The 107,600-nt window shown below is 42.9% G+C and overlaps 1 protein-coding gene across 8 annotated transcripts; it reads right to left on the reverse strand.

Annotated features, from left to right (window-relative positions):
- Positions 1-17,603: 17,603 nt before the first annotated feature.
- Positions 17,604-70,787, reverse strand: RTN4 (reticulon 4). 8 transcript variants are annotated; one of them, XM_075863021.1, is made up of 10 exons: positions 69,979-70,787; positions 61,929-61,964; positions 52,697-52,753; positions 46,848-48,980; positions 29,409-29,616; positions 21,771-21,909; positions 20,942-21,011; positions 19,542-19,588; positions 19,310-19,368; positions 17,604-18,716 (listed from the first exon to the last, which is right to left on the reverse strand). In XM_075863021.1, exons 1-10 carry the CDS (start codon positions 70,364-70,366, stop codon positions 18,674-18,676), a joined length of 3,180 nt encoding a protein of 1,059 aa, XP_075719136.1. In that variant the 5' UTR covers positions 70,367-70,787; the 3' UTR covers positions 17,604-18,673. The 8 variants fall into 8 exon arrangements, with proteins under 8 accessions (XP_075719136.1, XP_075719137.1, XP_075719138.1 ...); XM_075863022.1 differs by lacking the exon at positions 61,929-61,964; XM_075863023.1 differs by lacking the exon at positions 46,848-48,980 and having other exon boundaries at positions 69,979-70,766.
- Between the last annotated feature and the right edge of the window lie 36,813 nt (positions 70,788-107,600).

The raw sequence follows: 107,600 nt of genomic DNA on the forward strand, positions 1-107,600 counted from the left end.
GATATCTCGATAGAGAGATATAGATATCGCGATAGAGATATATCGCTATAGAGATATCGCGATATAGCAATAGAGATATCACAATAGAGAGATATCGCGATAGAGAGAGATCGCGATAGAGCGTTGTCACAATAGATATCGTGATATAGAGATATTGAGATATTGCAATATCGTGAAAGTGAGATATCGCGATAGAGAGATCACGATAGAGAGATGTCGCGATAGATAGCTATCGTGAAAGAGATATCGCGATAGAGAGATATCGCGATAGAGAGATATCGCAATAGAGAGATATTGCGATTGAGATATTGCGATATCACGATAGAGAGATATCGCGATCGGGAGATATTGCGATTGAGAGATATTGCGATATCACGATAGAGCTGTCGCGATAGAGATGTCGCGATAGAGAAATGTCACGGTAGAGAGATGTCGCGATAGAGAGATATTGCGATTGAGCGATATTGCGATATCACGATAGAGAGATGTCGCGATCGAGAGATGTCCCGGTAGAGATGTCGCGATAGAGAGATATCGCGATAGAGAGACATCGCGATAGAGATATTGCGATAGAGAGATATCGCGATAGAGAGACATCGCGATACAGAGACATCGCGATACAGAGATATTGCGATAGAGAGATATCGTGATTGAGAGATATCGCGATAGAGATATCGCGATAAAGAGATCGATATAGTGATCGAGAGATATCGCGATAGAGAGATGTTGCGTTAGAGATATTCATATATTGCGATCGTCAGATACCTCGATATCACGAAAGAGAGATGTCGCAATAGAGAGATGCCGCGATCGAGAGATGTCACGATAGGGAGATATCACGATAGAGAGATATTGCGAGAGACATAGCGATAGAGAAATAAAGATATCGCGATAGAGAGATAGAGATATCGCGATAGAGATATTGAGATAGAGAGATAGAGATTTGGCGACAGAGAGATATCGAGATAGAGAAATCGATATCAAGATAGAGAGATATCACGATAGAGAGATATCACAATATCGCAATAGAGATATATTGAGATAGAGATATCACGAGAGAGATAAATATTGCGATATAGATAGATATCGCGATAGAGATATCGAGAGATATTGCGATAGATAGATATCACGATAGAGATAGATATCGCGATAGAGATGTGTCGCAATAGAGAGATATCAGGATAGAGAGATGACGCGATCGAGAGATGTCACGCTAGGGTGATATCACGATAGAGAGATATAGAGATAGAGATATAGCGATAGAGACATCGCGATAGAGAGATATTGCGATAGAGAGATATATCGTGATAGAGAGTTATCGCGATAGAGAGAGATGTCGCGATAGAGAGATAGATATCGCGATAGAGAGATAGATATCGCGACAGAGAGATAGATATCGCGATAGAGAGATAGATATCGCGATAGAGAGATATCGCAATAGAGAGATATCGAAATGTCGCAATAGAGAGATGTCGCGATAGAGAGATGTCGCAATATAAATATATCACGATAAATAAATATCGTGATAGAGAGATAGATATCGCGAAATATAGAGAAATATTGCTATAGATAGATGTCGCGATAGAGAGGTGTCGCGATAGAGAGATATCAGGATAGAGAGACGTCGCTATAGAGACATCGATATATCGCGATCGAGAGATATCGCGATAACACGATAGAGAGATGTCGCGATAGAGAGATGTCGCGATCGAGAGATGTCACGCTAGGGAGATATCACTATAGAGCGATATTGCGAGAGATATAGCGATAGAGAGACATCACGATAGAGAGATATTGCGACAGAGAGATAGATATCGCGATAGATAGATATCCAGATGTCGCGATAGAGAGATCACAATATAAATATATCACGATAAAGGATAATCGAGATAGAGATCGTGATAGAGAAATATTGCGATAGTTAGATATCGCGATAGAAAGATAGGTGTCGCGATAGAGAGATATCAGGATAGAGAGATGTCGCGATAGAGAGATATTGCGATAACACAATAGAGATATCGTGATAGAGAGATAGAGATATCGCGATAGAGAGATAGAGATATTGCGATAGAGATATCGCGATAGAGATATCGCGATAGAGATATCGCGATAGAGAGATATCAAGATGTCGCAATAGATTTGGCAACAGAGAGATATCGAGATAGAGAGAGCGATATCACGAAAGAGAGATAGATATCGCGATAGAGAGATATCACAATATCGCAATAGAGATATATCGAGATAGAGATATCACTAGAGAGATAAATATTGCAATAGAGAGATAGATATCGCGATAGAGAGATATCGAGAGATATCGCAATAGATATCGCGATAGAGGTGTCGCAATAGAGAGATATCAGGATAGAGAGATGACGCGATCGAGAGATGTCACGCTAGGGAGATATCACGATAGAGAGATATTGTGAGAGAGATATAGCGATAGAGAGATATTGGGATAGAGAGATATATCGCGACAGAGAGGTATCACGATATAGAGAGATGTCACGATAGATAGATATCGCGATAGAGAGATAAATATCGCGATAGAGAGGTGTCGTGATAGAGATATCAGGATAGAGAGATGTCGCGATCAAGACATGTCAAGCTAGGGAGATATCACGATAGAGATATTGCGAGAGATATAGCGATAGAGAGACATCGCGATAGTGAGATATTGCGACAGAGAGATATTGCGATATCGCGATAGATAGATATCGCGATAGAGAGATATCGAGATGTCACAATAGAGAGATGTCGCGATAGAGAGATATCGCAATATAAATATATCACGATAAAGAGACATAGCGATAGAGATAGATATCGCGATAGACACAGAAATATCGCGATAGAGAGATAGATATCGCGATAGAGAGATAGATATCGCGATAGATATTGCGATAGAGAAATATATATCGTGATAGAGATAGATATCGTGATAGAGAGATAGATATCGCGATAGAGAGATAGATATCGCGATAGAGAGATATCAGGATAGAGATAGATATCGCGATAGAGAAATATCGCGATAGTTAGATATCGCGATAGAGAGATAGGTGTCGTGATAGAGAGATATCAGGATAGAGAGATGTCGCGATAGAGAGATATCGATATATCGCGATAGAGAGATATTGCGATAACACAATAGAGATATCGCGATAGAGAGATAGAGATATCGTGGTAGCGAGATAGAGATATCGCGATAGAGATAGATATTGCGATAGAGATATCAAGATATCGCAATAGAGATTTTGCGACAGAGATATCGAGATAGAGAGATCGATATCACGAAAGAGAGATAGATATCGCAATAGAGATATATCGAGATAGAGATATCACAAGAGAGATAAATATTGCAATAGAGATAGATATCGCGATAGAGAGATATCGCAAAAGATAGATATCACGATAGAGAGATAGATATCGTGATAGAGAGGTGTCGCAATAGAGAGATATCAGGATAGAGAGATGACGCGATCGAGAGATGTCACGCTAGGGAGATATCACGATAGAGAGATATTGTGAGAGAGATATAGCGATAGAGAGAGGTCGCGATAGATATCGCGATAGAGAGATAGATATCGCGATAGAGAGATATCGAAATGTCGCGATAGAGATGCCGTGATAGAGATGTCGCAATATAAATATATCACGATAAAGAGATAGATATCGAGATAGAGAGAGATCGCGATAGAGAGATGTCACGATAGAGATATACAGTGATGTAGCGACAGGGAGATCGCGATAGATATATACAGAGCTAGATATCGCGATAAAGAGATAGATATCGTGATAGAGATATCACGATATTGCTATAGAGAGCTATCGCGATATTGCGATAAATATCGCGATAAAGAGATATCGCGATAGAGAAATAGATATCACGATAGAGATCGCGATTGAGAGATATCAAGAGATCGCGATAGAGATGTCACGATAGAGATGTCGTGATAGAGAGATATTGAAATATCGCGATAGAGATATATATCGTGATAGAGAGATAGATATCGCGATAGAGAGATATCGCGAGAGAGATACCGCTATATCGCAATATAGAGAGATATCGCGATAGAGAGGAATCGCGATAGAGATGATATCGTGATAGGGATAGATATCGCGATAGAGATAGATATCGCGATAGAGAGATATCGCGATAGAGAAATCACGATAGAGAGAAATCGCAATAGAGAGATAGATATCGCGATAGAGTGATATCGCTATATCGCGATAGAGAGATATCGCAATAGAGATATTGCGATAGAGATATCGCAATAAAGAGATATCACGATAGGGAGATAACACGATAGAGATATTGCGATAGATATATCGCGATATCACAATATAGAGAGATATCACGATAGAGAGATAGATATCGTGATAGAGAGATAGATATCGCAATAGAGATATAGATATCGCGATAGAGAGAAAGATATGGTGATAGAGAGATATCATGATATCGCGATAGAGATATCATGATATCGCGGTAGAGATATCGCGATAGAGAGAAAGATATTGCGAGATATCGAGATATCACAATCGAGAGATTTTGCGATAGAGATAGACAGATATTGCGATAGAGAGATATCGCGATAAAGAGATATATATCGTGATAGAGAGATAGATATCGCGATAGAGAGATACCGCTATATCGCAATATAGAGAGATATCGCGATAGAGAGGAATCGCGATAGAGAGATGATATCGTGATAGGGATAGATATCGCGATAGAGATAGATATCGCGATAGAGAGATATCGCGATAGAGAGAAATCGCAATAGAGAGATAGATATCGCGATAGAGTGATATCGCTATATCGCGATAGAGAGATATTGCGATAGAGATATCGCAATAAAGAGATATCGCGATAGGGAGATAACACGATAGAAATATTGCGATAGATATATCGCGATATCACAATATAGAGAGATATCACGATAGAGAGATAGATATCGCGATAGAGAGATAGATATCACAATAGAGATATAGATATCGCGATAGAGAGAAAGATAAGGTGATAGAGAGATATCATGATATCGCGATAGAGAGATATCATGATATCGCGGTAGAGATATCGCGATAGAGAGAAAGATATTGCGATTGAGAGATATAGAGATATCACAATCGAGAGATTTTGCGATAGAGATAACAGATATTGCGATAGAGAGATATCGCGATAGAGATATCAAGATATCGCGATATCAAGATATCGCGATAGAGAGATATCGCGATATCGCGATAGAGAGATATCGCGATAGAGAGATATCGCGATAGAGAGATATCGCGATAGAGAAATGCCACGGCAGAGACATATATTGATATATCGCGATAGAGTGATATTGCCATAAAGAAATATTGCGATAGAGATGGATATCGCGATAGAGAGATATCAGAATATCGCGATAGAGAGATATTGTGATAGAGAGATAGCACGATAAAGAGATATCGCGATAGACATATAGATATAGCGATAGACATATAGATATCACGATAGAGCGATAGATATCGCGATAGAGGGATAGATATCGCGATAGATATTGCGATAGAGAGATTGCGATAGAGCGATATCGGGATATCGCGATAGAGATGTCACGATAGAGATGCCGTGATAGAGAGATATCGAAATATCGCGATAGAGAGATGTCACGATAGATAGATATCGCGATAGAGGGATATCGAGATAACGTAATAGAGATGTTGCGATAGAGAGATGCTGTGATAGAGATGTCACGATAGAGAGATATTGAGATATCACGATAGAGAGATAGATATCGCGATGGTGAGATAGATAACGTGATAAAGAGATAGATATCGTGATAGAGAGATATCACGATAGAGAGATATCGCTATATTGCAATATAGAGAGATATCGCGATAGAGAGATATCGCGATAGAGATATAGCGATAGAGATAGACAGATATTGCGATAGAGATATCGCGATAAAGAGATATCATGATAGAGAGATATCGAGATAACGCAAAAGAGATGTCGCGATAGAGAGATGCTGTGATAGAGATGTCACGATAGAGATGTCACAATAGAGAGATAGCTATCGCGATAGAGATAGATATTGCGATAGAGAGATATATCGTGATAGAGATAGATATTGTGATAGAGAGGTATAGCGATATAGAGATATTGCGATAAAGAGAAATCACGATAGAGAGAAATCGCGATAGAGATAGATATCGCGATAGAGAGATAGATATTGCAACAGAGATAGATATCACAATAGTGATATCGCTATATCACAATAGAGATATCGCGATAGAGAGATTGCAATATAGAGAGATATCACGACAGAGATATCGCGATAGAGAGATGTCACGATAGAGAGATGTCACGATAGGGAGATATCACGATAGATATATCGCGATATCACGATATAGAGATAACGCGATAGAGAGATAGATATTGTGATAGAGATAGATATCGCAATAGAGATCGATATCGCAATAGAGACATCGCGATAGTGATATTGCGATAGAGAGATATCGCGATAGAGATATAGCGATAGAGATAGACAGATATTGCGATAGAGATATCGCGATAAAGAGATATCATGATAGAGAGATATCGAGATAACGCAAAAGAGATGTCGCGATAGAGAGATGCTGTGATAGAGATGTCACGATAGAGATGTCACAATAGAGAGATAGCTATCGCGATAGAGATAGATATTGCGATAGAGAGATATATCGTGATAGAGATAGATATTGTGATAGAGAGGTATAGCGATATAGAGATATTGCGATAAAGAGAAATCACGATAGAGAGAAATCGCGATAGAGATAGATATCGCGATAGAGAGATAGATATTGCAACAGAGATAGATATCACAATAGTGATATCGCTATATCACAATAGAGATATCGCGATAGAGAGATTGCAATATAGAGAGATATCACGACAGAGATATCGCGATAGAGAGATGTCACGATAGAGAGATGTCACGATAGGGAGATATCACGATAGATATATCGCGATATCACGATATAGAGATAACGCGATAGAGAGATAGATATTGTGATAGAGATAGATATCGCAATAGAGATCGATATCGCAATAGAGACATCGCGATAGTGATATTGCGATAGAGAGATATCGCGATAGAGATATAGCGATAGAGATAGACAGATATTGCGATAGAGATATCGCGATAAAGAGATATCATGATAGAGAGATATCGAGATAACGCAAAAGAGATGTCGCGATAGAGAGATGCTGTGATAGAGATGTCACGATAGAGATGTCACAATAGAGAGATAGCTATCGCGATAGAGATAGATATTGCGATAGAGAGATATATCGTGATAGAGATAGATATTGTGATAGAGAGGTATAGCGATATAGAGATATTGCGATAAAGAGAAATCACGATAGAGAGAAATCGCGATAGAGATAGATATCGCGATAGAGAGATAGATATTGCAACAGAGATAGATATCACAATAGTGATATCGCTATATCACAATAGAGATATCGCGATAGAGAGATTGCAATATAGAGAGATATCACGACAGAGATATCGCGATAGAGAGATGTCACGATAGAGAGATGTCACGATAGGGAGATATCACGATAGATATATCGCGATATCACGATATAGAGATAACGCGATAGAGAGATAGATATTGTGATAGAGATAGATATCGCAATAGAGATCGATATCGCAATAGAGACATCGCGATAGTGATATTGCGATAGAGAGATATCGCGATATCACGATAGAGATATCACTATATCGCGATATCACGATAGAGATATCACTATATCGCGATAGAGATATCACGATAGAGATATCACAATATTGCGATAGAGAGATATCACAATAGAGAGATATCGCGATAGAGAGATATAGCGATAAAGATACACCGTGTTCCAAATTATTATGCTAATATTATTTTTCGCTGATTTTCCTAAATAGTCGATGCAAATGACAGTCAGTATAATCTTCTAGCCATCAACCGTTGGAGTATAATGCAAATTTTATTGAACAAATCTAATGATAACAGATTTTATTTTAGAAGTAAAAAACTCAAAATGCACTGTTTCAAATTATTATGCACAACAGAGATCAAAACATTTTAAAGGTTGTAAAGAGAACTAAAATGGTAATTTGTTGAATTTGCAGCATCAGGAGGTCACATTTACAGAAATCAAAAGCTCTTTCAATAAAAAAAAAAACTTAACAGGCCAAGTTCCATGTTAACATAGGACCCCTTCTTTGATATCACCTTCACAATTCTTGCATCCATTGAATTTGTGAGTATTTGGACAGTTTCTGCTTGAATATCTTTGCAGGATGTCAGAATAGCCTCCGAGAGCTTCTGTTTTGATGTGAACTGCCTCCCACCCTCATAGATATTTTGCTTGAGGATGCTCCAAAGGTTCTCAATAGGGTTGAGGTCAAGGAAACATGGGGGCCACACCATGAGTTTCTCTCTTTTAATGCCCATAGCAGCCAATGACACAGAGGTATTCTTTGCAGCATGAGATGGTGCATTGTCATGCATGAAGATAATTTTGCTACGGAAGGCACGGTTCTTCTTTTTGTACCACGGAAGAAAGTGGTCAGTCATAAACTCTACGTACTTTGAGGAGGTCATTTTCACACCGTTATGGACCCTAAAGGGGCCTACCAGCTCTCTCCCCATGATTCCAGCCCAAACCATGACTCCGCCACCTCCTTGCTGACGTCGCAGCCTTGTTGGGACATGGTGGCCATTCACCAACCATCCACTACTCCATCCATCTGGACCAGCCAGGGTTGCACGGCACTCATCAGTAAACAACACGGTTTGAAAATTAGTCTTCATGTATTTCTGAGCCCACTGCAACCATTTCTGCTTGTGAGCATTGTTTAGCGCTGGCCGAATAGCTTTATGCACACTTGCAAACCTCTGGAGGATCCTACACCTTGAGGTTCGCGGGACTCCAGAGGCACCAGCGGTTTCAAATACCTGTTTGCTGCTTTGCAATGGCATTTTAGCAGCTGCTCTCCTAATCCTATTAATTTGTCTGGCAGAAACCTTCCTCATTATGCCTTTATCTGAACCCGTCTGTGCTCTGAATCAGCCACAAATCTTTTCACAGTACGATGATCACGCTTAAGTTTTCTTGAAATATCCAATGCTTTCATACCTTGTCCAAGGTATTGCACTATTTCACGCTTTTCGGCAGCAGAGAGATCCTTTTTCTTTCCCATATTGCTTGAAACCTGTGGCCTGCTATATAATGTGGAACGTAGTTTTCCTTTGATTGGGCACACCTGGCAAACTAATTATCACAGGTGTCTGAGATTGATTACAATGATCCAAAGAGCCCTAAGACACAATAACATCCATGAGTTTAATTGAAAAACTAATAATTGAATGTTTATGACACTTAAATCTAATGTGCATAATAATTTGGAACACGGTGTAGTTGTATCTGTATCAGCCCATTCCCCTTTTTCACCACTAGATGTAACCATTGTCCTTTATTGCAACATGAGTACTATTACATATTCATTTACTTTTATTATTTCAATATTTATTATATTTACTTAACTGGTCGTTATCAGCTGCTGTTTGGTTCTATTGTTCCTTCACTTCACCGTGCTGTATTGAATCATCATGCGAACGGTGCGCAAGCTGTGTACGCTTGTACTGTCAGCGCTCGTCTCCTCCCCTTATGCATCACGTGCGCATACGTGAGCCGGGGACGCGGATGTAGCGAGTCTTCTTAATAGTGTCGTCCAGCGGTGAGTATTGTCTCCCCCCCCCCCCCCCACTGTTTTTTTTATGTACATCTATCACATCACCAATGAGTATAACATGTTTTCTCCACATCACCAATGCACACATTGTTTGTTAAAGGGCTCTCTGCGTAGACGCCCACCATGCACTTTAGATGTTAAACTAAAATTTTGATTACTTTATTTGTATCACCTGTCCTGAGCTTATGCTAATTCACTAATTATACCACTATACTGGGCTATATAAACCCACCTTAGATGGTCGGTCATTGCTTGACAAAGATCCTCCCATTGAGACAGATCGAACCGTTGCCTGCCTGTGGGGTGAATAAAGCACATCACCTTTTCTCACCAATTTCCTTGGAGTGCTGTCTCTTCATTTGAATTTTTGTATTGACAACTCAGCCCAGGAGGTTTGCACTCACGGCTGTAGCTGTGCTGCTTTCTCTTTTTTTCCATTAGAGATATCGATATATATATATATATATATATATATATAGCGATAAGATTCACACAGCCTTTAAGTTTTCAATATTCCCTATTCCGATGCCTTATTTGCAGGTTTTGGCAGAGCGTCCTGTGCACTACACGACACCAAACCATAACCTTATATTTAAAAGTAGCCAAACATTGTCCTCATTATAGCAACCATCATTCTGTCAATATATTGTCGAGTGTATTGTGAGGATGATTGCCTAACAAAATAACAGGTAAAAAACTGCAGGACACTAGATTATATATAGAATATTTTTCAGAAGTAAATTATAAACATATTATAAGTAGCAGAATTTTTAATTCTGTGGAAAGCCATCCCAATAGAAGCACACACCATTCTTATTTGTAGTTTGTTATAGTTGCAGGACGGACACACACGGACACACACACACACACACACACACACACACACACACACACTACAGGCTTCCAGCAGTTCTGGAAGAAGTTCTTTTTCTAAAGTCCAGCCAAAAAAAAGGTATTTGAAAAAGTCAACACGGTATTAGAGGGGTATCGGGAGAAGAATATGAGGAAAAGCAAACACTTTTCCCTTGACACCTAAAAATAACTTCGACACCGGGAACAGCTAGTCAAAGAACCTTGGGCTCTAGATATCAGAGTGGGACAATGGATAGAACTTAAAAAAAAAAAGGCACAGATGTGACTCCACCCTTAGGCTGGGTTCACACGAGCATGTTACGTCCGTAATGGACGGAACGTATTTCTGCCGCAAGTCCCGGACCGAACACACTGCTGGGAGCCGGGCTCCTAGCATCATAGTTATGTACGATGCTAGGAGTCCCTGCCTCGCTGCAGGACAACTGTCCCGTACTGTAATCATGTTTTCAGTACCGGACAGTAGTTCCACTGAGAGTCAGGGACTCCTAGCATCGTACATAACTATGATACTAGGAGCCCGGCTCCCAGCAGTGTGTTCGGTCCGGGACTTGCAGCCAAAATACGTTCCGTCCATTACGGACGTAACATGCTCATGTGAACCCAGCCTTACGCAATATCCTGGCTGAAGAAAGGTCAGATTCTATTTTGTGGTCCTCTTGGTCCCAAAACCAGGAAGTACCCTGGAGAACTATATTAGACCTCCACCTGTCTCAAAGTAGGACCTGGTACAAATAGCCACCAGGAAATTGTACTTTCTTCCAGACTCCGAGAGACTACATATGCGAGACCTTTGCCGATGTCTGGAGATATTTGTGAAAAGAACCTAAGAGGTCAGGGAAGACAATCTGTCACTTTCCAACCTTTTATTCTTCCCAGCGGAAGAAACGAACAATCATGAGATTGATCAAAGCTCATTACAGGCTGGATATTTAGGATTCCTATGAAGCAGCCTTTGTGAAGTGTCCTGGCTCCATCCTTGCTAGCAAGATCATTTTAGGGAGGTTTAAGCTATATCCCAATTATAAGTGCCACTGCAGGACATATTGTGCACGTGTGTTAGAGGGGAAGATGTAGTCCGGTTTACTCCAACAAAATGGTGCCTTGCACATGACACTTTGTGACATAAAATCATTTTGTTTGTATCATGATGTGCCCTGTATTTAAGAACACATTGTGACATTTATATAACAAGTATAATTCAGTTGTGACATCATGCGGTGCCTGTGCTGGAGTACACCTAGTAACCTCATGATGACATCACAATGTTGCAGGAATTCCATGGGCTCAAAGTTTAGATTGGGAGATAAATAAACTGAGGCAGAGCAGAGAGGTCATCTCTCCCAGATTTCTATCCTTGAGCTATATGCAGTGCTGGAAAAGAAGTCAAAATTCCTAAGGCTACACGTCTCTTAGGCCTGATTCAGACGGCAGTGTTTTGGTCCGTATTTGGAAGGCAAAACCAGGAGTAGGTCCAAGAAACCGCAGACGTGTCAATCTTTCTCTGTGTAGGTTTCACTCATGGCCAATACTGACCAAAATATTGCCATCTCAACAAAGCCTTACTGACAAGACAGGTCACTTGCCCTACAACTGCTATGACATCAGTAGTGTCTCCAGCAGGAGAGAGTTACTGATTTACCCATTTACTGATAAAATTGTATTAGGAGATCCTTAACCCCTTGAGTACCCAGCTCATTTTGGCCTTGAGGACCAGACCCATTTTTTCAAATCTGACATGTATCACTTTGTGGTAATAACTCCGGAATGCTTTTACCTATCCAATTGATTCCGAGATTGTTTTCTCGTGACATATTGTACTTTAGTTTAGTGCAAAAATTTGGTCGATAAATTAATTGCTTATTTGTGAAAAACACCAACATTTAGCGAAAATATGAAGAAATTATGATTTTTCCAATTTTAAATGCATCTGCTTGTAAAACAGATGGTAATACCACACAAAAGAGTTACCAATTAACATCTCCCATATGTCTATTTTATGTTTGCATCGTTTTTTGAACATCCTTTTATTTTTCTATGACCTCACAAGGCTTAGAACTTTAGCAGCAATTTCTCATATTTTTAAGAAAATTTCAAAAAGCGATTTTTTCAGGGACCAGTTCAGTTCTGAAATGGTTTTGAGTGCCCTATATATTAGAAACCCCCATAAAACACCCCATTTTGAAAACTGCACCCCTCAAAGTATCCAAAACAGCACTCAGAAAGTGTTTCAACCCTTTAGGTGTTTTACAGGAATTGAAGGAAAGTAGAGCTGAAATTTTAAAATGTCATTTTTTTTTTACAAAATTCATATGTAATACATTTTCTTCGGTACCACAGAAGGTTTTACCAGAGAAACGCAACTCAATATTTCTCCAGTTTTTAGAAATATCCCACATGTGGCCCTAGTGCGGTGATGGACTGAAACACAGGCCTCAGAAGCAAAGGAGCACCTCTTGGATTTTGGGGCCTCCTTTTTTCAGAATATATTTTAGGCACCATGTCAGGTTTGAAGAGGTCTTGTGGTGCCAAAACAGTGGAAACCCCCAAAAGTGACCCCCATTTTTTTAAACTACACCCCTCAGGGAATTTATCTAGGGGTATAGTTAGCATTTTGACCCCACAGGTATTTTGCTATATTTTCTGGAGTTAGTCTGTGAAAATGAAAATCTACTTTTTTTCTGGAAAAAACGTAAAAATTTCTAATTTTTGCAAGAAATAAAGGAGAGAAAGCACCCCAACATTTGTAAAGCAATTTCTCGCAATTACGGAAATACCCCATATGTGGTAATAAACTGCTGTTTGGACCCACAGCAGGGCTCAGAAGGGAAGGAGCGCCATTTGGATTTTGGAGCTCTGATTTTACTGGAATGGTTTTCAGTGCCGCGTCACGTTTGCAACGCCCTGGAGGGACCTAAACAGTGGAATCCCCCCAAAAGTGACGCCATTTTGGAAACTATACCCCTCAAGGAATTTTTCTAGTGGTATAGTTATCATTTTGACCCCACAGGTTTTTTGCTGAATTTATTGGAATTAGTCTGAAGATGAAAAGAGACTTTTTTTTGGAAAAAACACAGAATTTTCTAATTTTTATAAGGAATAAAGGAGAAAAAGCACCTCAACATTTGTAAAGCAATTTCTCCTGATTACGGAAATACCCCATTATGTGGTAATAAACTGCTGTTTGGACCCATGGCAGGGCTCAGAAGGGACGGAGCACCATTTGGATTTTGTAGCTCAGATTTTGCTGAATTGGTTTCTGGGGGCCATGTCGCATTTGCAGAGTCCCTGAAGTACCAGTACAGTAGAAATTCCCCAGATGTGATCCCAATTTGGAGACTATACCCCTGAAAGAATTAAATTAGAGGTGTAGTGAGCATTTTGAGCCCTCAGGTGTTTTATAGATTTTATTAGAATTGGTCCGTGAAAATGAAAACATTTTTTTTTCCAATAACCTGTAGCTTTAGCGCAGAATTTTTCATTTCCACAAGGAATACAGGAGAATAGACACCCCAAAATGTGTTACACAATTTCTCCTGATTACGGAAATACCCCATATGTGGTTGTAAACGGCTATTTGGACATACGGCAAGGGTCTAAACGGAAAAAGTGCAATTTCGTTTTTGGAGTGGAGATTTTACAAAATTTGTTTTTGACGCCATGTTGCATTGCGCTGAGGTACGAGTACAGTGAAAACTCCCGAGAAGTGACCCCATTTAGGAAACTACACCCCTCAAGGAATTCATCTAGAAGTGTAGTGAGCATTTTGACCCCCAAAGGTTTTACAGAAATTAGTGCACAGTGGATGTTGCAGATTGACATTTTCCACATATATGCTATTTCAGTGCCCAATGTGTTGGGCCCAGCTTGTACCACTGGAGACATACGCCCCATAAATTGTTAAGCGGTTCTCCAGAGTACGGTAATACCCCATATGTGGTCATGAACCGCTGTTTGGGCACACTGCCAGGCCCAGAAGGAGCTCCATTTGGCTTTTGGAGCGCAGATTTTGCTTGGTAGTAGTTTTGTTTAGTGTTTTACTGGTGTTTCAGTTTATAATGTGGGGGCATATGTAATCTGTGCGGAGTACATACATTTTTTGCGTGACACACTGTCGTTTTTATTGGTACCATGTTTGGCTACGCGCGACTTTTTGATCACTTTTTATTCCATTTTTTTGGAAACAACGTGACCAAAAAAGGAAATTCTGCCATTGTTTTTTATGGTATTTTTTTTACGGTGTTCACCGTGCGGGATAAATAATATGATATTTTTTTAGGTCAGGCCGATACGAACGTGGCGATACCTATTATGTCTAGTTTTTGTCTTTTTTTCATTTTTTTTCTAATTAGAAAGGGCTTGATCAGGGAAACAAGGCGATTGTTTTTATTACGTAAAACTTGTATTTATTTATTTATCTTAGGCCTCATGCACACGACCGTGTTTTTGCGGCCGCAATACCCCCGAAAATCCACGGGAGAATTGCGGCCCCATTCTTTTCTATAGGGCCGTGCACACGACCGTAGTTTTTGCGGTCCGTGCACGGCCCGGGAGCCCGGACCGCAGAAAGAACGGGAATGTCTTATTACGGCCCGGTTCTGCGGTCTGGGCTCATTGAAAACAATGGCCGCGGCCATGTGCATGTGCGGGCGGCCTGCGGCTGACAGTCCGCAGCCGGCCGACCCGAAAATCACGGCCGTGCACACGGCTACGGTCGTGTGCATGAGGCCTAAAACTTTTTTTTTACTTTTTATTTTACACATACTAGGGGACTGGAAGATCTGATCTTCTGATCCCCTGTACAATACACGACACTACTTCTGTATGTACTGATGTAGTGCAGTGTATTGTAACTGTCACTTTACAACTGACAGTTGAGCCTATTACGTCCTGCCTTGGGCAGGATCTAATAGGCTCCCGTACCTGGCAACCAGGAAGCCGTTGCTAGGCTTCCTGGTTGCCGTTGCAACCATCAGAACCCCGCGATTTTTCGCGGGGGGGGGGGGGGGGGGGGGTGGAGTCAATGGGGTGCAGTATCAATCACTTAAATGCCGCTGTCGCTATTGACAGCGGCATTTAAGGGGTTAAACTACAGCGATCGGAGAGGACAGTGATCGCTGTAGTTGCAGTGGGATGTCGGCTGTATATTACAGCCGACATCCGATGAAGATGGAGCGAGCACAGCTCCTGTGCCCGCTTCATCCTCAGGGCGTTACTATACGCCCATTTTCGGGAAGGGGTTAATAAAGTGTTTTTTTTTTTACACCGCTTTCTCTGATCTCCTCACGTATCTCACAGAAGTGAGGAGATCAGAGAAAGTGACAGGAGCTTTCTCCTGCAGGCGACGTCACAGACGGCTGTGATTGGTCAGTCTTCAGAGACTGACCAATCACAGCAATCGCCGGTATTGGGGACTGCTAATTGGTCCCCAGGCCGGTAGCAGAGACGGTTAGCTGTCAATGACAGCTGCCGCCGCTGTTCTGTCACTATGTGATTTCACATAGTGACAGTTTATTCCTGCGCCGTAATAGTACGTCGAAGGTACGCTGGATTAAGCGGCCAGCGACGTACTATTACGTCGAAGGTACGCAAGGGGTTAATTCCATGGTGAAACTATACTTTGAGATTGTGGGAAGTACCTCTTGAAACCAAAGTTTATTCATGAAATGCTCTGCACAGATCGAAGAATTTATTGTAGCTACTAGTTATTATGATCTATACTTATATAGGGTACCATATGTTGTGACACATACCAAGGTTCTGTTCATATCTGTGTTGGAGCCATAGTTTCAGCTTCCATCACATTTGACAGGGGGGGGGGGCGGCTTTGTTAGATTTGTCTACCTACAATAAGCCGATCACAGGCTGTCTTACTGCTGGGACCAACCAGCTGCCGACTAATATATATAGGGGACCAGGCAGCAATTGTTTAATTGCCCTGCAGCGCCACCTTAATTAAAGAGACTCTGTCACCACATTATAAGTGCCCTGTCTCCTATATAAGGAGATGCGCGCTGTAATGTAGGCGACAGTAATGCTTTTTATTTCGAAAAAAATGATCTATTTTCACAACGTTAGGAGCGATTTTGGTTTATGCTAATGAGCTTTCTTAATGCCCAAGTGGGCGTATTTTTACTTTTGACCAAGTGGGCGTTGTACAGAGGAGTGTATGACGCTGACCAAAGTAAAAATACGCCCACTTGGGCATTAAGAAAGCTCATTAGCATAAACCAAAATCTCTCCTAACGTTGTGAAAATAGATCGTTTTTTTAAATAAAAAGCATTACTGTCACCTACATTACAGCGCCCATCTCCTTATGTAGGAGACAGGGCACTTATAATGTGGTGACAGAGCCTCTTTAAGTAAAAGAATTACACATTTCCCATTAAAATCAATTGACTTCTTGTGTATTGTTCGAACATGTCAGGTCCTCCAGAGAAAAGGAAACTCACCACTCTCCATTCTGGCTAACAGACAAGTGTTATGAACGTAAGAGCTGCCTCTACGGATATAGAATTCCATAATAGTGTATTTTATCATGGTTATTATAAACAGGACAACCTCTTCAAAGGGAATGGATGGCTTACAGGCATCAGATTAGAAAAATTAAAAACCGGTTTAGTTTGGAGCAAAGATGGTTTAGGAGAGCGTTAGGCACTGTATTTCAGCCATACAAAAATTCTCAGCCTCTGTTCACGTTATTTCTCACGCTCCCAATGCATACACCAAACGTGTCCATAGGGCTCCATGCACTCTGTGTATGCCAAAAGTGTAAATTTTTGGCATATGCCGAGCCAGACTGCAGATTATTATTTATTTTTTTAGCTATATAGGAAAGCGTAGTATTTAGTGCTTTCCTATATGGGTAAACTCGTTACATACAACTCTGATCGAAAAAAATAATAATAATTAACTAGATGTGAACAAAGCCCAATATGCACGATATTGGAGCGAAAAAACAAACCAAAATCCTGTAGTAAGTTTAAACAAGTTAAGGTCTACAAGCTTTATTGTTACTTGTTTTTCTTTTGTTTTTACATACAGTATCACATTGCATTCCATAGACTTGCTTCAGCACATTCCTGTAGCAGTGAAACACGTCACGTTTTTGTTTTTTGCAACACGTTTGACTTTTCCCCCAAACAAATTTGCAGCGTTTAGCACTCGGTCCACAGAAAGTTCAAGTCACCGTAAATGTGTTTGCGCAAAAACTCAACTACTGAGCATTAAACGTGTACGTTCCTAAACTGGTATACATGACTTAATAGTTCATTAAACAGACACTAGTGTTTCTAGCGGTAGGATTTCCATTAAGTGTATGTGCTATTGAGCTAGAAGTTAGAATGTCATTGGTTTTCTTCTTCTAAAAAAAAAAAAAATGTTTAATTAAAAATAATGGAAAGCACTGCGGGAGCGACTGACAGAGCTATGCTCTCGGAGAACACTATAGATATTGGCAATTGATAAAACAGTAAAATCACGAGATATAGCTACCATACCGAACAGAAGTCGTGACGTTTCTTTAGGTACGATCACAAGGGATTTGCTTTGTAGCAGGTTCAGTGCTGGGAGGGCTTAAAATGCAGAGCGCTATGCACCGGCGCCCAATCTACACTGAAGCAAATCTCGACTTGCTGTTCATACACAGTGCAAGAACTTGTTAACATTATGCCCATGAAAGCTTAGTAAGTCTACTTCTGAAGCACAATATACAGCATGCTAGAAAAGAAATAGAGTTCTGTATTAAACAGTGCTTCACACAGGAGAAACAGAAAAAAAGTTTCAAACCCTTACATAGCAGCTTACAATACTTAGAATGAAACACATGGCAGTAAAACAATAGTTTCTTCCTTAAACACTGCGTTGCAAAAAGGAGTGAGGAGGAAAAAAACAACAAGACAAAAACAAAAATGTAGAAATCTGGGAAATTGCACTGCAATGTCAAGGCTGGTCTTCCCTGACCCACCCCGTGTAATCCAAATACACAGCGCTCAAATTCCGAGGCTCCTATTGGTATCTGCGGCAAACTTGATTTGTTTAGTAGCGGTTATTCGGATTTGCGTTTCAGTCCAGGGATTTTAGAAAGGATCCTATAGAAAAGGAACAATGGTGAGATTAGTATGTACTGAACCTAAGTAATAGGCTGAGTGAATTGTGATGGTTCAGGAACGTATACATTTACGAGAACTCGGTGCTAATGCTAATGGGGCTTCCTCCTCCCAAGTCTCATCTGCCCCCACAGCTATCTGGGCAGAGCAGGAAGTGGCACCCTGCCCCAGCTATCTCCGGCCAGGGCAGGACTCCCATAGTAATGCTTTCAGCCTATTAACTGGAAGCTGCAGCACTAAAGAAGTGTCAGCGGTCCACTCAAAACAACCAATCCGCTGCCTGTCTACTGACTGCTAATGGCATGGCAAACCACTGCGAGTAGAAAGCTGTCTCATTGGCTGGAACTTATCCAGCAAGCACGGATAATGCTGTGGCGCATCTCTCCCCCTACAGCTCAACATTCAGTCCCAAGCATGGAAATCCACGAGGGTCATTTTAAAGCAAATACCTTTACATGCAAAATTGACATCTGTAGAGGAGATCGTGACATTGACACCGTACAATATTAGACAATTATTTCCACACGTTTCTTGCAATACTCTGCAATGTCGCTTGGGTATTAAAAAATACTTACAAGTCTGATGTATTTTTAACATTCTTGTTTATGAGTGATAAGTAGTGATCAACTTGAGTCTGTAAGGGAAAGAAGTAAATGGGTTTCATTATTTTATTCTAGTAAGGTCAGTAGTTCTCCAACTCCAGGGCTAGGGAATATTGTGACAGGCTTTCTAGTACGGCTTCCATACAAATTGTATTAAAACTAATTGCAAGAGCACTGATCACTAAAAGGCGCTGCATCTGCTTACCTGATGTCTCTCATAAATAACTGGAATACTGAACAAAGAAATCAGTGCTGAAAAACAAAAGAAAGCAAATGAAAGGCTGAATGGAATCAGTTTTTTTCTGATTTGTATCACAGTCCGGGTCTGGGACCTTTACTAATTCTGGACCACCCGCTTTATGAACTTCTAGACATCAGGCTTCACCGATGCTTTCAAGTCATGCCTGGGCAGTTTATTAAAGGGGATATGCCATAATTGTCTGATCGGTGGGAATCCCACTTATGGGTAGCCTGTCCCTTAAAAGAAAAAGGTACCCATGACCCCATATCTGGCTGATGGGGTCCTTGCTGCACCCAGGATCAGGGGAGTCACTTAAAGAGGCTCTGTCACCAGATTTTGCAACCCCTATCTCCTATTGCAGCAGATAGGCGCTGCAATGTAGATAAGAGTACCGCTTTTTTTTGTTTTTTTTAAAACAAGCATTTTTGGCCAAGTTATGACCATTTTTATATTTATGCAAATGAGGCTTGCAAAAGTACAACTGGGCGTGTTTAAAGTTATGTACAAAGGGCGTGTATTGTGTGTTACATCTGGGCGTTTTTACTTCTTTTACTAGCTGGGCGTTGTGAATGGGAGTGTATGATGCTGACGAATCAGCATCATCCACTTCTGTTCGTTAACACCCAGCTTCTGGCAGTGCAAAGACACAGCGTGTTCTCTAGAGATCACGCTGTGACGTCACTCACTTCCTGCCCCAGGTCCTGCATCGTGTCGGCCACATCGGCACCAGAGGCTACAGTTGATTCTGCAGCAGCGTTTGCAGGTAAGTAGCTACATCGACTTACCTGCAAACGCCGATGCTGCTGCAGAATCAAATGTAGCCTCTGGTGCCGATGTGTCCTCGCTCGTCCGACACGATGCAGGACCTGGGGAAGTGACGTCACAGCAGGATCTCTCGAGAACACGCTTTGTGTCTGTGAACTGCCAGAAGCTGGGTGGTAACGAAGAGAAGTGGATGATGATGATTCGTCAGCATCATACACTTCTAGTTACAACGCCCAGCTAGTAAAAGAAGTAAAAACGCCCAGATGTAACGAACACAATACACGCCCACTTGGACATAACTTTAAACACGCCCAGTTGTACTTTTGCAAGCCTCATTTGCATAAATATAAAAATGGTCATAACTTGGCCAAAAATGCTCGTTTTAAAAACAAAACAAAACGTTACTCTTATCTACATTGCAGCAATACGAGATAGGGGTTGCAAAATCTGGTGACAGAGCCTCTTTAATGCAAATAAACCTTGAAACACTCTGGAGGAAAATATTTTTACCACATAACTTTACAATTGTCTTTTTTACAAAATATACCGATGTTTTAAAAGTGACTACTGCATTATCATTGGAGAAATATAATACTCACCCAGGATCAGTAAGGTCAAGCCGTTGAACAAGGCACCAATATAGGTGAATACCCACATCAGCACTGCAAACTGAACATTAGAGAACGGTTACCATCGTACAACAAACAAATCGTCCAGTAAGTAAAATAGTTTCTGCTCATACGTGAGAAGAGTTTTATTGTGACAAAGGCCACAGAGTGTCACCCATATAAAAGTTGCTGCTGAGAAGCCAAAAGGTTTAGTGACCTTTAAGTAAAACTTGAGAACATGATTGCACACACTTGACAGTCTGCAAAGTCACTTCTAGAGACCGGCATAGGCCACGGCTGCATAGGGTTACATACGAGCTGCTAGGAATAGGCACTGCAGTCTGGAGACTGCCCACATGCCACCATGTCCTCAAGTTACAGGCCAAGGCAGACGGTCGTTCATATCACTGCTCCTCCAGTCACTATTGTCATAGACAAACGTCCCTGCCATTATCTGCATTCCTGACTTGCATTAACGCTCCAGTTACACGGTCTTCGCTTTAGACATACACAAAAAAATTCACCTCCGCTATATGAAGACTGCAGCTTGTAGCGACAGCAAAAACGAGACTATTCGGGTGAATTTATTGGTGACCGGTTTTCGAGCAGATTTTTCGGCAACTGAATTTGTTTCATTCATCTGAATGGGGTTGTTACTGCAGCAAGCAATTGGATTTCTGCTAGATCTATCCAGATGAATGGAACGGATATTGAGTTGCAGAAATTCTTGCAGCGTGTGAATCCTCTTTTATAGAACTGCACATAGTGCAATTCCCTAACATTTTAAATACACCTATGTAGAACATTTATAAACACATACCTTCAGCGAGTCAACCAAATCCTCCACTAGGAAGAGGCGCCTCAGCTCCTTGATCGTGCAGTTAACGTGCGATAGGGCGACGTTGCAATACTTCTGAACAAGGTCTTCAGACACTGCGAAGTTGGAATCTAAACAGGCTCTAGACAAAAGCAGAGGGGACAGGATTACTAAAAAAAAAAAAAAAAAAAAAATATATAGAACACCTAACGTAAATACTACGGCTACTCGATTAGTTCTCACCGATATATTAATAAAATGCATTGCCTGAGTGCTGATCTTGGGGACCACAAGTGGAAGGAGGTAAAACTCTTAGAGATCTATGTACATACTGAACACAACTCGTTATATTCAATTCAATCTTTTAGAGATGCTCACAGATCAACCATCACATTAAAATTATCTGCGTGTGGTTGTTTAGGTCCCCCTTCGTGTCGCTAAAACAAATCTGAGCCTTTGAGGCATGGAGACCATAAAACCACTGAAGGTGTCCAGTAGAATCTGGCACCGAGAGGTTACCAGCAGATCCTTTATAGGGGCTTGTCAAGGATTAGAAAAACACGTGTTTTCTTCCAGAAACAATTCAACACCTGTCCACAGGTTGTGTGTTATATTGCAGCTCAGCCCCATTCACTTCAATGGTACCGAGCTGCAATTCCAGACAAAAGCAATGGACAGGTGCGGCATGGTTTCTAAAAGAGCCCTTTAAGTCCTGTAAGGTGCAACGTGAAGCCTTCATGGATTGGACTTTTAATGATTCATCAGACCGGGCCACCTTCTTCCATCGCTCTATGGTCCAGTTCTGATGTTTACGTGCACATTGTAAGCACTTGGACAGGAGTGCTGCACGGTGTGTTCTGACAGCCATCAGTCAGCATGAACTATTTCAGCATTTTGTGCTACAGTAGCTCTTCTGTGGGATCAAACTGGACAGGCTAGCCATCACAGCCTTGGGCTCATGACCCTGTTGGTGGTTTGCGGCTTGTCCCTCTTTCGGCAACTTGTTGTAGATACTAACCACTGCATACCAGGAACACCCCACAAGTCCTGCTGTTTTGGAGACGCTCCGACCCAGTCTAGCCATCACAATTTGGCCCTTGTTAAAGCCACTCAGATCCTTACACTTGTCTATTTTTCTGCTACCAACACATCAACTTCAAGAACGGACTGTTCACTTGCTGCCTGATATATCCCCACCCTTGACCGACACCATTGTAACAATTTAATAACATGTGATTCACTTAACCTGTCAGTGGTTTTCATGTTCTGGCTGATCAGTGTATATTGTTCCTGCCTCAAAGTTTTTTTTGGGCCACTAGCAGTGAACCCCTTAATTGTAGCCTACAGTTAATGATCATTGGGGGAGGAAGGGACAAGGGTCATGTGGGGCGAAATAAGTGCATATTCTTTCCCACAATAATTTTTTTTTTATTGGAAATACCTGTTACTTGAATAGATCACAAGAACATCCCTTTTGACAGGTTGCTATGAGACATGGCTTGGAGTAGGACACATTTGTACATGTAATGAGATCACCACTATGTGATACTTCCCCTTTAAGACCTACAGTAATAAATCTATATTCAAACTTTTCATGAACTCCTGATGCCTTTTGTGCTCGCGCACACGACTGTTTCGGTTTGCGAACCGCAAAGGTTGGATGCTAGTGGCTTCCAAACGCTGTCCGTTTTTTTGCAGACCTATACACTAGAATGGGTTAGACAGACAGCAAATTTCAGACCATAGAACATGTTCTCTAACTTGGAGAACGAACAAAAAAAAAAAAAAAAAAGGGGGATGTGCACATGTCTCCATACAAATTAATGGTACAGTATGCTGTCCGCATAAAACAAAAAAAAACAAAAAATCACAACGGATAGGCCACTGAAGAAAACAACAATTGTGTACATGAGCCCTTAGTTTCAGTACAAGATCCATCACACAATGCAAAAGAAACCCATAGAAGAAGCGTGCTAATAGTAATAGTGCTCTCTATAGTTGTAAGATAAACACTAGAACACCTATAAGAATCGAAAAGCTGTTCTCCTCATAGATCTTCAAACAAACCAGTGTGAACGTATTAAACGTAATACAACATTACACGCCGTCTCTCCACCATCATCTAGCTTGAGCTGTGAAGTAGGTTACCAAAAATAAAATGCCCTCTGTAAAATGAGACGGGTCCATGGGATCTCCGTGATCACCCATACTCGGACATTCTCAGTGCAGGAAAGCATGGAGAATTATGAGAACATGGTTTTAGTAGACCGGTGGCTACTGCGAAAATACATCTCAGACTAGAAGACCGCAGTCCTATAAAGCAATGACTCGAGAATACGTTTTTTGTTTGTTTCCTAAGTAACATTAGACTGGGGTGTTGTAATGTAGGAGAGTTGGCATAAGCCCAGATACACATCGCTAGCACAGGGCATGCTGAAGTGCCAACCCAGAACTGTATGAAAGGATACATTGAGCCAACGGTGACGATATTTTAGGTACAAGGTTTCAGATGGGTTAAGTCGTTAAGACATTCCTGTTTTGGTGACCTTGAGGAATCACGTAGGCTTACCCTAAACTGACTGGTATGTGGAGTATGTCTGCATAAGGGGAATTCACTGCAGATGCACTGAGGGGGCAACTAAAAAAAGGGCATCAATGGAAAAGTCTGCAGTGTCAGCTTCAGCGCAGGAACCCGCAATGACAACTGATCAGAATCTACCACACACTTATAATGAATGTGAACACATGAGTTTAGAGCCAATATTTAAGGGAACCTGCCACAATGAAAACGCAGACCAATCTACAGGCAGCAGGTTATAAAGCAGGGGGAGCGGAGCATCTATATCTATCTATCAACTTGCTCAGCTCGCCCTGCTCTACAACATACTGCCTGTAGATTGTCATGCTGAAAATGCAGACCAATCTACTTTGTTAAAGGGAACCCAAGTCTTCTAGAATTAAAATGGTAGTCTAGGATTAGATAAAGGGCCTGCTATATCTTTTTTTTTTTGTAAATCACCTGAAGCAACGTGATTTGTGCATGGGCTTTATCTGGTCTTCCATTTACTTAAATACTGCAATAGCAGACACAGCCCATAGACAAGAGTCGTGCCGGTTCTAGAAAAAAAAGACCCCTTCCCCCAATACTGCACAATCCCTTTAAGCACAACAAATAAAACCATTACTGTATATGGAAGACGGAATAATGAGCTCTGCAGGTCATTTTAGGATTTATCAGGAAGGTGTATATAAAATACTAATCTCTGAGTTGCCTGAGTGAGGTCTTGTAGTGTTCTATCCAGCAGTTTGCATGTTCGGCCCTGTTCACATCTGCATTGGAGGCTCTGTTAGGGGCCTCTGTTGCAAATCCAGCAGAGCTTACCGGAAACCAGCTATTATTTCCAGTAGAGCCAAGGGCAACCAGACGTAACACATTAAAGTCAATGTGTTCCCTTGGCCGCCAGTGGTGTCCTTGTTGCAACGGAACTGTTGCGTCAGTCGTCCCCTTCTACTGCTCCTCTGACAGCAGAACAGAATGCCCTGATGCAGATGTGAACGTGGTCTTCTCTAGATGTATTATAGGAGAAGAAATATGGTTTACAACCCACTTATGGCTCTTATTAAGGTCCATTCACATATCGCGGTTGAGGTGCGGTAAGAATATGGAGCCTCTTGGCATATCTATTTATTTATACAACGTTGGACTTGCTTGAAAATCATAGCAAAACTATTTAATCTGTTATTTGCTAAATATTCTCCACTTGGCAGCATAAATCGATTTCTTACCCATAGTGGAAGCCAGAAAGCAGAGTTCAACAGTGGACTAGATCGTAATAAAGGAAAAAAGTACCAACCCGAGACTTGCACAACTATATGGCTATGGAATCAGACCCCAGTGCTTCTGATATTACAACATCCACTGCTAGAGATATTATGCAAGTATACAGAACAGGGAACCTTACCCTGTGACCTAAATAGACTTATTACATCGCTTAAAGTGAAAGATCAGCAGCTGATGTGCTCATTCCTACTGTATGTATAAAGATCCGAGTGGTTTATTGTATGTGAAAAGGACATCTTATGTAATGTGAGTAATGGGCTTTTGGGTCATTGCATAAATCAATATTAAAAGAGAACTTGCGAAAACAGATACAGCGGAGATTATAGGCCCTTTTACACTGGGCGATTATCGGGCAGACAAGCGTTCATAGAACACTCGTTCCCGATAATTGCCCTGTGTAAATATGCTCGTTCATCTGCTGATTGTATCGTTTTAAAAAAGTGAAATATTATCATTGGTTGGCAGCACATCTCCCTGTGTAAACAGGTAGATGCGCTGCATACATGATAATGTATGGGGACGAGCCATCAGAGTAACAACCGCTCGTCCCCATACATAGCTCCGTGTGACAAACAACAAGCGCCGATCAACAATGTCGGCCAAATATCAGCAGGTGCAAAAGGCCCTTTAGTGCATGGTCACTTTAAGAAAAAATAAAATATGTCTGGAACCTCTCAAGCAAAACCTATTAGTCTTGTGCCCTTGTAATGACGTTTTAACAGCGCAGTGTTTAGACCGCAGTTCTCAAAGTTGTCACCGTGACCAGAACAGAGTGTTACATCCTTTATCACAGGGTATTTCTAACTTTTACAGAAAGAAAGAGATCCTTTTCTGTATTGGAAGGAAGCAGTCTTTGATTTGGAGCTTATAATCATGAACTAGTTCTATGTAGGTCTTGCCAAATTCTCCACATGGGCCGCTTTGCCCTCTAGTCAATTTTTTCTTCTTTTAAAATATAAACGCAGAATAAAAAAAAGGTTCCCGCTTTACAAATACAGTGTAGCTCATCCCATCTATAAAGCACGGAGCAGACAAAGATTTCAAATATACAAAGTCATGATGGTTTTCAATGCCACCTTGAAGCAGACGTCAAACTCCAATAATTAAAAAAAAAAACAAAAAAAAAAAAACAAAAAAAAACAAAACACAAAATCGATGGGAACTAGGACGGCAAGATTTTCCAAAATCTTCAATTGTAGATGCTTCGCATAACCCCTGAAATGTGCCATGTACCCCAGGCCTACAGACCGTGCAATCCCCTCAGGATACGACCAGTTTCATAGTTCCTACTGTTGTAAATTTCTCATACGCATCGTATCTGAAGTTAATAATGGTTATATGTCTATTGCCACAAAGTGTCAGCTTTGACCAACTTACTCCAAATATATTCTTGTCCACTGGCTGATGGGCAGGTGTAAATCTTTAATGCAAGTATTAAAATTCTAGAACGAAATTTAATTTTGACAACCCATGATTTGACTGCCGTTTGTGAATACACCCCCTACCCTGATCCCTTACAGGAGGCGCAGAATTTATAAACTCATCACAAAAGGACAAAAACCTGGAGCCAGTTGCCTAATGCTCCTAAAAAGATTACTGCAGGCAAAGCCATCTCTGCAGCTATGCTTAGCACTGCCTCCTTCACTACATTGCTCCTGACAGACTACATTCACACGAGCGTGGGCAACCTCGGAGGAGAAAAACTCCCGTTTTTCACGTCCGAGGTGCACCCGTGCAGGACGCGTTATCACGGATCCCCATAGACTAGAGCCTATGGAGGGATGAATGAAAACACAGGAATAATAATAGGACTTGTCCTATTTTTCCCACAGACCCTTCACACGCTCCGTTGAAACAAAGGACATCACACGCTTGTCTGAATGAGCCATTATAGAAAGTTTATTTTAAAAGCCAAAAATATCTAGACAGTGATCTACATTACTTAAAGGAACAGTGTCATCACAATTTTTTTTTAATATGTTAAAGATGTTAGTGCTTTATTAAAAACGTTTATATTTATTTGTGTGTTTGTGTTTTACTTTTTCTTATTTTTACACTTTTTCTTCCCTATGGGGGCTGCCATTTTTTGTTCCATTTCTGTATGTGTCGATTAACGACACATACAGACATGGAATACGGCAGCCACAGTCCCATAGAGACTGCGAAGGGTCCCGTCCCATCCACTTCTATGTACGCCGTCTGTGTGGGAACTGCGCATGCGCCGCTCCCACACAGTCGAACTTGAAATTGGCGCCGTCCGGCGCCATTTTCCTGTGGACCGGAAGTCGCGGCCGGACAGTAATATTACTACTTCCGGTCGCGGCTTCCGGACTTGTGCACTTGGACCAGCGGCAGCAGACGGAGCGGACGGGCCGGAGGGAGCCGCGGCGGCAGGAGCAGGTAAGAGATTTCAATGTATGTTCGTGTACGTTTACTACTGTATGTAAACCTACTACACTGTGTGTTAGCTCAAAAAATGGCGACACACAGTGTAGGAGGTTAGACCGTTCAAACCCCTCGTTTATCCCGGCACTAGCCAGGATAAAGGAGGGGGGGGATGCTGAGAGCTCACTAGAGCGAGGGCTTTTTACCCAATTTTGCAATGCTGCAATTTCGGGAATAGCTCCATCTAGTGACCAGCAATGGGAAATATTATAAATTAGAATAAATTTATAATATTTCCTGACTCGTGAAAAAAATAAAAAAAATTTGAACAATGTTTAATCACCTACACACTAAATGCTTAATTAAAAAAAAAAAAAAAAGTTTTTCTGGCAACACATTCCCTTTAAGGTTATGCTGTCATTGAATAGCAGCTTATCTTAAAGATAAAAACACATTTATAGCACAATGGAAAACATTTTACAAAGCAAAGTTTAATAGATACAATGTAAAAGTCTTTTCTGCCCCATTAATAATGTGGTTATAGCCCCAACCACATCGGTTTCTTCTTTATGTTGATACAAAACTAAAAAAAGCTTTGTAGTAGTGACATTTCACTTTCACATAGTAAAGCTTGCATTAAACTGGAGAGATTTCTTAAAGGAATTCTCTAAGATGTCTGTATAGACTGTCTTATGCCTGTTGCAGGGACGAGGACAGTGCAAGACACAGGGTTTCAAAGATCATCAAATAGAAAATGCCTGTGTCATGCTCCGCCCCCTCAGCCCCGGACTACTCGTGACCGTGTCATTTTTTGCCAGGGGCATTCCTTTAACCTGTATTGTATGCAAGAAAGAAAATCTTAAACTACTGCTAGTCCTCCTACAAAAGGAAAAGTAAGATAAGTAAACTTCTACCTGGAGGATATAGGGGGAATTATCTATTGGGCTCATGCAAACAGTCATAATAGGGATTCCATAAAAGTGCAGGTTTTTTTTTTCTGTCAAATATCACAGTACACATGGCACCCAATAGAGCCTGTATGGCAGCCCAGGGTGGCAGTACTGCCATTATTTGATTAATTCCTGCGTATTACATAGTTCATGTAATGGCGGCACGATTTACATTTCACTGGAGAATAGCCGGAGGATGGGAGGAAAAACACATGGGACGGTATAAGACTGTTCTCTCTATACTACTAAAAAAAAAATATAAAAGCCTTTCCTGGTGAGTCAATTTTAAGTTGCCCTAATAATGTTGCACAATTGTGCCTCCTAAGTGGGGACCAGTGGGGTTTTGTGGATCGGCAGTATAGTTTTCAAACCGTTTCATACCTGGTTTCAGAGCACAGCCCATTATGAGAAATGAGGGAGAAAAAAACCCAAAAAAACAATATAAAATATGAATATACTACTTACTTGAATGGATGGCCATCATCTGATTTCTGAATGGCTTGCAAAACCCCTTTGTATATTCTAAAGCTGATGGAGACAGATAGCAGGGCCAAGGCAATATATGCAGTCACACTGACAATGCTAAAGACGGTCAGAGACAGAAGCAGGAACAGGATGGCGCCAAACACTGCTCCGGACTTCTTAATGTCCCGCCAGTAAAGGAGGTCGGCAACTAAAGGGGAAAAAAAATAAATAAATGAAGAAGTAGTGACAATCAATAGATCCTAAATAGCCTAAATTATAATACCTGTAAATCAAATTCTCAAAAACATTACAGTAAAGCTGGCAACATATTCCCGGTACAGAGATTGGTCCAAGAGGCATCAAGAGTATGAGAGTGGAACGTAACTTATAATAAACTTCCCTGGCAAGTAACAACGGGGGAGATTTATCAAAACTGGTGGAAAGGAAAAGTGGAGTAGTTGCCCATAGCAACCAGATTGTTTCATTTATTCACAGATGAGCCTCTGAAAAAGGACAGCTTGACCCCAATTGGTTACTAAGGGCAACTACTCCACTTTTCCTTTGCACCAATTTTTATAAATCTCCCTCGGCGTTCCTCCTTTCTATGGCATTCACCACTTGACGGGGAGAAACCTACAGCATATGTCTATGGCCGACCTAAGACTGCTGAAACAAGCAATGACCCTGGAGAAATGCAACAGATCAAGAAGCGCAAGGAAAGGAGTCAGCAGGCAGGGACGTTCTTGCATTTGCAAAAGGGTTAACTGGAAAGAGCATCAAATACACGTGTAGAAAATCAGGATCAGGGTGTCAGACCATGGTTTCTCTTGCTTCTAAATATGGTTTAGTTCACAGTAAGATAAACATGGCAAAGACTCATTGCTGCATAACGCACAAGGAAAATGCCAAATATGAACTAAACGGCATAAAGCAACAGCAAGTGTGGGATTTCTACTATGTAATAGTATTCCTGGCCGCACAGAGAATTCACATAGAACCCATTAAATAAGAGGTCTGCCTGTATGCCCTTCTAGAATTTATATAAAGTAGACATGCCAGGTATTCATCCGCTATACCACCCAAAAAGCAAGTGGTGTGTAATATGGACGACAAGAAGGGACACAAAGTATTCAGGTAACATCACTGTAAACTCCATTAATGTATATGCAGATGGCGCTAAATTGGGCAGGACCCAGATATGGGAGGGCCATACAGAGTGAGCCATTTTCCTGCCCTCCATGGGCACATCTACTAGTTCATGATCTGTAATACATAGGAAGGCAATACAATATACACAATGATAATAGCAGAGGAGATAACTAGGATAAAACACACGGGAATATTTATTTCTTTAGTCACCATTTTACCCCACCATGCCACCTGGGTGTGCTTTCCAATAGGCAAATCTTACTGCTAATCATTACAGGACATAGAAGTGATCGTCCATACATTGAGGTTAGGAGAAAGTTATGTACTAGCAAGTCTATGTCTAAAATACTCTTGTAGACACTTCAGACATTTGTCAAATGCACAAGATTCAATATGTACTCAATGTCCGTGAAAAAATGGCCAGAGGCTTTAACATGGTTCAGAGAGCAACTATATAGGAGTACCTATATCTGGCAAACTAATGGCGGACCGGCTGGAATGGGCGGCTGCCACGTGTTCTCCTTGCACGGCGGTAATAAAAGCCTAGTGTAGCTGGGAGCGAATGCTAATGAGGCCGAGCCATAGAATCAGGTCTACAGGACAGAAGGGAATGAACACATGGCAGCATGAAAATGACACCATGCTGACTCCGGTAATCTTTAATCCACAAAAAATACTGAGGCCAGGAAAGGTCTGCAGCTCCGAACATAGAAGCCAATGACAATATTCTACTTGCATGTAGCGTCTCTCATCAGAAGCCATTATGATGTTGCCTTAAGTACTAGATGACTATCAAGACCATAGTACGTGCGTCGTGTCTACTAAACCTCCACTAGGGCAGATCTATCGCAGGGACAAGCCCTGATCTGATTAATTTCAGCAACGTCGCCTACAATAAGCCAGGCAAGTGCCACCTACAACCATTTACAGTACCTCTTTACACCAGCAGAGGTGGTAGACTATACATTATAGGACCTTGGGATTGGGCGCGCCAGATAATCGCCATCACCACATCTTATTCATTGAAGTATTTGGACAGCTGGCAACTAAGCCACGAAAAAAAAAAAAAGTGCCCACGTTTACTAATAAAATGTGTAAGATCTAAATCCCAAAAAACAAACTAGCTGAGGAATTTGCTACAACATTTTACAGCAGTAAAAAGGGTTTTTGGGAAAGCACAAGATATTACAACACTGGTAAAATGACTTGGTACGGTGAACAGACAAATATAAGGTGGCAGAATAGGAACACGGGACTACCACTACACGATCAGGTATTAAACGCATGGGGTATTCACGCCGATAGACGGAGAATAGGGAGAGTGCTCAGAGCACAGGGAGTCTACAGAAAGGTCTATAATAAGGTTATAGTGAATCTATGTAGAAGTAGTACGGTCATCCAGCACAGTCACAAAGACAACATTCATCCCTTACAGGACGCTGGTAAGTGACCGTTTAAAATACAGTTCTTACGAGTAATTGTCAAAAATACTAAGAATCAAAGAAAGGGGGGTAAAAAAAAAGAAGGAGAACTTAAATAAAGCGACTGCAGCTGGCGACATTTGGTAAGGAGGGATGTAACAGAAGTGGCATCTGCTAGCACTAAAAATAGCAGCCTGCATCTCTGCCGTCCATGTAAAGCTCACACAGCGGGGACGCCGAGTCCAGTTCATACAAGTGGCAGGAATACAACTTTAACGTCGCCCGGCTTTTACTTTATCAAAATAAATAAAAGAACTAAACTGGAATAAAGACAAAAATCAATGCTAGAAATACATAGCGGGGAATGCAGAGATATCAATGTGTAAATGCCAAATCCTCACTAATACATGCAGCCAGACCAGAGTGATGGGTAGAGGGGTTCATGCACACACACGCGAGCCCGCAGAAGGCACTGACCGGTCTTGGAATCCATCTTGGAGCTGCTCGCATGCAGTGGGACCTCGCACAGCTGACTAACTGGAGCTCCTATCACTTCCTGCCGCAGCGTTCAGGAGGTCACAGTGAACACGCCAGTGCCTGCTGTGACTCAGCCGTGGGCAGAACACACCCCTAGACCCCAGACTAACAAGCTGCTGATCCAAGGGAGAGCTGGGCACTAAGAGGGGGAGGGGAGAAGCTTTATATGCTAAAGAGAGAAAACAAGTCTGTCAGGGCCAGATCACGCCTGCAGCTCGGCTTAGGACTTCTGGAAACTATAGTCCTGAATATATCGCAGCTCTAGAAATAAAGATTAGGAGAATGTAATACCATAATCAAATTTATAATATGACAAGTGTGAGGGCTCATTCAGACGTTGCGGTTAAAACTGCGTGCGTTTTTCCATGCGGTTTTTACTGCACCTGAACATCTAAATGGACCCTTATGCGGTTAATACTTAGTTTTTTGATCACTCTCGATTGCAAATATGTTAGGGCACATACACAACTCCATTATTTTGAATTCATATTTTTTTTAAAGGAGTCATACAGGATTTTAAAATAGATGGCCTATCCTTCAAAGGCCAGTGGGGGCGTAACACCCGATGCGATCAGCTGTTTGAAGGGGCCATGACGCTTGTGTGAGCAGACGCCTCTTCATGGTTTACATGGTTCTCAGCCTGGTAAGCACTGGCACACGGCGTTACTGGTACATGGTATTGCAGTGTTCCGTTTAAGTGAGGAACGGCCCATCAATTTTATGACACTGGATAACCCCCTTGGCCAAAGTCAAGAGTAGAAACTAAAACTCAGAAAAAGGTACAATGGAAATATTTATACCTTTTTCTGGTGGTTGCTTGACAATACATTGTTTTTATTGTACCATTTTAGGTCACATAGGACTTCATCAACTTAATCCTTTTTTGGGGGTGAGATCAATTTTAAAAAAAAAACTCTATTCTGTCATTTTTACAGCAATACCAATTCAATTATGTTCACTTTGGGATTTCAAATTTTTTTTTTCAACATTTTATCTTTACTCTTTTTTTTTTTAGATATTTTATTTAGTCCCACTAGGGGGACATGTAATGTTTTTATAGGCACAGACAGATGGCAGACCTGGGGGCCTTCTTTAGTCCCCCCGGCTGCCATGGAAACCCTTCGGCACCACCCTTCAATCCCCCCTGTTTAACCACAGATGCCGCAGTCGCTATGGATTGCTGCATCGGAGGGGTTTGATGGCCAGGATAGGAGGCCATCGCAGCAGTACTACACAGCTGACACCCACTACGAATAGTGAGGATACAGCTCCTGTGCCTTAAACAAAACCCATGACGTACTTTTAAAGTATTTGGTGCGAACAGTGCCAGCACCCTAAATAAACGGCAGATAGAATGAAAGGGTTAAATACAACTTTAATCATCAGTAAGTAATGCTGCAATACGTAAACCTGCAATACGAGAACCCTCTATTATTTAAAATACAGAACTAGGGCTGCGAAGGAAAGCTCAGACGAAGCAAAGCTTCATTACAACTCTGCCCACACATCAGAGCTCTTCATCAAAATTATTTGTACCTCCATTGTCGGCCCCACATAGCCCTACCCCTGTGGCCCCCAGAAATAAGGCATGAAGTTGTAATTTTAAAAAAGTTTACAGCCAGAGTGGAGGCCTTCCAGTTATTTCACGGCATTACAATTCTATATGAGGCACAAGACATAAGCCCCCTTCCCCCCCCCCCCTCACCTCCCCGCAATCTATACAAAATAGAGCCATCTGTGGATTGTATGCACAACCTTTTCATGCAGATATTAAAGAAAAGTTTCTGTAGAATAAAAAAAAAACAAAAAAAAAAAACTTTATATTACGAGTGATCAGTTTACACTATTTAAATAACCATCTGCCAAAGCTTCATGGAATCAAAAGCTGCACATTCTGAAACCGAGACGCACGAGCAGCAGACAGGACGTTACATAAAAGCTGCCGAGGAAGTTCACGGAGGAAAAACGTTACATAAGTGAAAGGTAATATAGGTGCTATTACATGGTGCCCATTTAATGGGGCATATGGAAGTATTAAAGAGTACAGTAGTTTGCTTAATAACCACCCACACCTCCAGCTGTGACACAGCCCTCCCACACAATGTTTAGAAGATTGGCAACATCATTTGTGATGTCAAGTGATGTCTGGTCGTCACGCCCACTTGGTGAACCTAAAAAAAAAATAATAAACGCTTTGTTGTAGGTAACTATTTTTTTGAAAAACGTTTATTAGTGACAAAGTTCTGATCGTTTTTAGATTTATGTAAATTTTTTCAAAATGCCCAACTGGGCATTTTTTTTAGGTTCACCAAGTGGGCGTTGTAAATAAAAGTGTATGACGCTGACCAATCAGCATCATACACTTCTCTTCATTCATGACCAGCTTTATTCACAGCACAGCGTGATCTCACGAGATCACGCTGTGACGTCACTTACTCCCGCAGTTTCTTTACCGGAGCGACGGGAGAACGACCAGACATCGCCTCCAGCCATGCCAGGACTGCTGCCGAGGATAATCGTCCTGGCACAGTTGGAGGAGAGGTCTGGACATTCTCCCATCGCGAGATCAGACTGTGCTGTGAATAAAAATGGCATGAATGAAGACGTGTATGATGACGCTGATTGGTCAGTCATACACTTTTCTTTACAACGCCCACTTGGTGAACCTAAAAAAAAAACAAAAAAAAAAAAAACGCCCAGTTGGGCATTTGGAAAAAAAATTACATAAATCTAAAAACTCAGAACTGTGTCACTAATAAAAGTTTTTCAAAAAATATAAAATAAAAGTTACCTACAACAAAGCGTTTATTTGATTAGGTAGGATAGGGAAGTCAGTTGCCCTTCCGTTGAGGGGTTCCATCGGGTTAAACCCTCAACTGAAAGGACTGCGCTATTATTTCCGTCAAAACAACGGAACCCCGTCACAACAGTGACTAATGGAAACCTTTAGCAACGTTTCCGTCACCATTGATCTCAATGGTCTTGCAAATAAATGGAAGCTTATGTTTCCGTTTGCCTTTTCGTTGAGTGGTTAATCCGACGGAACCCCTCAGCGGAATGGAACGGGGATGTGAACACCAGGTCAGAATGCAAAGTAACCAGCAGAATTGTAAACCAGCATTCATGTGGTCAAGGCGTATCCTTCATAAACATACACTCTGATACGACAAGCGTACATGTTTATTTCGGGGAGATAAGCAGCTGCTAGACCTTGGGTGACTTATCTACCAGTGGAACAAAGGATCAGTAAGGGTATGCGCACACACACTAATTACGTCCGTAATTGACGGACGTATTTCGGCCGCAAGTACCGGACCAAACACAGTGCAGGGAGCCGGGCTCCTAGCATCATAGTTACATACGATGCTAGGAGTCCCTGCCTCTCTGCAGGACAACTGTCCCATACTGTAATCATGTTTTCAGTACGGGACAGCAGTTCCACAGAGAGGCAGGGACTCCTAGCATCGTACATAAGTATGATGCTAGGAGCCCGGCTCCCTGCACTGTGTTCGGTCCACTACTTGCGGCCGAAATACATCCGTCAATTACGGACGTAATTAGTGTGTGCACATACCCTAAGGATAAAGGTTTTTTTCAGGCACATATAAATGGACTTCTAATGCTACATTCATTAATGCGTGCCTCAAAAACCAGGAGCCCATCAGCAGAACCAAGACTCAAAAGGTCATGTCTAGCACTGGATTTTTCTGCTGCACCTAAAACAATGGTTTGTGAGGAGATATCGAAGCACTCGTGTTCAGCTCAAGAGGACTTGATAAGATTAGGAGTAATCGCAGGGGACGGGGTAATACTGGAGTTGGGAGCAATTGACCTTTGCACTGCAGATTTATTCCTCCATAAAATCCTCAGTTAGAGTTTATTAGGGCAACAACTTTTATTTTCCTTGCTGCTAAAACACAATGTGATGTCATTTTTTTTTTTGCACCTTTCACGAAGGCCTTATTCAGAAGGGCGTATTTCACGTCCGTGTAGTCAGTTTTTTTTTCACGGACCTATGAAATTCAATGTAACTATTCAGACATGCGTTGTTTTTCACGCAGCATTTGTTGGTTGCGTGAAACTCACTGCATGGCCTATTTTGTTGCCTTTTTGCGCATCACGCAGCACTTTGTAGTCAATGGGTGCGTGAAAAAAGCACGTTGCGGTCTGATTCACACACCAGCTGCTATAGAAATGCAGTTAAAAAAATAAATAAATTTGCACCAACATTGACAACAACTGATAACACGGAATACAGACTGATGGCACACGGACCTGCAATGCAGGAAAACCGCTGCTGGATGCAAAACAGACATGTTCGTGTGAATCTAGACTAAGGGTATGTGCACACGATAACTGCATTTACGTCTGAAATTACAGCGCGATTTTCAGGAGAAAACAGCTCCTGAATTTCAGACGTAATTGCTCGTACTCGCGTTTTGCGGGGCGTCCTTTACGGACGTAATTTGGAGATGTTCTTCATTGAAGTCAATGAAAAACGGCTCCAATTACGTCCGAAGAAGTGTCCTGCACTTCTTTTGACGAGGCTGTATTTTTACGAGCCGTCTTTTGACAGCGACGCGTAAAATGACAGGTCGTCGGCACAGTACATCGTAAGACCCATTGAAAGTAATGGGCAGATGTTTGCCGACGTATTGGAGCCGTTTATTCAGACGTAATTAGAGGCGTAAAACACCTCCATTAAGTCTGAAAATAGGTTGTGTGAACCCAGCTTAAAGAGGCTCTGTCACCAGATTTTGCAACCCCTATCTGCTATTGCAGCAGATCGGCGCTGCAATGTAGATTACAGTAACGTTTTTATTTTTAAAAAACAAGCATTTTTGGCCAAGTTTTGACCATTTTTGTATTTATGCAAATGAGGCTTGCAAAAGTACAACTGGGCGTGTTTACAGTAAAAGTACAACTGGGAGTGTATTATGTGTTACATCGGGGCGTGTTTACTTATTTTACTAGCTGGGCGTTCTGACGAGAAGTATCATCCACTTCTCTTCAGAACACCCAGCTTCTGGCAGTGCAGACACACAGCGTGTTCGAGAGATCACGCTGTGACGTCACTCACTTTCTGCCCCAGGTCCTGCATCGTATCGGACGAGCGAGGACACATCGGCACCAGAGGCTACAGTTGATTCTGCAGCAGCATCATCGTTTGCAGGTAAGTTGCTACATCGACTTACCTGCAAACGCCGATGCTGCTGCAGAATCAACTGTAGCCTCCTCTGGTGCCGATGTGTCCTCGCTTGTCCGACACGATGCAGGACCTGGGGCAGGAAGTGAGTGACGTCACAGCGTGATCTCTCGAGAACACGGCTGTGTCTGCAATGCCAGAAGCTGGGCGTTCTGAAGAATGCGGATGCGGTCTATGCCGAACTAAGCTCTTGTGGGGAGCGATTTTTCCCTAGACCCGTTCTCCCTCAACGTACTCTGCCCCTGGGGATTGTACTTTTCCCTTCTGTTTGATCCGCAGCTACCAGGTGAATCTGACTCCCTCTACATTTTTATTGTAAATTAGAGTCCAGGTTCGCTACGCCCTTCCGCCTCCTTCCCTACTGTCTCTTGTATGGTCTTTTTACTCCTTCAAAACAGGTGGAGCGGTTGGTTCCCTCCACCACCGGTTATCTGCACCAACATTTACCCGTATGACAAGAGTTTGCTCTACACCGATAGCATTGGCATGTTCTTAGATCTACTTCCTACTCAGTGTTTGCCTGCTACTCCTGATTGAGATGTTGGACTGTCTATATTGGAACTACCATGAAACCCAACCCGTTCTATAGGCCTCTTATTCTTAATGTAGGATTCTGACTTTTTCACGTCTGTATTTTGTTTACAACATTTAAAAAAACAAAACAAACGTTTGAATTTGAAAAATGTAAAAACCGCACCTTAAAAATAAAAAAAATAAGAAAAATCACCACTATTCGGTGCAGATTTTACCTGTCGAATTCCATGCAGATTTTCTGCACCAAATTACACAACGTGTGCATGTAGCCTTACTATACACTTAAAATAATCTAGGCTAAAAAAAACAAACAACGTAAATTATAGCAGAGATCTGCGCCACAGACAGCCAGAGATTAACCTAATTTGTTAAGAGCCGTGCTCCTTAAACTAGGTGCAATTTTTCTTGAGCTCGGCCACATCGTGCATGGGAACCCTAAGGCGATTGTCAAATCTGCATCGAATGCTTAGTCGCAGAATGTGTCCTTTTTAGGAGAAAAAGTAACGCTGCCGGTGTCGGTCGCAGCTACCATTATAAACGGAAGCCACAATGCAAATGTTAACAGAGCCTAAGACTGCAATACTTGGTGTGGCACTACCTATACTGAATGACCACATGACTGAACACATCCTTGCCAAGCAGAGGGGGCAGATTAATGCCAGCAGAGAAAACATTACACTAGATGTCTCGCTTCACATCTAAGTCAGCAAAACACATTAAGCACTTTAAAATTTTGTAAAAATGGTGGAAAAAAGGGAACCTACATAAAGTAATGGTTAGAGCAGCCGAAATCGTACTGGATAAAACGTACAGCACAATGCCCCAACGAACCGTGTCACTGGAAATAAACTTGTATTATACTGGGTGCTTGCAAGTAAATGCAAACGCTTACAGGGAAAAGCAGATTAACACCTCTTAAGCTAAACCTTTTCCAAGGGACCAGCTGTAAAGCAACAAGCTGCTGAGATTTCCTGCGTCATTTGCCAATGTAAAAAGAAAAGAAAAAAAAAAAAAAGAAGGAAAATTTACCTTTTTGTTTCCAATTACTTAGCTCACTTGCCATCGCTGAAGAATATTAAAACCACCGTGCTGCTAAAAATCAAATTAACAGCATAGCCTTATATAGCAGAGCCGACGCAGCCTCCAAACCTCAGACATGAACTGTGGACTGGCAGACAGATCACCCTCTGCTCCACTGCTCAAGGGTCACCTGACTGCCACATGGGCGTGCGACGTGTGATGTCAACAGAAGCCGTACAACATAATCAATTGCCAAAATCGCATTGTTTATATCAAAATGACCTGACAAGCAGCGAGTCAGAGATACGTATACGGACATCTATCCAAGAGAACACCGTAAGATCCTCCAGAAATATGGATAAAGATCAGATACATAATCAATACAATCATCCTAAAGATTTTACTGCTAACTGCCTGCAGCCGCCATCTTTATTATATGTTTTTGCATTGCTGCAGTAATTCTAAGGTGATTGTTATAGGGTTTGATGATTTCACATTAATCGTGTCCAATAAATAAAACGGAAGAATGGAACAGATTAGTGTGAAATTTGTGAACGCGATCCCTCCGTCTGAAAATTCTTAATTCTGGACAATTGTGTACCAGAGACAAAAGAAGCCACAGTTAGGCCTTATTCACACGAAAGTGTACGCTAAAAACGCTCCTTTTTTTGCACGTTGCAGTTGCGTGTGTCATCAGTATGTGCTGCGTGATTTCACACATATGCCATGCTTATGACACTGTTTTTATGTTTACAAACATAAAAGCAGGAGGTGCTTTTAGGTTTTCATTAATTTTACAACTGTAGCGCAAGTCACGCACGCCACACGGAAGTGCTTCCATGTGCCGTGCGCGATTTTCACGCACCCATTGACTTCAATGGGTGCGTGATGCGCAAAAAACGGCCAAGTATAGGACATGTCCTGAGTTTTACGCAGCGGACATACACTGCGTGGAAATCACGGACTGTCTGAACGGCCCCATTCACCAACATAGATCCATGCACCGCGCGTGATTTTCACGTGCGTATCACGGACGTAATACACATTTGTGTGAATAAGGCCTTAGGCGTCAGTAGCAGACTTCCAGACATCTGCTGGTGTTAATACTGCGGTCATCTTAAGACATCCACATTTAGGCCTGATGCACACGATTGTACAGGCTGTGTATTGTACAGAGGCGTACATTTTCAGGGAAAGGTGGGGGGGGGGGGGGGTTGGGGGGACAACAAAAAAAATTCATAAAATTGGAGATTCTTATGGCAGCATGGGTTAAAGGCTATGGACACCTTTGAGAACTTTTTATTTTTTTCTTAAAAGCTTAGTCAGTGTCTTTAGTGTAACTTTGTAAGTTGTTTTTATTAAAAATTCCTAAAAAAATTTACTTCTGGAGATACAGCTGTAAAAACTCGCATGTGTGAAAGTAGCCTAAATCAGATATTTTTTAATTCTAATTCTGGGTACATTTTTAATTTAAAGGTTATGAAAATAAGATACGGAAATTGACAGTTATTCATGTTTTATAGCATTTTAATATTTTTTGTTCTCCCTCCTGCAGTAATAACAACTTTGTAGTTTCACTTACTGAACAGCAGGTGGCGCTATAGCCACACTCTAAAATTTGTAAACTCAAAACACTGCACTGCCTGGGAAACTAGCCATATTGATTGCTTTCAATTTCTTTTGCCATTTTTAAATTTTGTTTAATAGAGGTGTTATGCTTTATGCAGACACTGAGGGGGATGGCGCATGACAAAAACCAGAGAGGGAATCCCTGAACCATGCACACCTCAGGTCCTGCACTAGCTATAAAGGAGGCCATACATATTAGACCACCGTCTGCCAAACCCGCTGACCGATTTGTGGTAAATGCTCCGGCATTCACTCGGCAGATGTCGGAGAAAAAAAGGATCCGGCATGGAATCTGGCAGCAGCTTATTCCCCTCTCCCCATTGAGGACACATGCATGCTCGGCCGATCGAGCGTCCTGTGTATGGGGAGGTCGGGAGGAATAGCCGTCTGCCAAACAAGCATTCGGTCATCAGCTATTGAAGGTGTATGGCCCCATTAAGACAGTGGGGCAGATTTATGAAGACAGTTCGAAGTTTAGACCAGAAGGCAGAACCTGTGCCAAATTCACCACAATGGCAAATGCTTAATTCTGACACATATTTAACAACTAAGTCCCTTGCCCTTTTTCTAGTTGAGGAAGTTGCAAAACGAGTCTAAAATGCATAATAAATTTTGCGTAGAACATCTCCCTCAGTGTATATTAGTCTTGCATGATGTTCCTTTCACTGGATTTCTTGGGTTAGGGTCAGCAGTAGCAGGGGACTATATTCCTCTACATCAGGAAACAAAGCAGTAATGATCAATGATTACTATGAGGCAGTAATGCAATTCCTCATTTAAAGAAATGGTTAAGAACTACTTAGCAGTAGGTTTCATAGACTAGGTTTTATCGGATGGAGGGCGCCATCGGATCTTTTTTTTCTTTTAAGGACAAGTCTCTTGTGGTATAATTTGACTAGATTCTTCAGGTGCAGCTTAGAGAATATGAAGATATGACAGCCATTACTCACAGGCCAAAGTACCTGCATATAGCGTTTCAACAGATTGAGGACATTTATTTAGGAGGTGGCATCTGGGAGTTATCTAGAGAAAGAAAATTGATGGCCTATGATCAGGAAAGGAAATCCATATCCGATCGGTTGGGGTTACATGATCGCCACCCCCACCGATCAACAGTTTAACCCCTTCAGGACTGAGCCTGTTTTGGCCTTCAGGACGAAGCAGATTTTTCAAATCTGACATGTGTCACTTTATGCGGTAATAACTCCGGAATGCTTTTACCTATCCAAGCGATTCTGAGATTGTTTTCTCGTGACATATTGTACTTTGTTAGTGAAAAAATTTGGTTGATAAATTCAATATTTATTTGTAAAAAACACCAAGATTTGGAGAAAATGTGCAAAAATTAGCATTTTTCTAAATTTAAATGTATCTGCTTGTAAAACAGATAGTAATACCACACAAAATAGTTACTAGTTAACATCACCCATATGTCTACTTTAGTTTGGCATCGTTTTTTGAACATTTTTATTTTTCTAGGACGTTACAAGGCTTAGAACTTTAGCACCAATTTCTCACATTTTCAAGAAAATTTCAAAAGGCGATTTTTACAGGGGCCAGTTCAGTTGTGAAGCGGCTTTTAGGGCCTTATATATTAGAAAGTCCCCATAAATCACCCCATTTTGAAAACTGCACCCCTCAAAGTAATCAAAACAGAATTCAGAAAGTGTATTAACCCTTTAGGCGTTTCACAGGAATTAAAGCAAAGTAGAGGTGAAAGTTACAAATGTCTTTTTTTTTTTTACAAAATTCATTTGTAATACATTTTTTCCTCGAGAAATGTAACTTATTTAGTGCCCAGATTCTGCAGTTTTTAGAAATATCCCACATGTGGCCCTAGTGCGGTCATGGACTGAAACACCGGCCTCCGAAGCAAAGGAGCACCTAGTGGATTTTGGGACCTCTTTTTTTTTAGCATATATTTTAGGTACCATGTCAGGTTTGAAGAGGTCTTGTGGGGCCAAAACAATATAGACCCCCAAAAGTGACCTCATTTTGAAAACTACACCCCTCAGGGAATTTATCTATGGGTATAGTTAGCATTTTGAACCCACAGTTCTTTTGCTAAATTTATTTGAATTAGTTTGTGAAGATGAAAATCTACTTTTCTGAAAAAACGTAGAAATTTTTTACTTTTTCAAGGAATAAAAGAGAAAAAACACCCCAACATATGTAAAGCAATTTCTCCTGATTATAGCAATACCCCATATGTGGTAATAAACTGCTGTTTGTACCCACAGCAGGACTCAGAAGGGAAGGAGCACCATTTGGATTTTGAAATTCTGATTTTGCTAGAATAGTTCTCAGTGCCGTGTCGCGTTTGAAATGCACTGGAGGGAACAAAATAGTGGAAACCCCCGGAGTGACCCCATTTTGGAAACTACACTCATCAAGGAATTTTCCTAGGGGTAAAGTTAGCATTTTGACCCCACAGTTGTTTTGCTGAATTCATTGGAATTATTCTGTAAAGGTAAAAATCGACTTTTTCTGAAAAAAGGTAGCCATTTTTAATTTTTACAAGGAATAAAGGAGAAAAAGCACCCCAACATTTGTAAAACAATTTCTCCCGATTACGGAAATATGCCATATGGTAATAAACTGCTGTTTGGACCCACAGCAAGGCTTAGAAGGGAAGGAGCGCTATTTGGCTTTTGGAGCTCAAATTTAGCTGAAATGGTTTTTGGGTGCCATGTCGCATTTGCAAAGCCCCTGAGAGGCCAAAACAGTGGAAACCCCCCCAAAAGTGGAAATCACACCACTTAAAGAATCTATCTAGGGATATAGTGGGCATTTAGACCCCACAAGTCTTTTGCAGGATTTATTAGAATTAGGCCGTGAAAATGAATATCAACATTTCTTCCACTAAAATGTTGCATTTTTTTCAATTTCACAAAGGATAAAGGGGGAAAAAGCCGCCCAACATTTGTAAAGCAATTTCTCCCGAGTACGGCAATACCCCACGTGTGGGCATAAATGGTTTTTCATTAGAAAGTAATTAACCCTTTCTGGACTGATCCATTTTTTCTTTTCCTTTTTAGTTTTTTCCTCCCCGCGTTCCAAGAGCCACAACTTTTTTATTTTTCAGTCAATAGAGCGGTGTGAGGGCTTGTTTATTGAAGGACGAGCGTTCGTTTTTATTGGTACATACAACTTTTTGAACACTTATTACATTTTTAGGTAGAGACAAGGTGACCAAATAAACAGCGATTTTGGCGTTTTAAATTCTTTATTTTTCACGTGAGACGCTCCATACATCACCCCCCCCCCATAGTAAGACATGCTTTGTTGTGGTGCGCGAAGCGGTTAATGCACAGCGCATGGTGCGGAGTGAAAATTACAATTTTCCACTCATATGCCATTTTAGTGCACTACATGTTATGTCCAGTTTGTGCCACTGAAGACAAATACCTCATAAAATATTAACCGGGTTCTCCCGGGTATGGCGATGCCATATCTGTGGATGTAAACTGGTGTTTAGGCACGCTGCAGGGCTCATAAGGGAGGGAGCGCCATTTGGCTTTTGGGGCGCAGATGTAGCTTGGTACTTGTTCTGTTTGGGGTTTTACTGGTGTTTCAGTTTATAATGTTGGGGCATATGTTATCTGTGCGGGGTACATCAGGGTATAATAAGAGGGTATAATAATGCAGTAAATAAATAATAATCCGCAGATATGTGGCCGGTGTCGCACTGATAAATGGCGCCCGATCTTATCTGCTTTTGGAACACTGCACATTTTGCAGCGCCATATTCTGGGAGCCAGAACTTTATTTTTTCACCACCGGAGCTGTGTGAGGGTTTATGCTTTGCGGGACAATCTGTAGGTTGTCATTAGTACCATTTTGGGGTACGAGAAATTTTTGGGATCACGTTTTATTCCATTTTTTGGCAAGCAAGGGGACCAAAAACCATCAATTCTGACAATGTTTTTTATTCGTTTTTTTATGGCCTTCACCCTGGGCTATAAATGACCATTATACTTTATTCTGCGGGTCGATACGATTACAGCGATACCAGATGTATATAATTTTTTTATGTTTTGCAGCGTTTGTGCAATAAAATCACTTCTTTATAAAATAAATACATTTTTGTGGCGATACCCAAAAATGTGTACTTTTTTTTAACGCGTTCATTTTTTTTCCTAAAATAAAAGACTTATTATAGGAAAAAAAAGCATGCTTTGTTTATGTCACTTATAACTTTTATTTTTACACTTTTTAAAAACATTTTTATTATCTTTTTTTTACTTGTCCCACTAGGGGACACTTAGATTTGCAGCTCTGATCGCTGCTGGAACACATTACACTACACACGTAGTGTAATGTGTTCCAACTCTCATTGTGACGTAACTGTCACACTGACAGGAAGCATCGGGGGACAGGCCGGAGGCTGATCCTCCGAGGCTTCCGTACATGGCAACCCGGAGGTCATTGTCTGACCTCTGGTTGCCATGATAAGGATCGCCAGCCCCCGCAAATACATGTGGGGGGCTGCCGATCCGCTGTAAACCTCTTCAATGTGGTGATCGCAATCGTCCACCGCATCGAAGGGGTTAATTGCAGATTTCAGCGACGACAGGCCGCTGATCGGCAACGGGGAGAGCAGGGCTTTTGCACCCTGCACAGTGAACCGCCGCTGCGGTGTAGCGCAGCGCGGCGGTTAACTGTTAAACCGCGGACGTAACTGCACACCCAGGTGCGCGAAGTTACTGCTCACCTGGACGTGCATTTACGCCAAGGTGCGGGAAGGGGTTAAAGGAGCCACTGAGCTTGTTCATCGCCCACACTGCTCCCTACAGTAAAACGCCAACACACTTCTAGGAAGATGGAAGAAGGTTGTAATACTGTTAACTGCCACTACAAGTGTGTCATTGTTCTATAGTATGGAGCGATGTAGGGGGAAACAGTGCCCGTACGAGCGCCGTGTCCCCTTCAAACAGTTGATCGGCGAGGGTGGCAAGAGTTTGACGCCCACCGATCAGATATCGATGGCCTATCCTGAGGATAGGTCATCAATTTCTCTCCGAATAACCCCTTTAAATGGAGTCGGCTTGTGATTTGGATACATCTTCCACTCCAAAAATTCTATGTACTGGCAATCCCTGACTTTCTTTCTAGAAGAGAAAAACTTAGTATACCTAACATCTAGTATGCAAAGAGTGTAGCGCATCAAGAAGTACCCGACAAACAACATAGGAATACTGATGTTAGTTTATGACATTAATAATAAATGTACAAAACAGTGTGGTTTTTCAGGTTAAACTGCAGCATTACCTGCAAAATTGTGTGGCCATTAATGAACAATTTCTGATCCACACCCCATCGGGCGTGGATTTTGTCCAGATGCAGAGGCCGCTACGTGGGTCCTCCGACCCTTACAGGATCTGCAGACAACCCTGCAAACTAACAAAGGTGAAAAGAAGAAAGACTTCCCCAGTGTTTACCATTTATTTCTTGGTTTAGTGTTCCTTTAAGAAAGTAGTAATACTCTGCAGAGGGCATAGGCTGTGTTACACTGATCTTACCAAGTTTCCCTCCAGTGACCTTTACCATGAAAGAACTTGACAGAACTGGTCATAAGCGGCAAGAACAAGGAGCAAAATGGGTTTTGCCTGGTCCATATAGTCTGACAATTTAAAAAGGAAGCACATGACGAATAAGTTCAGCAGCATAACAACGCCACGAGTCATCCCTGTTTATAGAGATGGCCTGGAGAGAAACAACAATCTCCATCAACAGAGAACAGTTTTCTCTAGAGACCTTCATGAAAAAAGCAGAACAAAAACTAAGGAGACCCTGGACAATGACTCCACTAAGTAGATCAATAGGGGCCTCCAAACATGGTGGAGAGGAATACGATGGAAACACATGCACACGGCTAGTAAACCATTACTAAACCTGCAGCAAGATATGGCACGCAGACTGGCAGTACATGCAAGTCATTACCTGAATTCTTGAAATTGAAAGGAACAGTATCTGGAGAGCGCTCCTTTTCTTTAATGGTTGGCGTGCCGATACTAGTTTCCTTGGAAGGTGTCAGAGGCTTGGAAATGGGTTTTTCATGGATCAAGGGCTCCGACCCAGCTTTGCTATAGTCAACTACCTTATCAGAACTCTGCACACTTTCTTTGGTTTTGTCCTTCACAAACTCATGTCCCTTAGGCTGTTCCTTTGGGGTCTGGTATTCCAGCCATTTGGGTGGCTTAACTTCTACTTTTTCATCTCTAGGTGGTGCGGAAATCTCTTTTACAGTTGCAATTGTGGATGGAATATCAAAGTCTTTAGCGTAGTCTGCATTTCCAAATTCTTCCATCTGTAAAAGCTTGTCTGGATGGGATATTTGGGCAACAGGTTCCTCTTCTACAATAGCAGACACATTCTTATAGATATAGGACTTCGGTAGAGTAGACTCTAGGTATAATTTTCCTGGTGAAGGCTCCTTCCATATTGTATCACTTAACTGTTCCTTTTCTGGGGTAATGCTGTGCTCAGTACCAAACAAAGCATTGGTAGTATCCTTTGAAATCACCTCAGCTTCCCAGAGCTTGTATGAAGGTTCACTGTGTTCAGACTCTGGAGAGCTGTCTTCAAAGTGAGAGGAAAACGGAGCGTCAAATTCACTCTTTAATGCCTTGGAGAAATCAGTTGCCAACTGCTCCGGTATAGTTTCCTTTACTAGGTCACAGGCTATGGATATGTATGGCTTTTCCGGCTCTTCTACCGGGGCCTCCTTCACCGTCTCCACACGTAGAGGAACTTGTACGTGTTCCTTGGAGCTTGCTTTATTGATAGCTTCTTCATAAGAAGGTGGCTTCTCAGACTCGAACCTAAGTTTTTCTTCGCTCACAGGGATCATGTGTCCAACTGGGGAAACATCCGGTTGAGAGGCCACAGCATTCAGACCAGCCGGGCCAGATGTTACAGGAGCTTCCATGACTATGTCAGGCAATACTGGTGAGGACATTGAATCGGTGTCCTCAAACAGTGCCCAGTCCTGTACTGAAGGACTGACTTTTTCCTGTGAAGTTTTAGCAGCAGTTTGAACCAAATCTATTTTTGGTTCGTAGCCAAGTTTTGGTACACCAAAGTCATGGAAATCACTTTCGTATGCTTCTTGCACAATGTCTGGAGTAAGTCCTTCTGGTTTGCTCGCAGCACCCCCATGTAGCGTACCAGTTGTGACGTAGTCTCCTTCTTGCTCAACAAGGAATGGGTTAACCGTTGCAACGTTTGAACCTAGACGAGAAGAAGCAACGTGAGATTTAAGTTCTTCTATTTTTTTCTCATCAGTTACATTGTCAGTCACTTGATTTCCACCAAATGCAAATGGATTGTTCTGCTGTAAAGGAGCAAACATTTCGTAACTTGAGGAATCTGAGTTTGCCTCGGGCGAGGCTGGAGATATATCATCAGACACATCTACATCTCTTTCTTCAGTATATTTTTGCTCCAACTTTACTGTGGATTCAAAATTCAGTTTCGTAATGTTGCTTTTTAGGTCTACAGAAACCTCTTTTGGTTCAAATTCAACATCGTATCTCCCAGTGCTCGTAAAAAAAGGCTTGAAATCCACATACTGATCATCAAGACCTTCTTTGAAATCTGAAAACTCTTCATGAGGTGGTCCAACAGATTTAAGCATTCCGGAAAACATCTCTTTTGCCGACTGTGTATATAATTTTGTGTTATCCCCAGAAGCAGGTTCAGGAAAAGATGAAGGGTGCTCAATAGCATGACCTCTCTCCGAAAAGAATAGGTCTTCCAGGTTGTCATGCACAACTGAAGTGATTTTGTGGTCTGTTACTTCAGGAAAATTACATTCAACGCCTCTACCTAACTTCTCTACTATAGGAAAATCATCTATGGTCCTTAACATTGCACGCTTATCACTAATGGGTTCATTAAAAGCTTCTGGTGTGGTGGAGTCAGCAGGAAACGCAACAAGCTGCTCCTTAGAAGAATCAGCAGACAGAGGAGACAGAGAATGAAGGGAAGCAGCAGACTCAAGCAGCAAAGATGAAAGCTCCTCTTGGCCAGCAGGAATAGTGCTAGAGGGTTGCTGCAAGTCCATTACAAGGTCTGTGATGACGAACAGAAAAGGAAAGAGGTCAGTAGCAGACAGAAGAAATCACTTCATGGATAACGCAACAGACAAAGTTAGTTCCAGCAAACTCAAACGATAAGAGGACTTCAATATTCAACCCAAAAATGTACAAGTCACCACAGATATTTTATGAATTGGTCATAAATCGCTCTTCCTTGGCCTGTCCTAACTTGGCGAAGACCTAAATCCCCCTTTCGCCAGTCTCCTGGTAAAATATTTATACCAATCTTTTTCCTCGCCACAATCTAAAAAGAAAAACGCTTGCTAGGAGTCAAATTTACTAAAACGTTGCAGCATGTAGGGACTCAAGACCGCCCAATTAAAGCAGCGGTCTCGGAAAGACAAACACCTTCCATATGCCGTTAAAGGAACAGTGTCATCACAAATTATTTTTTAATATGTTAAAGATGTTAGTGCTTTATTAAAAACGTTTATATTCATTTGTGTGTTTGTGTTTTACTTTTTCTTATTTTTACACTTTTTCTTCCCTATGGGGGCTGCCATTTTTTGTTCCATTTCTGTGTGTGTCGATTAACGACACATAGACATGGAATACGGCAGCCACAGTCCCATAGGGACTGCGAACGGCTCCCGTCCCATTGACTGCAGTGTACGGCGTCTGTGTGGGAACTGCGCATGCGCCGCTCCCACACAGTCCTATTCGAAATTGGCGCCGTCCGGCGCCATTTTCCTGTGGACCGGAAGTCGCGGCCGGACAGTAATACTACTACTTCCGGTCGCGGCTTCCGGATTTGTGCATTTGCACCAGCGGCAGCAAACGGAGCGGACGGGCCGGAGGGAGCCGCGGCGGCAGGAGCAGGTAAGAGATTTCAATGTATGTTCGTGTTTGTGTGTGTTTACTACTGTATGTAAACCTACTACACTGTGGGTTAGCTCAAAAAATGGCGACACACAGTGTAGGAGGTTACACCGTTCAAACCCCTCGTTTATCCCGGCACTAGCCAGGATAAAGGAGGGGGGGATGCTGAGAGCTCACTAGAGCGAGGGCTTTTAACCCAATGTTGCAATGCTGCAATTTTGGGAACAGCTCCATCTAGTGACCAAAAATGGGTAGTATTATAAATTAGAAATAATTTATAATATTTCCTGGACTCTTGCAAAAAAAAATAAAAAAATTTGAACAATGTTTAACCACCCACACACTAAATGTTTAATTTTTTTAAAAAAAACATGGGTTTTTCTGGCAACACATTCCCTTTAAAGAGAACCTTTCACCTGCCCATACATGTGCAGCAGAGTGCAGCATGTAATAGGCAGGGCTGCACAAATTCGGTCTCCCTTCAAATTTTTTTCAAATCTTCCTCCGTTATTTACATATCGGTGCTGTTATATTGGGCACCCGATAGATAGAATCGCCCCATTGAGAGTTCTGGGGCTTATTTACATAACTAAATGATAATGGGCGTGATCTCTTCGCTCAGACACGGTCCAATCAGCTACGGACCGTGTCAGGGCAGCTTGCGCGGTGTTCCCTCCTGCGAGGACACATACAGAGCGCGGTGTGTGTGTGTGTGTGTGTGTGTGTGTGTGTGTGTGTGTGTGTATGTGTGTGTGTGTGTGTATGTGTGTGTGTGTGTGTGTTCTCACGGGAGGGAACACATCACAAGTCGCCCTGACATTGTCCGTAGCGGATTGGACAGTGTTAGAGCGAAGAGATCACGCCCAATTGCTAGTTAGATAGAAACGCCACATTGACAGTTCAGGGGCTTATTTACATATCGGGCGCCAAATATAACGGCACCGATATGTAAATAACGGAGGAAGATAGGAAAATATTTAAAGTGAGAGTGTTTGTGAAGGCCTGCCTATTACATGCTGCACACGTATGGGAAGGTGAAAGGTTCTCTTTAAGAAATATGGAAGAAATAAAGGGCGCTCCGGACCCCCTCAAATTGGTCGAACAAGCATTCGTAAGAACGTTCATTCCCAATCGTTGGCCCGTGCAAACAGGATAGTGATCAGTTGACAAGTGAGGATTTAGTCTTGTCGACTGATCGCATCTTTAAAAACAATCATTGTCGGCAGCACATCGACCCATGTAAGGCCCCATGCACACAAACGTAAAAAATCTCCATAATTGCGGACCGTAGTTCGGTCCGCAATTACGGACCAGCCTGGTTCTATTGGCCACGGATACCTTTCCGTGTCGGGAATTATGGAGCATGTCCTACTTTTCGTTGTTTTACGGGCCGTGCTCCCAATGTATGGGAGCACGGCCCGAAAATGCGGCACGCGGCAGCCGGCCGTGCTCGCAATCGCAGGACGGGAGTACGGGCACGGCCGTATGCATGAGACCTAAAAAGGGTATGTGCTGCCAACAATAACCAAACAGTATGGGGAACGAACAATCCTAACAGTTGCATTTTGCATTGCCCCGTTTAAAAGGGTCTATAAATGAGCACCAATCGACTTGTTATATCAGAAGCCGGACCAGCGCTGGTCTGCCGTGTCAGCTCCCATATGAAAAGGGTGGTCTGTGATGAGAAATCCTATTATATCTTATCTGAAGATTACGAAGATCAAGAGGAATGGTATGAACCAAATTTAGAGTTAAAAGTGGTGCGGAGAGACGCTGCTGCACGCTGGACAGAAACGTTGCTGAGACAACATACTGAAGCCTAGCAGGGATCACGCCCGTGTCACTCTAATTGGGCGCGTGTACGATAAATGCCAGGCATGGTTGCCTAAGCAACTGTCCCGCTCGGCAAGCAGCAGCGTCTCTCCACGCATGATGTTTTATCGGGTGGAAGAGAGAAGCTGCACAACCCCTTTAAAGAGGATCGGACACTAGTTTATTAATGCCCTATCTCCTAACTAATCTAATAGGCGCTGTGATGCGGATAACTACAGTGTAATTGGTTTTCAAAAACATTTGTAGAGTTATATGCATTTTCCCAAATATGATAATTTGGCTATACTTGCCAAATAGGAGGTTACTCTCTCTTCACTCTGGGTGTGTAATGTTTTCTGTATGACGCTGCCCAATCAGCATACAGCTTCTCTCCCTTCCCTGCTCAGCAACACAGCGTGATCTTATAGTATACAGCTTTCCTGACTGTTTTCAACTGGTGATGCCTCCGGTTCTTTCACAGCAAGATCTTCGATCCTGGTGTCTTATGAAAGATGAGAATCTCCTATTTCATATGCCACCAGAAGCACTGTTCTAGGTTGTCCACAGCCGGAGATATGGCGGTTTTAATTAATCCTTCTTCCCTCCAGCCTCGGTCTCTCACACTGTGTGAAGCAGCTTCATGCTGATAGGACAGCGTCAGAGGCTGTGATTTAGCGCCACCTCAGGAGAATCGCTGCTGTTGACACCCCCTTGTCTAGTATAGCCTCATTTGCATATACAGAAAAAAAGCTCATAAAAAATGTAGACTTTATATAAGTTATTTACTTCGGGTCTTTCATACAAGAAAATCTCCACTTAATCTTGGATCCTTTGTGTGTGAGAGATGGAGCTGCTCGTCATAATAATGAAGTATCAAAAGTGACAATTGCAGTACTTTTATCAAGGATATGTGCTGCAACAATAGTATCTGTTCTAAAATAAATATATGTGGTGACAAGTACATCGTTCTGCTGTAAATGCAGTTAAGAGTGAATAGGAAGTTTTTCTAGATCTTTAGCTAGAGCAAGAGGGTTAGAGCAAAGACAGTACAGAACTTGCCTGAAGAAGAGGGCATCAGAGGTGCAGATGAAGCAGGAATAGGAAAAGGGTTCACATCTGAAAAACAAATACAAGACGACCTCAGCAAATAGAAAGATTAGTAATATGCAAAACATGATCCACCATACCTAAAGACAATCGGAAAGAATACATATGAAGAAACCACAAAGAATGCTTATCAATCAAGACATGTAGCCCAACGTGGGCACAGAAATTATACACCTAAAACGTAAAAAACAAAAACGGAAGTGACAGAATCTAATGCTGTGTGCACAAGGCTGTACTAAATCAGCAAGGACAGGATCTGATCCGGTCAGGGGAGATCAGGAAGACCTTATTAGATTCTGTCCTTGGCCCTAAACATACATTACCTGCATAGAGCCCGAATACAGCAGTGTGGGCAGAGCTTTATACCAATACCCATGTCATGCTTACAGGGTTCCAGAAGGTGGCAGTCACACCTGAATTTTTAGGTTTTGAGCGAAGTTACAAATTTCTCGCCATACATTTACAACCATAAGAAGCATGGCCCATCTTGATCAGAAACATTCCTAATGTATCAAAGGGGCAGAGGTTTGCAATCAAATGTGGGCTTTCTACCACAAGTAACATGAAAAAGAAGGCTTAGCTTTTGGTTTGCAGCCCTTCCCATGAAACGTAGTAGAGCTGGCTTTGTTCTTTTAATATTCATGGGTGTACAGTTTGTAGATTGAAGGGGTGGCACAGGATGAGAAACACAGGGCTGCTTTCTTCCAGAATCAACACCACACCTGACTAGGGATGTCACGATACCAGAATTTGGACTTCGATACCGATACTTCGTGTAGTATTGCGATTTCGATACCAAAACGATACTTTGCCAACAGTAATAATAAAAAAAAGTTCTTCCATTTTCTGATGTGAGGCGCGTGGTGTGATGATGAATTTTGAATGTGCCTCACATTAATAGTAATTAACCCCATCATGTTTCTCAGTCATAATGGGTTAATGTGTAAGGTACATGATGGGGTTAATTACTATTAATGTGAGGCACATGAGGTTAAATTCATCACCACACCTTGTTCCCCACATTAATAAGTGAAGTTTTTATTTTATTTTTATTTATATTTTCCGCAACAATTCGTTCACATCTGCGCCAGGGTCTCGTACCGACGGAGCTTTTCGTCGGAACGGGACCCTGACTGACACAAATGGAAACCATAGGTTTCCATCACCATTTATTTCAATGGTGACGGATCCGGGGCCAATGGTTTCAGTTTGTCGCCGTTGTGCAAGGGTTCCATAGTTTTGACGGAATCAGTAGCGTAAATAGACTACGCTATTCCGTCAAAACTACGGAAACCTTGCACAACGTAGCCAATTACGCTATTGATTCTATCAAAACGACAGAACCCTTGCACAAACAGAGACAAATGGAAACCATTGGCACTGGATCAGTCACCATTGAAATCAATGGTTTCAACCTTTGGTTTCCGTTTGTGTCAGTCAGGGCTCCGTTCCGATGGAAAGCTCCGACGGGACGGCCCCCTTACGATGATGTGAACGAAGCCTAAATCAGTCGCAGAAATCACATTATTTGATGTGCAGATTGCTGCAGGAGGGCCATGTAGCTACAGAAATAATTGCACATTTTCCACAGCAGTTTTACCTATGGATTTAGTATAAACCCTCGAGTGTAAAAAACTTTAAACGCAGGTGCGGATTTACTGCGCTAGTAACATCAGAATGGCTGTAAAAAAAAAAAAAAAGAAGCTAACAATACACCGCACAAAATACAGCTTGCCATTTTGACAACGGAGTTGATGCTCCACACAAGTCTTTGGGAAAACGCAGCATCTCTGCTCAGAATCCGGAGAATGAATGGACATGCTGCCAATACTAAAGTCGCACCGCAGCTGCATTTAGTAATCATGTGCAGATTTTAGCTGCAGCGTGGGGAAAAGAATTGATGGAAATCTAAACTTCGCTGATACTGTAAACGTTGCAGATTTTCTGCACGTTAATCCATTGAGGAGAATCCAAACATTATCCGGCCTGTGGGAACATACCCTGATCTATGACAGTCAGGGACAGAATGTTTCTGGGGGGCTTGTAAACAGGAGGGGATGGCGACTTTAGTTGCACCCTAATGCAGGGGTGGACAAATGACTTAGAAGCTAGATAGACCATTCTAGAAGCCATTTTTTTTTTTTCGAACTACCACAACATTTAAAAGAAAATTAGGCGACATATAAAAAGTTCTGATCAGCCAACAAGCGAGCATATCGCTGCCATGTTTACATGGTCCAGTGATCAGGAACGAGCGCTCTTACTTAAAGAGTCTCCGTCACCAGATTATCAAATCCCTATCTCCTATTGCATGTGATTGGCGCTGCAATGTAGATAACCGTAACGTTTTGTTTTTTTTTGAAAACCGATCATTTTTGGCCAAGTTATGAGCAATTTTATATTTATGCAAATGAGCCTTTCTAATGGACAACTGGGAGTGTTTTCTCTTATTTCCAAGTGGGCGTGTATTGTGTTTTGTAACATCTGGGTGTGTTTACTTGTCTTACTAGCTGGGTGTTGTGAATAGAATTGTATGATGCTGACGAATCCGCATTCACTTCTCATCGTTACCACCCAGCTTCTGGCAGTGCACAGACACACAGCGTGTCCTCGCTCGTCCGACGCGATGAAGTTCCTGTGGGAGGAAGTACTGTCACAGCGTGATCTCGCGAGAACACGCTGTGTGTCTGTGCACTGCCAGAAGCTGGGTGGTAACGATGAGAAGTGAATGCGGATTCGTCAGCATCATACAATTCTATTCACAACACCCAGCTAGTAAGACAAGTAAACACACCCAGATGTTACAAAACACAATACACGCCCACTTGGAAATAAGAGAAAACACTCCCAGTTGTCCATTAGAAAGGCTCATTTGCATAAATATAAAATTGCTCATAACTTGGCCAAAAATGATCGTTTAAAAAAAAACAAAAAAAAAACATTACTGTTATCTACATTGCAGCGCCAATCACATGCAATAGGAGATAGGGATTTGATAATCTGGTGTCAGAGCCTCTTCAAGCTTGCTCAACCAATTAGAGGGGGGGTCCTGAGTGGGGAAACCACCCTCTATGACTTTCATATTCCCTAATAGGGCATTTGGACAGTATTTGCCTTTCCAAGACAACCACTTTGACTGGATCTGGAATCCCGATATGCTGCAACGCTTGTTCGCCCAGTCATTGGCCCGTGTAAAGCTGGTTTAACACTTGCTGATTTTCGTCCGGTAAACGAGGACCGGACGACGGTATACAGATGTCGAACGGCGCACGCTTGCTTTATTTAAACGGAGCAATGGTCTGAATGCTTGGGGGATGAAAGATCATGAATTTGATTTTGTCCCCATGCATTTTGCATCTGGTCGGCAGCACATCCTGGGTTTACACGGGGAGATGTGCTGCCAACAAGCAACCATTGGTTAGGCCGCATAAAAGCTTCGATCAGCCGACAAACAAGCATTTCCTCATTTATCAGCTGGTTGCAGCCCAGTTAACACTCGTTTGCCTGACCATTGGACCGTGTAAAAAGGCCTTAATGGGCCTTTAAAGCACCAACAACAGCTATCTAGGCATATTGGCCACCTGGCAGATGTCAGAGCCTCCCCTATTGTGTCCCAGAGGAGCTGAATACAGCTTATCTTCTTCCATGATCTCATACAACATCTTTAGAAGTGCTCTTAAAATGGTGCACCAGAGAAGACGGGGCACCAGAGAGGACGGGGCACCAGAGAGGACGGGGCACCAAGTTTTGATTATGCCACGAACCGTCCACATCTGCTCACAATTATTCCCTATGCATTTTAACTCCAAACAAGTTTCATAATACTGAATGGATCAGGTTTATAAACGGACATGGGACTAAAACCGTCCGAGATACTGCTGGCGATAAATCTGCCCCAACGTTACTTGTAAAAGCTAATGGTATCGCCACGCAGTGCAGTCTACTGTAATCCTAAAACTGCACTGGTGCCACTTTCTACCTTGGGAATATGCTTACAGAAAACAAAGATTTTCTCTGTGCAGAAATGGAATCTACCAACGCAATGTGACAGACAGCATAACCGCATTCAATATGAATTTGTGAAGAAATGCTCCGATCTGCATACTGTAAGCCAAACCCATGTTACCATCCTGTATAATCCTCCATCCAACAATCATGCACAAATTCCCTCTTAGTAGATTTACTGAATGAACAGTTTCCTAAACCAAATACAGAAATGAGATCCCCACTTTTCCTCTAACAAGACCAAACCAGACAGAAATAAAAAAAAGGAGCTAAACAGCTAACACCGCTAGAGTGGTGCAAAGGACTGCAATAATAATGATTAAAAAAAACAAAAACACAAAACAAAAAAACATGGTTCCCGTTGTGCTCATCATCATGTTATACAGTGTTTAGGAGACAAAAAGGAAAGAAAATTCTGCAATCTTTTTTCATTTAGGCACAGACTATGATCGGCAGTGAGGCCCAGGCAAGTTTGAAAAGTTGTGCTGTATAGAGAACCGGTCCCCTCTCCCGACAGGTCTGTAAATAATTCTATTCCCCATGAGAACAATTCTGGAGCATCTTTTCTTAGGACTCTGTTGTTCCTGTTATTTCTTCTAGAATTGATTCTATGACTTGACAACTGTGTGTTACCAGTTATGGGTGTGCCCCCTACAGAGACTGACAATGTCTGATCAGCGCTGACAGACTGCAGGGATACGCCCCTTTGACAAGGGAAACGGTAACACCCAGTTGTCAATTTATTCAAATTTCTAGCAGTTCTGAGAAAATGCGTTCGAATTGCTATTTCATAAAAAATACAAGTAATCACAAAAAAAAAACAAAAAAAAAAAAAAACGCACGTCAGGAGAGGTGTCAGGTTCTCTTTAAATAGATGGTATATGGCTGCTTTGGGTCATCCCCTAACCTTCTTGGGACTATTCTTATCAAACCCTGATTTATGACAGATTTAAACTATTTAGATCTTTGTGCATATATAACTGAAAGGCCGTTGTCTAATAATCTGCAGAATGTCAGAAGAGACAACGGCAACACTGGGAGAAATACGTGACCATGCGCTTAGTTATATAAAGTGATCATACCATCTAAAAATTGCTGAATTACGATACTTATACAGCCAGGACAACAAAACAGTCGCAACCAGACTGAAAACCACAATGCCGCATGCAATGATCGAACAATAACACGGTAATCATCATGGAAGTACAATAATAGGTGACTACACGGCCACGCTCTCTACCTGTGGTACTTCTACGCTAGGCGGTACATGCCACATCTCTAGTGGGTACTCGCACGGTCCTCATGCTCTGCCTGCAGCATAGTGTACGATCATAGCCTTGGTGGTACTTTGCTAAGAATACCCGCTAGAGGATATGTGGACAGGAAAAACTGGTAAAATGGGCATGACCTGTAATTTAGGACATGGGTCAAAAGTCCTTACACAGGAAGTCAACTCGCTGCAACTTCCAACATGGAAACACGAGCAGGAAATGGATGCAGCAGATTCCAATCACATTGTCAAAACCCAAAAGCTAGGAATACCCCGGCCTTGAATGGAGGATGTACTGCAGGGTGACTAGTTCATCTTGAATCTGTATGTATAAAGTCCATTCCCTCAACTCCCGCACATCCGTGTTCCGTTGTACAGGAGCTGGATATAGTGGAGTTCAGTGAAAACATCGGTCAATGTAGATTATTCTCCAGTCCGTGTATAGAGGAGACCTTTATACAGAACTGTAATTTAGAAATGTTTTACCTTCGGCGGCAGCCTACAATTTCTCCCCATTTTCAAAATTTGTTCAGTAGGATTCCCACATTTGTTGTTGTAAAACATTTCATCCAGTACTTCTAAGCCCTAAATTCTAGACTTTCTGTAAGATGACAATGGGTCATACGTTTACGGTAATCCTAGCAAAAATATGCCCAAAATTTATACCTTCGGAATACGTTTGACAGTTTTACATTTATTATGTTTTAAGTACTGAATAACTAACCCTGCTATGCTATTAGGCACTGGAAAATAAGAGCAAAACTTAATTGGTACCTCAAAACATATAGTCCAGGCGTGATGTAGACAGAGCCTCAAACGGCAGCATTTAAAAAGCTCTGTCACCAGATTATAAGTGCCCTATCTCCTACATAGTCTGATCGGCGCTGTAATGTAGAGAACAGCAGTGGTTTTTCTTTTGAAAAACAATTTTTAAGCAAGTTATGAGCAGTTTTAGATTTATGCTCATTAGTTTCTTAATGACCAACTGGGCGTGTTTTTACTTTTTACCAGTGGGTGTTGTACAGAGGAATGTATGAGGCTGACCAATCAGTGACTAATCAGCGTCATACACTTCTCATTGTTACAGTGTGATTGTGCGGTGAAAGAAGCTGGGCTGGAACAATGAGAAGTGTATGACGCTGATTAGTCACTGATTGGTCAGGGTCATACACTCCTCTGTACAACGCCCAGTTAGTAAAAAGTCTTATAATCTGGTGACAGAGCCTCTTTAAAAGAGGCTCTGTCACCAGATTTTGCAACCCCTATCTGCTATTGCAGCAGATCGGCGCTGCAATGTAGATTACAGTAACGTTTTTATTTTTTAAAAACGAGCATTTTTGGCCAAGTTATGACCATTTTTGTATTTATGCAAATGAGGCTTGCAAAAGTACAACTGGGCGTGTTTACAGTAAAAGTCCAACTGGGCGTGTATTATGTGCGTACATCGGGGCGTTTGTACTTTTACTAGCTGGGCGTTGTGAATGGGAGTGTATGATGCTGACGAATCAGCATCATCCACTTCTGTTCGTTAACACCCAGCTTCTGGCAGTGCAGACACAGCATGTTCGAGAGATCACGCTGTGACGTCACTCACTTCCTGCCCCAGGTCCTGCATCGTGTCGGCCACATCGGCACCAGAGGCTACAGTTGATTCTGCAGCAGCATCAGCGTTTGCAGGTAAGTAGCTACATCGACTTACCTGCAAACGCCAATGCTGCTGCAGAATCAAATGTAGCCTCTGGTGCCGATGTGTCCTCGCTCGTCCGACACGATGTAGGACCTGGGGCAGGAAGTGAGTAACGACACAGCGTGATCTCTCGAGAACACGCTGTGTCTGCACTGCCAGGAGCTGGGCGTTCTGAAGAGAAGTGGATGATACTGGTGTCCGCCGTGCGATGGATCCTTTACAGGATCGGGAGTGCCATTATTAACAGAAGCCACAACACAGATGTAAAACAAAGTCTGTATCTAGTGCATATAGGGTTCGCCACATATATTATGAATGCCATATTTATGTACATTGATAGAGCGCTCCATTTTCCAGTCATCTCCTAATCCTCTGACTGCATGCAATTCTAGTATTACATTCAAGAACAAGGCAGCTCAGGATGAACAGTCCTCCGGTGCATAGACACGTGTGTACACAGGTAATAGTGAACATTCAGGTTTGAAAAATCAAGAAATTATACTAGGACTAAGCGGCATCACTTCATCTTCACACTAGTAATCTGCCATTCATAGATTTTTACATTTAACATTTTTCAGTTTCAGATTTGCCTTTTGTTTTTAGATTACTCAAATTATAAAATTATGGAAGAAAAAATAAAAATCACATCAAGAACATTACAACTTTAAGATTGACTGTAATTAACACCAACGTTTCACGAATGCCCAAACCTAAAAATTCTTCATTTTCAAATTATTCAAAAAAGATCTGTTCTTAGATTAATCCGTAGAAATTAAAATTTAAAAAAGGCCACTAGACCTAAAACACAAGCTAGTGTGTAAACTGTTCTCATATACTCAAACTATTAGGCGTTATTCGAAGTGCATGCATTTTAGCCAAAACCTAAAGAGAAGAACCATTTAAAAGGAAGAGCCTTATAGGTCTATCCTGGATCCAATTCTGGTTTTGGCTTTAAAAAAAAAAAAAAAAAAAAAAAAATGCATTTCAAATCTGCAGTGTGTGAACTCCCCCTTAAAACGGTAACTAGTGCAGTAATTTTTTTACGCTCAGATTTCAAGTCTAACTAAATTCGTGGAACAACTATTTCACTCTGGAACCACTTTTTTATCGAGAGCCCAAGAGAAAGATAGATCTATATTATATATAATGTGCCATCCGCTCTAGTGATCTACACAACGCCTGCAAGAACTAGATCATGTAGGTGGATGAACCCATCTGCAGACAGGTTCCAGTATATGCATCGGAGGATGGGAAGGGGGGGGGGGGGGGTCCATGCACCTTAACAGATCAATGACAGTATGAAGTTTATTGAATCAAACATGTTGGCCAGTCATTATCTGGAGATAAAAAATACTGGAACCCTAACGAAAACCCGAAAGAGCCATTACCAGTGAATGGAATCCATTAGGGCTCATTGGGATACATTCGAAACCGATGTGTCATGTTACGAACAGAAGCCATGGCACAAGGGCGAACAGAGCCTAAGATCTCATATCTGGTAGAATCCCCCAAAATTACCATAATGAGTATGTCCCAGCGCTTGTCAGCAATGGAGAGAACTTCTCCGTTAAGATCTGTATTACAGAGTACTCCTATTTATTTCATTGGAGAGGTGACCACGCACGGACTGCCACTGGGACCCATTCATTCTAATAGGATCTTCTCACATCAACCAAACATAGCATAAAATCCATTGGTGGGTGTCCAGAAGAACAATTAATGAGTAAAAAAAATTCAGAGAGAAGGATTGTCCTTAGTAATCTACTGGGTAAGACATTTTTGGGGTGACTGGAACCACGTCTGCAGACAAACATGCACATCCGGCCACTCCAGACATGTATGTTTATAGGAACATTTCTCCAAGCTTGGGAAATCCTACAGACGTATTTAACACACAATATTTTGAGGTTTAAAACTTTTAGGGGGAGATTACACTCCCACAATAACGTGACAATGAATGAGAAATCCTCTCTCCCTGTATGAAGAACCTTCTCTGATAAAGCGCTCAAATGACTGGAAAAGTATCCTCATCATTCTCACGTTTCATCACATAAGACGTACGAGTTCAGACGCCTCGGGTGGTAGAGCAGCTCCCAATATCTTTTCATTAGAAATTAACTTGTATTTTAGCTTTAATGGCCTTTAAATTAAGTGTGATTATAATACGTTATAGCTAAATCATGGACGATTATCAGCTAATCTCATTCACGGATCCACTTTACCTTCTCCTCGAAGATATTGTGCTAAAAATGTATAGCCTGTAAAAAAAAAAAAAATAGAAGATGCAAGTCAGACAAGAACCAAATAAAGCTGAAAGACGACACTGGCAGTGCAGCGATGCCATGTTTTACCATGAACGCAAGCCCAGTTAATGCATATAATGTCTGTGTGCGTTTGCTGGAAACATGAAACCAGAGGTGTAACGTAAAACAGTAGCTCAGCCGCCAACTACTCCAAAATAGACCGCACACTCCCAAACTCAACCAGCCATTCCCGGAGAGTCCACCTCACGCAAAACATCAGCCAGCGGTCTCAAAGGCTATGTAGCACATTGAACGGTTTGTTTTATATAAAAAATAAAAAAAAGTTTCAGGCGATTTTAAAAAAAATTGTTTTTTTTATTATAAAATAATATTTACTTGAGAGCTTTTATGTATCTTGTATACATAGAAGCTGTATCTTGCCGTCAAGGCAGATTCGGTCAGCTGAACTGACGGCTCTGCTGAAAGCTGGTCCTGTGTGTCTGACACACAAGATCCAGCGAATAACGATCGCAGCTAATTTCAGACACGCAGGATCAGCTTTCACCCGAGCAGTCAGTGCAGCTAACCTTACGGACTCAGAGACCCAAAAAAATACAAAAACAAAAAAAAACTGTTTAAATGGTGTATATAGCCTTTAAGCTAGTTTAGTATAAAGTTAACTGAAATACCCCAGGCCAGTGTTTAAAGGGTCCATATGGATTTGTGCTGGTGGGCACAACTCCTGCAAAGGAGAGATCAGGCTAGAAACCACTATGGCCTACTTGTCACACTCAGCAATGTCTACAACGACCACCTCTGTGGCAGCAGTGTGCAGAATCCTAAACTATGGCAAGAGGGCATATTGTAAGCAAACAAGGCAAGAATAGGTTTAAACCTATTTGGTTATTGTTTAAAGCTCATCTGACTCGTAACCGATGCATAACAGATTCATAACTTGATTCTTAGAAAACTAGTCCAGTAAAAAGTAAAACGTATGTACACAACAATGCCAGTACAACGTTACACGGCCACAGTATGGACTTGTAGGCACTCCATGTGCCCCGTTGTGGTACCTCCGCAAGTAGCAATGCTTTTAGGTAAAAAATATCTAATACAATATGCACGTTATTTTGGATCCATGTGACTGAAATCCCAAATATAGCCATGTTTATGAGGGCTTACGCATGCATTGCTCTTGGAAACTCCTTTAGGCTGGATTCAGACCCATTGTTTTGCGCTGCTTTTTTTTTTTAGTACGTCCAGATGTGACACTAAAGACTATGGTAAAATATAAAATGCACTACACAACCGCGTTTTGGTTTGTGTCGTTTGAGGCAATTTTGTGGTCCGTTGCCCCCCCCCCCCCCCCCCCCAATCGCAGCATACTCTGAGTATGGCGTTTTTTTTCCATAAGCTTCTTTAGAGAACTTTAAAAATGATAGAGACAAAGAATGTACGAAAAGACACTAAGGCCTCATGCACACGACCGTAGTGTTTTTCTGGTCCGCAAATTCCAGGACCGTGTTCCGTGAAATGTCCTCCGCAGTTCATCCGTATGTAATCCGCAAAATGCGGATAAAAAAAAAAAAAGCCTAGGTAGAACTCATTCCCGGTCGTCGCCTAGCAACACTTCCGCAAATCCTCAAAATGTGGTTGACACACGGAGGTGTACCCGCATTTTCCACCTGCCCATTGACTTCTATGGGCATGTCCGCATTGAATTTGCGGGCCGTAATAAGACATGTCCTGAGTTTGTGCGGCACGGATTTGCGGACATGCGGGGACCCGTGAAAACACGGATAGTGTGTATGAGCCCATAGAAATGAATGGGTCCGCAATTCTCCCGTGGATTTTCGGGGGAATTGCGGACGCAAAAATACGTTCGTGTGCATGGGGCCTAAATGAAATTGGCTGCTATCCAATTTTCTTCACATTTGCCTAGGTATGCAGTAATAGGAATTGTGCACCTTTTTCCTGTCAGGACTATAGGAAAGTTGAGTGGCAAACCAAATGGCAGCCATACTGGTTGACCGTCCGCTTTTCCGGTACAAAATTATAATTATGAGAATAGCAGAATACAATCGCAATAACGTGGCAGATGAGAACTTTTTCTATACTTACTGCTACTAAGTAGAATGACCTCTTTGTTATGTTGAGAGAAACTGTTTGTATTAAATGTTTACATCCACTATGACAAAAGCCGCTCTCTTGAAGGATTAATGTCATGAAGAGAAACACCCTAGTGTACCAGAGGAAGCAGGGCCTTGTAAAGTTCAGCCAGCATTAGTCGTGTGCGGCAGACTGTAAGATGCCACTTGCCAACTCATTAGCTAAAATGTTTACTTGGAAATTGTAGCGGAAGGAATTTGGTGCCGAGACGTCATATTCAGTTACAGACGACCTGTAAGAAAAGTGCTGCAATATTTAATCATCCATAGACTTTCACCTGCCGGCATGGACAAACGTCAGCAGTCAGGACGTCAATGCACCCCGAAATCTGCTGCTACTAGAAAATAATAACGTATGGTTGTCCACTGTCACTTAGGCCTCGTTCACATCTGTGTTCTACTATTCCATTGTCCTGTTCAGTCATTTTGACAGCTGCATGCTACTCTATTTTTTCCGGGATATATGACGGAATCGGTGACGGCAGCTTTAAGTAGAGCCTCCGACACATATGTGAACAGAGCCTTATCCTAGCTCAGGGTTTGCCAACCACAGGGTTCTTTGCATTGTAGTTAGGGTTTCCCTTGAAGACAACCACAAGAGCTGTCACTTTTAGGGCTCGTCCACACGCTGCAGAATTATCGCGTTCTTTCCGGACGGAAAAAAAAAATGCAGAAGAATACAGTAGCAGCAGAATGGATGAGATTTAACAAATCTCATCCACATGCTGTGTAAAAATTCAGAGTAAAAATTGATTGCCCTCTGGTGCGTATTTTTTAGACCACAGCAAGTCAATTCCTGCAGCGGAAAGTGGACTGAATTTCTGCATTTTTCAGAGGAGAGGTCACCATCTCCTATCATTGTGAAAAATGCCGCAAAATACGCACCATTTCTGCCGTAAAAACCGCAGGAAACGGTGCGTTTTTGCCGCAGCGGAACGTCCGCACTTTTCAACTGAATTGCTGCAGAAATTATCTGCAGCAATCCCATTGTGTGAGGACAAGCCCTAAGGGTGTGTTCACATCAGAGTTTGTTTTCTGTGGATGGGTTCGGTCAGACCTTTCCATCAACGAAAAAGGTAAACGGGAACCAGAGTTTCCATTTTCATTGCCATGGATTTCAATGGTAATGCTTCCATTGCTAAGTTTCCGTTTGTCTCCATTCCGTAAGGTTTTCATTTCATGGACGGAACCAAGCGCAGTCGACAAAGTTTTGTTCTGCCGCACACCATGTCCGCTAACTCCAGCATCTTGAGCTCCAGCCCCATCCCAATTGGTTGACTGCTCTGCATGTCCTCGTCATACGAGCACAGATGTCAAACCGCAGAGGAGAGGGGTTGGAGCTCAAGATGCTGAACATGTCCCATGATGCAAGGACTAAGGCCAGATTCAACCGAGCATGTTCGGTCCCTGATATACGTACTGTATGCCGGAAGTATTTCCCCAGACCGTACGCACTGCAGGGAGCTGGGCTCTTACCGTCATAGTTATCTAGGACGCTAGGAGTCCCTGCCTCGCTGCGGAAGACTGTCCCGTACTGAAAACATGATTACAGTACGGGACAGTTTTCCCGCAGCGAGACAGTGACTCCTAGCGTCCTAGATAACTATGACGGTAAGAGCCCAGCTCCCTGCAGTGCGTTCGATCTGGGAAATACTGCTGGCATACAGTCCGTCTATCACGGACCAAACACACTCGTGTGAATCCGGCCTAAGATATTCAAAATCCGTACGTTTCTACTGCTTTACCCTATTGCTGTTTGGGAGGCGAAAATCTGATGAGGCTCCCTTTAATGCATATCTCCAACTTCAGGCATATATCAAGTATATAGCGCTCGTGAGCCATTTACAGTGTAATCTGCAGGAAGACATGGCAGCATGGAGCTAGAGATCAGTGTAGGTCCCACCAAGTTAATATGCAATAATGCTAATTTAATGTTTTTACAAATATGGGCAACTGACAGATACTGTGCCCTATACCATGGGTAAAAAAAACAGATAGAGCTGTTCAGTGCCAGTCAGTCTAAGATAACTATAGGGCTTAAAAAAAAAAAAAGCAAGTGGCGACCCTTACACGTGCCAATTCCCTGAAATCCAAAAGAATAAATGTCAGTACGTTACATTTTAAAATAACATCCCCGAGTACTGTATGGACTGCCAATGTGAATGATAAAATTATAACGGTAGCGTACTGCAGGGATACACAGCTCAACAAAGAGGCTATTGGAGGAATAAGAAATGTGTATCTTATAACATGATACGCTAAAAAAATGTAAAAATCTGGTAAGGACAAGAACTCATTGTGATTCTCCGTTTGTGCCGCAGAGGTCTTGTGACAGAGCAGCTGTATTCACATCACACGATCTGATCTAACATGAAGCTCCGCTGCCCGCTGAACACACAGGAGCCAAACTGTCCTGCACAGAGCAATGTCCAGCAATAGGTTGGGAACCGATATGTATAGCTGCCACGACAAATGCCACGTGGTCCGTGTAAACTGGGCCTTCTACCATCTCACACTGTAGGATGAACTATTTTTTTTTTTTTTATAATGGATGCTGTAGAGAGAAAATAATTGCCTATAGGGGGGAGCAGATGTAACATAAGCGATACCAATAATTCAGCTTCTCCTTTGCATCTTGAGTAATACGTTCTTTTAAAATAAGCACCTTTTTTTTTTTATTTTAACAAATACATTTATCACCTATCTGAATGGGGGCCTGTGGTGAGGTGTCGTTAGAATGGAGAGATGGACGAGTATGTGACAGTTACAGCCTGGTATTCAGCAGTCTCATGAAGACAACCCCTTTCTAGGCGCCACGCAAAAAGAGAATCTCCACGTGTTGTATGATCGGCTATGCCCCTGCCGCTTATCCCTAGAGGTTTCTGAGGCTGGCGACAACGCTCGCCGAGCAGATATCTTCATGAAACAGCCCCTTCAAGAGTGCCTCATAATATTGCATTCAGTCTTTTGAGCAATTATAGAACGATACGATCTATTCTGTGTCACTGTGATTTCTTCCAGTAACCTACACTGCAGTGGTCAAAAAGGTTATCCTTTTATCGTAAAATAACTGCGTATGAATATTCATTAGGGTTCATTATTCTAGTCTGGACCTATTAGCACACAGCAGGATTTAGTAGCTGATCAGTTGATCATGTCACCTGATATACCCTGCTTAAAGAGGCTCTGTCACCACATTATAAGTGACCTATATTGTACGTGATGTGATCGGCGCTGCAATGTAGATTACAACAGTGTTTTTTTATTTAGAAAAACGATCATTTTTGACAGAGTTATGACCTATATTAGCTTTATACTAATGAGTTTCTCAATGGACAACTGGGCGTGTTTTACTATATGGCCAAGTGGGCGTTGTGGAGAGAAGTGTATGACGCTGACCAATCAGCGACCAATCAGCATCATACACTTCTCTCCATTCATTTATACAATAGCTAGATTATAATGTGGTGACAGAGCCTCTTTAATATGATCAGAGCCCTCACTGCAGAGGTTCCATCCACTAGACTCCTTTAGACACAAGCCAGCCCTTTAGACTCATTCACTAAAAAAAATATAAAGATTCTAAAAAAAAAAAATATATATAAAAAGGATCATGTAATTGAATGTCCATAAGGGGATATATCAAACTGCCACCAATCTTTAGGGTGTAATCAGTATCAGAGTACCTCCACTTATACTGACATTATATAGAAAAACATTTATAGCGCAGGGCTGTGCACAATAATGGTTTTTCTAAATGACTTGTAGTAGTGATTCTGCTTCTAAATACATCAGACTGTCTATAGTCCGTGCTGCCCTACTCTGTCTCCATGGCTCCCATATCCAGAACATCCGGCAGCGCTGAAGAACGTAATGTGATCCTACAGTGATGGCGGCTGTTCTTGATACAGGAGCAATGGAGACCGTAGGGCGAACTGTCTCCTACTGCAGTGCCACTGGCATTACAGACTATAGACAGTCGATCATGTATTTAGAAGAAGAATCGCTACTACAAGTCATTTAGAAAAACAATCATTTTGCACACTCCTGCAATATAATACATTTTCTATATAATTGGAGGAATGCTGGAATAGAGTTTTAGAGTTAGGCATAACTCTCACTCGCAGAAGTCAAGGGAGCCATGATATGGGGTACTCACTCCAGGGAGCTGCTGCCGCTATACCAGTGCCCGCTGTGACAGGGTCAAAAGAAATATCCAATGGCGACTCCTTGTGTTCTCACCTTGAAAATGTATGGCATTGCCACAGGATGTCTGAGAAGACATGGGACTCGCACCTATCTCCAGAATGTGGGTCAACTGATCCCCCGCCTGGTGAGGTCACGCGTATCTCTTCATTCACTTCTATAAGAGTTCTGGAAATAGCGGAGCATTATTGTTTGGCTGTTTCCGTAACTCCCATAGAACAAAGTGTAGAGAGCCGTGGATATTCGCAGCCACCTCGCCATCCATTTTCCGTCTGGATGTGGCATCCACCTAACCAGGCGGGACCCACGCTTATCAGACATTTATAGCGAATTTCCGAAACCCCCATAGACTTAGTGCCGGACTACCTCGATTTATGACAATAGTAATAGTAGTCTGCTTTAAATCTGTAGAGGGGGGGGGGGGGGAATTGCTGGTAATGGAACCTCACCCTACCTACGAGCCATTTATGACATCCTGTGACCAAGATCGGAATAACTCTTTCAGCTCCAGGGCACTTTATTTTAGGCACACTGGCTACTACCCACCATTTCATATAGAAAATTCTTAACATGCCACAAAACCAGCACCAACTCGCATTTGACCTGCTATATTAAAAGAAATATATATTATACGAGTTATACAAAGGAAATGCAATCAATAGTACAAGCAATGATCAGGTAATAGATGAAGCCAGACATTGCAGTTGTGTTACTGGAAAGATGACCGACGCAGGCGTCTACTGCATACAAAGAACGAGATGACAAGATCACGACTAACAGGAAGATGTGATGGGGGAGCCTGGCACCAGGCACTCCCCCAAGTCTTCTCCGATCAGCTGGCACACATCAGACCCCACCCCAACATTATGCACACTCACTGCCCACACTCCACCCACCAAGGCATAGCCAAGGTGGACAACCAGATAATCATTACACACAGGGCAAGGAGGGGGGCATGATTCTGCAAGCCAGGAGATGGGCATTCAAGGGAGCGTCTCATGGCCTACACCAGCTGCGTATATATTGCTAGAACTTACATCTATCATGGCTTCCATCAGGCCAGATGTGGACGACATGCAGCTGTTCTAACCCGATAGTAGAACAGGATACACAAAGGAGCCATCAGATTAGGTGACCCCATAAATAGACCACCCGCACGAGTACCCCCGATACTGATAATCATTGTGTCATTACAATGGAGGACAAATACCAGAACTTCATCTCAACTTTATCAGATTTACGCCGGAGCTGGTGGCTATTTTGGCAGCGGTAATGATCGGCCATGTGTGTGTGTGGGGGAGGGGGGGGGGTTATAATTACTCAGTGGTCAGGACTTTCATACGACTCTGCCCCAGGGAATGAAGGATTTGTGTATGGACGGTATTCCAGAATGGATATCAGGAGGCCTGCCCAATTTATGCACAATGCCCATGTCTACCAGCGATGTAACACCACCCACAGAAACGCAGTAAGTGAAAGGGGCATCGTGCAGGAGCATAATATATAAGCCTAGTCTACTGGTCAGGTAAATACACTGACATGGTAGGGAACTGGGGGTGCTGGGTCAGGGGGAGTGTTATTTATCCTGCCGCTTTGGGGGGAGGGGGTGACCTTCACCAGGATGGATGCATATGCCTGACATCTATGTCACTTACCCACGGAGCCGGATTTGGAGGGGGCGCTGTACGGTGCAGCCGGCTTGTCGTGCTCTTCCTCAGGCGCGCTGGGAATGACTGGCGCACTGGGCACGTCGCTGCTGATGCTGCTGGGCTCCTCTTCCTCGGGAGAGAGGTCCAGGCTGTCCGAGTAACTCTTCTTCTCCTCCTCGTCCTCATCAGCAGGGAGTTTACCAGGGATGTTGACGGAGAATGCGGGATGAGAGAACTGCCCTGTTCCCCCGGTAAGGTCTAATACGTCGTCCATATCATCCCAGGACTGCACACGGGGCTTGGCCTCCGCAGATCCACGGTGCTGATTCTCAGCTGCTTCCACAGCATCGTTCCCAAAGCTACTGGATGTTACATACGGGGATTGGTCCTCCATGGCGGGTGAGGGACGGGACTACGAGCGGCTGGACAATGTGCGCTGCCTGGGATGCCGGCTGGAGAGAAGTACGCCACCCGTCTGAGCGATAGAGGAAAAGGAGCGATAACAATACAGAGAGGGGAGGGAGGAGGACTGCGCCACGCCCTGGTGACTCAGACTCTGCCAGGAGCAGTCATCATGGCGGGGATGCTGCTGTCCCCACCTTGACTGGAGGGAGCCAACCAGCCGCGGCAGTGGGCGGGATTAGAGTTTTTTGACTGACGTCTTGTTCTTCCAATAGTGAGTTCGGAAGTTCAAGGTGGGTGGGACGTTCGGCTTTCGCTAGCTAATAAAGGAACGAGTTTGACCAAGGATGGTGGTTGTCATGGGAACCGACAGGAACCGCTGCGCCTGATTGCTCTAGAAGGACACAAGCGGCAGCCAGTAGCAATAACGGACATTCCGGAACTGAGGCTGGGGGGAAAGCGATATTCGACAGGTGGCTTCACGTTCAGGGATGATAATGGCAGCGTTATCTGCTACTACTTCCCATCAGTAATCAATGGCTGATAAATGTTCAGTCATCATTGGTGCTCGAATAAATTAAATGACGACATTTTCACGTTACCGTGAAGGGGCGTGGCTAGTTTCTGTAGTCCAGTGAACAGCCCATGGCGGTAGGTTTCTGAGAGTGGGGGAAGAAGAGGAAGCAGCAGCAGCAGCTTATTTTCATGGTGGACAGTCCTTATTGTCCATTGGTTTTCCCCTCCCACGCCTTGTGCCCCTGAGCTACTCATTATCTCATGAAGCTTCCTTTTCCTGCACAGACAGGAAGGAGCCGTTCTCATTTGACAGCTGTTCTGAGAGAGGGAGAGGCTGTCATCTGACTGTCCTTTCCTTCTTTGTGAACAGCTGCAGCTCTATGTCAGCGCTTCTTCAGTCACATTAGGGGAGGGGGCATCTGGCTGTACACATTAGATAATTGGCTTCAGTCTGTCTATAATCTAATGTGTTTGAGAGAAAGCCAAGTGATCTCTGCTGTCAGGGGAAACAAAATACCTTGTACAGCCGCTACCAAAGTAACCGTGTGTGCGAGTATTAACCGCAATGAAACCCCAGTTAAACAATAAAGAGGCTGCAGCGCTCCCCCAGCTGATCGGCAGCGGTGCTAATAGTTGGACCCGCACCGATCTAAGGTTGATGGCCTATCCTAAGGGTAGGCTAACCATTTTGAAATCCTGGATGACCACTTTAAATATCTTTTATATAAAGATGTGGTTACGGGATGGGTTCCAGAGAGCCAAAGGTTATATTCTTTATTGGCGCCAGCTTTGTCAGAGACCGCAAATGTAATGACTACATTTTCAGGTTTTATTTCTTCTCTATGCTTTTGCGAAGATCCTGAGTAGTGCTGGGACCACTATTATTCAACTTATTTATTAATGATATAGAGGAAGGGATTAATAGCACTATTTCTATTTTTGCAGATGACACCAAGCTATGCAATATAGTTCAGACTATGGAAGATGTTTGTGAATTGCAGGCAGATTTAAACAAACTAAGTGTTTGGGCGTCCACTTGGCAAATTAAGTTTAATGTAGATAAATGTAAAGTTATGCATCTGGGTACGAAAAACCTGCAAGCATCATATGTCCTAGGGGGAGCTACACTGGGGGAGTCAATTGTTGAGAAGAATGTGGGTGTACTTGTAAATCATAAACTAAATTTCAGCATGCAGTGTCAATCAGCTGCTTCAAAGGCCAGCAAAATATTGTCGTGTATCAAAAGAGGCATGGACTCGCGGGACAGGGAGGTAATATTACCACTTTACAAAGCATTAGTGAGGCCTCATCTAGAATATGCAGTTCAGTTCTGGGCTCCAGTTCATAGAAAGGATGCCCTGGAGTTGGAAAAAATACAAAGAAGAGCAACGAAGCTAATAAGGGGCATGGAGAATCTAAGTTATGAGGAAAGATTAAAAGAATTAAACCTATTTAGCCTTGAGAAAAGACGACTAAGGGGGGACATGATTAACGTATATAAATATATGAATGGCGCATACAAAAAATATGGTGAAATCCTGTTCCATGTAAAACCCCCTCAAAAAACAAGGGGGCACTCCCTCCGTCTGGAGAAAAAAAGGTTCAACCTGCAGAGGCGACAAGCCTTCTTTACTGTGAGAACTGTGAATCTATGGAATAGCCTACCGCAGGAGCTGGTCACAGCAGGGACAGTAGATGGCTTTAAAAAAGGCTTAGATAATTTCCTAGAACAAAAAAATATTAACTGCTATGTGTAGAAATTTTTTACTTCCCCTTTCCTATCCCACTTCCCCTTTCCCATCCCTTGGTTGAACTTGATGGACATGTGTCTTTTTTCAACCGTACAAACTATGTAACTATGTAACTATGTATTTGTTCTTATCATGGGGGTGGCAGACCAGTGGTAACAAGTGGTTGTGGACACAAGGTGATATGGTTTGTGGGGTTGAAGGTGCCCCCTCAACCATCTGGTTGAGGCCATGGACTGGGTCGTTTGAAAGCCCAAGGTGTAGAAATGCCCCTTAGTGGTGACACGGTGCATGAAATACCATAATCCGTGCAGCTCCTCAACACTGGAAAAGTGGGGTGTCCATTAAAAAGAATGGACAAGATGTGCACCTAATATTTATCACCTATCTTATGGATAAAGGAAACGTCTCATGTGGGAAAGCCCCGTTCTTGCTAATTTAAAGGGGTTATCCGGGTTCCAAATTTTCTTTCCTAATAGCTGCAAATGACATGTATTAGCAAAACAAGCAATACTCGCCTATCCATTCCCCTGGCGCTAGCGGTGATTGTTTACATGCGGGCAGCATGTGACCGCTGCATCCAATCAGAGGGCTCGGTGATGGCGAATCGAGAAATATAATTCATGACTGCTGAGCCCTCTGGCTGCAGTGGTGTAGCGCCGCCAGCCTCCCTGTCCTCTGCGCCGGTCTCTCTGCTCTAGGACGCTGGCGCGCTCTGCTCTCTCCACCACTAGGACCAGGAATATTGCCCCAAACCTATCCCAGCACATCCTGGATTTTATAAGGCTCTCTGCCCCCTTCCTCAGTGCCTGAGCAATGTTGTTGCTAACCAAGTGTTAGTCTGCAAAGGTTCTGTAGTCTGTTCCTGATTTCAGTGTCAGGTCTAGTGTCCGTGACAACTTCAGTATCCGTGTCTGGTGTCAGTATCGGTGACGTCTTCATTATCCATGACAAGTTCAGTATCTGCGTCCAGTGTCAGACCAGTTCAACTACGATAATCCAGCACAAACCAGTTTACGATAATCCAGCACAAACCAGTTACCGATAATCCAGCACAAACCAGCTTCCGATAATCCAGAACAAACCAGCTACCGATAATCCAGCACAAACCAGCTTCCGATAATCCAGCACAAACCAGCTTCCGATAATCCAGAACAAACCAGCTACCGATAATCCAGCACAAACCAGCTTCCGATAATCCAGAGCAAACCAGCTACCGATAATCCAGCACAAACCAGCTTCCGATAATCCAGAACAAACCTGCTACTGATAATCCAGCACAAACCAGCTACCGATTATCCAGCACAAGCCACCTTCTGATAATCCACCACAAACCATTTTCTGATAATCCAGTTCAAAACAGTTTCCCATAATCCAGCATAAGCCCGCCATCCGGGTACCACCGACCCGTGACTGTCCTATATTGTTTGACCAGCTGCTTCTCTGTTACGGCGGAGTGGCCCAGTGGGTCCACGTCCCCGGTGGACGTTACAAGTGGTCGCATGCTGCCTGCATGTAAACAATCACCAGGAGTGCCGTGGGAGCGTCCGTTCTGGATTGCCGGGTGATAGGATACTGTACTGCTTCTTTTGATTAACAAATGTCATTTGCAGCCATTAGGAGAAAAAAAAACCGGAAACTTAGATAGCCCCTGATATTTATTAAAACTGTAATGGCAGGGGGTAGGGAGACGGACAAGTGAGCCCTAATCTACCCGCCACTCTGTCCCTGCCTACTTGCAACGACCCGCCCTAGGCGACGGGGTACAACTGGGCGGCGGTCCCTGCGCTCAGTAAGTGCACGACAAACATACAAAGGAACACAAGCAAGGAAAAGGGGCCGTTGCCCACGGCAACACCGTGAGCAACCAGAGTGGTGAACGAGCCGAGTCAAGGCAGGAGTGTGCGAGGTACAAAACGAAAAGCAGAAGAGTAGTCGGTAAGCCAGGGTCTGTATGGAGCAGGATCAAAAATAGCAGGAGCTGTAGCTGGGCCAGGAACCACAAGGAAGGAAACAAAAGCAATAACAAGCACCGAGGGACAGGAAGTGCAGGCTTAAATAGACCGAGGGCGGGAGCTAGCTGAGTCTGGCCAGGTTACGATAGGCTCTCCCACTCCTAAGCCTGCCAGCCTGAATGGTGGAAGCAGGAGTCAGTCTCAGGGATGTATTCTCAGGTGCTGACTGATTAGTTCTGGGAGTTAACCCCGAAGCTGTGCCTGGCAGATCCTTTACAAAAACCTAGCATTTTAGGCATGTTTTAAATGCAAGGCCTGCCTATATATGTATCTGAAATCAAAGTCTTTACTACTGAAGCCAAGTCTTTTAAAAGGCAGAATTCAGAAGTGTTTCTATGTCATTAGGAGCCTCAAAAGTATTGCTATTCTATCTATATGGTACAAATTACCAGTTTTCAACATGTTCTTTATGCCACTTTTTAACAACGACACATTGATAAGTGTGCCCCTCTTGCCCATAAGGCTGAAACATAATGTGCAAAGTAGAACCAAACATGAGATTAGTGTATAAAATAGTTAATAAAATCAGACCGATAACATTTACGACCCCAGCGCTGGACTCCTTGCATGATAACATGTTTATCACTGATCTTACAACTATCAGAACCCAGCCGAGTGATATTGGCATCTCTGGGCGCTGCCACCTGGAAACGCTGTCCCCAGGCTGCAATGACTCCTTAGGTTCCATATAAACAAAAGCTTCTTCAGATGAGAACTCCAGACATTTTCTTATAGAAGTTTTCTATCACCTTGTACACCTAACCCTTCCGTATTCTTCCACGTGGATTACTGTTCTGCTTCAGTCTCCATTGTCACAAGTGATTGACACACATTTATTCTTTTCTAGTAGTATTATGTTAGTGATTTGTTTCCGGATATCTGGCAGGACATTACTCTGACCTCTTGGTGTGAGCATTTCTCTATGGAAAGAATGTCCGTGCTATCATAGAGATGGAATGAGCCCGCTGTGGCTTACATGTATGTCTTCTATATACTCTACAGGCATGTCTGTTCACAGTGATGTGTCCTTTATAAATAAGCTGTATGTGGGAGTAAGGGCTCAATTGAGCTTCCCATTTTGCAGGATGTTTTACGTGATCAAATTTATCTCCAGGGGGCACGGAATTAAAAAGGAAAACCCATTTTGAAATACATGAGTCCCTTCTTCAGGACTAGTGGAAGCCGCTACAAAGAACCTCATTTGTTCAGGAAGACCTGGGAGGTCTGTACATTACTTGGACAGCCTATTGATTTCAGTGGATACAATTCTGTTCATTGCTATGTGATGGACACACAGGTGCACAGCTCGTTACAGTATGCGTATCAGAGCTGTGTCTTCTACCGATCCGAGCACCTGCTTCCATCACATGACCATGTAACGATCCCAGCACCTGTGTCCATCACATGACCATGTAACGATCCCAGCACCTGTGTGTCCATCACATCACCATGGACAGATTTTATCCACTGGTAGTAAACAATGAATGTTCCTACTGAATACAGCAACCAGAGATCTTGAAAACCACGTGGAATTAATACAGAAAGTATATTGGAAAATGTTATAACTTTTAATTATACTAGAAAATAACATTATTTGCTGAAACCAAACATCCTCTTTAGGGTAGGAACAAATACCGCGTGTTCAGAGCGGATATGCTGCGTCAAGCCGCACAGCGTATCTACCCTGAACAACGCAGGGAATGCCGTACGAAAAGCGTTCATACTTACCTCCTCCCTCTCTTCTGTGCATAGTCCGGCCTCCTAAGATGACGTAGGCCATGTGACCGCTGCAGCCTGTAATTGGCTGTAGCGGTCACATGGGATGAAACGTCATCCCAGGGGGCCAGACTGGAGAAGAAGCAGGAAATTCTGGGTAAGTATAACTTTTTTTTACTTGCGATTTTTGCGGCGGAATCGCTGTGATTACACCGCAGATGTCGCAACACACGACTTTGTTGAGGGCTTAAAGAGAACCTTTCAACTGACCATGCATGTGCAGCTGAGAGCAGCATGTAATCAGGAGCTGTTTTCCCATATTGTCCGACCTTTTTGGCTCAGCGTGTGAACATACCCTTATAATTTACTGTAGAGGTACGTTATACCATCCATAATAAATATATGGCTCCTGGAACATGAAGTTCTTCTTGTGTGAAGTCCTTTACACGGATATCGGAAGGTGAGAACGACTCAACAAATTATCACACAGCATCCCACAGATCCTGAATGCGTTACATCTGCCTGTCATCATAGTTCAGACAGTTTTTACCTCTGCCGTTCCACTCAAAATCTATGCGAATGACGGAAACAGTCGAGTACAGCCCTCTGCTATTTCCATCAGTCTCATAGAAATTGAATAGAGCTCCATTCAAGCTCCTCCTTACTGCAGGGAGTGCAGTGAGAGGGAACGGGTGGTTCGGGACCACCGTTCTCGCGATCGGTGGGGTCCCCAACCTTTTTAATTGTATGAGGCTACAATTGTATCCAAAGTGTCCAACTCTCTGGTATCCAAGGGCTACAACAATAACAAACTTTGTCAGAAAACGTAATATATTACCTTTTTTTTTTTTTTTTTTTTTTTTAACAAATAGTGAAACATAATCTTTTTTCTAATCTATTTTTATTTTCTGATTTGTAGATATTTTGTATTCTGTATTGACTTCCATGGGAGAGTGTTCTAGGCATGCTCTGTGACCTGTGCAGAGGTCAAATATGCAGGGAGGGGGGAGGGGAGCTCTGTCCATCAGCTATTGTCAATGGTGGATCGTGTGTTATCTATATAGAGGTGTTACCTGTCATTGTAATCCTGCCTGTGATAATGAGAAGACTGCTGAGAATTGATCTCTACAGAACAGAAAGGTCAGTCTATTTTTTCACTCAAACAATGTATTTAGTGTTTAGTGCAACTTTGTAATTGGTGAGTAGAAGCTGTTTCATGCACGGAAATCCGAATCCTTCAAGTCAGCCGGACTGACGGCTTCAGTGACAGCAGGTTCTGCGTGTGTTTCTGAAACGCAAGATCCACCTGTTTTCAATCACATCTAAGTTCATAACTTAGATGTGATCAATAAGGGTATGTTCACATGGCCTATTTTCGGGCTGTAAACAAATTGGAACCGTTTTTCTACGCGGCTGTTTTGAAAGTGCAGGTCACATCTTGGGACGTTTTTGGAGCCGTTTTTCATAGACTCTCCAAAAACAGCCGTAAAAAAACGCAGGGATAAACGCGAGTGGCTTAAAAAACGTCTGAAAATCAGTAGCTGTTTTCCCTTGAAAATAGCTCCGTATTTGGTTAAGCCTGTGAATATGCCCTAACAGGTGGAACAGACCCGCTATTACTGAAGCCGTCAGTCAGCTGCCCTAAACACTATAATACATCGTATTAGTAAAAAAAATTCTTAAAATGTTTCCATAGCCAGAAAGAACACAATGCATTTAAAGAAGCTGTAAATAAAATTAGAAAGCTTAATATGGGTATGTTCACACTGAGTTTTTTGCAGGCAGAAAATTCTGCCTGGAAAAATCAGCTCCGGTTTTTTGAAGTGGTTTTGCACCACACACGTTTTTTGCTGCAATTTTTGCCTAGTTTTTGCCTAGTTTTTTTTAGGCTTTTTCTTTAGCTATCCCTTCAACAGAAACCGCAAGTGTTTTTTGCCAAAAAACGCGTAAAAAAACGTTATTTATTTCCTTCTCCCATTCATTTCAATGGTCTTTTTGATGCGGAAAACGCCTCAAAATAGGGCATGTCGCTTCTTTTTTCCATGAACGTTTTTTTTTTGCTTGTGTTAAAAAACCGCTTCCACCTCCCAATTTCTAGTCGTATCCAAGAGGCAGGATATAAACTTTTCTCTCGATGGTACTTTCTTCCGTCTAGACTTCATGTTATGTTCCCCAATGTCTCTTCTCTTTGCTGGCGCTGCGGGTCTTCTGAAGGGACCCTTCTCCATACCTTCTGGGATTGTTCAGTGTTGTCTCATTTCTGGCAGGAAGTCTGGAGAATAACCTCTTCTTTCTCTGACCACACAATACCTTTTACTCCGGCCTTCTTTCTGCTTCATCTCAGCGTCATTCCTTTTCCAATATACAAATAGTCTATTCTTCGACACTTAGTTAACAGTGCTCGAGCTTGTATACCTGTCCTGTGGAAAAGTACGGAACCTCGCTCACTCAGACTCTGGTTTCATAAAATAGAGGAAATTAAGCGCATGGAAGACCTTACATCTCAGTTGACTAACAGACCTGGCAGCTTCTCCTAGACTTGGTCCCATTGGATTGTCTATCAGGACTCTCCAGAATATCGGACCATCATGGCCAGCTGAAATTTCAGACGTTTTTGTATTCTGGATCATGTACCTATGTGTTCCCCCCTCCTCCATTCCCCGCCTTTCCTTTTTCTCCCCTGTCTTTACCCCTCCTCTGTCGCATATATGATTTTGTAAGCTGTTTGATGCAATATCTTGGGCATGTGTGACCTTGTCCCTTCCCCCTTTTTTTCTTTTATGTTCCTTGTTTGAAAAAGCAAATAAATAAAGCATTTACAAAAAAATAAAAAAATGTTTCAATTATCTGAACTGTATAATTTAATGTTTAATAGTATTAGCAGTATTGAATATATATATATAATATCAGCATTAATACATATATTAAGGTACAATCACATACGGCAGGGCGCACCCCTATGATACCACAAAATAACACTTAAATACAAGTCGTTTCGCCACTGTTTTCTAAAAGCCGTTCTAGGAGTATTTGCAGATCTGGTCAGCATAAGGAAGAAGATAATTCTGTGTGGCAGGAGAGCGCACAGAACTTTATTTCCTGTGCAGATTTTGAGGTCTATGACAACCACCAGTCGGGAAAGATTGAAAAAGCAGGCCTGTAAGAAGACCGATCTCTCAATATCAGTACTAGACAGTTAAAAGGGTTTTCCCATCAGAGACATTTATGACATATCCACAGGATATGTCATCAATGTCAGATAGATGTGGGACCCGCTCTATCTCTAGAATGGGGCCCCCCAAACCCTGTTCTGTGTTGTGGCTGACGCGTGTGATTTCTGACCACGAATTACGGAAATAGCGTAGCTCGCTGAGCTACGCTGTTTCCGTAAGTCCCATAGTAGTGAATGGCAGTTACGTTAGCAGCGTAGCTTGGGAGCTACGCTGTTTCCATAACTATCATTTAGTTCTATAGGAGTTATGTAAACGTGTCCGTAATTCATGGTCGGGAATCACACGCGTTAGCCACAACACAGCAGTAGAACGGGGTTTAGGGGGCCCCGTTCTGGAGATAGGTGGGGGTCCCAGAGGTGGGACCCACATCTATCTGAAATTTATGACATATTCTGTGGATATACAAAACTTGAGGACCGCATCAGTATGGCAAAAATATAGTTGTTTATTAACACATCCCAAGTATATAAAAAAAACGGCTACGTTTCGACTCCGCAGGAGTTTTGTATACGAGTCATTTGTCTGGATGGGATTTCTGGACATGGAATTTGCATCTCCTTTTCAAAATTGAAGTGGAAAGAATCTAATCAAGTGAGTGCTGTGGAATATTTTTTACAATATCCTGTGGATATATCATAAATGTCTCTAATGGGAAAACCCCTTTAAGGCGGCTCTGTCACCAGATTATAAATTCCCTATCTCCTACATAGTCTGATCGGCGCTGTAATGTAGATAACAGTGGTTTTTATTTTGAAAAACGATCATTTTTGAGCAAGTTATGAGCAATTTTAGATTTATGCTAATTAGTTTCTTAATAGACAACTGGGCGTGTTTTTACTTTTTACCAACTGGGCATTGTATAGAGGAGTGTGTGACGCTGACCAATCAGTGACCCATCAACGTCATACACTTCTCATTTTTCCTGCCCAGCTTCTTTCACTGCACACTGTAACAATGGGCTGGAACAATGAGAAGTGTATAACGCTGATTGGTCACTGATTGGTCAGCGTCATACACTTCTCTGTTCTCTCTATGTGTTGGTATGTGGACCCACTAGGCCGCACCGCCGTAGCAGGGAGCCAGCTGGCCAAACAACAGGGAACCCCAGCAATACAAAGTCCCACTCAAGGGTACCTGGATAGTCCAGACAGTGTCTGCAGCTCTGGCACAAATTGAGACGGGTGCAGCAGGTAACGCCAGACGTGGCGGATGACAGCAGGTGCCGCAGGTTGCACCAGACGTGGCGAAACCCTCTGGACGTGGCAGATGACACAGGACGTGGCAGATGGCACAGGTGCAGTAGACACGACTCCAACTAGTAGGCACAGGAACAGGTAACAGGGCACGGGTAACAACTGGAACTGGAAACACTAAGGGACCATTAGCAAGACAGACTTGGGAATTACTAACAACGCTCAGGCAAAGATCAGAAGGGCTGGGGCCTTCTTATAGTCCAGGAAATCATGTGTGTTGATGATGATTTCCTTCATGTGCGCGCGCTGGCCCTTTAAGAGCGGGAATGAGCGTGCGCGCGCACCCTGCGGGACACCGGAGCGAAAGTGAGCGCTGGCGTCTCCTGGGAAGGAGACGGGGGCCAGCGCTCACAGATCCATGGCCGCGGGCGTCAGGAGGTGAGTAGACCCGACGGCCCGCGGCCATGGATGCTACACCGAGTCTGCATGTTTATGGAGGAGTCCGGAAAGATAGTTTGTCAGACAGCTATCTAAAGTGTATGGCCAGCTTTAGAGAATGGATGAAGACATTGTAGGGGATAGGCATTATAATTGTGTATATATTTTGTAGTATAGTAGCCACGGTTACAGAGAACAGCTGTATATCTGTGATATTTGTCACAATCAGAACTGATCGTCTCTTACTAGACCCTGCAGCTGTGATATTGTAAGGTGCATCCACTGATCACGTTGTTTACATAGTGATGAATAATGCAGAAGCCCTTTAAAAAAAAAAGTTTCTCCAATTGATCATTGACACTTGACCTATGACTCAACACTTGTTTGTGCAGCCACATTTCTGGTGTGACATGGAGGGCCCTAACTGAAGGCCAACCTCCTGTTTACAAGTTAGGGGGTTACATTTAAAAAAAAAAATATATATATATATATATATATATATATATATACACACGCTACCTTTCTGCCATCAGATCTTCTTTATGGTCATTTTAAATCAGATCAGTAATGGAAGGTCGGCCTGAATTGTGCAAATCAGAAATAATACCAGAGAAGACATTCATTGCATTTGTCCCAAGAGTTTTGTACTGCAGATACACAAAGAGAAGAGGATTTATTTGAAGCCGACTCATTTTAGTAACAGGTCGTCACTGCAAGTATTTAAGGAATGAGGTCAACGCTTGTTCTAAAGGGTCCAATGATTCAGCAGGATAGAATTTCACTCTCGCCCACAATGTAAGCAAAACATAAGAATCTGGAGGGCGGTCTTTTGGATCACTATAAATGCGTTCTGAATTTAAGTACTGGCGTTTACTGCTCCTACCCAGATAAGTTCCTTATTGTGCCCCCAAACCCTCCAGAAACAGACGGTTACATAGTGACCTAAAGACCCATTTGCACAAAGCGATCATCGATCAGATCCGAATAATTATGAACAGTTGTAACTATGTTTGTCTTATTCAAACGTGATTCCTGTGGTGTGGACAATAAACATTCTCCGTATTTGTCATGGGGTCTAGAATAACTAATAATGACTGTAGCTGTTTTTGTACAATGTTTAACTTTTTTTTAAAGCTCTGATGCCTTAGGCTGTTTATAAGCTGCATTGGTTGTTGCCCTGGCTCAGATGCCAAGCCGCATGCTAGTTAATACATGTTTATATATTATGTTAGATGGGTGTTAGGGGGTGGTAAGGCCTGATTCACACGAGCGTTGAATACGTCCGTGTGACGGCCGTTGGATCATCGTCCATCACACAGACGCATGTATTTCAATGGGAACGTTCACACGGCCGTTGTTTCAATGGACCGTGTGAAGGGTCCGTTGAAAAATAGATCCTCTCATATTTTTTTTTGTTTTCACGGATCCCTCCATAGGCTCAAGTCCATAGGGATCCGTGAAAACTGGACCCGCACGGGGACGCCTAAAGAATCACTGGATCCAGCAGTATGGGGCCAGTGATAGCATATGCTAGCCGCATTTTACTATCCGTATTACAGCTGCATCACTGAGACCCCTTGCCGTTCTAGGTGTTGAAGCTAGCCTTATGTGAGTGATTTATTTTATTTTAAACCCACATCATTACTTGTACATCTGATTTATGCTTGAAGTGTAATTTTAATAGCTAGTGAACATGTGCAATGTATGGATGGGTAGCTCCTGGCACAGCATCACACCCTTGGCAATCATCCTCTTCGATTACATTTGCATGAGGCCTTCGACACTGATCAAAGACTAAACAGGAAACCATTACACACCCAACATTATTTCTCAGCATAAGTAATTTGAATTAAAGATTATAATAATTATAATTCGGATTAAGGATGACTAGTTCTCCTAGATATGTGCACTTTGGGAATGTAGTACACTTAGTACAATATCAGAAAGTGTTAAAACAGAATTACAGACGCCACAATTTTCTACCGTTACTTTACACCCTGAGCTTTAAAGCCAAACTACTGCAAAACGCTGAGTTTCCCATTGTAATTATTCATTCTGTCATTTAGACTCGAATATATTCAAGCTGTTGCTTAGCAGCAAACGCTGCAGGGAGTAGATGACACCGGCGGAGCGCCACACTCCCGTGGGAATCCCAGATGTGTCACTGATTGTACTAGTGAGTGCTGGGTATTGTTATGTACCACTAGCCCTTACAGATACCTGTATCGCCGAGAGGAAGATTTTTATAGTCACCAGTGCCGGTGCGGGGATTTTTCGTAATGTTTTATTAACTTTTTGTTTGATCCTTTATTTAAAGAGGATTTCCAGTTTTATGTAACTAAAACTTAAAGCGTATGTACAGCTTTGAAGTCATTGCTCAGATGCATTAAAAACATAAATAATAAATGAACCATCTTTGCAAATAGTCTTGATTAAAAATATCCAACCGTTTTGCGTCTACAGCACCTATGCAAACTTATGTGTCTCTATGATTACAGATTGTAACCTAACCCTGTGCAGCACCTGCAGCCATATTCCCTTCCTACTGCCCCTACCTCTTGCTGAACTACCAAATGTAAGTTAAAAAAAAGAGGCAGAGAAAGATGTCGATTTGTGCTTGCTGTCAGTGATTGCAAACATTTTTGTTTACACCCAAATACTGAAAACATGTCAAAATCATGTCAAACTAAAAAAGGTCCACGGGTTCTTTTTTTTTTTTTTTTTTTTTTCAAAGCAAACTGCCCCCGAGAATAGCCGTATAGTTCTCCTGCTGTGGCCGCTTTAGGCTAACATTAGTGTTACATGTCACAAATCAAGTAAATCTGCAGTGGCTCTCCAATATAGCCAATAGAGGGGGTCCCAAACAAGGGCTTCATCTCTCTGACATTGATATTCCAGATGGGGCAACAATGCCTTTAACTGTACCAGAGCTTTCTCGTAATGATCCATGCACTTGTGCCAGTCGGGCATGATCAGGTAATGTTTTCAGTCTTTGAATGAACAAATACGTTTTCATTCACAGCTAACAACCAGAAACTTTAAAAATGGTGAGGAGTTAAAACAAAAAGTATTAGTTACATAACTTTTTATTATACAATGAATAAGCTTTGCATAAAATCAGAAATCCCCCTTAAGACATAATAAGCCCCTATCACACTATAAGAATTATGTATGTATCTCCGTGCGTCCAAAATGTGGCCGTTGCATTATGGTGCAGCTTTTCCTTTATGATTGACTTCACAGCAGTAATCCCACTCCAATGGGTACATTCACACAGAGACGTAAGGTAGACTAATATAGGCGAAACAAATATATTATTATTTTAGTTGGCCCGGGTGTGCCGGTATCATGTTTATACAGTGGTTGTAGCTATGTATAGAACTTTTTATCAGTCAGGTCAGTACAGTCTGCAGTTACCTGTCTAAGTGGATGCCTGAGTTCACATATATGAACAAGTTATGAGAAACCAGGTGCGGTTCATAAAGTTGTATTTAAATGGGTGTGTTACCTAAATGTGCAGAACTTGAATGACAAGATCCGTAAGGCAAATTTCCTCAAGCTATTCTCCCCTGTCGTTCATTTCAATGAAAAAAATAACTCATTTGACCTTCTGACCAGTCATTTTCACAGTCTCGTGGATTAAAAACAGCAGAAAAAAATACCAGTAAATACAATTTCTTTTATTTTTATTAACCATTTTTTCTGCTAGTCATACACCAGAGAAAGCGTTCAGCAGAACCGGACAGCTATCCTTCCAGACTCCACCATAAACATGCATGCTCGGCCTTGTGTGCATTCTTTTCTTAATGGAGAGAGGGGAATAAACCACAGTCAGACCCCTCTGACAGCGGATTATCTCTAGGGGAACAGAGGTTTAGGCATGTTGAAATCCTTTTTTCTCCCAACATCTGCAGATGGGAAAGTCAGGAGACCCCTATACACATTAGATAGTCCAACTGAAATTGGCAGGTTTAGACAACTTTAATCTGATGTGTATGGCATGTGAAATCCACCACATTTAGCGCATGCTGTAGATTAAAATTCCTGCCGCATGCCCTAAAATCAGTGTGGATTTTCCGCTGTGTGTGAATGACCCCATTCTTTTGCATTTCCCTGTAATCCGTTGTATATTTTCAGAATGGAATATGCACCCTAAATGATTTACCCATGTCTCTCCTGTGGCCAATCTTTATATTTAAAGTGTAACTAAACTTTTGACAAATTTCTGACATATCATAATGACATGTCAGAAGTTTTGATTGGTGGGGGTCCGAGCACTGAGACCCCCAACAATCTCTCAAACTAAGTGGCAGAAGTGGTTGTGTGAGCGCTCAGTCGCTTTGTGTCTGTTCGGCTTTCTCCGGAAAGCCAATGTATCAGAGTATGGGCTCATAGACTTTCTATTGATCCCATACTCCAATACATTAATTTCCGGAAAAAGCCAAACAGACACGAAGCGGCTGTGCGCTCACACGTGCACCTCTGCTGTTTAATTTGAAAAGTACTACGCTGCAGTTTTCCCTTCAATGAAATCCATTGCGGAAAATACGCAGTGTTTACTCTGCGTATGTCCCTACCCTTAAAGAGGCTCTGTCACCACATTATAAGTGCCCTATCTCCTATATACGGAGATTGGCACTGTAATGTAGGTGACAGTAAATGCTTTTTATTTAGAAAAACGATGTATTTGAAACCACTTTATGAGCGATTTTTAGCTTTATGCTAATGAGTTTCTTAATGCCCAAGTGGGCGTTTTTACTTTAGACCAAGTGGGCGTTGTACAGAGGAGTGCATGACGCTGACCAATCAGTGACCAGTCAGCGTCATACACTCCTCCATTCATTTACACTGCACTAGCGATATAGTTATATTGTTATGTGCAGTCCCTTACACAAACACTAACATTACTGCAGTGTCCTGATAATGAACATACATTACCTCCAGCCAGGACGTGATGTGTATTCAGAATCTTGACCACTTCTGAATCTTTTCTGTGAGATTCCAGCAAGGCAAATGTAATCTTGTTTGAAATGACAGGTTACATCGTAATCTCGCGAGATTACATTTGCCTTGCTGTAAATCTCACAGAGACGCTACAGACGTGTCAGGATTCTGAATACACATGATGTCCTGGCTGGAGGTAATGTATATTCATTATCAGGACACTGCAGTAATGTTAGTGTTTGTGTATGTGGCTGCACATAGCGATATAACGATATCGCTAGTGCTGTGTAAATGAATGGAGAGCAGTGTATGACGCTGATTGGTCACTGATTGGTCAGCGTCATACACTCCACTGTACAACGCCCACTTGGTCTAAAGTAAAAAAAACGCCCACTTGGGCATTAAGAAACTCATTAGCATAAAGCTAAAAATCACTCATAAAGTGGTTTAAAATAGATCGTTTTTCTAAATAAAAAGCATTACTGTCACCTACATTATAGCGCCCATCTCCTTATATAGGAGATAGGGCACTTATAATGTGGTGACGAAGTCTCCTTAAAGTGAAAGCTCACCTATCTCAGCACACAGACACTCCTCCCTACAGCACTACTACTACAATACTATTTTTTGGACATGTTTCAAGACAGGGTGAATATACCCCTTGACCTCAGCCTTATGTCTGGAGATTTGACATTAATTCCATAAGGGTATATTCACATGCGGTAGATTTGTTGCAGAAATGTTGTCAACTGAAAATTCCATACATGTGAATGGGGTTGCTTCTGCATCAAGTGCATGGATCTTGCAAACCCGATTCAGATAAATGAGACAGTTACAGAAATTTCTGCAACAAACTTTCTTCGCATGAATATATCCTAACAGCATAAGCTCAGCCTCAGTGGGTTGCAGCCTACAGTGGAGACACTGCTTCCTTTTTTTGGCAGTGTAACTTCCTGCTTCTGATTTTCATGCTTCTCTAGTGTCTTATCTTCCGTCCCAGTGATTCAGCTGTTAAACCCTCTGCAGAATAGCAGGAAGCGAGCCGCAGTCACAGCCCAAGCCAGTCCGATGAAGTCATAACTTGGCCACAGACCGTTATTTACAGTCCAGGTTGTGTTTTTCAGCTGTGGTAGAAACCTTTAGCTGGTTTCATACATCAATAGAGACATTGCCCTGATGACTAGGCCGAATGTTAATTTGGGCCTACTTTTCAATCTAGGTGAAAGTAAAAAAAAAAGAAAAAAAGCTTTCTTTTATCATAATTACATAGTTATCATAGCTTGAAAATTAAGTTTATATATATATATATATATAAAAAAATGCGTGTGTGCATTCAAATCAGCAGTGAAACAAAGGTTAACTTGTCATTCTTACTAAGACATCCTCTTTTTAACCCCTTTACAGACCATAGCGTAATGAGGACTAACTTCCTGTACCTCGACATACAGTTACGTTGCGAGTACCAGATGCCAATAAAGGCCGACATCCCGCTGAAACTCTGTTTAACCCCTTAGACGTCAGGTTCAATAGCGACCGCGGCATCTAAGGCTTTTAACAGAGGAAAGGGGGCTCCCTCTGTTTCCCCATCAGCACCCAAGCCAACGCAATTGCAGGGTTTTGATGATTGCCTTGGCAGCCGGGGGCCTAACCAAGGCCTCTTAGGCCTGTCACGTCTTTATACCTTGCCAAAATAGGGCAAGTCCTAAAGGAGTCAGCGTGGCAATCAGCTGATTACCAACCCCCGGCATCTGGCTGTTATAGGCAGGGGAAGCCGCATCGGACCACTGCAGAGGAAATGTAGCATTACATGCCGGCCATTAAAATGAATGGCTGATCATTTAATGCATGGACAGCCTGGTCCGCCAAAGTGGAGCCGCTCTTACAGAGTATAATAAGTCATAAAGATGGGTTGTTTTTAACTTTATTTTATTAACTATATACTATATTACTATTTTTTTTTACTATATTTTATATTTATATAGCACAATAATTTTCCATAACTATGTATATCTTTATCACAAAATTATTAAATATGCAGTCTTAAAATCAAGACAAGTCAGACATACCCAAATATATTATTATTATTATTATTATTATCATTATTATCATTATTATTATTTATTATTATTATTATTATTATTATTATTTTAAAGCACCATTAATTCCAGGGTGCAGTAGATATAAAATAAAAGGTTTAAGTATATTACATGAGACAATAAAAAACAAGTAGAAATAAACATGAGCTTAAAGAATGACAGACTGATACAGAAGGAGAGCGGACCCTGTCTGCGAGGGCTTACAATCCGAAGGGGGAAGGAGACATAAGGTGAAGCTGCTCATATTTTAGTGAAGTGGCAGCAGGGTTATTGTACAGTAGGTTGTACGTTTTCCCGAAGAGGTGGTTTTTCCAGTTTCTTTTCAAAGTTTAGATGGTGGGAGAGAGTCTGATGTTTTGGGCTAGTGAGTTCCAGAGAATGGGGGATGCAAGAGAGAAATCTTGGCATATACGGATGTGAGGGCAAATATTATGTGAGGGTAGGTATCCAGAGGTTAGGTCAGAGATGTGTGTACAGGAAAGCCTTGCTTGTCATTGTTTATATTTTGAACGGAATTCGCTGGACAATGGGTAATAGTTACTGAAGGGTTTTACAGAGGGGAGAGGCAGTGGTAGATTAGAACTGGGCAGCAGAGTTGAGGGTAGATAGGAGGGGTGCGAGAGTGTTATATGGGAGGCCACAGAGAAGGATGTTGCAGTAATCTAGGTGTAAAATTATGAGAGCATGTACTAGCATTTCTTCTGACTCAAGGTTGAGGAAAGATCGAATTAGAGAAATGTTTTTGGATGGAGGTGGTAAGGCTTGGATGTGCGGTTTGAAAGACGGCGGAATAAAGGTAGTGGACTTGTAGAACTAGGGAAAATGTGGAGCCATTAATTGTGATTGAAAGTTCTTGGAAGGGGGTTGAATGAGATGGGGGAAATATGATGAATTCAGTTCTCTATGTTGAGTTTTAAAAACTGAGAGAAGAAAGAGGAAATATCTGATAGACAGTCCGAAACTCAGGATAACAGAGAGCTAACATCTGGGCCAGAGAGGTAAATTTAAGTGTAGTTAGCATAAAAGTCATACCAGTGGCGTAGCTATATGGGTCGCAGTTGCGACCGTGCCCCCAAGCCCCCGTTGTCACGCAGCGCGCTAATACAAATTTTGTATGTGCCATGATGCCGGCACTTCCTGGTTACGGACATGGTTTGTTTAGACGTCACAGTCACAAGGTACACTGAGTGTACCATGTGACCGTGACGTTACGTGAGGGGGTGTTCCAGCCACTGTGGAAGAGCAGATGCGGAAGAGCATGGAAGACTGCAGGTGAGCTGCAGAGGGGGCCCGTAATGTATGTGTGTTGTATTGTACTGTCTGTTGTATTGTACTGTCTGTGTTTGCGGTGGAGAGAGGAGAGAGGGGCTTTAAATTACAGGCCCCCCTCTCCTCTCTCCACCGCAAACACAAACTGCACGACACAATACCTTACAAACTGTGTGTCGCACTCCCCCCGGGGGGTCGTGTGAAGACCTCCGGGGAGTCGCGTTCCACTCACCGAAGTCCTGCTTCCAACTGTGTTTGCGTCCTCAGGACGCAGATCCAGTTGAATTTAATCCTGGAGCAAGGAGCTGATGGCTCCTTCTCCCAGCATTCACTGTCGTGAGCTATTAGCGGCTCGGCGCAGACAGGCGCAATTTAGTGACGTCATCACGCCTGTCTGAGCCGAGTCACTCATAACACAGGGCAAAGGAGGAGAAGGATCTCCTCCACACGTCGTGGGAACGGGGAAAGGTAAGTAACTTTATTATTTTTCTATTATGCACATATGGAGGAATTATACTGTATAAGGAGGGGGGCTGATATGGTGGCAGCTATGAGGGGCATTATACTGTATGGGGGGCTGATATGGTGGCAGCTATGAGGGGCATTATACGGTCTGGGGGGCTGATATGGTGGCAGCTATTAGGGGCATTATACTGTATGGGGCTGCTATGGGGGCATTATAATGTGTTGGGCAGCTCTGAGGGACATTATACCATATGGGGTCTGCTATGGGGGCATTAAACTGTATGGGGACATTTATGGGGGGGCATTATACTGTATGGGGCAGCTATGGAGGCATTATACTGTATGGGGCTGCTATGGGGGCATTATACTTTATGGGGGGCATTATACTGTGTGGGGACAGCTATGAGGGGCATTATACTGTATGGGGAATTTATGAGGGGCATTATACTGTATGGGGTCTGCTATGGGGGGCTTTATACTGTATGGGGGCATTATACTGTGTGTGTGGGGGGTAGCTATGGGAGCATTATACTGTGTGGGGGGCAGCTACGGGGAGCATTATACTGTATGGGGGCAGCTATGGGGAGCATTATACTGTAAGGGGGCAGCTACGGGGAGCATTATACTGTATGGGGGCAGCTACGGGGGGGCATTATAGTGTGTGGGGGGCTATGGGGGGAATTATACTGGGGAACTGTTTGGCAAGGAGGCTGGCCATAGCCGCGCCAGGGGTCTTGTGGTGTTGGAGAGGGGTAGGGGGGCCCAAGCTGAATTCTTGCACCAGGGCCCATGAGCCTTTAGCTACGCCCCTGAGTCATATTGAGAGCAATTCGATTCTATGAGCTGTCCCTGGTCAATAGTCGCCAGCCCCTCCTGCACTGCAATTGTACAGGGGGCTCTATGAGGGGCACTATCTACAGGGGACTGTATGGGGAGCACTATCAACAGGGGGCTGTATGAAGGCCACTATCTGAAGGGGGCACTATGGGGCCACTATCTACAGGGGGCTTTATGAGAGGCACTATATATAAGGGGCTCTATGAGGGGCACTGTCTACAGGGGCTCTATGGGGGGCACTATCTATAGTGGGCTCTATGGGACACTATATATAGGGGGCTCTATGTGGGGAATTATCCACAGGGGGCACTGTGTGTGTTTGTTTGTGTGTGTTTGTGTGTGTGTGTGTGTGTGTGTGTGTGTGGTGATCCTTTTTATAGTGTGTGACAAAACTATAGTCAGGAACGCAGTGTATGGTGCTGTTATATTTAGGGGCAATTTTTATGGCACCATGAGAATTTTATCTTTATCTATAGGTGCAGAAATGTTTGAAAAGTGAGGAGCCAAATACATCTAAGCAGCATGGCAGTCTGGACCAGATGGAGAAGAAAAGCGAAAAAGAACGATGAGAATCTGAGTAAATGTCACCTGTTAGTCACTAAATGTAAATGTTTATTCTTCTTCTGAGTGTTCAGTAATGTATTCATTGTATGATCTACAGCGAGATGATGGGTGGTATCATTCTGTGTTTTTTTTTTTTTTTTAAAACAGCAATTCCCAGCATATCCTTACCATTGTTAAGGCCATACTGGGAGTTTTAGGCTGGACAAACCTATATGGCAGGGGTTAAACTGAATTTGCAAATGATCTCTGCAAGGAACTGTATTTGTTCTTAGGCTGTCTATATGTACTGAGCTTGCTTCTGGTGCTGTCTTTATGCACTGAGCTTGGTTCTGGTGCTGTCTTTACATACTGAGCTTTGTTCTGGTGTTGTATAAATGTACTGAGATTGGATGTGGTGCTGTATATATGTAGTGGACTTTGTTCTGGTGCTGTATTTATGTACTCAGTACACTGAGTGCTTGTGTTGAGTGCTGTCCATCGCTGAAAGCTACTACAATGGGCATCCGAGCATCGATACTGGACTCTGGAGCAATGGAAAAAGGTGGCCTGGTCTGATGAATCCAATTTCTTTTACATCATCTAGATGACCAGGTACATTTGCGTCGCTTGTCTGTTAAGGAGATAGTACCAGGGACCTGGCATCTATGTGGTTGTTACATTGACGTGTACCACCTACCTAAACATTGTTGCAGACTTTGTACACACCTTCATGGCAATGATATTCCATAATGACAGTGGCCTCTTTCAGCAGGATAATGCGCCCTGCCAAATTGTTCAGGAATGGCTTGAGGAACATGACAAAACATTCGAGGTGTTGACTTGGGCTCCAAATTACCCAGCTCTCAAGTCGATCGAGCATCTGTGGATTGTGCTAAAAAAACAAGTCCGATCCATGGAGGACACACCTTGCAACTTACAGGACGTAAAGGATCTGTTGTTACTATCTTGACGCCATAGACCACAGGACACCTTCAGAAGTTTTGTGGAGTCCATACCTCGACAGGTCAGAGCTGTTTTGTTAGCACGAGGGCGACCTTCACAATATAAGGCAAGTGGTTTTTTATGTTATGAACGATGTTTATGGGATTGGAAAGCAGTTGTTTTTACAGAATTTCCATTTAAGACCACCTATGCTCAGGTAACCTTTTGTGTTTGCAGTAAATGAGAGTATTAGATGTGGTATTAACTATACTGTACACTTTAGGTTATCACTCAGGTTTTATTGCTAAGCGACATAGACTTACGCTGATTTTACAGACACAGTAAATAATTCATATAGTTACAGTATGACTAAATTAATCTTTCATGCATTATGTACTTCAGAGCATAGGCCGAAGCTTTTCAACTGGATACATTCCTTCAGAGATTACAAATGATTTGTGAGTGATGCTGCTTCATACAATTTATCTTCAACACATAATAAAAGTATATGGAAGCTTTGATAACTTATGTTTTGCATTGCTACTAGAGGTTTATTTGTGACCATTCTAGATATCTTACAGTATAGTTTAAAGTGACTCCACCAAGAAGCTATTGTAAAGATTATATTACCAGTAATTTTCTAATATTATTAGCACAATGACTCCCTACAAGTGAGAGCACTCTAATAATAACATGTAAGCACCAACTGTAGGATGCAGGCAACCATGCGATGCTAACAGGCTGGTAAAATGGGCTCACAGCTTGTGTCTGCATTTCATTTACATAATACAGGCTGTCACAAACAGCACCTGTATTCTCTTGATGGATCCTCAGGGTATGTTCACACATGGCAGATTAATCTGTTCCACTTATCTAAATAATATATGTCATAGTAATAATATAACAGTGATATAAATGAATATTACATTTGTGGTGGTCACAAGCCTGGGGTGATATGCCATCTGAAGCTCCCCTCCAACAGAGGTTGCTGATGTGCACTCCCCTATGGCCGGTCCTGCTTATGGATAGCATCACAGGTTCGGTTCAGTGGGTGTTCTTGCTGAAAGTGTCCACTCTAGAGATTGAGACAGTGACCTGTAGTGATTTCCATTAGAAACCATACACAAACAACATGCAAGCATGAGGGCTGGGGGAAGAGGGATGAATGATGCTCCTTATGCAGTTTACAATTTTTAAGATGACAATATATTACAATATCGTTCCTGATTAATTTATTTCTTCTATTGTTTGAAATGATTTATTGTGGATTTTCATAGTAAAAATAATAAAATAACAAATAAACCAATTTGTAAAACGTACACGCGTACATGTAGACCGGCAATAAACGGCCACTTAAAGCAGAAGAAGTATCAGTTCTAACGTCAGGGGGCGGGATAACCATGTGCACAGAGCCTGTTTACGTTTTTAGCCCTACGTTCGGCATACATATGCCGGGAAAACTCCAGGTATATACGCCAAACTTATTGATAGGCTCCCATTCACCTGGCGTATGTTTAAAAAAAAGTGTCCTTTGGCATATGCCGGGCTGGTATGCAAAGGCATATCTTACTTTTTATAGTATGCAATAGCATAGTAGGTTACGCTATTCCATGCTAAGATATCAAATTTCAAGAAACAACTGCACAATTTTAGTATTTTTCCAATTGGAGGCTATTAGCAACGTATCCCACTGTATGCCTATGTCACAGCTCCATCAGAGGTATACATTGGGATATCTTCTCGACATATACCTCCGACGTAGAGTTCTGACTTGGTGAGAGCAGAGCATAACCTGGCCAGCCATAGACATGAGAAATTTATCTGCGGGTTATTCCTTCCCAAGCTAAATTTGGTGAGATCTGCCGACAATCTGATGTCCCTTGTGGTCGGACACATAAGATTATCAGCAGATGCTACTAAAATAAGATAAATCTGGCAATAATCTGCTTTAAGGTGGCAATACACATTAATTGTATGTCGGTCGAACCCACTGATTTTGGCAGGACCAGATAACCATCCTGACCAGATGTCGGGGGAAAGAAGGATAGGGCTGTTGAATTTCAACTTGCCCAATCCTTTTGTTCATAAGAAGATCAGCCGCTGCCGAGCTGAGCAGGCATGTGTATGTGGGTGTCGTTTGTAGGTGTATGGCCAGCCGTAGATATCTCATGTCTGTGGCCAGCAGAGAACCTGAGAGCAGTTTTGAGTCCTCAAAACTACTGACAGTGCTATGGACTGGTTGAGGTGAGTAGCGTAACCATACCTATGCTGTCCGTAATCCAAGTTTTCCTCGGCACCGCAGTTTCATGTACCATTTTCTGCTCTGATTGACGGTTCTTGTGGTCACCTGAGTGGATGCTAGAGCATGTCAGTCAGTGCAGACCGGAGAGACTGGCAGCCTTCAGTGCAGAGAGCCCGGAGCACTGAACATAAGGAGGACTCCTCTGTGGCACTTGCAAATTAATATTTTTCTGCTACATAAGGATTTGAAAACACCACACACATGAAGCCACGGATTTACAGTTCAGAATCCGCACTGCAAATCTGCCATATCTGATCATGGCCTAAGGGTCCTATTAGATGGGCAGATATTAATTAGTGAACGAGTGATGATTTAGCAAGTTTTTTGCATACCAAAGACGGTTTATTACACGGGACATTAATTGCTAAAGATTTTCGCTGTTCATTAATTCGTTCGATTGTTACTTATGCGCCCATACAACAATAACGCACAAAGATTACTGAGCTTGTAGGTGGTGTGCAAAGGACTGATCTGCTAACAACTGAAAGATTTCTGATTAGACGAGGGGATGTGGCTGCGACGAATGATAATCTTTCACTAGATGTGACCAATCCACGGAAACCCAACGATTTTTTTTGTTCGTCTTTCGATCGTTGCGTGCTATTACACGTGGCAATTATCTTTTATTTAGAGCAACTTTATGACAATTCTTACAATAACTGCTCCGCCTTATGAGCCTTAAAGAGGCTCTGTCACCAGATTTTCAAACCCCTATCTCGTATTGCAGCAGATCGGCGCTGCAATGTAGATTACAGTAAAGTTTTTTTTTTCAAAAACGAGCATTTTTGGCCAAGTTATGACCATTTTTATATTTATGCAAATGAGCCTTTCTTCAGTACAACTGGGCATGTTTAAAGTTATGTTCAAGTGGGCGTGTATTGTGTGTGTACATCTGGGCGTTTTTACTTGTTTTACTAGCTGGGCATTGTGAATGGAAGTGTATGATGCTGACGAATCAGCATCATCCTCTTCTCTTCGTTAACACCCAGCTTCTGGCAGTGCACAGACACACAGCGTGTTCTCGAGAGATCACGCTGTGACGTCACTTCCTGCCGCAGGTCCTGCATCGTGTCGGACGAGCGAGGACACATCGGCACCAGGCGACAGAGGCTACAGTTGATTCTGCAGCAGCATCGGCGTTTGCAGGTAAGTCGATGTAGCCTCTGTCGCCTGGTGCCGATGTGTCCTCGCTCGTCCGACACGATGCAGGACCTGGGGCAGGAAGTGACGTCACAGCGTGATCTCTCGAGAACACGCTGTGTGTCTGTGCACTGCCAGAAGCTGGGTGTTAACGAAGAGAAGTGGATGATGCTGATTCGTCAGCATCATACACTTCTATTCACAACGCCCAGCTAGTAAAACAAGTAAAAACGCCCAGATGTAACACACATAATACACGCCCACTTGGACATAACTTTAAACACGCCCAGTTGTACTTAAGAAAGGCTCATTTGCATAAATATAAAAATGCTCATAACTTGGCCAAAAATGCTCGTTTTTGAAAAAAAAAAAGTTACTGTAATCTACATTGCAGCGCCGATCTGCTGCAATACGAGATAGGGGTTTGAAAATCTGGTGACAGAGCCTCTTTAATGAGTGGTGCTCCTGAGTCTGATTGTCTGGGGAGGAAGCTACAGAGATAGTGAGCAGGGAAGAGAGAAGGAGGAAAGGAGAGCAAGAATCCTATGTATGAGCCCAAGGGCCATGTCATAAACTCACACAGAGAAGGGTAGTAATACCAGCCAAAAAGAGTCCTGAAGGTTATAACAAGTATGAGTGGTATGCAAGAAAATGTATTCAGTGTAACTAATCCCGACAGGTATTTTTCAACTTTTACAGCCATTGATGCATTTGCGTCCCTTTGAGATTGTAGCTTGATTGAGATTGGTTGAGACTTGTAGTGGTCACCTCCAGACAATAAATACATTAATTTTTTAGGGTTAAACTATTAATCTGGACATTTTTAATCAATTTAGTGATGATGAAGTGGAATTCCTAAAGAGACACTAAAACTGGCCACATATGGTATGATTTTATCATGGACGCTGGATATCTTAGTAAAATATATTAGAATATTCTAAAATCTATTCCGCTACACATGCTCCACAGAATTTTCATTAATTACTATTGACTGAAAAAATTTAAAGTTGGCTATACACATTAAGTAACAGTCAGATATTTCTCCCGCCTCCCCCATAAACATGCATGCTTTGCTGAGAATGTATGTTTATTTCAATGGGGAGAGGGGAAAAAATGTGTCTGGCAGTGGTTTACCTCCTTTGGCAACAAAAGTTCAGGCATTTTTAAATCAAATATGCCCAATACTTTCCTTTAAAGAGGCTCTGTCACCAGATTCTAAGTGCCCTATCTCCTACATAATCTGATATCTGATATGCGCTGTAATGTAGATAACTACAGTGGTTTTTATTTGGAAAAGCTATCATTTTTGAGCAATTTTAGATTTATGCTAATTAGTTTCTTAATGCCCAACTAGGCGTTTTTTAACTTTTGACCAAGTGGGCATTGTGTAGAGAAGTGTATGACGCTGACCAATCAGCATCATACGCTTCTCTCCATTCATGTCCATTTGTACTCACAGCACAGCGTGATCTCGCGAGATCACGCTGTGCTGTCACATACACCCACATTAAGTTTACTGAAGTGTCTTGAGAGTGATTAGGCATCGCCTCCAGCCAGGATGCGATGTCCATTCACACTCCCGAGACTTCGGTAAAATTTCTGCGAGACTTACACAGAACAACATGATCTCGCGAGATCACGCTGTGAATGACAGCACAGCGTGATCTCATGAGATCACGCTGTGCTGTGTGAGTTAGTCCCACAGAAACTTTAGCGAAGTGTCGGGAGTGTGAATAGACATTGCATCCTGGCTGGAGGTGATGTCTATTCACTCTCAAGACACTTCAGTAAAGTTAATGTTGGTGTATGTGACATCACAGCCTGATCTCACGAGATCACGCTGTGTTGTGAGTACAAATGGACATGAATGGGGAGAAGTGTATGACGCTGATTGGTCACTGATTGGTCAGCGTCATGCACTTCTCTTTACAATGCCCACTTGGTCAAAAGTTAAAAAACGGCCAGTTGGACATTAAGAAACAAATTAGCATAAATCTAAAATTGTTCATAACGTGCTCAAAAATTATCGTTTTTCAAAATAAAAAACACTGTTGTTATCTACATTACAGTGCCTATCAGATCAGGTAGGAGATAGAGCATTTATAAACTGGTGACAGAGCCTCTTTAACTTTTGTCTAATGTGTATGGGCATCTTTAGACAAGTCCTCAATCTGTAATTACCAGTGGGAAATATTTCCACCATTTGTTTTAGTAACATATATGTAATGATAGTCAATAGTGATCGTCTTTTTTAATTATTAATCAATCTCTGCATGCATGGCATTTGGCATCTTAGGATATGTTCACACGGCCTATATTCAGCTGTTTTTCTGGCGGTTAACGCCCCGAAAAATGGCTAAAAATAAAACATCTGCCCATTCATTTCAATGGGAAAAATGGCATTTCGTTCCGACGGGGCGTTTTTTACTTAGCCGTTTCATAAAACGACCTGTAAAAAAATGCCTCGTAAAAAGAAGTGAGACGATTTTGGAGCCGTTTTTCATTGGGTCAATAGAAAAACAGCCCCAAAAACAGCCGTAAAAATGCCTAATGACTGGAAATCAGATGTTGTTTTCCCTTGAAAACAGCTCTGTATTTTACAGCCGTTTTTTGTTTAGCATGTGAACATACCCTTAAAGTAAATGTCCATCCCTTAACACCATCTAGGTCCAACATTCTGCGCTGATTCATTTTTTAACATATCTTCATAGCAGTTGGATCGCACAGACATAGAGTTAAATGATAAAATTCTGTCAGTCTGCAGCTGCCACTAAGGGAGCTTACTGCATACTGTTTTATTACTGAGGTTAACCTGTTGCGGACGCAGGACAATGATGCTCGTCTTGAGCGGCAGGTAATTTCCAAATCAGAATTGATTGCACGGGCACTGCAACCTGTAGAATATATTATAGCATTATTTATGATGATCGCTGTATGCTGTAAAAACAAAGACGAACAAAAATTGCGTCCAAATTGCTTTTTTTTCTGCATATTTGCCACAATAATAATTCATATAAATTAAACGCTTAAAAATATCATGTACATCAAGTACAACTCGTCCCACAAAAATAAAAAAATAAAAAATAAAGTTATGAGCGCCACAATGCAAAAAATAAAAAAAAATTGTTCTGGTTCTCAAAGCCAAATTGGTTTGGTCCTCAAAGGGTTAATGTACAAAACAGTATGCAATACCGCTCCTAAACTCTTCCTATTGGCAGCTGCAGACAGTCAGAATATTATTATTTAACACTATGTCTATGCAGGGGATTTGGAGCTCTGTATTAGAAAAATGGAACTCCAGCTGCTATAAAGATATATTAAAGGGTAACTAAACTTTAAAAAAACTTCTGTCATGTTATGGTGACGTGTCAGAAGTTTTTATCGGTGGGGGTCCGAGCACTGAGACCCCCACCGATCGCTAAAACGAAGCAGCAGAAGTGCTCGGGTGAGTGCCGAGCTGCTTAGTTTCTGGATGGCTTTTCTCGGAAAGCCGAACAGATAGTGTACGGGCTCATAGACTTTCTATTGAGCCTGTACACCAATTGCTCAGCTTTCTGAGAAAAGCCGATCAGAAACTTAGTGGTTCAGCGCTCACCCGAGAGTTCTGCCACTTCGTTATAGCGATCAGTGCTCAGACCCCCACCGATCAAATCTTATGACATGCCACTATGACATGTCAGAAGTTTTTTCAAAGTTTAATTAACCTTTAAAAAATTAATTATCAAAGAATTTGATGGTGCATGTTAAAACAGGAATGTTTTGTGTCTGACTGGGAGGCAGATTGCTGCATCAGAAACCTTTTTCTACTGCTCTTTGTATCATAGAGACCAGGCAAACTAAGCACCACTCCTCAGTTTGGACGGAGGGCACCATGATATGTTGGTGGTAGGTTACATGCCTGGGATGTTTGTTTCAGGACAGGTGCTTGTAAACCATGAATGTTTTCTCCTTTATTTTTACGTTTATTGCTCTTTGAAGAAATCCTGCATTCTGCTGATACAATAAAACAGATTTTAACTAGTGGTTAGTGTGAATTAGTGGCTATTCAGATCAGTCACGTAACATTTGTTGAGATTTATTGCGCACATCGGTTTCCTCGACGACATTGAAGTTTTGTTATTTACAGTAGACTGTAGTCTCATGGTTTGTTCACACTTACATATGTGGCATCAGAACTGTTGTCTAACAGGCTCATCTGCTTATGCAGCCAATATTTTTGGGCACCTCTGTTTAAGAAATTATTAGTAGTTACAGGTTTTATGGTCATCATAATTGGACACTTAGAAAGGTTCTTCATATCTTTGATTCCCTCAACACTTCAATTCATATTCATGTTTTGCCTTAGACAGAAATAAGCATTACTGATCAATGCTGAAGATAAAATTCTCAAGTAGCACGGGGCAAGAGACTTGTTGAATGGAACAAGATATGTTTTAAATTGGAGTTTAAAGTGATATTCCAGGCAAAACCTGAAAATACAACTTTTTGAATGGAGTGTGGGCGACCACCCCAGCCGCAAAATCTCACCTACATGGTCCACACTGACCCGCACAGGAACCTGTATAGGAAACGACTCACTGCACATGCAGACTTTGCAATGAGTCATTTCCTATACAGGTTCCCACGTTCCTGGGCGAGTCATGACAACCACTGCCTGAGACCTGAGCGTGCAGTCAGGCTGCAGGAACAGCCTGCCAGAAGACATCCATGCAGTGGCGTAACTACTACTATAGCAGCCGTAGCAGCAGCTACGGGGCCCGCGGCATGAGGGGACCCGTGTCGCCCGCCGGCACGGGCCCCCACCATGGCCGGAGGCTCCGCTAGCAGCCGCTATGGCTGCTACAGCGCGACGCCACTGAACACTACGGCAGAGCAGGGAGTTATCTCCCCACTCTGCCATTAAACAAAAGACATGTATCCCCTATCCACAGGATAGGGGGGATACATGTGTGATCGCTGGCAGCGATAAGGAGAACGGGGGACTGAAAGTCCCCTGAAGTTCTTCATCACAAACCTCGGACTTCCGGAGTCTGTGTCGGCAGCTCCGTAGAAATGAATGGAGCGCCGGTCGCGCTTGTGCGCATGCGTGATCAGCGCTCCTTTCATTTTTATTGAGCTGCGCAGACGCCGAAAGTCAGAGGTTAGTCATGGAGAACTTCAGGGGACTTTCGGTCCCCCGTTCTCCCTATCGCTGCCAGCGATCACACATGTATCCCCTCTCCTGTGGATAGGGGATACATGTGTTTTAGTAGGACACACTGTAAGTCAGACTTTTTTGGGAGGGGGGACGTTGTATGGCGTTCCCTACAGGGGGGGGCTGTATGGCGTTCCCTACAGGGGGGGGGCTGTATGGCGTTCCCTACAGGGGGGGCTGTATGGCGTTCCCTACAGGGGGGGGATGTATGGCATTCCCTACAGGGGGGGGCTGTATGGCGTTCCCTACAGGGGGGGCTGTATGGCGTTCCCTACAGGGGGGGGCTGTATGGCGTTCCCTACAGGGGGGGGGCTGTATGGCGTTCCCTACAGGGGGGGCTGTATGGCGTTCCCTACAGGGGGGGCTGTATGGCGTTCCCTACAGGGGGGGGGCTGTATGGCGTTCCCTACAGGGGGGGCTGTATGGCGTTCCCTACAGGGGGGGCTGTATGGCGTTCCCTACAGGGGGGGCTGTATGGCGTTCTCTACAGGGGGGGCTGTATGGCGTTCTCTACAGGGGGGGGCTGTATGGCGTTCCCTACAGGTGGGCTGTATGGCATTCTCTACAGGGGGGCTGTGTGGCATTAGCGCCATACAGCCCCCTCTGTAGATCACGCCATACAGCCCCCCCTGTAGAGAATGCCATACAGCCCCCCCTGTAGAGAACGCCATACGGCCCCCCTGTAGAGAACGCCATACAGCCCCCCATGTAGGGAACACCATACAGCCCCCCCTGTAGGGAACGCCATACAGCCCCCTCTGTAGGGAACGCCATACAGCCCCCCCTGTAGGGAACGCCATACAGCCCCCCCTGTAGGGAACGCCATACAGCCCCCCCTGTAGAGAACGCCATACAGCCCCCCCTGTAGAGAACGCCATACAGCCCCCTCTGTAGAGAACGCCATACAGCCCCCCCCTGTAGGGAACGCCATACAGCCCCCCCTGTAGGGAACGCCATACAGCCCCCCCCTGTAGGGAACGCCATACAGCCCCCCCTGTAGAGAACGCCATACAGCCCCCCCTGTAGAGAACGCCATACAGACCCCCCTGTAGAGAACGCCATACAGACCCCCCTGTAGAGAACGCCATACAGCCCCCTCTGTAGAGAACGCCATACAGCCCCCTCTGTAGAGAACGCCATACAGCCCCCCTTGTAGAGAACGCCATACAGCCCCCCTTGTAGAGAACGCCATACGGCCCCCCTGTAGAGAACGCCATACGGCCCCCCTGTAGAGAACGCCATACGGCCCCCCTGTAGAGAACGCCATACAGCCCCCCATGTAGGGAACACCATACAGCCCCCCCTGTAGGGAACGCCATACAGCCCCCTCTGTAGGGAACGCCATACAGCCCCCCCCTGTAGGGAACGCCATACAGCCCCCCCCTGTAGGGAACGCCATACAGCCCCCCCTGTAGAGAACGCCATACAGCCCCCCCTGTAGAGAACGCCATACAGACCCCCCTGTAGAGAACGCCATACAGCCCCCTCTGTAGAGAACGCCATACAGCCCCCTCTGTAGAGAACGCCATACAGCCCCCCTTGTAGAGAACGCCATACAGCCCCCCTTGTAGAGAACGCCATACAGCCCCCCTGTAGAGAACGCCATACAGCCCCCCTGTAGAGAACGCCAGACAGCCCCCCCTGTAGAGAACGCCAGACAGCCCCCCCTGTAGAGAACGCCAGACAGCCCCCCCTGTAGAGAACGCCAGACAGCCCCCCCTGTAGAGAACGCCAGACAGCCCCCCCTGTAGAGAACGCCAGACAGCCCCCCCCTGTAGAGAACGCTAGACAGCCCCCCCTGTAGAGAACGCCATACAGCCCCCCCTGTAGAGAACGCCATACAGCCCCCCCTGTAGAGAACGCCATACAGCCCCCCCTGTAGAGAACGCCATACAGCCCCCCCTGTAGAGAACGCCATACAGCCCCCCCTGTAGAGAACGCCATAAAGCCCCCCCTGTAGATAACGCCATACAGCCCCCTTTGTAGATATCTACAGGGGGGCTGTAAAAAAGGCACTATCTACAAGGGGGGGTTGTGTGACACCCTGGGGAGGGGGGCCCCAGTCAAAAGTTTGCTATGGGGCCCAGTCTTTCCTAGTTACGCCCCTGCATCCATGTATCCCTGATTGGCAGGGAACATGTTACCGAGACTTTGGGGCTGGAGTGAGCGTCTCTCAAATGTATTTCCAGCTTTTGCTTGGAGTATTACATTAAATGAAAACAATAAAAAAGAGATATGGGTCGGCACGGCTGCAAACAATAGTACTCCGGGCGTTTTGGCAATTCACTGCCCAGGTAGCATACACACTAAATAAAAACAATCCTTGTTGAAAATACTGAAAAGTTGAATGCAATACATTGCCTTTATTTTTTTTTTATTTAAAGGGGTTGTCCCACAAAGGACATTTATCACCTATCCACAGGATAGGTAATAAATATCTGATCACTAGGACCCCCACGATCAACAAAACTGGGGTCCCATGCCTCCTGTTCCTCTTCACAGCATGACCGCAGTGAAAAGGAGTTAGAATGGAGCGGTGGTCACACATTCGCCCTGATGCTCCATTCAATGTCTATGGGGGCTGCTGGAAACTGCACCTCTGATCGTGTAGTGAGGAGGAACGGGGGGCTTGGGACCCCCATTTTAGTGATTGGTGGAGGTTTCCAGTAGTAGGGCCCAAAGCGATTAGACATTTATCGCCTATCCTGTGGATAGGAGATAAATGACCTTTTGTGACACACCCCTCTAAATCCAAAACATTGGGGAAGTTTTATGGCATAAATACATTTAAAACAATGGAGTTGAGGCCGATCGCCATATTTATAAAACCACTGTAGCACTTTTTTGGCACTTTCTATTCATTTATTTACAATCTATGCCACTTTTCTTATTAGAAAAGATGTACACAAAAAAAAGCCAGGTTGTCGTTATTTTTACCTGCTCCATATTCATCAACCGAACATACACCCTGTCACTCTCATGCAGGAAGAAGTACTAATACATTTCCCTCACTATTGTTTACATACATGTTGCTGCACCTGTTGAAATGCTTTGGATGTTCTTAGCATCCAAATTCCTAAAAACATCTTTCGTTCCTCAAAGTCAATGACTAGACATTGAGCCCCTGAGATGTATTCACACGTGCTGTTGCTCACCAGTACTGTGCCGTGCAGGCAAAAAAAAACGTTTTACACAAATCTCATCTGTAATAAGCGTGCGGTAAACTGTGGTAATTTTCAGTAAAAAGACACTCAGTTTTTGTTTCTCGTGGCACAACACCAGAGCATATTAGCACAAGTGAATACACGTATTTTCCTGCTGTAGGTTCCACTAATGCAACAAAGTTTGTCTTTGTGATATGAAATTCAAATTTCATGTACCCATTGGTCCGTTTTAAAAAAAAATCTGAATAGATCCAAATTTCTGAACTGACTGAGTTTACAATATATCCTTATAGGCAATGGAGTGCTATTTTTTATTTATTTTTGACTATTGTTTTTATTACTTTTTATTTTGAGTTTTTTCATTTTATAAATATAATAAAGGATAGCACAATGCAGCTTGACAAGAACAAACCGCCAATAGGGCGGGAAAAACAAATGTACAGCAGAGCAGGCGCTATACTACATGTATAAAAACATTTCCAGTTGTTAGAACGGTAGTTGGTATGAACAAACGTGGCAGGCCAGGAAAGGGAGATTAAGACACCCTCATCGATCGAAGGAGGTAGGAACACAAACACAACAAAAAACGTGGGGGGGGGGGCAGGCTGGTGTTTCTCAACATAAGGGAAATCGGCAATGTCTTAATTTTCTATTTAAAATTTAGACCACTGTGTTTGGTGCAACCTACTAAATACTTTTTTATTAAAAATAGTTTTTACTTTTTGAGATACAGCTGCTTTGTATCCTGTATACAGAGTAGCTGTATTGTGCGCTGATACCTGAATCTGTCAGGTCAGCGGTGCTGACGGGTTCAGTGACAGCGGGTTCTGTGTGTCTCTAACAAGCAGGATCCACCTGTTATCAATCACATCTAAGTTATGAACTAAGATGTGATCGGTAACCGCTCGATCCTGCGTGTCAGAGACACGCAGAACCTGTTGACACAGAACCCATCACTCCCGCGGCTCTGATGTCTCAGCGCAAGATGCAGCTGCTGGTTATACAGGTTACAAAGCAGCTGTATCTGAAAAAGTTAAAAATTATTTTTAAGAAAAAGTATTTCGAAAATTGCACCAAACACACTGATAGACTTATTTTTTTTAAAAAAACAAACAAAAAAAACGATTTCAAATTTGTACATAACCTTTAACTCAGGCAAAATACTAAAATCATTTAAAGGAGGAGTAGTTAAGCAGTTTGAGGGTAGGCAAGAATGTAGTCACTCTACAGGGTCCAAACTCTTGTGGCTGAAGCTCCATTTTTCAGAAATATATGTAACTTCCTGCCTTATCTCTCTCTTCACCCTATCTCTTAAGGGCCTTTTACAGCGTATGCCGATCAACGAGACATCGTTGATTGGCGCTCGTTTGCTCCTGTCACACGGAGCTATGGATGGAGACGAGTGGTCGTTATTCCGATCGCTCGTCCCCATACATTATCATCATGTCGGCAGCGCATCTCCGTTTTTGACAGGGAGACGCGCTGCCGACAACGATAATATTTCTCTTTTTTAAAACGATACGATCAGAAGATGATCGAGCGTTTACTCGTTCATCTGTTGATCGCTGCCCTGTTTACACAGGGCAATTATCGTCAGCGAGCGTTATATGAACGCTCGTCTGCACGATAATCGACCAGTGTAAAACCCCCTTTACCCTCCTGCGCACCCTATTTTAATTACCACTAAATGTATCGCTTACACTAAAACCTTCAGAAGGTATGTACATGCTGACTTCTATCAGATATCTATACAACAAGGAAATGAGTAATCATTCTGGGACAGTGGATGGACACGTGCAAATTGTTCCTTTCTGCCCCTTGTGGCCACAACCACTAGTGCATAGCACAATATACAGCCTTAGGCCTCATGCACACGACCGTATTTTTTCCCACCCGTAAATACTGGCGTAAATACGGGTCCGGTGTCACACGTATTCCACCCGTTTTGCACCAGTATTTACGAACCCGTGCCCGTAAATATGGGTCCGGTGTCACCCGTATTCCACCCGTATTTACGGGCACGTTTTTGGCGGCAAAATAGCACTGCACTAATCGGCAGCCCCTTCTCTCTATCAGTGCAGGATAGAGAGAAGGGACAGCCTTTTCTGTAATAAAAGTTAAAGAAATTCATACTTACCCAGCCGTTGTCTTGGTGACGCGTCCCTCTCTTCACATCCAGCCCGACATCCCTGGATGACGCGGCAGTCCATGTGACCGCTGCAGCCTGTGATTGACCTGTGATTGGCTGCAGCGGTCACATGGCCTGAAACGTCATCCAGGACGTCGGGCCGGATGTCGAGAGGGACGCGTCACCAAGGCAACGGGCGGGAGACCGGACTGGAGGAAGCAGGAAGTTGTCGGTAAGTATGAAAGTCTTTTATTTTTATTTTTTACAGGTTTATACTGATCGGTAGTCACTGTCCAGGGTGCTGAAAGAGTTACTGCCGATCAGTTAACTCTTTCAGCTCCCTGGACAGTGACTATTTACTGACGTCGCTTAGCAACGCTGCCGTAATGACGGGTGCACACATGTAGCCACCCGTCATTACGAGAGCTCCATAGACTTCTATGGACTGTCCGTGCCGTTATTACGGCCTGAAATAGGACATGTTCTATCTTTTTCAACGGCACGGGCACCTTCCCGTGAGAAAACGGGAAGGCACCCGTCGCCAATAGAAGTCTATGAGCCCGTTATTACGGGTCGTAATTACGACCCGTAATAACGGGAGTTTTTACGGTCGTGTGCATGAGGCCTTAGGCCTGATTTACACGAGCGTGTGCGTTTTGCGCGCACAAAAAACGCTGCATTTTGCCCGCGTTTGTACTGTGTATGCACTGCGTATACGCAGCGTTGGTGCGTTTTAAACGCGCGCACGACTAGCGTTTGCATTGCGCGTAAAAAACGCAGAGGGGATTAGTGGGACGCCCGCCTACAAATAGGCCAGCTGGCCCAACCCCTGCTTGCTGGTAGAAGTCTGTTTCGAACCTTATTTCCGCCTCTGCAGAAACCACAGTGTGTGTTTTTCCCTTCACGTTGGAATCGCCTTGACACCCAACTATTATGGCTTCGCCAGCGCTGGCGCGTGTGCTTCTTGTCTGGATGATCTCACGTCGGTTTGGCGAGCGCCGACACATGCTGCAGCACCAGACGCCTGGAAGAAGTCGCATTTGGGTTCATCCACTTGTGGCCCAACGTACAATAAAAGGCCATTTCCATACCCTGTATGAGGACTTACGCCGGCATCCAGACAAATTTCGAGCCTTCTGCCGCATGTCTGTGGCCACATTTGACCTTCTGCTTGAGCAAACTCGCTCTGGTCTCACCTACCAGAATACCAACATGAGACGCTGCATTTCGGCCGAGGAACGGCTGCTTGTGACCTTGAGGTATGTGTGAAGCTGCTAGAACTTAGTCCATGCCGCTGTCTGCTTCACCAGCCCCCCACTAACATGTGTTCTGCCTTTCTTTTT

Source organism: Rhinoderma darwinii, chromosome 4 (genome assembly GCF_050947455.1).
Source record: "Rhinoderma darwinii isolate aRhiDar2 chromosome 4, aRhiDar2.hap1, whole genome shotgun sequence".
Lineage (NCBI taxonomy): Eukaryota > Metazoa > Chordata > Amphibia > Anura > Rhinodermatidae > Rhinoderma > Rhinoderma darwinii.

Bases quoted from the DNA above. Each gene is read 5' to 3' on its own strand.
- RTN4 (XM_075863021.1), bottom strand. From the start codon at position 70,366: ATGGAGGACCAATCCCCGTATGTAACATCCAGTAGCTTTGGGAACGAT. The intron at 21,012-21,770 runs GTATGTGTTTAT...TCTAATGTTCAG, and splicing joins ATTTGGTTGACTCGCTGAAG to TTTGCAGTGCTGATGTGGGT. The intron at 19,589-20,941 runs GTGAGTATTATA...TTTGTTTTTCAG, and splicing joins CTTGACCTTACTGATCCTGG to CACTGATTTCTTTGTTCAGT.